Source organism: Mustela erminea, chromosome 3 (assembly GCF_009829155.1).
Source record: "Mustela erminea isolate mMusErm1 chromosome 3, mMusErm1.Pri, whole genome shotgun sequence".
NCBI classification, from domain to species: Eukaryota; Metazoa; Chordata; class Mammalia; order Carnivora; family Mustelidae; genus Mustela; species Mustela erminea.
In genome coordinates, this window is record NC_045616.1 from 151,518,216 (window position 1) to 151,662,394 (window position 144,179).

A 144,179-nucleotide genomic window follows, 5' to 3' on the forward strand; every position below is an offset into this window, starting at 1 on the left:
GATGGAGAAAATGTGATCTATATACACAATAGAATATCACTTAGCCTTAAAAAAGAAAGAAATCCTGCCATTTGCAACAACATGGATAGACCTTGAGGATATTATGCTAAGTGAAATAAATCAGACAGAGGAAGACAAATATTTTATGATCTCACTTGTATATGGAATCCAGAAATGTCCAACTCATAGAAGCAGAGGTTACAAGGGTGGTTAAACACAGAGGATCTTTTTTTTTTTTTTTTTTAAAGTGGTGAAGCAGGATGGATGATCTTAGCCACTTCTAGCAACAGAAATTTTTTTGGTCTGCTATAAATTAGATAGCATGAAAGGCACGTAGCAGAGTAGTTCAAGGGATGGGCTTGGGAGTCAGATGGCCTCTGCAGCTTACTAGCTGCCTGAATGGACACCACTCACTCTCTCTGGCTTGGCTTTCCCCATCAGTAGAATGAGAATAATCACACCTGCCCCACGGCACTGTGGTGAAGATTAAATAAATTAACACATGTTCAGCGCTTGGAATGGTGCCTGACCCAGTAAATGATCAATTTCAGTTATCATTGGTAAGTGCAAGAGAATTGTTTATGTAGATAAAGGTTCATTCATTTGTGGCATAAATCTTCTTTAAAAGTGCTACAATCACTTCATTTCTCTTGTTCATTATATAAAATTTTTTTGGCAACCCATTACATACCAATGCATTTGTACCTAGCACTGGGAGCAAGTCATAAATTTCATATGTATATAAATGATCTGGCTTCAGTAACTTGTGAGCTGCTGGTGGAGAGAGACAAGCAGAGAGTTAGGAGGGTGCGCTGTGGCCTAGGCTCAAAAGGGCCCTGCGTGATCCCCACTCCACTCGGGAAGGGGACAAAGAAAAGTGTAAGAAAACTTCTTGGGGTGCCTGGGTGGCACAGTCAGTTAAGCATCTGACTCTTGTTTGGACTCAGGTCATGATCTCAGGGTATTCAGCGCAAGCCCCGTATCTGGTTCCGAGTCAGCTTCAGACTCTCTCCCCCTTTACCTCTGCCCCTCCTCCCCACACCCTCTCAATAAAGTAAATAAATAAATCTTTAAAACAACAACTACTTACTCTGGTTACTTTAAGTGGCAGAAAATTTTTTTTTATTAAGATTTTATTTATTTATTTGACAGAAAGAGAGATCACAAGTAGGCAGAGAGGCAAGCAGAGAGTGGGAGAAGCATGATCTGCTGAGCAGAGAGCCTGATATGGTACTTGATTCTAGGATCCTGAGATCATGACCTGAGCTGAAGGCAGAGGCTTAACCTACAGAGCCACCCAGGTACCCCAGTGGTAGAAATTTGTAACTAATAATACTGGAAGGGAATCTTCTGAACACGTGCCTCATCATTCTTTGCAGAATGATGTAAAGAAAGGTGTAAACTTTTCTTGCAGATTCATGCCCTTCATTACAAATACCAGTGATTATGCAAGGCTACAAGGCATACGCACCTCCAGCAGCTTAATAAACTGTGTATAGAGCTGTTTGCTCTTAAATGAACTCTTACTGCTATGATTTTTTAAATTTATTTTTATAATACCTTATTTAAAAAATAGTTTATTATTATTATTATTATTATTTTTAAAATAATCTCTACATCCAGCGTGGGGCTAGAACTCACAACCCTGAAATCAAGAGTGACATGCTCTTCTGACTGAGCCAGCAAGGCGCCCCACTGCTAAGATTTTTAAATTATTGGGTCTGGTTTTTTGGGAGGAGAACTGGAATGTTAGCTGTTGTTTGGTGAAGCGCCTACTCTGCTTACATTTCTAAATTTGTTATTTGTAGTTTGCTGTGGATAGGGAAATAAAGCATAGGTGTTGGGATTATATTTAAAATCAAATATAACAGATCTAGTGGTTTCACTTGATAGGAAAGTAAAAGCATTAGTGAATGTGACTGGGGTGGGCTGCAGTGGTCTTCTGGAGGCTGATTTGTTTATTTCATGGTTCTAGGTTGCATTTGATGGAAAAGTGACTTCTTGGTAATTAAATTACCAAGAATTATCCAAATTCTTCTATAGTGATTATTTTTCCGAGAGAAGGAGTGCTCCTCTTCCAGGATTTCAGTATGGAGTAGGTTCACCTTTATCCTGCTTATCACTGCCTTTATTTCTTATGAACTTGAATCGTATCCTCAATCACACTTTCTTGTCTCTACAGTCCTCATAACTTAAGTCTGCCACAACAGTTTCTCTAGATTCTTGATTTTGTTAGTTGCTGAGATGGAAGGAAACCTGGCACACTCCTATCTAGGCTTCAAAGCCCAGTTCAAACGACCCACTTCGAGAAACTTTTTCTGAGGACAGTCATCTTTCTCATGCAGATTTGTTTATATCTCTACTTCCATCAGGCTTTTAATCTTTCTACTGTGACTCAATTTGCATAACACATTTATGTCTATGTGCCTATATTTTTATTTGGACTATGGCTCTTTTGAGGTCAGGTCCATCCATCTCTCAAAGTCCATTACACAAAAACTTGTCACTTGGTAGTTTTTGATTTTATAAAACATGGTGTTTTGTGGTTTGCCCTCAATCCTTTTTTGATAATGCCTATCATTTGTGGGATCCTTCAATTCCCCCATCCTCTTAATCCCCCCCACCAGCATATTGAACTCATGCTTATAGCATCAAAAATTATTTTTTAATTGTATTCTTAGTTCACTTATTCAAAACTCCTCCATATAAGAAGCCTTGTATAGAGCTGCCATTTATAACTCTTGGTTTTGCATTTCAATATGTTTTGGAGTCAAGTTTCATCTTATTGCTTTAGCTGGCAGGGTAAATTTGGGAGTTCTGTTAGACAGGAGGGAGGAGCTGACAAGTACTGTATATCGAATGGGCTAGAAGTCAAATTCCAAGATGCGGGGAGGGTTGACATCTGTTTGTATCTGTCAAAAAGTCATTTCCCTGGAAACACATTTCTCTTCCTTTGAGGAGTTGCTGTTTGGCCATACCAACCACGTCAATCTGTTGAAGTTTAACTTTGGTGATTGGTCAGCAGCTCTTGATCCAGACTGAGTCACAGTCATTTTCTGAAACTTCTAAAGTCTGGAAAAGGAGTGGGTTTCATAGGGTTGGAGGTGGGACATGTGATCTGGTATAAACATGGAGCTGTCCCCTCCTTTTATCTAAATGAGGACCCTCTAAGGGGAATAAGAGCAGACCAGTACCCCTCATGCAGGCAGAGACCCTGTAGAAGAAAGAGAGAGGTTAGGATCTTAGGATTCTATGAGTAGGGCAAGCGCGGTTCAGGTCAGAATCCAGTGGAAGCCAAGCTCCAGCAGAGCATCCTTGTATGTTTCTGGCTTCACGGCTCCACTCTTCTCAAAATGGTGGAAAACTGACTAGGTACCCAGGTGGTTAAGAGAAGTATCCTGGGGCCACCTGGGTGGCTCAGTGGGTTAAACCTCTGCCTTCAGCTCAGGTCATGATCTCAGGGTCCTGGGATTGAGCCCCACATCAGGCTCTCTGCTCAGCAGGGAGCCTGCTTCCCCCACCCAACCCCCCTACCTTTCTGCCTACTTGTGATCTCTGTCTGTCAAATAAATAAATAATTAATTAAATAATTAAAATCTTAAAAGAGAGAGAGAGGGAAGTATCCTGAGGGAGAGTGGGCAGGTAAAGGGAGAAGAAAAAGGAAATGTGGGTGTTTCACTATACTTACTTCATTAATTTATTTAATTTTTAAGAAGATTTTATTTTTAAGTAATCTCTACACCCCATGTGGGGCTTGAACTCACAATCCCAAGATCAAGAGTCACATGCTTTACTGACTGAGCAAGCCAGCTGTCCTTCACTGTACTTATTAATCTTGGATTGATCCTTAGGGACTCTGATGAAGGTATCTGTAGAAGAGTTTGTCTATCTAGCAAACTAGTTTTCTGCTCTCTATTCAAGCATCATGGAAGCACAGCTATCTTTAAGTTATTCATGGAACTCTATCAAAAACTTTTTAAAAAGTAAATAATCTTTCTTTTGAAATAAGATTTCAGTTAATATTTACTTATTTGATCCACATTTATTGAGTTCCCACTAGTATCGGCCATCATAGCACATGTTTAAGAGAAAATGTCCATTTAAAGATTTTTTATTTATTTATTTGACAGACAGAGGTCATAAGTAGGCAGAGAGGCAGGCAGAGACAGAGAGAGAGGGAAGCAGGCTCCCTGCTGAGCAGAGAGCCCAATGCGGGCCTCAATCCCAAGACCCTGGGATCATGACCTGAGCCGAAGGCAGAGGCTTTAACCAACTGAGCCACCCAGGTGCCCCGAGAAAAGGTCCATTTAAACAGACGGACTTGAATTGTAGGTAGCTTACAATCTAGCACAAGAGTGAAAAAAATCCCAGTAAGTGCATACCTAACCACAGTGCAAGGTATAATGTGATAAAGGTTATTAAAAAATCTAATTTAACATGTGAGTTTGGTATAAAAATACATGATTTTTAGCTGAGGGGAATCAGGGCTGGCTTTATTCCAGGTCCTTGGAAGGCTCGGGTGGCCCTATTGGGTTATGCTGATTCGACTGCATTCCAGATCTTAGCCAGGTTTAGGATATTCAGCATATGTAGTATTTCAATGCATTTCTTTTCTTTCTTTCTTTCCTTTCTTTTTTTTTTTTTTTAAGATTTTTATTTATTTATTTGACACAGAGAGAGAGAGAGATCACAAGCAGACAGAGAGGCAGGCAGAGAGAGAAGAAGAAGCAGGCTCCCTGCTGAGCAGCGAGCCCGATGTGGGGCTTGATCTCAGGACCCTGAGATCATGACCTGAGTTGAAGGCAGGGGCTTAACCCACTGAACCACCCAGGCGCCCCTCAACATATTTCTATGTCTTCAACTTGTCTAGTAAAAATCCCTTCTGGATTACCAACTTTCAAGGTAGCACAACCAAGATAGAAAATAATGTCTTGTTTTGTTCTATAATTTTTAAAATGCAATATGATTCTTTACAAATCAGATATAACCTTAGTATGTTATTTTATTGTTTTGAAGTTCTCAGGGTATTGGAGAAGATATAGGAGGGGATTGGGGTAGAATTTAGGAAGCTAATTATTTCACAGCTTTGAAGATTTTGTCTTCTGAGTTTCTGTCTTCAGACTTCTGTCTGCAGAGTTTAGGCATCTGTTGAGCATTCAGAGAAGACACCAGGTTCTGGGAAAGCTAACAGTTCAAAGGAGGTTGGTGAAGATCAAGGCACCTACGAAGGGTTGAGTGAGGACTAGCCAGTCAGCTTAGATTTGGAAGCCTTTAGGAATGGACGAGCCAGCAGGAACAGAGGATGATGGAGAGATGGAAGAGGAGGCAGAGATAGAGACACTTGAAGGAAAGTATAGTACTAAACTCATGAGTAGAATTGATGAATGCTAGAATGCAGTTTTGTGTAACATCATGTGGGGTGCATCATGAGTGATCAGTTAGATTGGTTAGATATGGAGACCCCTCCATCCATATTCCTTCACTTTCCTTTAAGACCAATGGCATGCATTTTCAAATTTCTGACGTCTTCATTGAATGTGAAATCAAGGTGTAGGGGAGGCGATATTTTCCCTTCTTCCCTTCTAGGTTCTTTTGGCTGGTCTACTAATTAAAGTAAGATAAGACAGATAATAGGAGAAAAACAAATTTAATTAGGTAGGTATGGGAGGCCCATAAAATAGGACACCCAAAGGCAAGAGAAGCAGTTGTGGCTTACAGGCCATCCTAAGCTAAGGAATGGAATAAGGGCATGGGGTATCAGAAGAGATGAGGGCCAGTCACAGGACAATATGAAGGGAAGATGTTTTCTAATTAGATATTTTCCTTGCCACCTAACTTTTAGAAAAAAGTTACCTCTGGTAATAGTTCTCTTTCTGGGCCTTTATCTAAATTCTGTAGGTAGTTAAGGGAGAGGTAAAAGTTTTTCTCAAAACTGCTGGGTCATCACTGTCTTTACCCCAAAATAATGCACATGCCAAAATGGCATATTTTGGTGTCATATATTCTGTTCCCCATCAAAGGTCAATCAAGACTTTGATTTCACTTCTACACTGTAGCCAATGACTAACTAGTTACAAATTGCTAAGAGAACAGTATAATTTTAGTTAATTTGGTTAGGCAATGAAAAAAAATGTGCTATATAGTACCGTATATCCTTCATTGTCCTACAGATTGCAATCCCACCTGGGAACTAGGGTTTAACCAGATGCACAGCACCTTAAAGACAGAGGCTGGTTAGTGATCACCTGGCTGATTGACTGAACTATTCACCTATCTGTTCCATAAAATTTGGCTGAACATTGCTCTGACCAGGCAGTGTTCTAGGCATTGGGAACAGAACAGTGAACAAAAGTCTCCAATGAATCAAGTGTTTCAGTGGAAGATGTTAGATAAGAAAATAAGCAAACAAAATACACACAATATGTAAATGCAGGCATAGCTCAGAGATATCATGGGTTTGGTTCCAGCCCACCAGAATAAAGCAAATATCACAATACAGTGAGCCTAATGAGGTTTTCGGTGTCCCAGTGCATATAATAGTTATGTTCATGCTATACTGTGGTCTATTAAGCATGCAATAGCATTATGTCTAAAGAAATACATAATTAAAAATTTATTGCTCAAAAGTGCAAGCCATCATCTGAGTTTTCAGTGAGTTGTAATCACTGATCACCATAACAAATATAATAATGATTAAAAAAAAAGTTCAAAATACCACGAGAATTACCAAAATGTGAGAAAAACACTAATGCTATCTGCAAAAAGGTGCCAACAAACTTGCTCAGTGCAGGTTTGCCACAATCCTTCAGTTTGTAAAACACAGAAGATCTGTGTGTATTCACTTCAATGAAGTGAAGTGAATATTGAGTAGTGGAAGACCCTATTTCCCATAGGAAGGTTAAGGAAGGTCTTTTTGACGACGTGCCTCTGAGCGGCTCTCTGAGCGAAGTGAGGGAGAGAGCCATCATGACTGAGAAGAGCGAAGAGCGAGTATGCTTGGGAAATTGTAAGCTTGGGAGCTCAGTGTAGTAGCACTGAATAACAGGGAGGGGGACGGGGTGGTAGGGAAGGTATGGATAAGTCTTGGAGATGTAGCCAGAGGCTAGATTTGAAGACTTGTAGGGCAGGCTAAGATTCTTGATGTTGCCAAGTATGATGGGGAAGCCATTGGTGGGCGGTGTGCGTGATTGGGCTTACGTTTGAATAGGATCATCCTGGCTGCCACAGGGGATGGATTCAAGAGTAAGAAGCAGAGTGATGAGAGGCTCCTTTGATCTTCCTGAAGCACCATGATGGTAGTTTGAATTGGGATGTTGGGGTGGGGAAAAATAGTAGTAGAATTTGGATTATATTTTGAAAGTACATCTGAAAGAATTTTTTGATACCCTGATATATGACATGAAAAATTCAATGACTCCAGGGATTTTGGCTTAAGTAACTGTATGAACAAACGACTAGCTTACTGGCACAAGGTAGATTGGGAAACAGGCTTGGGATGTTGTTTGCTTTTGGACAGGGTTAGTTTGAAATGACTGTGTGACATCTCAGGAGAGGAGTCAAGAAGACACTGTGATACATGGGTCTGAGGTTCAGTGGAGAGGTTAAAATAGGAGATATAAGTTGTGGACTGGTCGGCACACAGTACTGTGTTATAGGATACTGACCAAGTTTTAGTACTGATGTACAACAAAGCTACACTCTGCATTGAATACTCATAATACACAGAATGCACTTCACTATCCTCTTTAAAAAAATCACCCTCCCACCGATACAGCTTAACCTGATTGCTCTATAACATAGAGTTCTTTTTTCTCAGACATTTGAAGGCACTTGAGAATTCTATGTGTTGTACTCAGCGACCACAAAGACAAATTAGTGCACCCTATCCAACCAAATATTCTCTAAAACATTTTTCAAATATATGTAACCACTACTATGTGTCCCTGCATATATTTATTCATCTTTTAATCACTAAATTATTCAATATGTATTATGAATATTTGCCATGAATTTATATTTACAAATATGGCATAGTCTATAGCTTAAAGAACATTTGTCATCAGTTTGGAAAAGAGAAAAATGTCACCATTAAATAATTTTGTGTAAATGCTAGACTATCTTAAATTAAATGGCAGGATTTATGACATAAATAAAAAATAAAGAAGCTAAACCCCCCAAAACAAATCAGTGCAACCCAAAGTTTCCAAGTGTACAATTCTGGAACACCTTGAAGAGCTTAACTTAAAAGAATTGAAAAGCAATTCTGAAGTGCTCTCCAGACTAATTCTCCTATTGCTAACCCTCCTATTGAAGGGCATTTCAAGATCACAAATAATGTAGCTTCAAGGTCATTCTGAAACCATTCTGACCTAGTGTAGCCTGAATTGCTTTCTATCTAAAATCCTTAACGTGACCCCAGAGGACAGATTCAGGATGTGGTAACAAGGGAAGTTCAAAGAGAATTCCTAAAGATATCCACTAATATCACCAAGTCACTTTTTGGGGACATACTTGCCTGGGCCCTTTCCTCTCTCCTTCATACTTGGATTCAGCACAAGAAACTCTGGGTATCTAAAGGGTTTGCAACTTCATAATGAGAGACCTGTTCTGGTGAAGGATACATTTCACTCTGTGTGTGCATGAGGGAGGGAGACATAATAAGGGAGATGCCAAGCATTTGTTATGTTATTTATAGCTTTCTTCTCCATATAGGTTGATGCAGGTTGGATGTCCCTTCCACTATTTACTCAAATTGATAGAATTGCCTCTCCCCTCATTCGTTTTTTAGTTGGTAGATGCACTTTGGCTACTGGATGCCTGTCAGTGGCTGCTGGTTCCCTGATGTTACCAGATGTCTGTTGTCTCTATCACCTCTTTCCCTTGGATGCCAGCAGCTAGAGTGGTTCATCCTTTCTGTGCTCCCCAACGCTCTATATTTCTACAGCAGAGAATGCTTTCAAAGTTACAAAGGTATTTTTCCTTGATCCATTTAAGATTCACGGAGTTAACTGAAGAAGGATCACACGAACAAATAAATTTCCCTTTTTCAGGAAAGGGTCAGTTTTGGAGGTCATAGCTGGAAAAAATAATGTTCTTATGTGGCTTCTCCGTGTATCAATGAAAATTAATTTTCTTTTACTGGAATTATTTTTCAGAAACAATCAAGCAAGAGGACACACCCAGCACTGTGGTTCTTTCCTCCTTTTTCCATGCTACTCTGCTGTCTGAATCGTTCCGTGTTGTTTTTATACAGAATTTGCAGCTTCTAGGCTGTCCTTCAAATAATAATGGACTGTACCACATTGGGTAGAAATTTACTGGATATAAATTGAATTATTCAGGGTTTTTTTTTTAAAGACAATTTAGATAGTTTTAATTCAATAACTTAGGATCAAGGCTTCTATCATAAGACTGTAGCAGCATACAAACGTGGCAATGTCATTTTGACAGGTGCAGATTGAAAATGAAAGCTTATCTACAACCAACATTTCTTCAATGTGATAAGTTCCGAATGCACCCAGGGATTATTATTTTAAAAATATGCTTGCTGCCTGCCACTCTGGTACCAAAAATAAGCTAGTCTGAGGGGGGCTAAGTGTTAGAGGACATTCCTGGGAACTATTTCATTCAGGACCATTTGTGACAAAGCATTTCTGAACTCTTTTTTACTACTTTCTTTCTCTACTTTGCAGCCAAACCAGTTTATGTCAAAAGAGCTAGGACTGTTCTTTTTGCTGTTGCCGCTGCTGCTGTTCATATTTTAACAAACAGATTTTTTTTTTTTTTACTGCCAAAATGTGTAATGGACAAATTAATTTAAGCTGGTAGTTTGTCTCAATCGTTTCAGAGCATCTATTAATGGGAGTCAGCGTCATCAAACATACCATGTACTATAATACTGTTTTAGGAGACAATAGAGGATGGGGGGGGGGAAAATCATTAGGTGTTTTGAGCCAGAAAATCTGAGGTCAAGGAGCTCAGAGGTTCTTTGTTAATAGTCAGGTGACCTTGAACAAGTTACTTTGCCTATCTGATCCTAGGTCTTCAGCTATGAAATGCAGCCCAAAATGCCTGCCCAGAGAGAGCAGATTGTGCCAAAGACGTTAAATTGTTAGGACATTGAAAATCACCATTGATTTGGATGGGCACATTGCACTATATAAATCCAGTACTTCATGAGTTTACTCTGAACGGATTTGGAAACTACTGCATGTGCACGCTTTTCCGTTCAGTTTCATGCAGGTATGACAGTTTTTTTTCAGAAAAGAACTGAGGGGAAAGTTGCCCTACCCATAGAGCAGTCCCAAAGAGATTTTGCGGAGTGGAGATACGGAAGCTTTGGGATGCTTAAAATCCCGACCAGAGGACACAGCCACTTCTCCAAGAGGAGAATCCTTTAAAAAAGGGCAAGGATGAAAGTGACCACCCGCCGCACAACGTGGCACCAGGGTTCACTAGGAGGAACCATCCCAGGCAATGACCCAAGATTGTGACAATGTCACCAAGATATTTACAAATAAGCCAGGATACTCACTGCAGGTAGGAGGGGGCGAGGTGGACGCGGGGAAGATTCAGGGGCGAGACGGGCAGAGGGAGGATATAGGTTCCAGAGGCTTCGGTTTTTAGGGCTCTAGTGGATCCGTGAGAGTGCCCTTGAGGGACAAGGTTTTGAGAGGGCTGGGAGCAATCGCGGGTGAGCCCAGGGCACCAGCCTGCGTCCCCCAACTCCCACGCGGGTCTCGGGTTCGACCATCCCGGCTCCACCCAGCCCGGCGCAGCCGCATCCCACTTGCCTTCCCAGTAACGGTTTCTGGACCCGTGGCCTCCGACCCCTCCCCCCTTTCCAGGCTCCAGAGAGCCGCAGTGCCGCGCCGTTTGGAGAGGGGTAATCCGCCCCGGAACCGACGTGAGCTGCCCCGGGGCGGGGTCCGCGGAGGCGGCTCGGGGATCTCCCCTCCCTGAATTCCGGCCCGAGGTCTCCGCACCCCAGCCGGGGTTCGCACCCGCCGCCTCCACATCCCCCCGCACTCCCCCGGAACGCCCCCTCCGCTCCTCCCCGTCGGCCCCGCGCCCGCTCCCTCCGCCTCCTTCCCCCGCCCACCACCCCCCGCGGCGCGGCTCCAGTCCCCCCCGCCCCCGCCCTCCCCCCCCCCCCCGCCCCCCCCCGCGGCGCGGCTCTCACGCGCAGCCGAATTCGGCGCCGCCTCCATCAGAGCCGAGCCGGCGGCTCCGCGGAGCAGGAGCTTCTGCCGCCGTCGCCGCCGCCGCCGGGCCCTCCGCTTCCCCTCCCCGTCCCGCCCCCCAGCCCCGGCGCCCGGGTCCCCCTCCCCACCCTCCTCCCTCCCTCCACTCCTCCCTCCGTCCTCCCGCCCCCTCCGTTCTCCCTTCGGCTGCTGCCCGAGCCCGGCCCGCCGGCTGGGCTGGCAGGAGGGCGGCGGCGGCACCACCATGAGCTTTGAGGGCGGCCTCAGCGGCAGTCTGCGCCGCGGGGCGGAGAGCGGGGACACCGAGCCGCCCCCGTCGCCTCCCCCGTCGCCTCCCCCGCCGCCGCCGCCGCCGCCGCCGCCGGGAGAGCCGGCCTCGGTCCCCGCGCTCCCACGCTACCTGCCACCGCTGCCCGCGCCGCCCGCGTCCCCCGAGCGCGCCGCGGGACCAGACGAGCCGCCGACGGAGCTGGTCCCGCGGCGCCGGGGCGCGGACGAGCTGCCGCCGCCGCCGCCCCTGACGCCCGCCGGCCAGGAGGTGTCCGCGGCTGGCGACTCGGGGGAAGGTCCGAGGCGCCTTCCAGAGGCGGCGATCCCTGAGGCGGCGGCGGCGGTGAAGGGCGTCCCCGGGGAGCCTGAGGCCGGCGCGGGCGGGGAGGGCGAGCGGCGGGGCGCCGGCGACCAGCCCGAGACGCGCTCGGTGTGTAGCAGCCGCAGCAGCAGCAGCGGCGGTGGCGACCAGCGCTCCGGGCACCAGCACCAGCACCACCAGCCCATCTGCAAGATCTGCTTCCAGGGCGCGGAGCAGGTAAGGCCCTGGGGGACCTCAGAGCAGCTGGCAGTGGGCTCGGGTCTGGACTGGACCGGCTCCTGCCCCGGACGGTCGACCTTTCAGCACCGCGGACAGCGCTCCCTCCTCGCCAGTCGGGCTTGTCTAGTCCGGCCAACTGAGCGGCTGCTACTTGTGTTCCCTTTTCCCTTTCTGCGAAGGCAGATGAAAATGTCCCGGTGGCGAATGCAAGGTTTAATTTGATCTATACTTATTTTTTTCCCCCACCTGGTTTGCAGTTACGCATTCCTCAGGTGCTTTAAGGATCAGGTCCTAAGTATCTTTTGTAAATTGCTAAATGGATTTTGGTTTATAGAGAAAAACAAACCTATATCCTTTTTTCTACAAATGTGTCCTGAGGCAGATAGTCTTAGAATACAAACTGGGGGTGAGGCATGCCAGAACCAAAAAGGACAGAGCCCTTACATATTGCAAATAATGTTGACTTAATCTCACTGATGTGAAGAACATGGTACAGTTTTTACAAGAGAAATAGGAATGTACTTTGACCTTGTGAAAGAAAGCCTATTTAGCTAACAATGTATTTTGTATTTTGTTAGAAACATAAATTAAAAACTAAAATTAAAAACTCCATTAGAGGTGCATGCAAACTTATATGAGAGTAATCTTAGAGACAAGAGGATAATTTGTCTTTACGCGATCTGAGAATACATTAGGTTTAATATTTTTAAAAGTAAGGAAATTGCATAAGAATATGCAGGCTTTCAGGAATATAGTGCCCTAAGTCAATATTTATGATGCTACATTTAGAAAAAAATAAAAGCATAATGCTATTGCAAGCTACTTTCTGGGATGCCACGCATTTCTTCTTTAGCGATGATTAAGAATAACTGCAGAGGAAATGCATCTGACCATCCACTTAAAAGTTATTAAAGAGATTTAATAGTACAGCTTTCCCCCAAGGGTATTGGGAGCTATATCTTGCAGACATTTTGAATGTTGGTAGAACATTTATGTCATAAGTCTAAGCAATATCTTTGAAATAGTTTTAAGACTTTAGTTTCATTCCCACCAGAGGTATAAAAATTTAATTTTATTTTCTAGGATAGTTTGATGCTGGTATCCTTCCGGGTAAATGGCTTTGAAAGAAAAGAAAGCAAGTGTTGTGTTGTGTTGTGTTGTTTTGTTTTGTTTTTAAAATTGACACACAATTGTAAATATTCTCATGAGCTGTTTTGTTTTCAGGGGGAGTTGTTAAACCCCTGCCGCTGTGATGGGTCAGTTCGATATACACATCAGCTGTGCCTGCTAAAGTGGATCAGTGAGAGGGGTTCCTGGACCTGCGAGCTCTGCTGTTACAGATACCATGTCATAGCCATTAAAATGAAACAGCCTTGCCAGGTAAACATCCATAACATTTTTTTTTTTTCCTGAAATGCTTTTGCTAAACATGTGTGCATTTGAGTTTAGTGACTACTAAGGATATTTATTTATATATGCTACTTACAAACATTTTATGCAAATCAAAATAAGCCAAGATTTAGAATTTGTTGAGTTGTGCTTTGAGAAATTTGTGACATTTTTGTCTGAGAAACTCAAGAGACAGTTTATTCAAGTGGTTTCCTTTATTAATTTGTTGCTTTTTGGTAAAGTTATGCCCATCTTTGTTTCTAAAAGGGCAAGTTGATAAACTGTCTTATGTTCAATTAAATCAATTATTATTAATTCGAAATATTACATAATTTATTTTAATAATATTTTTGTTAATTTAAGCATTGAAGCTCAGAATGGGCTCCATTTATGGGAAACACACGCAAGTAAAGCAGAACTTTACGAGTCTGGAAGCTTCAGTGGAATCTATTAGCTTTAATCTGAAAACTTTTCACTTAACTGGGCTCTTTTCGTATGATGCTGCATTTGGAAACTTTGGCTACTTTCATTTGCTGTGTTCAACTGCATAGTGGATGCAGAAATATTTCCAACAGTTGCTCTCAATAATACCACTGAAATTGCGTATATTCTTAAACTTTTTGTGTATAATCACATAAAACACAATACCCATAACCCTACAAATGCCCTTGGAAAAACAGGCTTTGGTTTTTTCACGGTGGAATTGATTCAGATTCTTTGAAAAGACCGGTGGGATGTAAAATTCAAAATATTAAGAATGACATATTAAATTAAAGCAAAATAGTGTGTAATTGATGAGATCTGGTAGTAACATGGGGCTGAAGTTAAGCAGACATAAAAGATTAAGTTCAAAACAGAGACCAAGGCTGCAGTAGCAGGAAGAGGGGGAAGGGAACTGAAAAGTTAGGAAGGGAAGAAAGTCATAGAATCTAGTATCCCTTGTTTCTGTTTAACAAATGTAGTTTAAATTGAGCACTATAAAATAGGTGAAACTGTTAGTGACTGCAGAAGGAAACTGGAAGCTGAATTGCTACTGCATTAATAATTTAAATTTCATAGATTTTAATTTGCACATCCTTCATATGGTCTGCAATTAATTTGCATCTCTGATGATCATCATTTAAAGCATGATTAGCAGGCATGAGATGAAAATGTGGATTTTTTTCAAGTTGACCAAAGGCTTATAAATAGTTTGGAGAGAAGAATAACTCATGTGGAAAAGTGATACTATCATGCTGAAAATAGGCGCAAACCTGACACTTGTTCCCAGAACCTCCAATTGACTGAACTACCTGGGTATCAATTTATAGATCTATCAAAGTTGTCCTGAAAAACAGATGGAATCATGTCTTGATATAAGGATAAGAGTGCTATCACGGAATCTCCAATAATTCCATGACTAGAAACAGGGGGAGATGAGAAGGGGGGAGTTTGGAACTCTAGTGAAAAGCCCATAAGAAGCGTTATGGCCAGAAGTTCAAGAGCTCAAATAGAATGCTAAGTATTTCAGAAACGTATGGCTATCATATATTAACTCATGTGGGATGATCAATTTTGAAGTCAACAGAAATAGGTCCTTGATATAATTTTAAAATAGAGAAGAGACAACAGGCTGGGGCAAAAAGTACTGTTTGGTAATTCTATAGCAAAATGAATTGATTTGCTATTATGTTTTCTTCATTCATAAAACGAAATCATTCAATATTATTTTAACAAAAAACATTTCCCCAAAGTGCGTGTACGATATGACCAAAAAATTTAAAAAATGACCCAAACCCCCAAACTAACCCAGTGTTACTAATACACTAGAATTAATTTTATTATGACATATGCAAATACTGCCCTGATCTGTAAGGTGACCTGTTTGTTAGAGTGAATTACAAAATAATATTCAGAAACAAAGTTGATATGAGTGTGATGATGATCGCTTAGATCATACCCAAGAAAATAACTTGTTATATGCCTAAAAACTCAGTACTTTTAATGAACGGAAATCAGTTATAAGGTTCCTAGAGTGTGGATTCTTCTACGTAGGAGCAATTTATTCTCAGAGGAAGTTTTATTAATTGTCTGACGCTTCTCTTATGGATCACCTACAGAGTGAGCATTTACTCTGATTTTTGGCTTTCTCCCTTGCTGGTGTGAGGCCTATCAGATTTAGCATTTATCACATGCACACTTTTATGACCTGGCAGAAATCCATTTCTTCATGGTGTATGATCAAACAGGAAGTATGTTTTGGCACCCGCCCTTCACTTTCCTTATCCCTCTGTCCTAAGTATAGAGCCCTCCATGGCTGCGAGTGGGTGGTTCCTTGGATGTAGAACAGAAGAGAGAATCAATAATAATATTAACAGAGAACACTTGCTGAATACGTACTCTGTGCGAGGCACTGTTCTAAGTGCTTTACATATGCTGATACTGATGTTTCATCTTCATAACAAACCTATAAGGTAGGGAATAGTATAATCATTATTTTACACAGACGCAAACTGAGACAGACACAGAAAAGTTACATAACTTCTACGGGCACATATCTAGTCAAAGGCAAAGCCAGGATTCCAAATTTAGTCAGTCTGGCTCTGAGGTCCATGGTCTTAGTCTCCATGCCCCATATTAGAAGGTGATCTCAATTCCATCATGGCTTGTCCTGTGCAAAGGTGAGTCAGGAACCGGTTTTACCCTGGGTCTCTAAGATGGTCTAGAAAGGCTTTGACCATTTATTTTTGTATAACAAATCACCTCAAATACTTAGTAGTCTGAACAACAATCTGTCATGATCTCTCCAAAGCCCGGGCTGATTGAGGTCAGCTGGAAGGTTCCTCTCCATATTTGGTGTCAGCTGGGAGCCATGGTCATCCAGAGGTTTGACTAGACTGGAGTATCCAAGATGGCTCACTCGTAGGACTTGTTCTTGGTGCTGGGTGTCAGCTGGAAGCCCAGCTGGGGCTGTCACCTGGTGCCTCAGTTCTCTTTCCATGTTTTCACAGTATACTGTACACAGCATACAGATTTCTTAAGGTCCAATCTTGGAAGTGACACAGTTTCATGTATGCTGCCTTCTCTTGATTAAAGCAAGTCACAGGACCAGCCCACATTCAAGAGAAGGGAAAATAGACTTCACCTTTGGAGTCTGTCCTTCTTTTAAAGAGAATCGCTATCTTTAATTCACAACAGGAGATAGCTTCTAAAAATAGCTCTATCTACCTACCCTGGTCTCTGCTTCAAGTACTTGTTAAGCCCAGATAGGTCAACAGGAACCGTGATGTACCTCCTAGTCCTCAGAAATAAGGAAACTTAAAAAAAATATGTATGGGAGGTTGACTCCATCAGTGAAGCTTGATGCATACCCTGAAGCACTTTCAGAAATGATTACTACCATGGGGTGTCTCTGGTGCTCAGAGGGATATGGGGACAGAGAAGGGCAACTAACCAAAAGTGTGTGTGTGTGTGTGTGTGTGTGTGTGTGTGTGTGTGCATGCGTGCACACGCACCTTGTGCTGCACAGTCTAAAACTTAAGTTTTACTTGTTTTTCCCATTGAGATTAGAGTTCTTTGAGAACTTGGGTGTAAAACTCCCCATTCCTTTGGATGTTAGTGGCGTTCAGCAACACAACCCAGTAGAAAACCCGATGTATCCTCTAAGCATATTTAAACCTTAATTGCTGTGTCATTAGCAGTAGGAGTTAATTAAGACAATCCAAGTAATTAACATGCATTTACCCTCCTACCTACTTGTAGAATCTATTTCATTGGTTAACACATTCAAGATGGTGCACTAGTAATATTTTCAGAGTAAAAGCTAATTCTGCTTTGAATCTCATAGCATGGTATAAAATTAGTGGAATCTAAGAATATATCAGATCAAATTTATATTGCGATGTTGGTGACATTAATTAAGCTATATTCAAGTTTATGGATGCTTTCAGAACTTTTTCAAGAAATACGGATGTTTGAAGAGATAGCGTTTATTTGGTAACATATTGTATGGGAAACTCAAGACTTGTTATAAAAGACTAAGCGCATTGCCTAAACAGAAAAATACACTGTAAATGGGAGGTACTCCTGGTGTTACCTTGTACAATTTACTGAACTATTTGTGCCTCATTAGCTCATTTTTTAAAAGTGATCTCTAAACTCAACCTCAGGCTGGAACATGTGACACTGGGTTCAAGAGTCTCAGGCTCTACCAACTGGGCCAGCCAGTTAACTCATCTTTAAAAGATCATAAGGGCAACTATTTTATCTACTATTTTGAGGACTAAATATATATGTATTTATTATAACATATATATTATATATGTACATATATAATATATAATATAATGTATGTTTTGAGGACTAAATACATAATATCTGTAAACTGGTTAGAGTAGTGCCCAGCACAGAGTAGGTGCCATTTTAATATTGGCTCTGATTATTATTACCTGTTTATTCAGCTAACAGATGGGGACCTTCAGTCATTCATGGGTCCCTGTCATGTCCTTCAGTCTCTTGTTACCAACATGAATTTAAGGACTTCTCTTTCCGTATCATTCTTTTTCACTAGATGTTTACCCCTCCGCTTTTTCTGGGAGAGCCCATCTCAGTGTCTGAAAAAAATTGTTTTTGTAAATAATGAATGAATCAGCATTTAAAAAACTCAGGGGTGTAATGCAATATAATGTTCTCAGCACACAGGAGCATCTGTACTTTCCAGATACCCCTCCCCAGGGGTCCTTATTGAAGTCTGCTCATAAGTGGAGTTACGAGATGCCTCCACAGGTAGCCAAGCACACAGCGCTGCTCAGCTTCTCAGGTGTCACTTGTTTACACTGGGAAATCTCCGTGCTGGGTGGGATGTGTGTGTGCATAAGAAGAGGTTGGAGAAGCCCCCAGAGATCCCTGGGGAGCATCCCGAAGAGGCACAGACAGTGGGCAGAGCATCAGTCAGGGTGAAGTGTGGTGTCCATCAGCTTTCCTTCTTCCCGCCTTACTTAGGGAAGGCAAGAAGGATCTTGCCTTGGACAGCACTGAAAGTTGCATGGGGCACAGATACCTTTGTGAATATTAGGCCCCTGGACATTTTTACTAGCCTGTAACATTTTTATCTGCATTCCCCTTATGGCTTCTCCTTTCAACACTTACAGTGTGCTGTCTGCAACAGGTCGGCTCATAGCAGTAAGAATGACGGGAAAGTCTCTTGGGAGGGAGAATGACTTGGGAGTGTTTTTCATTTTTATCCATATTCTTAAAACCCTGGTGCTCATCATGACAGTTTTGAATTACAGAGGAAGTTGGCACCCAGGTAGGTTCCTCAGGGCTCATGTTCTGGGGCATATTTGTAAAGTGTTTATAGAACTTTAACTTCTCAAGGACCAGGGCTGTGTCACAAAAGGGGTGGTCTACCTCCAGAAGTGATGTAATCATTCTCACGGTGTAGCTGATGCACTAGGAGAAGTTGGCAGGTTACTCTAGAAAACTGACTGTGGTTTTGAAAATGTAATAAGAAAACATCAGAGCATGAACTTTAGCACTATTGCGTGCTGTCATTTGAAGTGCTTCAGAGCATTTGCATTTTATGGCTTAAAAATGTTGGCGTGGTGAGCATCCTCTTTTCTTTTCTTTTTTTCTTTTTCTAACTGTTGCTATTACTAACATTCTCTGAAGGTTTGCTAGCAAATGGCAAGTTGAGGAGAAGCTTTTCATTACCATGCCTGAACAACCGAGAAACAACATTAAAATGTAATATTTAAATGCATATGTTGGCATATTTTATAGGTAATTAAAAATGTCAAAATAAACAAAGAACACATCATGAGGCAATTTGCTCGCCTTTGAAATTATTTTTGTTTCATTTGCTTACTAATTCTCAAAACACATGAATCTTCATTTTACTCACTAGAACAGATTAATGATGCTCTGCTGAATAAAATATGTAAATTACTCTTTGTGTACTACTTATAAGCCATCTACCTTATTGTATAGGCCACATGTACTGGGATTTTACAATTTGTCTCAAAGCCAGATTGTTCTGAGTTGATAGTAAAAAGAGATGGAGTCCATTTAGGCATTGTGTGTCAGCCTGGGCCTCTACCCTTTATTGAAAGAGGATTGGGGATGGTGTTGCCCAGATGGATGAAACTCGCCAGAACTCTCTCCTACACACATTTGCTTTTCTTCATTTCCTACCTCTTTTTAAGTATATTTCCATTTTGATATCTTCCTCTTCTCTACTCTCTTGGCCCCTCTACCGAGTTGCCTGTAGAAGAAAGAACCCCTGCCCACAACCCCCGCTGGGATGGAGCTTGGGCAGATGTTTTTGGTCAAAGCAGGTTGTGGTGGCGAGAAAATTTGGGAGTAGTGAGGTCGAGGAACCTTGCTGTAGCTCCAAAATGTCTTCGTTTGATGACATTTATCTTATTATATAAACCAGAGTTTAGAAAATCTGTTCTATAAAGGGCCTGAGAATAAATATTTTAGGATTTGAGGGCCTAAAATATTATAGTTACTGTCCTAACATGAAAGCAGTCATAAACATTGTATAAAGGGATGGGTGTGTCTGTGTTCCAGGAAGTCTTCACTTGTAGGTCCTGAAATCTGAATTTTATGTAACTGTAATGTGTCACGAAATCAGACCCTCCTTTTGTCTCTCCTCAACCCCAACCATTTATAATTTAAAAACTGGGTGCCCGGGTGGCTCAGTTTTTGGGTGTCTGCCTTCAGCTCAGGTCAGGATCCCGGGGTCCTGGAACTGAACCCCATATTGGGCTCCCTGCTCAGCGGAGAGCCTGCTTCTCTCTCTCCCATCACCCCTGCTTGTGTTCCTGTTCTCGCTGTCTCTCTCTCTGTCACATAAATAAATTAAATCTTAAAAAAAATAAATTTAAAAACTTGTGGACAACACAAAGAGGTGGTGAACTGGATTGGGCCCACATAGATTTGGCAATAGTTTGCCAACCCCTGATTTAAACAAATTGAGTATCAGTATGAACAAAGGTGTTTTCTGACCTCTTAGGAAATGAAATGGGTGAAGTGTTCCAAAATTTGTGTTTCTTTGTAATTTTGAGTGAAATCGTCATAAACCTCTATCATTCAGAAAATGGTGGCACTGTAGCTCCAAAAACAAAATGCTATTAACTTTTTAATATTAAATATTAAAACCATTGTTTCTTCTAAACCATTTTTTGGTTGTGTCAGACTCAACCCTCCATTTCCAGGAGGGGCTTTAGTTAAGTTAGAAGCAGAAGGCAGAGACATCCCAGAGTAAGCCCTCAGCATCCCTGGAATAGGCCACCTTCTCATCACCTTGAGTTGTAGAATGCATTTTAGAGAGTGTTCACAGATCCATTCCTAAAACAAGTCCTTCCAGACTATCTGCAACCCAACAGATATGCTTAGAATACCACCTTTTGGATGACTTAAAGTAATATTTAGTTTGATTGGGGTTTCCAAGCTTGCCTTCTAGGAGGGCAAGCTTATCAGTGAGTGGGAAGGGTTTCAGAACAAATGTAACACAGCTCAACATAGCTTGGGAAAACTTCTCTTTCTTGGTCTCTCTGTGGTCATTCAATGAATACTTGTAGAATGAATGAATGAAAACATGCATGCTTAAGCGAACGTCTTGAAAGGGGAACTGAACCATGGGGGTTATGTTCCTATTCCTGCAGTGAGAATGTGTCGTAAGGAAAACGAATTACCTTCTTTGCTCACACTTTAGCCATCTACTGGTTGTTAGTTCTTAACTCGTTCTTAAATTGCTCTTCTAAGAATTCTGTTCTCAACGTGCTAGGGCAAAGTATGTTCAGTTCTTCAGACCACAGGGAAAAAACCTGAAGGGTAATAGAGGGATCTATTTTTAAAACCTAAAATTAAAAAAAAAAAAAAAAAGTTTCCAGAGAGACATGTTTGCTCTTTTCACAGAATAAAATGTCATGAAAAGAGTCCCTGTGAATGTGGAATTATCCATGTGGAACACGCTTGTGAAATTCTTGAGGTTGTCATTGGTTGAAGGATTTAATCTAAGGTCTGTCCTGAGAATTTGAATAATTAGTCAGAAATTTTGCTGTATGATCATGGGTATAGATCGGCTGCTAAGACCGTGTTCTTGGTAGAATTTTTTTGGTGTGGAATCTTTTCACCTGGCTGAAAACAAGGTGACTTTTTTTCTTTGACAAAAGGTCTGTACAGTTGTAAGGTAACTTCAAAGGTGCTTTCCCACTGGTGATAACAATACTCCAACACAAGGAAATGTAGTAAGAGAATGGTCTGTTTCTTCCTTGCTCATTTCCTGCTTGGTGTGTGGCTTTGTTGTGATGTGACTGATAAACTTGGCTTCCTTCTGTCTTTTGGACCGTATAAGCGTAGAATGTGGTATGACTACAGGCAAGGGGAGTGTGCTTCTAGGGAGGGGACCAACAGGAGAGGGTCACCTACAATTACCAGTAAATTGATGGCAGACTCAGAGATCTCTCCAGGAAAAACTGTACTGTGGCTTGAGCTTTCTGTATCCTTGGATATTTGACAGCATCTCCCTTGCGAGCGTAACTTATAATTCAACAGCTGTTCGACAAGATTTATGGAAACGGAAGTCCCATGTAAGTAGAGGTGGACGGCCTCCGCAGGAAGCAGTCACGTGAGAAGACATGCCAGAAACCTGGTAGCGTTTCTCTATAGACAAAGTAAGAGAATTTACTGAGGAGACATTTCTTATTCCATCCTTCCTTTTGCGTGTGGTATGCTCTGGAAACTACTGTATAAAAACCATGCTCTCTCCAGTTTTTAATCTCTTCAAGACAATTCACTGTGATCACAGTTGGGCAGTGTATCCTTATCATAGTAAAAAGTGCCCTTGCCTTAATATGCCTTTCGGTTTTGTTTCTCATTTTGGTATGCTAATTCTGTGCAAGTGGCCAAAGCTTAATTTGGGCACAGGGGGCCCTCCCATATGCATCTAGCTCTAATTACAGGAACCTTCTGGGCACTCCTTTGTTATATATGGACATGCACTTGTGGCACAAAGCTCATTTGTGTCATGACTCTGAGTTACAATATAGTTCAAATAAACAAGGAGCTATTTCAAGAAATGTATACAGACTCGCCTTGGTTTGTTCAGCCTGTTCAAAAAATTTTTAAGCATAATAACATTTCTCACAAATATCAGGGAATTTTACTTACTTTCTTCTGAAAGAATACTCCAGATTATTCCAGGAAATACTTTTGTTCTTGTGCTCTTTTCTCTCCCCCCAATATTAACTTCTTTTCTATGTTACATTTGCAACTTTTTACATAAATATGCATGTAAGAGGCATCTCTCTATTAGTATAAAGAAAAAAAATAAAGAACTTAAAAAGTTTATAGTAGAGTAGACAAGAGCATAGGGTTTACTAGGAATATATGTGGCATTCAATAAATATTTGTTTCACACTCATTCCGTCTTTCTCTTCCTTTTCTTGACATCTTCCCTTATTGTTTTACTGGGAGCAAGTAGATGGGAGATTGCCAGGGGAAGCTCTTGTCCTTTTAGAGAGGAAAGGTTATTGATCTTTACCCACATTGTATCCTTTAGGACCAAGCTCAAACCTGGAAGCTGAAAGAAAATTTTGAATGTAAAATCACCTTTTCATCCCTTCTGAAACTGTTATTCTTTCTTTTTTTTTATTAAAATTTTTTAAATTTTTTGTAAACATATAATATATTTTTATCCCCAGGGGTATAGGTCTGTGAATCGCCAGGTTTACACACTTCACAGCACTCACCATAGCACATACCCTCCCCAATGTCCATAACCCCACCCCCTCTCCCAACTCCCCTCCCCCCAGCAACCCTCAGTTTGTTTTGTGAGATTAAGAGTCACTTATGGTTTGTCTCCCTCCTGATCCCATCTTGTTTCATTTATCCTTTTCCTACCCCCAAGCCCCCATGTTGCATCTCCACTTCCTCATATCAGGGAAATCATATGATAGTTGTCTTTCTCTGATTGACTTATTTCGCTCGGTATAAGACCCTCTAGTTCCATCCACATCGTTGCAAATGGCAAGATTTCATTTCTTTTGATGGCTGCATAGTATTCCATTGTGTATATATACCACATCTTCTTTATCCATTCATCTGTTGAGGAACATCTAGGTTCTTTCCATAGTTTGGCTATTGTGGACATTGCTGCTATAAACATTTGGGTGCACGTGCTTCTTCGGATCACTACATTTGTATCTTTAGGGTAAATACCCAGTAGTGCAATTGCTGGGTCATAGGGCAGCTCTATTTTAAACTTTTTGAGGAACCTTCATGCTGTTTTCCAGAGTGGTTGCACCAGCTTGCATTCCCACCAACAGTGTAGGAGAGTTCCCCTTTCTCCACATCCTCACCAGCATCTGTCATTTCCTGACTTGTTGATTTTAGCCATTGTGACTGGTGGGAGGTGGTATCTCATTGTGGTTTTGTATTTCCCTGATGCCAAGTGATGTGGAGCATTTTTTCATGTGTCTGTTGGCCATCTGGATGTCTTCTTTGCAGAAATGTCTGTTCGTGTCCTCTGCCCATTTCTTGATTGGATTATTTGTTCTTTGGGTGTTGAGTTTGCTAAGCTCTTTATAGATTTTGGACACTAGCCCTTTATCTGATATGTCGTTTGCAAATACCTTCTCCCATTCTGTCAGTTGTCTTTTGGTTTTGTTAACTGTTTCCTTTGCTGTGCCAAAAGCTTTTGATCTTTGATATTGATGAAATCCCAATAGTTCATTGAAACTGTTTCTTTTTTTACTTTGATGGTGGACTCTCAGTCCTACTGCTCTAACTTCTATTAAAGTAATTTTCAGATCTAGACAAGACTTCTCAGCGATTTGAGAAGGAGTAAAAAGTGAAAAAATGCTAAACCAACAAGATTTTAAGTAATGGTGCCAAAATTTGTTGGGTAGCTTTGGATGACATGATGGTTCTTAGATTATGGAGGGAAAGACTATTGGATATTGAGAACTTTTTGAGTAATTTGGTGAAACAAGTAGCAGTGGGTGACTCATCTCATCTCCCTACTTCCTCCCTGGCTCTTCTCTCTGACCTGAACTCTACTGTTACAGAAAAGGAAATTTGAGATAGAAAATGCTACTTTTGGGGCACCTGGGTGGCTCAGTGGGTTAAAGCTTCTGTCTTCAGCTCAGGTCATGATCCTAGAGACCTGGGATCGAACCCTGCATCGGGCTTTCTGTTCTGCGGGGAGCCTGCTTTCCCCTCTCTCTCTGCCTGCCTCTCTGCAAACTTGTGATCTCTGTCTGTCTAATAAATAAATAAAATCTTAAAAAAAAAAAAAGAAGAAGATACTACCTTCATTTTGGACATGATTAAGCTCTGCTACACTAAACTTTAGGGGGAAAACACCAACCATTCCTTGAATTGCTTGTAGGGAAAATTTCAGTGCTAAGTGATGATGAATATGTAGAGGCTATTAATATAACAGGGCATAGCAATGGATTAATATGTGTTTATTTTTGGTCTAAATGATGATTTTACTCATGTCAGGGGTTAACTTCAAAATATTCCATCTTTGTTATTTCCTACTTAGAATTATATAATCAATACTTTTCTGTTGATTATTTTTTCACACATCCAACAAATTGATCACCAGTACATAGCAGACAGTTTTAGGCCCTAGAGCTACAGAGTAAGGTGAACCTTTGCTTCTTATTTTAAATCCTTGATGGTGAGAGATAGACCATAAAAAAGTAAGCAAATTTTAAAAAGTAGGTAATTATAGATTATGTTAATATTTCTATTGTAAATAAACTGAGTGGTTAAAACAGGGCATGCTAGAGTGAGCCGCATGGCCCTAGATTAGAGTTGGAGACATCTGTATAAATTCATGGTTTGCAAGATAGATGTAAATATTTATAGATATGTGCTTATGCATGGGTTAGTATACATACCTCCATTTCCTAGCTCTGTCTGCTGAGAGGGCCTAATGGTTGTGACACTCCAGTAATAATAAACTCATCTAGCACTAGGTCTTGGTTTCCATTTTCCAATCAAGGGAACCGGTCACATACAAAATGGTGTTCTTACACAAGATGAGGCTGGAGTACCTCATACTAGAAGGTAAAGAAATGCTCAAAAAACAAAAGGATGAGGAATAGCAATGCAACATAAAGGCCAACCTGAAATGGCTAAATCTGGAATACTTTGAGCAATGAACTAAATAATGTAGTATTGGATGATAACTCATACTATCATATAAACATCCATGAGTGCATATTGATATAAATAAATGATTGAATGAGTGAATGGAAGAGAAGAGACAAATCTCCCTAACTGAAGAACTCCAAATAAATAAATAAATAAATAAATAAATAAATATTTGCATATCGCATGATGGAGTTGTGTTCCAGCTGTACCTTTCTTCGTATGGGATATACTAAGTGACCTGCTTCCCAAGAGTAGATCGGTTACAAGGTATAAGGAGGCAGGGGAGTGACCTTCCAGTAGAGAAGCCTGGCAAATAACGATGTTAGCCAGGTGGTCAAGTTTAACATTACTTGTGATGAGTCCTATTCATAACGTATGCTGTTATGATGTGAATGAGACTACTTTACCTTTGTGGTTATCCTCTTAAGAACCTATAACCTAGTCTAATAATGAGAAAAACATCAGCCCCAACCAAATTAGGAGAGAGACTACAAGTACCTGACCAGGGCTCTTCCACACTGCAAAGGAAAAATAAGAAAGTCTGAGAAACTGTCACAGACAGAGATAGAAGATATCTCAAGGGATATAATGACTGAATGTCCTGTTGTGGTGTCTTGGATGCAATCTAGAACAGAAAAAAAAAGGACACTGGAGAAGAACTAGAGAAATCCTAGTAAAGTGTGGAGCTTAATTATACTGATGCACCACTGTTACCGTACTGGTTGTGACAAATGTATCCTAGTTATTTAAGATGTTAATGAGGAAAACTGTGTGTAGAGTACATAGGAACTCTTTATACTAGTTTTGTAACTTTTATGTAAACCTAAAATATTCCCAGGTCCCTTTCTTTAGGAAAAAGTTATGGGGAAGTCTAAGTCTATCTAGGTAGAAGGGGTAGGGAAAGTCTTTCTGAAGAGGCAATGTCTGAGTTTAGACCTAAAGGTTGATGATAATCCCACCTTTGAAAAACCCTTTGAAGAGTGTGCTGAGAGGGAGAGCTGCTGAACCAAAAACTCTTAAGTAGGAAAGAGCTTGGTGCGTTGGAGGGAATAAAAAGAGGACCATGATGGAGGAGGAGCAAGTGATGTCATTGGGGAAGCAGGAGTGTAGCTCACCATGTAGGCTGTCATGAGGAATTCACGTTTCCTTCTAAGAGCAAGGAGAAGACGTTGGAAAGTCTGAGGTAGAGGAGTAATATACTAGTAATAATAGTTGTCTTTGATTGTCTTGTGGAAACTGGGTTGGAGAGAGGCTGGGCTGGGGCAGGAATGCTGTTAGAAGGCTTCCTTGGTGGGTGGATAGGAAGGACATAATAGTAGGTCATGATGACGGTAGAAACAAGGGAAAGTGGATCCATTTGGAAAATGTTTGAAAGTTGAAGCAACAGGTGTGTTTTAATTTTTTTGTTTTTGTTTTTGTTTTTGTTTTTGTAATTTATTCGAAGACAAAATATTTGAATTGACTTGAGGCTATCGGTGGTCTTTATCTAGCTATCAGTTAAGATCAATATTCATGTGTTTTGTCATAGAAATATTGTGTTTAGTTAATAGGATGTTGACCTAGACCTTGCTGATGATGTGGGAATGCTCCATTTGTGTTGAAATGTACCATATCATATTTTAAAAACATGGACAATTTCAAATTCTGAAACATATGTGGTCCAAAGTATTTGGGGTAAGGGATTTTGGCCTAATACATGGTCTATCCTAGAGAATGTTGCATGTATTTCTAAGAAGAATGTGTATTCTGCTGTTGTTGAATGGTGTATTCTACAAATGTGTGCTTGATATAGTTGATTGATAGTGTTGTTTGAAGATTCTGTTTTCTGTTGATCTTCTGTCAGTTGAAAGTGGGGTCCTTACATTTCCAACTATTATTGAAATGTCTATTTCTCTCAATTCTGTCAGTTTTTGCTTTTTGTATTTCATGGCTCTGTTATTAGAAGCAAATATATTTATGAGTGTTCTATCTTCTTGAGACTTTGGCTGTTTTATCATGACAAAATGTCCATTGTCTCTAGTAGCAATTTTTATATTAAAGTCTGTTTTGTCTGATACTGTTGTACCAACCACAGGGATGGTATAGCCACTCCAGTTCTCTTTTGGTTACTGGTTGGGTATATACCCTTTTTCACCCTTGTACTTTCACCCTATTTGGTCTTTGAATCTAAAGTATATCCTCGCAAAGAACATATAGTTGGATTGTTGGCAGCTAAGGGAGCTTAGACCTGTATATGGTTATTCCTGGAATGGAGCCTTCTGAAAATCAATAAATATTGTTGAGCTAGCTTCTTTGTGAAGTTATCAATTTAGAGAGAGTCTGTGATTCTGCAATCATGGTGATTATGTGCTAAATGAGATTATGTGTTTCAAATCCCTAATCAAATTGTTTTGTTAACCCATGTATTTGTGCAGTTGTCCTTTCCCACAATCGTGAAGGAACTGTGTGATTTTTCATTATCTTCTCTTTCCCCAATCACCTGAGACTTGGTGTGAGTAATTGAGGAATTGTGGGATTCTATGCTTTTCAAGTAAGTGGGAGATACTTACTACCATTCATAAATATTCAAGTGCTCCTTCTAAGGTCTCCAGAGCCTTCCAAATATAAGTATGTGGACAAATTAGCTTTTGTAACTTAAGCCCATCCTTTAAAAAAATTGTTACACATCTTCTAGAGGGATTGAGATTATATGAGGGTCAGTGTGATATAATAGACAAAAGTGTAGCCTTTAGCAATAGGCAGACCAGGGTCCACATTTTAGCCCAGCCACTTACCAAGCTCTGTGACCAACAGCAATGCCATAGATCTTAATTTCATCATGTTTTGGAAAGGTTAAATCAAGTAACAGTTTCAGAGTTCTTGGCATGTGATAGTGCTTTATTAATTCCAGACTTCTAACCTTGTTAGAACAAGAGTTGTAACACATGCAATTCTGCCAGATTTTGTATTTGTTGTTTATTCATTATTTAAGTATTACAACAAATTTTTAATTACTAATTGGTAGGCACTGTCCCAGGACTACAGATGAACAAGAGAGTAAACAAAAGAAATAAAATCCCTGCCTTCAGAGGGCATATAATCCAGAGAGGGATAGATAAATAAACTCTAAATAAAATTAGTTAGTGGTAAGTGTTAAGGAAAAAAATATTGGGGAAAAAACGAGAGACATGAAATCTTGGGAAAGGATGGTTAAATTTTTAGGTAGGTTGGTCAGAGAAGGCTTACCAATCCATGATCTTTGACTTTGATTCTCAGAATATTTTAATTTATGGCTTTCTAGAGATAGGGTATGCAAATGAATACTCACCATGACTAATTTTCCCACTGAAACACATTTTATTCTGGATTTCAGTTTTCTATGAACTGGCAAGGTCAATATTTATTGCCTATATTTTTATGATTTGTATCAATATATTAAAAGCCTCAGTAGTGACCAATCTCCTAATCCATTGTACTATCCAGGATATCATGGTACAGATTCAATATATTGGTTTTAGGAGCAAGGAAAAAAGAGTACAATCAGATATTAAGAGAAGGGGGATAGTGAAGATTCTTCTTGAGTTATTCACTGTTCCATCTACAGAATTATCAAGAGGTTAGGATTTTAAAATAAAACCTATGATATTTGATAAATTCAGTTATTTTGGATTAAAATTATTTTTTAAAGTAATCTCCATGCCCAATGTGGGGCTTGAACTCAAGGCTTCGCAGTCAAGAGTCGTACACTTCACCAGCTGAGCCAACCAGGCACCCCTGGATTATAATTGTTTTTAATAATGATTTTTATAAGTATAGCAATAATTAAATAAGTAAAAAATGAGTATTGGGCCAATTTTCTCCTGGTGTGGAAAAACATACAATTTTTGAGATGGATCGTTTTAAAGAGAAGCTCCATTATCTCATTGAATGTCATGTAGGAAACTTAGCTATTTGGAGAATGAATGTTTGAGGCTGTGATTTTCAAGATAATATAATTGGGAGATAACTGAACATAAGTTGGCCACTATGAAAGTCTCCTATTGACTTAAAGAGGGGAAATGACTTTTTATGTTGCTGCTGGAGCTGCGGAAACTGACATCTGGGCTCCCAAAATCCATTTGAAATAAATGGCTTCCATTCATCAGTGCAACAGGATGTTGGGCAGCCCATCTTTTAAAAATCTCTGCCATTGTCAGAGAATATGAATATAAAGGAGTTTTGAAGGGTGAACACTCCATAATATGGAGACATTTTGTTTGAGCTTGTGGTACTTAGTCAACGAAAATGGAATAATCAGTTCTGCAAATTTGATGGGAAATGCCATCTATAACGTATAACCCTTAGCTTTCAAAGGCCATAAACGAAGTGGGTTATTACAAATCCTTTATTCAGGAGAAAAGTGATGGTCATTTCATGGTGAGTAAGATTTGTATTTATCAACACAAGCAAGAGGTGAGATAGGTCATCCTGCGGATATGTATTGTCCAAGGAGTCCTTCCCTGGGTCTCCCTGAATTTGCTTGATTGCCTTTGTAGTAGATGAGTTCAGGTCATCTGTTCAAAGTTTAGAGTCTTTCAAAGTAAGTCCGTTATTGGCGGGTCTTGTCGATTTGTCTGAGCAGGCATCTGAGTGTAGGTATCCCCAGTGAGATGTCAGAAGAACTTCACTATGCAACTCCGCCCTCTAGTGTTTCCTGTTAACTCCAGTTACATTCCTGAAATGTGTCTTGAGGTGCACAGAATTCCATCTTACAGACATTTCTCTACTTTTTGCATCTTGTTTGAAAATACATTTGGCCCAGGTTCCATTTACTTAATTGACATCTGTTATTGGTTCACCTGATTTGTTTCAAAAAAAGGTGTCTTTTTCTATTTGATTAAATCAAGTATTTGTTTTCTTTTTTTACACTTTGCAATTTGAGGGAGTTAGATTTTACTCTGTTCAGAGATTTTGGAATAGCCACTTTTTATAAATGGCTTAAAAGTGTAAAGTATGTGAACTCAAGCAGAATGTTAAATCCATTTAAAGTGATTTTTGGGAATGCATTCACATTTTGATTGCCCGTTGACTATCTGGGCACAAGTTTAAACTGAAGATAATTATAGCACCTATTCGTCTCTGCCAAAATATTTGCAATATATTGATGATTAAATATTTTGTAGATACTTTTGTCAGCAAGATACAAAAATCCTTTATTTGGGTTCATAAATAATGAAGCAGTTTTTTAAAAAAAGATTTTATTTATTTGACACACAGAGATCATAAGTAGGCAGAGAGGCAGGCAGAGAGAGGAAGAAGCAGGCTCCCTGCCAAGCAGAGCCTGATGCAGGGCTCGATCCCAGGACCCTGGGATCATAACCTGAGCCAAAGGCAGAGGCTTTAATGCACTGAGCCACCTACGTACCCCATGAAGCAGGTTTTTTACTTGAAAAACAGTGAACTGCATTTTGGCTTTTTTGGGGGGGGGTGTTGGCTTTAGTTTTTTTTAAGAGGGTCTTTTTTATTTTGCTTACGGTAACATTTTAAAAGAGAGTTAGAAGAGAAGCAATTTTCTTGATGTAAAACTTATGAACTATATTTGAAAATGAGGTTTTTAATTACTACTGATTGTTTTACTAATGGCAAGTCATCTTGCTTGAGGGAGAAAATTTTTCCAAGCAGCTTGAGTTCTTAGTTAACAACCAGAGGAACTGTAATTAAGCAGTAACTAGGCACTCACTGGCCATCTCCTGGGGTTCATCCCTGGTGGGAGAGGATGTGAAGAATGAATCTCTGGTTGTGAATCCCCAGGAAAGTCTCCGTTGCTCTGGAAATACTGGAAACAACCAAGAAATGGAGGAAGGAAAAAGAGATACGTAGAGTTTTCTTTTTCTAAATGGGAGATATAATTTCAGTTTAGAGGTATGGGTGTTTTAAGACCACTAACAGTGAACATTAGACAAATACTGTTTGTCTGGACTCACCTGCATGCCCTTTCTATATCAAGGAGGCTACAATTACTCTTGTTTTGATGCATAGAAAATATGACATATTAGTTACTAAAAATTAACAATGCATAAATACTCAAAGAACTTGGTTTGTAACACTGTCTCTGACTCCTTGACTGAGTAACTCTTTTATCAAATAGTCCAGGAGAGCATGGCAAAAGGTATAAAGAATGTTATATTTGGTCAGGGAAGACCATTTCAACTGTAGTTTCAAGTGTCTTTGGTGGGACTGGGGACTGTAGGAATGTTAAGCTTCTGTTAGATAGTGATGTGGCCATAATGTTCATTAAATGTATATTAAATAGGGTTAAAGTATGGGGGAATAAATAAATAGATAAAATAAAAACAGTATATTTTACATAAAAATGTACATATGGTACTTCTGTCTTATCAAAAATTGAAATGTATTTCTAGGCCAAAACGAATTTTAGAGAATACTTAATAAAGCCAAACATGATAATAATTGCATACATTAGCATGGTTAATTTGCAGCTCAATATCTTGGTAGCTAGTGTGTATATTTTAGTTTGGATGGTCAGAAAAATATTCTTCACCAGATTTTGATACACTAAGAAAAATGATTTGTATTGCTTATTAAGTGTCTTTTTTCTTTCAGCTGCAAACCATGGGGTACTAAATGACACACACAGTAAATTAAAATTGTTTTGCATGGTCAACAACACGTTTTCAGCAGCTAAGCCTTGAGCAAATGCTGAGCATGTGAATTTTTGTGGTAATATTACAGCAAAGGGTTGGTACAGAGTTGGGATGGTTTTCAATAAAATAGCATGAAGTTTCACTGAGAGTAAGGAGAGAAATGCTTATATTGATAATGTCTCCACAATGCACATTCTGTATTAACACCATTTCCTAGTAGCTCCCTGCTCACAGGTCACTATTCCAATGAAGGACTAAGAGAATATTGGCTATTGTTGGAGGTAGTTTTAGTTTGTAACTTGAAGACAAGGTCCTTTATGCAGATAAGGGGCTAACTCTACATGGTACAGTTGTATGCTATGAAAAGTATACAGAATTCCTTATCAAGTATGAGTCTGAGTTCTTCTAGCTCTTCAGACGTGAGCGAGCTCACTGCTCGTGTGTTATCAGAGTCTGATGATAGAATTGCTTCTAGATGTCTGATCAGAACCAAACCGTGATGGCAAAGTGACTATACCATAATGAAATGATACAGTTAATCTCTTTTAACTTTTGTATAGTCAATCCATTCAGAACTTAGTGCCATGACTATATTGCTTTATTGACTTCCAGCTATTTAAGGATTAAAGATGACTTGATTGCATAGCAAACAGCTATGGAAAGTGATGTAGATTAGACACATATTTACTTGAAGTGAAACTCAACAAGTCATTTCCAGGACCGAAAGTATTTCTTAAGGATGGTCGAGAGTGATTTGGAGTGGGAGGTTAAGAATCTGTTTGGGCACCTCCCCGTGGGCACACTTTCTCAGACTGACCACCCCTGAACCTTGGATGAGCCTGGGAAACAAGCACATTTGTTACAAAGTCTGTGTCAATGGCTATTTTTAGAGATACTTCCTGATAATAGGAGCCGCCATTTTCTCAAGCACTTGTGCACCAGTCACTTTGCAAAGTGCTTAAGAGGCACTGGCTTTTGTCCTTCCCAGACTGCTGTAAAAATGAGCAGTCTAGAAAAATGTATCTTACTCGGATGCTTCATTTTAAGTTGTGCCAAAATTTACACGATCACACTGAAATCAGTTTGGGAAAAGGGAAAGAACGCTTCCCTGTCAGTGATCAGTGAGGAAGGCTGAATACTAGTTCCTGAGCCACCATGCATCGCTGTGGGATGTGGAGTAAGTCTAATGATGGACTAAACGGATTTAAACTGCACAAATAGTTCAGGAAAATGGTGATATTGTTAAAATGTATTTTTTTTTAAGATTTTTATTTCTTTATTTATTTACTTGACAGAGAGATAGAGGACAAGAAGGCAGAGTGGCAGGCAGAGGGAGAGGGAGAAGCTGTCTCTCCACCAAGCAGGGAGCCTGATGCAGGTGTTGGTCCCAGAACTCTGGGATCATGACCCGAGCCAAAGGCAGACACTTAACCGATGAGCCACCCAGAAATCCCAGTTAAAATATATGTTAAAATTTAAATTATTCAGACAGGAAAGAAACCAGCAGAATAAAAATAGATAATCCCTCCTTTGATTTACCTCCCAGGCCCCACCCCTGATCTATTAGGACAATCCTGGTGATCCCTGTTAAGACTTTCTGTCACCTTCTAAGACTTCCTGAAGAATGCATTTACACATGTATATTCAAGGTCTGTGTATTTATAGTATTTCTCTTTCCCTGCTACCTGCCTTGTTCTGTAATTTCTTTCACTTGACAGTGTATCAGTACATATTATTTTTTTAAACAATGAATATCTTCTTCACAATGAATCTAACAAGTTATTTAACAGTTTTCCTGTTGAGGGACATTTAGGTGGTTTATAAATTTTCATTGTAGTAAAAATGCTGCAGTGAACTCTATACACACATTGTGTCTATTACTGTAGAGTAGGGTCAGATGGAGTAATGTTGGGTTATGGAGTGTGTACCATTAGATTTTTGAGAAATACTTCCAAATTGCCCACTATCAGCACTCTATGAATATGACTTTCCATCAGCATTGTAGGACAGTGGCCATTTCCCCTGTTCTGACCAACATGGGCATTACCAGTTATTAATTAGTAATGTTACATAAAAGTGATCTCTTGTTATTTTGATTTGCATTTCTCTGATTACTAATGAGGTTGAACATTGCTTTCCATGTTTACTATCCATTGGTATTTCTCTGTGCCTGTGAATTATATGTTCATATCCTTTGTTTTTATTGAGATCAAGCTTATTCATTTTAAAAATTTATATTTACATCATTAAGATTTCTCCCCCTCTTTTTGGCCAGCTTGATCTTTCAATTTCTGTTATGTAACTTACAATCTAATTGGGAGATAGGAATTAACAAATCATCATGCCATTAATTTTTAAACTCTATATTAGGATTATCCTTGTGTTTCTGCTCTCCAGCTTAATTGCCTTGTGTCTAGAAAACATAGATGTTATGAATTCATTCTTTCAATATTTGCTGAGACTTGAATTTTGGCCAAGTATGTGGTTAATATTTACATTTATGTTTCATGTGTGCTGGAAAAGAATGTTTTTTTTCTCTAGTCATTGGATGTAGTTTCTCAGGTTTGATTGGATTTTCCAGTAGGACGTGTTCCACCCCTTACAGACTTCTTTTGAGTTCCTACCTAGGGAGGAACTAACATATTTGCTGGACATGAAGCTATAGAAAACTCCTTGCGTTACTTCCTAACCATTTCAGATAAGATCTGCTTTAGATGTCAGTGGTGGATATTCAGACTGCCAGAAACTCAGAAGAGATAGGATTTTCTTCTTTTCAAAGAAGTGTCAGATAAAATGCCCCTGGGCTCTGAAGGTGCTCCATGTGTCAGAGTCCAGGCTCTTCCTGTCTTAGTGTCCTGATAACATGAGACTTCCATTCCCAAGTTCATCTTATTGTCCAGAATGGCTGCTTCACCTCACATCCACATGCCAGCTGGGAAGAAGGAAAAAGAGAGAAAAGCACATCTCTCTAGAAAAGTCTACTCATATCTAGAGGCCATTTCCCAGAAGGTGTGCACAGCACATCAGACTATATCCCATGGGCAATGGACATATGGGCCACTTGACTAACAATGATCACATTTAGCTTCAAGGCAAGCTAGGGGGAATGTGTGGGGTTCATTCTGGTCAGCCTGTGACCAACCGAATTTTGGGAATATTACTGAACAAGAAAGGAATGGATAGGTACTGAGCAACAACTAGCAGACTTTGCCATAACCAATTCTGTCAGTGGTACATCCATCAGTTAATACCTAATTTATCGAATACAAGTGTCTTGAAGTGTAAAGAATACCACACTTCATTTCTTGTGCAATCTTTGTTAAAATGCTTAGACTTTCACCTCTGCTACATCTTAAAACACAACTTCTTAGGAGCCTCTCTGGCAGTGCCTGGTTGCCTGCAGAGTGACGCTGATGCTCCCAACATGGCAGCAGGTCTTAAGGAGCTAGCCACATCTTGGCTACCAAATGTATACCCACTTCCATGCTTCCGATAACCTGTGATCCTGCCAAAGAGTTATCCTTGTTTCTCCAGTACAAACCAGGCCCAACTTAGTTCCTGAGCTGAAGACACTCCTTTCTCATCTAGAATTGCCCCTTCTCTACATGGAGAAGCTCCCTCTTGCTTTCCAAATCTAAACTAAAAGCCACTTGTCTATCAAGACATCTTCGAACATTCCACCATGTGTGTAATCTTCTCTGCCCTGCCATGGCACTTTATATTTTCTGTGCTTCTGTGATGGTGCACACATTTTTATCTTGGCACTTGAGGGCAGGACTGGTACCCAAATTAATGTTTTGTCCTCCATGGTGTCCTACCGTGTGTATAACATTGGACAAACCGTCAAGACAGGAAATTAAGTGAATGATTGACTGCTGGTAAGTGTGTGCATTTAGTGTCACAATGCTTATTTTATACAGTGTCAATTACCATATTACATTAATATAACTTATGTTCTTTCTGATCCAAATGACATGGTTGCTACTTGATCATTGTAATAAGCTAAAAAGTGCATTTAGTTCAAGGATAGCCCTAGTGGCTGCCGGCGGCAGGAGAGAGCAGGATACCACTTACTGGCACATCTTAATATTTTAATAGACTTGTTCTTAGCCAAATAGAGGAAGCAGAATTTAGAAACAATGCCAGTTCCTGCCATTGGCTTCATCAGGGGACACTTTATTCCATCAACACTGGGAGGGAGTGATGAAACTTCTTGGGCTCCATTTGTGTCTCTGACTGAGGATAAGAAACGGATCCCTGATTTTGCTGTGAGAACAGTTTGTAGGTGATCTGATCTTGTGTTCTTAAACCTTTTTCTTTTCAATCGGGATTTCTTGGTATGTGACTAGATCTGGCCAGAATTTGGCTTAGTTTCTTTAAGATGAATTAGTAAACAGGGCTTGATATGGTTTGTGACATGGCTCTTGATAACGCTGTTAGTGTTCTTAGGCCATATATAAACTCAGAATGTGAGTTTTAACTATGTTTTTCCATGTTGGTTGAAAACTTGGAACAAGTCCCAAGTTTGAACAAACATTCTCTGTTAGACAGGTATGCAAGTAGAAACTGTCTGACTTGCCTCACACCCATCATATGCATATTAGTTACCATGTCTTTATCTTAACAAATACAAAATGCATTTGGTAAAAGCCATTTGTTTATAATAGAGCTGTGACTAAAATATAAAGCTCAACTAAAAACCTCTTCATGCTTAGTGAGTGAGATAGTGGAAACACAGCCAGCACACTCTTATCTGAGGTAATTCTAAAAGTGCAAACGAATGCAGTTAGGAAAGAGAACCAAAAAATGGGCATTGGCACCTTCTTCACGGTCAACATCAACAAAGAATACCGCTCTTTGCCTTCACCCCCAAAATAACAACAACAACAAAACCCCCCAAAAGTCCCTCTTATTTTATTTGCATTCCTTTGGTTAGTGGGGAGATTAGATATCTTTTCATATTTTATTGGCAATGTTAAGAGTGAGATAGGAAATGTTTACTTGTGGCAATAACTAGAGACATGGGAGGAAGAATTTCAGTTGACACTGGCCTTCAATAGCTTCCATGTCTCTCTCTCTCTCTCACACACACACACACACACAGGCTCTTAAGGCAAAGATGCAAGACTGTAATCTGCCAGGTTTTTGTCCTTCTAGAAGACAAAATAATGAATCAGTCTCAAAGAGTGGGGTATGGTGGAGGAGTGATTCTGGGAAAAGGATTTGGGGCCTATAAACTGATACTGTGTTTTTAGAGAGTGGTCTAGAAATGTTTATCTGAATATAAAATAAAATATGTTCAGCTCTTTGTCTTGGCAATCATACATCAAGAGGTTTACTCTAAGGATATAATTATACAAGTCTGAAATGATGTATGTATGAAGATATTGGTTTCAGTCTTGTTTGTGACAGAGAAATATTGAAAAAGATCTAAATGCTCATTTGTAAGGACTGGTGAATGGTTATGTGCTGGAGTACTGTGAAGCCAGTGAAATGTGTTGACTTGGAGAAATTTTCGCAACCTCTTGTTGAGGACAAAGAGTAGGTTACAGAACCTGTGTGTGTACTAATTCCACTTAGTAGTTGAATAGATAGGTAGACCTAGAGCTATATATCTAAGCATACCTGTGAATGTATAGAGAGAACTAGAAAAAATGCTAAAATAAGGACATTGGTAATTAAAATCCAGCTGGGAAGACACCTGCCAAAAAGAGGCCGTCGGAGAATAATGGAAGATATTTGCAATAACTCAAGGTCACAGGGTTTCAGAGCCGGGAAAGATCAGTGTAGCCAGAGAGATCAAAGAGGGGCTTGCACAGTAGGAAGCACTTGAGTTAATTCATTTACCAGAGTCAGGGTTTGACTGGCTGGAGAGGCAGGAGCAGTGTCATAGAGAAGGGTAACAGTGTTCGTCCTGCAACGTTTGTGTGAAGCGATGAGGCAGATGCCAGGAATCATGTGTAACTTAGAGCTCCCGGCCTGGAGGAGCTTAGAGCCCACTGGAGAAGGAAAGCAGAGAAATTACAGTCCAATGTGGAAAACACATCTCTAAAGGCACTGTGGGGGTGCTAAAAATGGGTACCTGCCTAAGCCTTGAGTGTGACCAGGGTGAACAGGGGTAGACAGTGAGGTGCAGCATGAGGGAACTTTCTAGAAGAGATGAACATGAGTTGAAACTCAGGATGAGTTATCTATGTGGAGAGTAAAGAATACTAGAAGCAAGCATGAACGCTTACCTCAGACTTGACTGTTCCATGGATGGAAAATACCGTCTCCAGCTCACTGACAGGTAGTGTGTTGAACCTGTTTGGAAATAGCATTACTTTTCCACTCATGGAGTCCATGCGGTCTTCTCCGGCTTGCCCACAGAGGCCATTTAGTTTGTAGGCTTAACACCACATATCAAGTTGCTTAGGTGAATTGTTTTCTGGGTCTGGGGAGGTGGGAGACATATTTTTCTTCATCTCCATTCTCTCCAGCTTTGTGACTGCCATGGACACAGGACAGGGTGAAGAATTGGGGCCATACGTTCTAGGAGGCACTGAGTCACAGGGCATATTGTATAGACAGCTTCAGTAGAGACTATCAAGAAGTTTTCCAAGTGCTTGTACAATTGATACTCCCACCGGGAATATAAGAGATCATTTCCACATCCTCATCAAGAAGCATTTGTAAGGTAAAAGGGCTCTTCCCTCATATCCGTTTTCCATGGCTTTTTCTCCTCATTTCACTTGAATCCTAGGTCTTTAAAACAAGAAATGCAAGTGACTTTCTGGAAAAACTCCACTTATATTTCAAAAGAAAGCCCTGGAAGTTGAGGCCAGCCGGGGTTTGGGGGAGGTATGGACCAGCTCTGGGCTGGGGTTAGCAGGACACTGGGTGAGGAGATGGGAGGGGCCTGCTAGCAAGGTGCCTTGGTGATGGCAGGAAAGACTCAGTAGGGGCGTGGAGAACACGTCATGGAAGGAAGGATAGGACGCTTGCTCCCTCTTCCCCAGACTCGCCATTGTGCGCATGTTTTTGGATGAGGGTCAATACTGATTATAGTTGGAAGTTGGTACCAGGGGTAGGGAAAAGTGGCCAAATGTTAGTGAGCGTGTGTGGACCTGTGAGGAAAGAAGGAAAGAGGAGAGGAAAATCCCATGTAGTCCCTGAATTTGGTTGATTTCTGGTAGCCATTCTTTTGTCAGGTCTATGGAAATCATACCTGAGATTAAAAAATAGTGGTACATTTATGATGTTTATAGTTTTACTCAATATATATATTCATATATATGTATCTTTTAATCCTACATGTTGGTTTTCTCTCAACTAAATTAATGCCTTTCCTAACAGTGCACTTGCTTCATACTCTGATTATTTATTAAATCTGCTGTTGATTGCCCCTCCCCCAGTTTTTCCTTAATATTTCCTAAAGTGTGAAGTATAAAACAGGGGCAGACAACGAAGAAAAACTCCCTTTATAGACTTTGCTTATGGCCAAGGGTGTACTGCGTGGCCTTGTGGGGGGCAGAGATTTTTCTGGAATTTACAGTCTTGTAAACCACGAACAAGCTGTTCCTCCTTGGGTTCTGTGGCTTATTCCCTCCATTCACGTGTGCTCATTGAATGGGTATCATATTCAAGACATAGACAACGAACCCAAATCACAGCAAACCCATGTGCAGAGTGTTTGGAATTGCTGTGTGTGCCACACAATATTTAGGTAGCAAAAATAGATCCAGTACAGTAGACTCCACTGTCTAGGACGGGCTCCTCTGAGTTAACGGGAGTGGGGGCTGCTGATTCATGGTCATTCGACACCCACGTTAAAGATCTTCTAGACCAGCCCTCTTTACTGAAAGAAGAGATGAGGGAGCCAAGCTCCCCACGATAATTAGTGGCTAAGCCGTGTCTAGAACCAGGATCTGCTATTTCTTCCAGGAAGTGTTAGAGACAAGAGCATGATTTAATAAACCCATGGGTCAGGTTTCGAGTCTCCGCATTTATTGGCTCTGTAACTTTGGTCCTGCTTTTTAACCTCTTGGTGCCCCAGTTTTCTCGATTGTCAGAGGGGGTTAGTAATAATAGTAGTAACTGGGCCATAGCGTTTTGGAGGATTAAATGAGAATATGCATGCAATGCACTTAGCAGAGTGGTGGAAGTCAGAGAAAGACCAAGTACTGATTCAAGGTGTTCTTGAAAGACTGCCCAGTGAAAAACTGCTCTTTTGTGGCATTGCCCTACTTTAAACGCAGTCCCCTCAAACACGTGCCTCTACCACGGTGTCAAGTGTAGGAGAGTTCCTTGAACTGTTCCTTCCTTTGAGAACACTGATGGAAGGACTACTGAGATATTTCATGATTGGCACCCTGGTATACTTCAACACAGTCAGCATCGTGTCTCTTTCTGTTTCTGTGTCTGTCTGTCTCTCAGTGTTATTTAAGAAGAGCTAATCTAGGATTTCCAGTTACCTCATCTCCTCCAGAGAACCATGTAATGGAAGGCAAGAGTTGTGTTGCTGACAACGTGTGAGTGCTCAGCCTGTGTTTCTGCATGAGCCAGACTGCTATAAACTGTTCCAGCAGACATGTTCCAAGCCTACATGGAAGTTATTGGTTACCCTCCAGTTGGGCTCTTGTGCCACAAACTTCAAAACTTGGGAACAGCCCACCCAGAAGCGTTTCTTCTTCTTCTCACAGTCTTTGAAATTAGGACTTGGGATTAGTTTAAGGTTTTTAGTAGTTAGTGTACCTTAGTCCTCACATACTCCAAACCCCCCAGGGTCATGAAGCTGGTAGAGTGAGCCCTAAAATCCTGGCTTCTGGGATCCAGGGGCCTTTTCCTTCTCCTAGTGGTGGCGAACCAGTGAGGGTTCTCCAGTTCTGAGTTGACATCTTTCTCTCAGCGTGAATACTTGTTGTGAGACTATTTCAACAAACAGAGCTAAAGAGAAAAGGTAGAATGCTGTTTGCAAATTAAAGGTTTTGCTTAAGTGTACCTTGTGTTTTTTTTTTGTTGTTGTTGTTGTTGTTGTTTTTCCATTTGTGATCTTAACTGATGTGTAGCAGGCATTAACTTCCATGAGTTGGAATGATTCGGTGGTAAATATAAAGACAGTCACTGAGAGAGGCTGTAAGGAATACTGCCTGGCCCTTTATTTTGACAAGATAGAAACAAACTGAGTCTTGACATTTAGACAGTGAAATTAACATCATCGCCTGCTCATGATTGAGGAGGTTGACCTTATGTTCCGATTCTTTTGATTATTGACGAACTCAAGCAATTTTCTGCTGTTCTTGAAAGATGGCCACATTTATGAAATTGGGGAGAATGTTCATTGAACTTAGGTAGAAGAAACTCAAAATGCTTCCACGCAGAACCCTCTTAAAGATCCAAGGCCTAAAAAAAGGTAAAGTTTATATATAATTTTTTCTCCCTGGGCAAATATGGATAAATCTTATCTAAAAATGGAAGGCCATTCATTACTAGGACACTCATCTGGGGTCATATACTGTGTGAATATTGAAATTTACAGATAGTGATTCTGTGAAAAGTAGCACTTTTCACAATTCTTCATGAAGAAGAATATATCTTCCTGCATTTATTTGGTAAATGGCATGTTTTAGAAGGGGAAAAAATGGACAGGATTTATAGTTTTCCCCAAATATACTTCTGTCAATATTGACAAACTGATCTTTTCAACATACGTATCATTTTATGTTGTAATTATGTTTGGTCCTGTATTCTAAAACCACCTTTTCTTTCAAAAAGAACTCTATTAGTTCGCTTAGGCTGCTGTAACCAACACACAGACTGGGGGGTTTAAGAAATGTATTCCTTATAGTTGTGGAAGCCACGAAGTGCAAGATAGGTGCTGGCTGATTCCATTCCTGGCTTGCAGAATGCCACCTTCTTTTACTGTGTTCTCCATGGAGGGCTATCTTCTTAAAAGGTCACAATTCTATCAGATTAGGGCCCTATCTTCATGACCTTTAATCTTATTACCTTATAAGATCTTATTTCCAAGTATGGCCTCATTGGTGATTAGAGTTTGAACAATGAATTTTGTGGGGGACGCAGTTCTGTCTGTAATGAGAACTTACGTTGGACTGAAAGTGAGCACCTACAAAACCCAAGCTGTTTAGTTGTCAGTTTCATTGGAAGTCTGACGAGGATGCTGAGATTTATAAATTATAAACTGAGTTTATAAATTCCATCCAGATGTCTTGGTGAAGAATGAGCTCCCTCACATTCCCTGGGCATGAGGAAAAAAATCCGGAAAATCTTGCTTTGCACAACCCTCCCCCCCCACCCCGTTTATTGACCTCTCCCCCTTAAATTATTCCAGGTGGCATCATAGATTACTTCAGAGCTGTTGATACATTAACATCAACAAATGGGTTAGCTCTTCCCACAGAAAAGAGAGGGGAGTTCAAGGTGGGGATCAGGAAAGAGACTGAATTTAGGGTCCTGTGAGGGACAGCTGGTTAGATAGGGATGGAAGACAAGAAGGTAAAAGTGAAGCCTGGTCTGGAATTTGAGGATATAGAAAATGAACAGCAGGACACAGCTTAACCTGTTTTTTATTCCAGCCCTACAAAACATTTGCAATGAAAGCAGTTAGTTTAGTGTTTGGGACACCTGGTTGGCTCAATCAGTAGAGCATGTGACTCTCAATCTTGGGGTTGTAAGTTTGAGCCCCACGTTGGGTGTAGAGGTTGCTTAAAAATAAAGCTTAAAGGAAAAGAAAGCAGTTTAGTTTTTCCAGTTGTTAGTGATCTTTGACATGTTGATCAGTTTTTAATTTTAAATCAGTTTTATGTCTACAGAAGAGTTGCAGAGATGGTACAGAGAGTTCTTGTACACCGCCACATCCAACTTTCCTTGTTAACATCTTGTATTACTATGGTGCACCTGTCATAATGAAGAAAGAAAGACTGGTGTGTTATTATTGACACCAAGCTTCACATTTTACTAAAATTCCACTAGTTCTCCCATAATATTCTTTTTCTGTTCCAGGATCTTCTTCAGGGTACCACATGAGGTTTAGTGGTTTGTGTTTCCTTAGGCTCCTTGTGGCTGTGACAGTTTCCAGACTTCCTCTGCTGCTGGTGACCTTGACAGATTGTGGATTATTGGTCAGGAGTCTTCTAGTATGTCTCTCAATTTGGATTTGCATACTGTTCTTCTTTTAGGTAGACCAAGATTGTGGGGTTTTGGGGAATGACCCGCCTAGATGACGTGCCACATCACATCCTATCAAGGGATACATGCTGTCAACAGGACTTAGCACTGTTGATGGGGACCTTGACCACTTGGCTTGAGGTCATGATTGTAAGGTTTCTCCACCATAAATTTACCCTCTCCTCTCTCCCTCTCCATAACAGACTCCTGGAAAACCAGTCCATAGATACAGCCCACACTCAAAGGGTGGAAGATCTTGAACTTTTAAAATTGAACATATTCTTCGGTCTTCTGTTAATCTGCAACATTTAAGCACATCTCAATTCTAACTCTAATGGGAAGGTTTTGTCTCACAAGCTCTACATACCATCTTATTTTTTCATTTCTGGCAGCTGTCACTCTTAATTTTGCAGGTTTTCCGCTGTGTGCACATGGCATTTAAAATCTAGAGTAACACTGAAAAAGTTAGTCGGCTATCCCCATGTTCCCACTTAATGTAAACGTTTGCCTAATAGCCTAAAAATTCAAATAGCGAACTGAAAAGCGTTTCTTAATCACAGTGTTTGGCCTTGCTAAGTGAGACACTTCCTCTGGCACAGTGAATGCCTCACTCTGCTATGAAACTAGGATATCATTCCACTGGATGTGGAGCCGTGTGACTCATCTGAGCATTCCTCTGTGCGCTCGATAAACAGATTGCAATATGTTGCTTTGATTAGGAATCAAAATGCATTCTTTAACTAAGGGCTAAAACCTCCAGATCAATCAAACAGGCTGATGGAAAAACAAGAGGTAGGATTATAGGATAAAGAGGAGAGAAGGTCAGTGAGCACATGTTTCACAGTGAATGGTAGGGAGCGAAGGAGAGGACGGGGCGATGCGGGGCGATGCGGGGCGATGCGGGGCGATGTGGGGCGATGCTGTCAAGACGCACTGTTGTGGGGAGGGCCGTGGGGACCCGCTGTTGATTGTACATGGAGGCAGATAGGACACTGGGAGAGAACGTATGATCTGGGCATTAAGGAGCAATTTGCTAAATTCTGTTTCAAAGAGCACAACCATTTTAATGCATATTTAGAGAGTATTCAAGAATACATTATCCACTTTTGTATTCACTAAACTCATTTTACGGTGTTCGTTCTGAGTTTCTCTGAGAAGTGGTAACAAACATCTACTTCTTGTTTTTTCATGTGTGAAGTGCTTTTGCCTGCATTGGCCCATTAATCTCTTAAGAAGAATCGGAGGTGTTAATTCATCATCAGGCCCATTTTGCAGATGAGTTCATTGAGACTTACGGAGGTCTCACTTGTTCAGGGATAAAGAACTAGGAATTTCACTCTTTCAATTCAAGTCCATTGTGTCAGCAAAGGAAAGGGAGCAGCCTTCCCCGCTGAGCCTGGGGGAGCCATGCACAGGGGAATCTACTGCAGTCCACTTAAAACTGTCTCCTGAAGCCCACCAGTATTTTGAAGAGATTTTGCTATCAGGATGCTTAAGCTTTTTTGGTGAAGGGGTTGCTTACCCAAACCAAGGCCTGAGGATTCTGACTGCACTTCCCACTCCTTGCTCTCATTCCCCTAGATCTGAACAAAATTCTCCCAAATGCCTGCATCTCTCTCTTTGACCTTGCTCTGTTGTATAATTAGTCTCTCTGGCTTAGTTAAAAGGATTAGGTTATAGTTGAGGAAAAATGCCTGTGTTCCTTGGAATACTAACTAGAGCCCAGCTCTTGGGTAGGACAGTTGTCTTCTAAGTATCTACTAAGTATCTACTCCAGTATCTACTAAGACTTCATAGTCTTGTAGATCTGCTGCTTGAGAGATCAACCAAGGAAGGGTTGTCAATGTTCAGGGGCGCTGTGAGCCCACTCCTGGAAGAGGCGGGGATGGTATAGCCACATTGCCTTGGCCCAGTGGGTCAGATTTGGGTTGTTCGAGGGACAGGGAATAGCTGGGAAATAGAAGCAAAGAAGGTAGGTCAAGACATGTGTCCCCATCAGCTGTCCTGCTGGCCTCCACCTGCATGGTGTCCCGTCAGTCTTCGCCTGTCTCTGCTAAAGTAGGAGTCAGATGGCGACACAACAAAGGGAGAAGCTAGAGGAGCTGTGAATAGAATGAATGTTCAAGGATGGATAAGAGACTGAAGGAACACAGAAAGTAAGAGAGAGACATAGGATGTCCCCACATCCTTTTTTTTTTTTTTTTTTTTTTTTGAGAGCATGTGTGAGCTGGGGGGAGGGGTGAGGAGAACACAGAGGGGGCAGAGAGAGAAAATCTCAAAGAGGCTCTATGCCCCACGCAGAGCCCAACTTGGGGCTCGAGCTCGCAACAATGAGATTATGGCAACAAAGAACTGGATGCTTAACCAACAGGTGTCCCTGCTTCCCCGCTTTTAAGGTCTGATGTTGGTTGCCTGTATACAGTACCTGGTAGCTTGCACAGAGAGTAAGCAGTGTTGTCCTTCTGAATGGTGCTAACAAAGAAGAGGAAGGCAGGGTCCTGGAAGCAATAATGGGAAGTTCCCCAGGTCCAGCAGAGGACCCAGCACACCACACTCCACGGAAGCCCTGGTGTCCACGGCTTGTAGGCTGTCTGAACCCTCAGGGCACAGTCAGGCTGCACTGTTGTACTCCATGGTATATTTTTGTCTTCCGGTCACCTTTTGAACCATCTACTTGGTTGAAGGCACTGTTGAGATCAGAGGAGGGATTTTTGAAATCTGTCCCAATTGTCCTAGTGTAGAATTGCTTTTAATGTCGATATTGTAACAAGGAAAGTGAGCTTGAGTGGAAGAGATGATGGCATGGGTACACACTAGATTATGCAGAAAACCAGGATTGATTGGATGTTCTTGGATGCCTTTGCCCCTTAAAAATCTCACCTTAGAAATGGCTTACCTTTTTAAAATAGAGTACAATTTAATAATTTCCCCCCAAATTTAACTACTTGTTGATAATCATTTTGGTTTTGGAAATAGGGATGCCAACTCCTTCCGGTGAGGTTTTTAGTCATATTGGCCTGAGGTGATACTGTGAGACTAAGATAGAATTTGCTGTTTTTCCTCTTAAAAATGATCACAAGGCTGTCTTCTAACTTTCTGGCAGTGAGTCATGTGGGAACCATAGGGTGGCTCGTTTCACCTTTTAAAATTTTTGTATTAAAGTGATTTTCCAGAAAGATGGAAAAGAGATCCCTCCAAAAATTAGGCAACATCCTGGTTGCTGAATGCCTTGAGGGGGTCCTTGTGCCATGAGGTAATGAACGTGAACTTGGGCACTGGAAAGTACTTTCCACAGCATTGTGTTTTGGAGGTCATGCTACTTTTTGTGCTCAAGGTCAGAATATATCGTTCTCATGAGTTTCTTGGCCCTTGAGTTTCAACTCACATTTTCAAGGTGAATGGAAATTCAAGTTTATGTTTTTTTTTTTTTAAAGATTTTATTTATTTATTTATTGGACAGACAGAGATCACAAGTAGGCAGAGAGGCAGGCAGAGAGAGAGGAGAAAGCAGGCTCCCTGCTGAGCAGAGAGCCCGATGCGGGGCTCGATCCCAGGACCCTGAGATGATGACCTGAGCCGAAGGCAGAAGCTTTAACCCACTGAGCCACCCAGGCGCCCCAAGTTTATGGTTTTTTAAAAAGATATCGTTTTTTCTCCAAAATGTTAAAGTGAACATGCCGTGTAGACGAGTGTATCCCAAGCTCTTTCTCCTTTAAAGGATGTGTTTTCTCTCACATTTCTGTTTGATGACTTTCCAAGGATATCCTTTGATTCTGCCAGTAGAACATGGCTGAGGGATTTGCAGTTTGCTAGTTTCCAGACGGCCTTCATGTCCTTGTGGACACTGTGGGCTCCTCAGAGAACGGCCATGTTTTTGTTTTTACTGCACTGAGTGCTTGAGATCTGTTTGGGAGTGTTTGCTACCAATAAAGAGGGTTTATGCAGCTGTATTCTCTCTGCTTTTAGATTTAGGACCAGAAAGAGAGCTGGATGAGGACAGTTTATCTGTACCACTTTAACACCTTGAGCAGTGCCTGGCACCCAGCAGACACTCAATAAATATTTGCATGCTGAATGAATGTGTCTGCCATCTGATGTGTTACACACCCGTAATTAGAGGAAGCGGGGTGTTTTATACAGTCTCTAAGGTGTCCTGTCAAGAGCACTGAAAGAATTCTGTGAGGTGGACTTTGGATGTTTCTACTTCCATTGGCTTGGCAACTAGATGATTCCTTCCTTTCAGAATAAATCAAGAGTCCTGGAGTGTTGGCTCTGGCCACTGCCCCCTTCATTCCCACTGCCCTTGCCTTATCTAACCATGGCTTTAGAAAAAGGAAAGAACAATTTTGAATAGGTACACATCCACTTACAGCAACACCAGGCATGTAATATGCACTTTATAAATGCTCATAATATTACATTACTCGTTATTATGATATTAGTGATGTCTCCACATTTTTCTATCTTATTAAGTGTCTTAAAAAATAAAAAAGGGATAAACGTTAAATTTTACTAAATTTTGTCCCGTTATTTCCCAGTGTTAATAGAGAACACAGTTTCTTTTTACTTACTAATATGAAGAATTACGTGGACATATTTTCTAATGTTGAACATTCCTTGCACACCTGTTATGAGCACCATTGTGCTGCATAATTCAGCTTGTGCATATTTACTTTGAGATTTTTTGCGTTGAGAACATAAGTGAAATTTGCCTGCAGTTTCTTCTCGTGTGGGTGTGTTGTCTCTTTCAGATGTTGGTGTGGATGTTATGCTGTATTTTTAGGAGAAATCAAAAGCTGCCCTTCATTTTCTATATACATGGTAAATAGCATTGAAATTATCTGTTCCTTTAAGGATTTGTAGAATTCTCAAGTGTGAAATTGATTAAATCAGGTGCATTTTGGGAGGAGTTATTCTTTGAAAACGTATTTCAGTTTCATTTGTGGTAATTGGTAATGTACGACATCATCCATTCGTTTAGGTTTTTACATTTATTATAATATTTTGGAGCCCAGTACTTTTTATGATTCATATATTCCATAAAAAATTTATGGTTGTTTCTATATTCTCAATTTTTCTCCTCTTTATTTTGGTGAGCTAAAAGTTTAATCTCATATATTGGCCCGAGGTCTCTTGACTTGTCTCTTATTTATTAATACGAGCAGTGTAATCTGTGTAATTTCTTCTGAGCACATCACAGCTATATCCCAGAGTTTCTGATCTAGAGCATTCCATATTTGCTATTTTCTGCATAGTCCATAATTCTGGGTTTTAATTTTATTTTTGACACAAAGTTTATTTTGGAGGCTTAAAAATTTTCACATGGTAGGGTCCTTTGATTTTCTGGTTTTGTTACAGATTTCAATTTTTATTGCATTGTGAGCAGAAGCTATTTTTTACTCCATTTCTGACTGAAGCTTTATTTTTGATTTAATTAATGATCAAAATATTCCATTAATTTGGAAAGAAGTCACATTCTTTCTTTTAAGATATGGAATTCCATTTATAAATCAGAATAGCCCTGTGATTTTATTCTTATTTTTTGTTCATGTGATCATTCTTCTGCAGAAAGAGATAAATTTCAATACTTCTGTATTTCATACTTTTTTCTTCATATAGGTTTTGCTGTATAAACAGTGATGCCATATTTATAACTGTTAGATGTTCATTGTGGATTATAGTCTCTACAGTTTTAAAGTAGCTTTTTCTTATTAGATGCAAATTGCTTTGAATTCAATGTGTCTGAAATTTAGATCAGTATTCCAAGGTTTGGTTGGTACTCATCTGGCATGTCTTTGCCCAGAACTTTTATTTTCAGCTTTTCTGAGTCACTTTATTTTAGGTGTTTATTAAATAGAGCATGGCATCTGTTTTTTTCTCTCTGAGAGCCAGCCTGAGGGTCTTTTTGTTTTTATTTCTTAATATAGTGTAAATGTTTATTTATAAAATAGACACGTTTAGTCTTAATTCTGTAATCATATTTTATGTTATTCTTTTATTTCTTGACTTTTTACATATGGTCTTGGTTTCGTTGTATGTTCTTTCCTCTTATTTAGAAAGTTCCTATCTGTTATGGCATAATTCTTTTGGTAACAACCTTTATAACTATAGCTTCTTAGATAGATTTAGTTAATATTTCTTTAGACAGTATCTATTTATGCCCCCAAGACTCATGAAGAAATAAGTATCATTCCACTTGTTTCTGTTTTCCACTCCTTCTTTGTACCACCTAATTTTAGATGATTCTATTTTTTTTAGCTATTCTCTATTTACCTTTATATTTTTCATATACTTATTTTTTTTTCTTTTCCTTTACCAGATTTAAATGTTATAGTTTTGCTCTGTTTGTGAGGGATGAAATAATCGGTGTTTGCCCCCTTTCTTTCTACCTTCTCACGGTACAGAATATTTGCATTCTGTTCTAGAGTTCTCATAGTGCTTTAACTCTCATTCCTTATTTAAATGCAGCGAAGGATCACCACTAGTCATTCTGCTAAGGGTTTTTAGTTGCCTCTTGAGTTTCTCTGTCTGAGGACTTTGGACACCTTCTGCCATGTCTCAATATTGAATGTTGCTGGGGAGCAGTCCAAGGTTAGCTGATGTCTTCCTCTTCGAGATAAATTTACCTCTTTCGCTTAGCTGGATGCCCAAAGGATTGTTCTTTACCACTGAAGTCTATAAACTTCATGTTTGTTGTTATATATCAGATTTATTTCTGGCATCCAAGGTATACTTTCAATCTGTTTCTTCATTTCTTAAACATTTTCTTGTATTACATCACCTCTCTTCTTCGCTCGCTCCCACCTGTCCTTCTTCCCTATCTCCCTTTCTCCCTACTTTCTTTCTCTGTCCTGATTGCTCCCTTTTCTTACTCTGGGCCAAATTTTGTACAGATACAGTTTCTTTCTGTCAAACTGCTACCACTTTCTCCTTGAAATTTTAAAGAGCATATTGCTTAATTTACAGATGAGAAACGGAGGCATAGTAAGTGACAGGACTGGCTGGCATTAAAAACCACGTGTGCCTCCTTTTTCTGTCTTTTCCCATGAGCACCTTTCTTCCTACTTCAGATCCTTCCTAGTTTGTCCCACGTTCCTTCTTTCCTTCCTCCCTCACTCGCCCCCTGGCCCCTCTCTCTCTTCCTCTCACTCTGGTTTCTCTTCCTCTCTTCATTCTTTCTTACTGTTGATATGTTTTCCCACATCTTTGCACCGGGGAACTATGTTCAATATAAAAACCGCTGTTTGGGGTCAGAGGTGGTCATGGTGAGAGGTAGGGAGATGATGTGATTATCACATGATTGACTCATGCTACCTGGGGGACATTTTTTCAGTAGACCACCTGGCCATTGCCAGCTATGTAATAATTGCTTTTCATCTATCCCAAGATTTAAATATTTTCAACATTTTTTTGGGGGGGGGAGCATGATCCTATTTCCAAAGAATACTATTATTTATGTTTTCCTTTGAATCTGCTTAAATTGTGAATCTAAAAACTATAGGTGATATTCATAAAAGACTATACATGACCACCAGTAGGGTGGGGAGGAATTAATCTCATGTTTTACTTGTCAATATGTTTCAGTAATGCATTTGATTTTACACACAGCTTTTTAATTCATGTTCAATTTCTGGTCTACTAACTCCTAGATCCATTTCAGGCACACCTGCATTCATTGTCTATTACATTGTGTAATTAACTTATCCTCTGTAAATGACCCAGCAGCGGTCCCTTTTGTACCTCATCCTTTTTGCTTCTGATTACCTCAGTATTTACCCACGTCATTCTGAATTCATAAAGTCTCCAGGTTTGGTAAAAGATCCAAAGCTGTTAAGTTAATGCACTGTCCAAAGTGTAGTCACTGATGACAAGATTATAAAATGCCCCCAGCCAGGAATGACTTCTAAATTCACCCCAAATCGTAACCAGTCATTAAAAAAGTGAATTTATTGTTCATAATAAAATTCATGCATGCTTACTATAGGGAATTTGAAAACTCTGTGTGTGTGTGTTTGTGAAAGAGAGAGAGAGAGAGATATGACCCCTAATCCTGAGGGCATACAGATTACTTAGCGTGATTTTATATTTCCTTTTAATCTTAAATATGTATATACACATTTAATTTTATTAAATTATAGTCCTGCTCTGTACCCCTAAAATTTGGTATCAAGTTTTTCTTTTTCTATTGCCATGTTATATCATTTTGGTACATATTCTTTACATGTGGTTTTTGTAATGACTACATAATTTTTAAATGATAAGGCTATTATAAGGCTATACCTGAATTTACTTAGTCAATCCCTCATTGTTGAAATTTTTGTGTTACCAGATGTCCATATTTATAAATATTTCATTGAGCTAAGGTCCAAGAAGTAAAGTTAATGGGTGAGCATGAAGACTTTTTTGGTGCCAAGTTTTTTGGTTTGTTTTCTAAGTGTTTAATTTTGAAAAACTGCATATACAGAAATAGGACAGGAGTGTGAACATTTTTAGTCTCAAGATGTAATGTGAGACTGATGAGAATGGTTGTGCCGTTTTATGTTCTCACCAGGAGAACGTGCTTGTGTGGTCGCCTGCCTATGCCAACCTCAGCATTTATGTGAGTCTGAAATTTTGTTGTCAATTTCATACAGTAAAAATGGCATTTCTTGGCTTTAATTTGCTTATTTTAATCAATGGAATTGAGTAGATTGTTGTTTGTTAACCATATGTATTTTTTTCTGTGAATTATTTAAAGAGATCTTTGCCAAATTTCACATTACATTTTTTGTTTCTCTTTAGGTAAGTCAGCTAGCTAGCGCTGTGTAACAAACATCCCCTTCCCCAAAACTTGGTGGCTCACATTAATAATCCTTTCTTATTGTTTATTCGTTTTGGGGTAGTCTACATATTCTTCTGGTCTTGGTTGGATTCTCTCATACCTATGTGGTCCCCTGTAGGTAGACCTGCTTCTGCTGATTTTACACACGATCTCTCACATTTAGGCATTTAAGGCTTTGGCAAGCTGTCCGGACTCTGATGACCTGAACTAAGCCAGCTGGGCATTCTCTCTGTCTCCAGACTAGCATGGTTTGTTTAAATGGCCGGCTTCCAAGAAAGCCTTGGAACTGGTACCCAGCTATGTCTGACACTTCAGGCATCCTCCTCCTCCTCCTCCTCCTCCTCCTCTTCCTTCTCCTCCTCCTTCTACTTCTCCTTCTTCTTTTTTTCCTTTTTTTTCTGACATTCTTAATGGCAAAAGTAAGGCACAGAACCAGACTGATTCAAAGGATGGTGACATGGACTCTTACCTTTTCATGAGAGAAGCTGCAAAATACGCTGTGAAAGACAATGGGAGGAGTGGTTAATTGTGGCCGTTTTAGTTTTCCACAGTAGGTGAATGGTTTTTTTTGTTGGTGGTGGTTTTTATTTTTATTTATTTTTCACTGTCTCTTTTTAGGATATTTCTTCATCCTTTTGTTTCAAAAGGATGTAATAAGAGACATTTAAAAAATAATTTTGCTTTTTTTTTTCTGTCTAGGAAGGCTTTTTTTCAGTATGTGTTTGATTATCACATCTATTCCTATTATTCTTGATCATGTCAATTTCTTACTGTAATGTGAGTTTTGATTTGTCTTTTTATGTCTTATTTCCTTGCAGTTTTTTATCTTTACCTCTGTTGTAGCTGGTTGTTTCTCTCTGTTCCCACTGACTGTTCATCTGAGGACTTTTTCTCCTTGTTACTTTCTAATTCCAGCGTTTGCAGGGCATACATCTTTGATATTTCTTTTTCTTTTTTAATATTTTATATATTTATTTGAGAGAGTGAGAGAGAGGGAGCCCAACTGGAACTTGATCCCAGGAACCTGGGGTCATGACCTGAGTCAAAGGCAGACGCTTAACCAACTGAGCCACCCAGGTGCCCCTTCTTTCATATTTCTGAAGCCTCTAAGAAGTCTTCTAAAATGTTCTTTGGGTTCCTTTCATAAGATATCAACTGTGTTACTTTCAGTCTCCATCCAGGCTAGCTCATCATGCTATTAGTATCCTTTGACACTTTGAATAAAAATCACCCACATCCAAATGCAGCCCATTATTTTCATGTTATTCAGACTTTTTCCATATCCTAGTAGTTTGCTTGTAAAAAACTTTCCTGCTACAACCAGCTTTCCGTGCACAACCTTTCCATCACTGACTCCTTTTGGTTCTGGTAATCCAGATACTGGAGGAAGGTTAGGGACTCCTCTAAGGAAGAAGCAGCCAAAGATGGGTGCAAAGTGAAAGGTCCTAGACAAGCAAGAAATGGAGCCCTGAGAGGTCCTAAGTGGGACAGCTAGGACACACAGGACCGGCATGATGATTGGTGATATCAGACCAAGAGGAACGCATCCGATGGCTGCCCTCACACTTTATCCCTTCTCCTTTTCAGATCTTTAATTATTTCCTCTCATTATCTTTGCTCTTGGACCATTTAAAGAACTCTTGTTATGCTCGGTTCCGAATGGCAGCAAACCTGCTCTGCAGACAAGAGGAAGAGCTGCGCCTGCTGCAGTCTCCCTCTTCCCCCAAGGAAGCTCCCCAACCAAAGTTGGGGTGCCTGGAGCTCTTTTGGGGGGCTCTCCCTTTTAGGGGTAAAAGAAATCCTCTGGGGCCGGCTTGGACTCACTAGAGGACCTCAGTCGGTGGTCTTCACCTCTGCTCTCCTTTTCTGTTCTCTTTTTCTGTGAACTCTGCCCTCCCTGGGGGCATCTGCGGCTTCACCTCTGTGCTTACCCTAAATGGTAGCACGTTGCCACCAGTCAGTATCTCCCATCAGAAGTTGGAAGAAATTAGGAATTTTAGGGGGAAAAAAGGACATGTATTCCCATTCCTAAGCACAAAGTAAAATGAGCTTTCTATTTAAGTCATCCTTGGTGAAATGGCAGTATTCCCAGAATATGGGAGTTGACAAGGATCTGATAGATCCTCAGGTTGAACCGGGGGAACCTGAGCCCCAGGAAGTTGGGACTGACTCTTTCATGATTCCAGAGTGGACAGTTGAAGGACAGGATTTACACCCAGGCCCCCCCAGTCTGCTGCCCTTTGTTCTTTATCTGCACCCCAACAGGTCTTCACACTGCTTTGCCGATAACATCACATTTTTAGATTTTTTTCTTCCCTTTTTGCTACTACAGTACACATTTTTCCACCCTTGTCCTAGTATAATTACACACTTGCCTATTTATTATATTTCAAAAGTGAAATTATTTTCAGAATCTACTTGTCTAGAATATCACAAATAACAAACTGTAATTTACTATTTTCTGTTTCCATTTCTCCATAGAGGTAATTCTGGTGGGGATTATGTTACTCTGAGCCACATACTGTGTCTTCCATGATGGTTGGTCACTTTCTTCCTTACAAGTTAACTAGGGTTATCACCATTAGGATTAGAATTTTGAAACTTTATTTTTTTTAAGATTTTGTTTTTGTTTTTTTTTTTAAGATTTTGGTTTTTTTTTTAAGATTTTGTTTTAAGTAATCTTTACACCCAACATGGGGCTCAAACTCACAAACTCGAGATCAGGAGTCCCATGCTCGCCCGACAGCGAGCCAGGTGTCCGTAGTATTTTGAACTTCTTAAAAAATAATTGCTTTTAGGTGTTGTAGCTCTTTCCTCAGTAGTACCTATGGATTCATGTTCGTTTGCTCCTGTCTTTAGGCTATCCTCTGTTAAATGGGACAATCAAGGAAGTACCGCTGGCTTTAAAAATGTGTATTTAAAGACACATGTAAAGGGGCATCTGGGTGGCTCAGTTGTTGAGCATCTGCCTTTGGCTCAGGTCGTGAACCCAGGACCCTGGGATCGAGCCCCACATGGGGCTCCCTGCTTCGCGGGAAGCCTGCTTCTCCCTTCCCCTCTCCTCCTCCCCTGCTTGTGTTCCCTCTCTCACTGTCTCTCTCTCTTTCTGTCAAATAAATAAACAAAATCTTTAAAATAAAACGAAGGATCCATCAGATCATATTTGCATGGTAAATTAACATGAGCCTTCAGGTATATGGATTAAAATAAATTTTGCCAGATAGGAAAATGTGGTGCCACCTAAACGTATTTGGAGAGAGCATCAGTTTCTGGTTCCAACTCTGGCAGTGAGACTGGGTTGATTTGCGGCTGATGACGATTGTCTTTGACGCTAGAAACTACAAGTTAGGAGCATATTTTCAGCATCCCTGATGTCCTTTAATAGTGCTTTCTTGGTTGCTTCCATCTATGAAATTGTTATTGCCTTTTGCCCTTTTATGTCTGCTCCTTTCCTGAATGTCATCATCAGGAGATTTTTTTTTCCTTCTTAAACCAGAACCAAGGATGTTTTATTTTCTAAAGAGTGATTTGTCCTCTGTTTAGGAACACCCTGCACTGATTATAGTCCATAACAGTCCACAGCACTGCAGAAGCCTGCAAAACAGTAAAACCACTTCCAATGCCCAGTGTCCCAGGCACAACATGTTGTATCACAGTATTCTTTTTTTTTTTTTTTAAGATTTTATTCATTTATTTGACGCAGAGAGAGACAGAGAGAGAGAGATGCCAAGCACGCAGAGAGGCAGGCAGAAAGAGAGAGAGAGGCAGAAGCAGGCTCCCTGCTGAGCAGAGAACCCGATGCGGGGCTCGATTCCAGGACCCTGAGATCATGACCTGGGCTGAAGGCAGAGGCCCAACCCACTGAGCCACTCAGGTGCCCCGTATCGCAGTATTCTAATTGGTGAGCGTATTTAGCAGAGCAGAAGTGTTCAAGTTCAAGGTCTGTGCACACTCATTCTTACTGAAGAGCTTATGATCTTCATTGATTAGAAACATGGGCTAATCATGGTTAATAAACGCTTAATAAAAATATGAACACACCTATTATATGTGGGTGTTACCTAGAATTTATGATATTTTCATCTGTACCACAGTTAATATGAGTTGTTGGCTGAGAGATGAACCAAATTTCTTAAATTGAATATAATTATTAAATTCATCAACATGAGATTTTACCTGTATTTACATAATGCAGTTAGATAAAATCTTAGGCTCAATAGATAATTACTTCTCATTTTCTCTGTAACTGACAAAAAATATGTCTGAAAAGGAGAAGGCCTGGAAATTTAAGCCATTTTGGATTTCATAGCGCAAATCTGACTGCATACTCTTTGTGGTTGTGATTTATTTTTTCTTTGGTCCTTGTCTCACTGATAAGTATTCCTCACTCGGGTAACATCACCACTGCGCCATGTACAGATCGAAGGAGGTGAGGACAGGTGTCATGAAACGACCATAAGCAAAAGAATTATGCAACTCATTGGAATGAGTGTCAATTGGAAATCACTGTTTCCCTATTGAAATAATTGAAAACAAACTCAAGCAGGGTGCTGCAAATATCTTCTTCAATTCTACATTTAACTTTTATAAAATCTTTTCTGGAATTGCTGTAACTTAGTATAAAAATAAAGTATTGCTGAGCTAGCAAGTTGTTTGAAAAATAATTTACTTACAAAGTAATGGGAATGTGAAATAATCCTAAGATAAATATTTTAAAAGTCTTTATTTGAACATCTTCATATTAAGCAAAATTAAATTTCAGGGGCATCTGGTGGCTCAGTTGGTTAAGCGGCTGCTTTCGGCTCAGGTCATGATCTCAGGGTCCTGGTATGGAGCTCCACATCACGCTCCCTGCTCAGCCTGGAGCCTGCTTCTCCCTCTCCCTGCTCTTGTGCTCTTGCTTGTGTACGCTTTCTCTCTCTCCCTCTCAAATAAATAGGCAAAATCTTTAAAAAAATAAAAAACACTAAATTCGACTTGGCTATTTCAATAATAGCTTAAAAATTCAATTTTTCCCTTTTTAAACTGAAACTTTAAAAATGGTTTATAGTAATACATTGCTTTATAGAAAAAAAAAATGAAGGGCACAGATTATATGCTAGAACAAGCTTTCCCAAGCAGTGCCATGAAAATATAACCAGAGAAACACCAGTAATAGTGTGGAAATAGGATGGAAAACATTCCTAGCTATTCCACACCTTTAAATACCTATACATGTCTTTGAACCCTCCAATCTACACTTTTACATTTGTAAGACGTCTGACTGCTCAGAAATGAAAGCAAAGTAGTGTACCAAGATAACCAGCAGAATACCAGCTCCCGGCAATCACATGCCAGGTGCATGAACTGTGCCAAACAGTTGGTAAGTTCCGTGTTAGCCAGAAAGGACTGAGTGATGGGAGTGATGGTCATCTTCCGATCAGCCCTTGCTAGTCAAGGGTTAATGAGACTTCTCTGTGTAAACTATGAATGTTGGGAGGGGAGTGGTTCTACATACAAAATAAAAGAGACTATCTTGTAAATGAAAACAACGGACACGAAAGGGTAGAATAAGTGAATGTCTAAGGTTTAAATATCCATCTGGAATTGATGTTTTATGAATTACTTGAATGAACAGATGGCCAAGCTTGCTCACATTTTTTTCCTCTAAATTTTTGAATATTGGATCAGTTATTTTTTATGAGCTCTGAAACAGACATTTGAAAGTGGTGTTCTTACACAAGTGTGCGTGCATGTGCGCGTGCACACACACACACATACACGGTTTGGCATATGACCAGTGAACTCTACAGTCCATTCCGAGGAGGTTATTTCTTTTGTTAGAGCACATTGTTTGCTCAGAGACTTTTCCCACACCACCTTCTCCTGGAAAGATGATCTTCCGGGCCACATCAGCTGAGAATTATATGGGTGGTTACTGACCTCAAAGAACATTCGATTCTGTTTCTCTGGCTCTCATCCCTCCTTCCTATAATGGTACCCTGAGTGGCTGCCTACTCTTTCCTGTCTATTTCTGGGTATCCCCGGGGGCTCTCTCAGTGGGCTTGAGGCTGCTGTGGCTGTTAACTTGCTGTTCAAGCTGTTTGCGACACTGTGCAGAAGAACCCAGCTAGCCTCTTGTGCCCATATTTGGACTGCCTGCAGATGGCGCTATCCCTTCACCGCCAGGCCCGCGGGTACTGCCTCTGCGGCCCGGGGATAAGGGGGTGTTACTGATACCTGGCTGTTTCAGATAGTCAGGCTGCATTGTGCCCGAGTCAGAGTAGGAGGAAAACCTTACTTTCTCTGGTCATTCTTTGCCAGATCGTGCTGCCTTGTGTTTTGGGGCTTACTTTTCAATAAAGATATTCGCCTTTTTAACTGCATGTAGCCCACGTCAGCCCTGGTGGGAAACACATGGATACCTTAATGGCTTTTGTGGGTGGGATGAGCCAGGTTAAGAGAACCAAACCGATGGGAGGCACTGGGAAGTGAAGGGCAGGTGGAGAGCTCCCAGAGCGCCTTCGGAGCTATAGCTGTGGAAGAGGACATGAGCTGAGGGTAGCAGAATGTGGCCACTGCCCTGTTCCTGATCAGGAAGGAAGGGAGCCGCGGGCGCAGACACTCTGACTTCACGTCACTTCCTCCCTTTGGCTTCCTGCGGGCCTCGCCCATTGGCCCCATCCAACCAGGAGCCAGAGGACAAAGGAGCTAATATGGTTTCATGAAGAACACGGAAAAAGACAGAAAAGAGGCCTGGAGGGGTAACTGTAGAGTGTTTGGCACACAGCCTTTCTTTTCCTCCCCGCTGTCCCATGCCACCGTAGCTTCTGGTCTTAGGAGCTGGGTTGGAGCAGTAATTTTTGCATAGGAAGAGAAGGAAGAGAGAGAGAGAAAGGGACATATAAGATGACTTTCTGGCCAGGCCTGGTATGGCTCACCTCCGGTCACTCACCTCCTGTTGACCACTTAACCACATGGCTCTAAACTGAATGAGAAGAAAGGCAGGTTGTTTGGAGAGTATGCCAGTCCCAACAAGGAACATACCCTCGAGTGAACTGGGCAATGGAATACTCACCTCCCCTGTTTGCATATACCCGTTAATTCCTGCTGTCTTAGGAGTTATCAGCATGTCCTGCGAAATGTTTGACCAGTTACTCTAGACGTGTTACCTTAATTATCTAATTTTTAAATTATATGCAACTTTAATTATTTCCACCATTCATTATTTGGAAGAACTGTGGAAGTTGCTTTTTTTCCCTTTTGATTGAGTTGAGATGATAGAAGAAGGTAGATTTATGTCATTAAAGATTTGTGGTCCTTTAAAAATATTCCCCAAATATTAATTAAGGCAAATATTAATGCTTTAATCAAGATATTAATTTGACTCCTTATAAAATGTTCATGCCTATTATAGGTAGGGGCTAACCAGATTCAGAACTTTTGCAGATGCCATTACTTAAGATTAGAACAAACAGTGAATCATATTATGGGGAACGGTTAATATGGCAAATTGATTTACTGTCAGTGCTTTCAGAATCCTTACTCTGCAATTAGAATCTCAACTCTGCATGTCTACTACATGAGAAATTTTGAAGCATTTGAAACCAAATTTTTAGGACCAAAGAAAAATCCAGAGGAAGAATATATCATTTAGCTTTCCTCGCCGTAGGAAATATAGTCCCACAATCTGATGCTATTTTTTCCATTCTTATAAGCAGCTAGTTCTTATTTATAAAATGTCTATGTAAGGCACTAAAAAAAAAAAAAAGGAGCTGTTGTAACAATAAGAATGCTATCAAATAGAGGCTTTGCAATTAAGAACTTCAAATCCAGATGCAAAGTATTATAATTTGAAATAAATTACAAAATAATTCATGTGTTAAGAATTAGTCTATCTGCCAACATTTTCTCGTAAATGCTTTAGCTGTTAATTAGCGGCATTTATATGGTACATTCTTAGCATGTGAATTCATGGAATTGGTGAACACGGTGCAAATGAGAAAATTATATCTCTTCCTTTCTGATTCTCTTTTTATTAGATGTCAGTGTCCTTGTGTGCCCCTTCCATCCACACCCCAACTTAAAACCATCCCTGATTTACATTAGGTTGTTCACTCATTAACAATTTCTCTGACTTCTCCTCGACTGCACCAGGCTGCAACCCTTAGTGTGCACAGTAACTCTTGGTTAGAGTGATGTTATTCAAGAAATCCAAACTAACAAGTATGAAGTTAAGGGATTCATCTGAATCTTTCACAAGGAACTTTCAGAATGATCATTTTCTAAAGATGTGCAAGCAGGAAGTTATGTCCACAAATCAGAATGAGGAAGTTCTCATCACGTTGGCTCAGTGGCTGCAGATTTCATGGGCGTCATGTCTTCACTGTAACTTTCTTCTCTTGAGGAAAGTAAAAATGCAGGTTACCTCAGGACTACTGGTGTTTATCAATGGAACCTGAAAGCAATTTATATTAAATCTCTGCTGACTTATTTATATAGCTTTTGTCTTTCTCACTGAGCAAGTATAGCTAGATCTCCTCACAATCAGGCCGTATATTCTGGGTTTCTTGGCATGGTTCCCTTCGGCGTTGCAGTGAAGCAGTGGTCAGTGCAAAAACTGCAGACAGCCAGGGTTCCCCAGCTACTGATACAAGCTCCCATCCCTGGATGCCAAACTTGGGACCAGAGTCTTCATGGTTGCCCAAGCATTGCTGGACAGCGCTTCCATGCTTTAAAAGCCACTTGGTAGGGGCACCTAGGTGACTCAGTCGGTTGAGTGACCAACTCTTGATCTTGGCTCAAGCCCTGATCTCAGGGCTGTGGGATCCAGCCCTGCCTCAGGCTCTGCACTAGGCGGGGAGTCTGCTTGGGGTTCTCCCTGTCTCCCTCTGCTCCTCCCCCTGCTTGTGCGCATGCTCTCTCTCTCTCTCTCTCTCTCAAATGAATGAATCTTTAAAACAAACATTTAAAAGCCACATGGCAGAGGGCCATTTTGGGGGCTCTGTACAGCACTAAGGGCTCAAGGATAGATAATACTAGGATTTATTGAACTGGAACCACATGCCGTCCTGGTTCTAAGTAGTTGCATGTATTATCCCCAATGCACACAAAAGCTTTTCCAGTTTTCAGTCTACAGTGGGCATCTGTGCCAGTGCTCAGTCCAAACCTGGGACAGTCCTGAGTGTGCTGTCCGCTCTGCCCCAGAGAAGGAGCTGTTGGCGCCCTCTTCCGCCACATGCATACTACACTTAGAGCTAAAGAGACCTATCCCGGCCATCAGGGCCCTGTGAAGCCGATAGTGCAGATTACAGTACATGCTTTCAACACCACTTGAGGGGCGCCTGGGTGGCTCAGTCATTAAGCGTCTGCCTTCGGCTCAGGTCATGGGCCTGGGGTCCTGGGATTGGGCCCCGCATTGGGCTCCCTGCTTGGCGGGAAACCTGCTTCTCCATCTCCCACTCCCCCTGCTTGTGTTCTGTGTCTCTCTCTTTCTCTCTCTCTCTGTCAAATAAATACATAAAATCTTAAACAAACAAACAAACAAAACTCCACTTGATCCTCACATAACTGGCAAGAGGCTAAGAAATATTCCTGCAAAGAAACTCTTGGTTGATGGAAATTATAAGACTGCAAACCTAATCAAACAATAAAAACATTTTCAAGCTGGCATTTCTAGTACTAGCATAGTCGTAGTTCTAGGGGAAAAAATTACAAATTTAATCCTATCTGACAAAAAGCTAAAAACCTAGAAATGAATAAGAGGTGTTTAGGAATGTGGATTTGCATCTTCTATTATTAATTACAAATCTTTCCCCTAAGTGCATTGTCGTGTACTAGATAAAACTAATGATTGTATAAATCCCTGCCTCTGAAAAGACTTCCCAAGGGCACCAAGAGACTGTAAAATGTCAAGGAAAATACAGCGCCACCTTCCGGGCACTGGGTGAATTACCAGCATGAGGTAGCTCAGGATTTCGGATTTCAGCATTAGGTCTTGCACATTCTGTTTGATGATGTCATACATTTGTGAAGCTGGATTTTCAGCGTGTGCTATGATATAATGCACGTGCCCCTCGACAATTCAGGTGGAACTGGGAATGGAAATGGCAGTGTCTTATTTCAGTCCCAGGTCTGGAAAGATGCGCAGGGTCACACGTCCTGTTACACATAGTTACAGTCACTTAACAGTGACACTTAACTAAATTATTTTTTCCAAACAGCTACTAAGTTAGGAAATAAATACTTATTAAGTTGTCTGGCTCCAACTACTCGACAAACAGAACTATAAGCTATTTCTTTTAGACTAGGAGCATCGTGAGAAAATTGACCATCATACCAAAGGTTCCGTGAACCTAGAAAATCTGGGACCTTAAGCTCTAAACCCAAGATAATTACCAAGACTCTTTCAAAGTGTAATATGCAAGACAGGGAGACAAGTCTCTTATGTTGTTCCTGCAAAGATAGTTTCAGATCATATTTGAACAGGGCAGACCAGTTTTATTCATGCGCTTGGAAGCTTTTTGAAAGTCTTGCAGAAGGGGCGCCTGGGTGGCTCAGTGGGTTAAAGCCTCTGCCTTTGGCTCAGGTCATGATCCCAGGGTCCTGGGGTCGAGCTCCGAATCGGGCTCTCTGCTCAGCAGGGAGCCTGCTTCCTCATCTCTCTCTGCGTGCCTCTCTGCCTACTTGTGATCTCCATCTGTCAAATAAATAAATAAAATCTTTAAAAAAAAAAAAAAGAAAGAAACCCTTGCAGAAGCTGATATTTATTTCTGTGCCTACAGATTTGCATTAGGCTGATCTCAGTTCTCATTGCCCTGAATGACTGCATTTCCAAGAATCATGGCTGTCTTGGACTTTAATTGGATTAGGCAGCTAAGATGAAACGCCCCAAGTACCCAAGCATCTTTAGTTAGCACTCAAGGGACTACTCTGAGGCTCCTTGATGTGGCACATTTCACTGTTCCCAACAGGGGGAGAAAGCTTTACTAGTAGAGCGTATAAGGTCACAGGCCATGACTCTGGTTTGGTTCCACTTCTAGAAAACATACTCTTGTCCTTCCTGCATGTCCCCTGTCATCCATTATGTGGGCTCCAGATTCAACGCTCCGTCTCTCATCTGACTTCTTGGGCAACTGTTTGCCCCCAGACTCATGGTTCTGCCTTCTCCTGGATTAATGAAGATTAATTAGGTTACTGAGACCTGCCTTTGAGTAAGTCCATCATCTCTGCCACATTCTAGTAGGCGACCCCCCTTGAGCCATCCTTCCAGAGCTTTGTGTGAACTAGCCTTCCTTTTCTGTAAGAGAAATTAAGTTCCAGAAACGCCTCCAGCAGCCAAGGCTCTCCATCCCTGCCCTTGCTGGCTTCTCCTGGGCTGCTGCGTGCCGAGCCCCGGGTCCTGTGTACCAGGTCCTCGCTTTCTTTTCCCTCCTCCTTCTCCTCATAGTGTATGATTAATCCCGTTCCTTAGGCCCAGGCTCTTCATCGCAGGTCATTCTATGCTCAGAAGCTCATAAAATTAGTGGCTCATTTGTGGGCAGTTTTTCAGTTGGTCTTGACTAGACTCGCCTACACATCTCTGGCAGCCGCCAGGAAGGTGACATCTGACTGGGGCCTTCAGGCAGGTTGGCTTGTGTCTGGTCCACATTAGATGCCTCTCCACATGGCCAAGTCCCTTCTGCCACATTCTATTGGCTAAAGCAAGTCTCACAGCCAATCCCAGACTCAAAGGGTGGGGAACGCCACCTCCTAATGGGAAGAACTGCGGGGAAGCACCGGAGCCATTTTTGCAATCTCCCGTAAGGGGAGTGGCACCACATGAGGCCAGAGAGTGGTGCAGCCTCGTAAGTTGTAAGTGTTAAGTTTCAGTTTCATTCATAATGTAAGTTGGAAAGCCACCGGAGAGTCTAGAGCAGAGCTTTAACATGATCTGACTTCGTAATTGAAAACTTGGTCTCTGGCTCGTCTGGAAAAGAAACCAAAGAGCCGCCCGGAAGCTGAATGAGCAGCTAGGAGGCTGCTATAATCATCCTTTCAGTCTTGGCAGCAGCTTGAACTGGAGGGTAGTGGTGAAGGGGGTGAGAAACGACCATATTCGGGTGCTTTCCCCTGCTTGTTCCTTCTTTTGGTCACCTTGATTGAAAGCTCTTTGTGGGTGAGGAATGTTTTATTTTTCACTGTGTTTTCAACACCTAGGACCATGGCTGGCACATAGTAGGTGTTCAATAGATACTTGTTGAATGAACGGGTGAGTAAATGGATCTGCTGGACTTGTGATTTCCAAGGTCAACTTATGGAAAGAAATAGAACCCCATTCTCAGAAACTCCCTGGGACCCCAGTGGCCCTGGGCAACCCGTGGCTGCTCATGGCGTGCTTTTCTGCTGAAGGCCTCTGCTTGTTGTCCTTGGACTGGGCTGCTGGGGTGGGAGTGTCCTTGAGTTGAGCACTTAGCGGCATATGTAGGGACATAAAGCCTAGGGGAATCCATTTGTGAAGGGTTATTTAGTAGTGCATTTTAAGCTAGTTCATTTTGCTTCATTGCGTTCTCCATGTTTATTTGAATCTGTGGGTTGAGTTTTTATTACTATAAATAGAAGTAATAAAACACAGAGCCTTGGGTTTTTTGCCTTGGAGGAATAATCGGTGGGATAAACTCAGAATTTGAGCGTTCTTAAATAGTGTTGTTAGCAAGTCAGTAAACATAGTTGTTTTGTTGACTGATAAGGACTTCAGCATCCCCAAAACATATTGTGTTCATGAATAGGCATCCTTTAACGTTTTAAAAATCTCAAGGCCTCCAACCTTCATGGCTCCAGGAACTTGGAACAATGAAAATCAATTTATTTTCAAGTCCCTCATAGAAAGCATGTGAGGATGATATTCCTGCAGGTTGTCTCTGCTCCTCGTACCAGAGAAAACGTATCAGGCTCTTCAGGACCCATCCTTCTACTCCTGCTCCAGAGCTCAGCCCCTCTATGGCTCAAGGCTTTTGTTCCTCAGTTGTTTTTCTTCTTTGCCTGACTCTCTTCTCCATTAGAATATCCCCAGGAGTAGTTACGTAGAATTCTGATGTCCCGCAGCCCCGTTCTAAGCAACAGAACGGAAGAAGAAAGATGGTTACAAATCCACCTTCCTTTGATTTTCTTCCCAGGACGTTCCACTTAAAAATATGGAGCCCCTCACTGTTTCTGCCTCTTCCCTTCCCTGTCCTTCTTCAGCCCACTCTAATCTGCTTCTTTGTTACTTCCCTGAAACTGTCCTTGCTGATGCCAGTCAGACCTGGAAGAGAGGTGGGTCTTGAGACATGTCTGAGCAGCACGGCGCCGTGAGAGATGCCCCCCTTTCTTGTCTTGCTCTCATGCCTCTCTCTTCCTTCCCCTTATCTCGCTTACTGCTCTGTTTCCTTTTGGTTTTTATCTTGGTTCTTCTTTCCCCTTCAGATACGGTAAATTCTTTCATTCTCATAAATCCAGCTACCCACTTAATGCTGTCACTAGAATGCTTATGGGAATTTCGATCTAAATGTCTGTAGCCGGACTCTTGGGCTTTCCCATCAAAGCTTGCCCTCCCCAGGCTCCCCATCACGACGTGTGGCTTCTCCATTCACCTGCTTTCTGAAGACACCATGTGGCCCAAATCACAGCCACCTCCTATTTGGACCCGTTGATTGACCTTCTAAATGGATTTTTTTTGTTTCTATCTTGCTCAGATTCGTTCTCTACATGGCGATGAAGGAAGCATTCACCTTCTGCCTTAAAACTCTTCGGTGGTTGGTTCCCCAGTGACGTTGGGAGAAAACCTCAGCCTTTGAAAGGACTCACAGGCTCTGCCTGACCCTCGCGGTGCCTGAGGCTGGGAGCTCTTCTCACATCTCATCTGTGCACATGCATGTGCCTCCAAACGCCACAGATGCTTGGGGCTCTGCCCTCTGCCAGGGACACCTTTTCCCTGCTCTCCTCCCAATGACTTCTTCTTACCCGTTCCTCAGGTCTCAGGAGAAAGTGCCTTTTGATCCTAAACACCCAAACCCAAACCCTGCTTTCCTCCTCCAGAGCAGCCTGTGTTGGCTCTCAGCGGCCTTGTCCCAGTTCGTAGTTCCGTGCTGACTTACTCTGTGCCATGTTGGTCCAGGGTCTGTGCCTTCCACTCTTCACAGGCACCGCATGAGCAGGAACTTGCCTGACTTTCCACCAACACATGCCCAGCATCAGGCATATAGTGAGCACCGTTGCTGGGTGAACACGTGAATTTTATATCCGACTTTGTTTTGGAAGACAACCGTGTTTGAAGAAGCCAGTCATCAGTTTCTGTGGGCCTTCCCCAGGGACCATGCAAGTGGGGACCAGGCTGTGCCCTGTTGCTTCGTGTAGAGCTCTTCCTAGATGCATGATGTTTTTTCTGGATGCTTAACACGAAAATTCTTCAGGAGAGCAAAGAAGGAAGCTAGTCCCGAGGCATGCCTCCCCAAATAAATCAGCTTAAGAAAAGTTTTCCCCATTTTATCAGATGGCTTTAAAAGGTTAGTGGATAAACATGCCGAGTGGGTACAGTCAGGAATAAATAATTCACAGCATCCCAAATGAGCCATATTATAGCACAGCCAATCCAGTCATATTTTATTTATCTCTATATTGAAGAAAATCAATTTGAGAAAATTTCCAGAACAGTCCTGGTGCTTAGCTGATCCCCTCTGCCCCCCCAACCCCCCACTCCTCCATGTGTAAACTTGGGTGATTCTTTTCAGACAGAACAGCTGCAAAACTCATGCTTTCTCTTGCTCTTATTACTTCTGGTAAGATCCCCACCGCAGTTACCACTGCAGGACTTACACGTCTGTCCTTTTTAGCATGTTTCTAACTTATTTTATTTACTTGTTTGTGTTTATTTATGGAAGAGAGAGAGCACGTGCTTGCACATTCGCCGGCGGTGGGGGGGAACAGAGGCAGAGAAAGAGAGCATCTGAAGCAGGCTCCACAGCTTGATATCATGACCCTTGAGATCATGACCTGAGCTGAAATCAAGAATCAGATGCTTCATGGACTTAGCCCCCCAGGCGCCCCTCTGACTTGGAGTTTGTAATGCTCTGTGCTTCCAGTTGCCGGAATGACTTTGAGTTGGGGTTTGGTTCTCTTCCATGGTCTCTGTCGAACTCAGATGTCCTGGTAGGACAACCTCAGCACTCCGGGGCTTTTGTCCCTGTGCTGCCCCTGCATGAGGGGGTAGCACTGTTTCTGAGAAAACAACTTCTGTTATAAAGGTGTTCTTTGAGGCGCACCTGGGGGACTCAGTCAGCTAAACATCTGCCTTGGGCTCAGGTCATGATGCCAGGTCCTGGGATCAAGCCCTACATCAGGCTCCCCGTCCAGCCAGGAGTCTGCTTCTCCCTCTCCTTATTTCCTTCCCCCAGCTTATGCATGCTCATGCTCTCTTTCTCCCAGAAACAAACAAACAAACAAACAAACAAACACAAATAAATAAATAAAATCTTTTATAAAAGATTAATTTCTCTAATATTGTCATAGGATCTCTTTACTCTATCAAGGTAGACAAAGTGTAATCAGTAGCTCAGCACTGTTTCCCCCCACCCCCCAAAGTTCATATGGTGGCAGAAACTTTTCTGTATCCCTATAATGACAGTTCTTTGCAATTCAGGAGGTAGGAGTTACGCTGAACTAAGCCATCTGAGATATTCAGAGTTGTTTGAGGAAATCATAAGCAGGGAAAAGCAGGCAACCCCAGTTGCCTGTTAGATATCTAGGGGCACCTGTCATTTAGGTAGCACTGTGGGTGCAGGATATCCCCTAGTGAGGGAGAATCCCAGCCCTGAGCACTGTAGTGCAGTCAGTTTGATTTCCCAGGGATAGATTCAATTTTGCAGTTGTCGTCAGAAAGCATCCTGTGATCAAAATGCTTCATTTCAGGACACTGACTTCAAGAATCCCATTCATTGGCTTGATCTACTTAAAGGGGATGATTTCCTTTGTTGCCTGCTGGTTCTCTTCTGACGGTCATGACTAAGTACGTGCACGTTCCAAAGGTTAGAGTCATGCCACACGCAACTTTTCCCTTCTTGCCCCTAGTAATTCTCAACCTCGCTAAATGTGAATCAACCTGAGCTTACAAGAGCATTTAGTTCTCAGAGATGCCCATGCAAAACCAGTCTCAGCAAAATTGCTTATATTAACATTTTCCTAGAAAAAATAATCTAGAAATGTAAATAAGTCCCAAGTTTCAATATAAGTGCTATGAAATTTTTATATAAACCTTTTTATTCCTTTGCTGTTCACCCAGTGAATGAAAATACTAGATCACTGGTAACGTACGTGCTTTCTGAAAATACTTCCTTAAGAAAAAGTGTTCTTCTTTCACGCTGTTGCTTCTGTCCTGTTTTCTACAATCCGCTCTTGATTCAGAATCATGAGCTCATTCTTTTCTCATAAACCGACAAGACTGTGACATCAAGCAGGACTTGACAGTGTTCCACAGCTGAGGAGAAAGCCAGCCGCACACAACACGCCATTCAGGGACGCACAGGAAGAGAATCTAAGTGCGAGGGTTATGACAGAAATGGATGAATTAGGGAAGGAGCGGGCATGCGTTACAAAATAATGGCTTAAATTAGACTCACCAATTTTACCTCAATAAGTAGATTGGCTAAATATTTCATTTGACGTTATTCTTCTTGCGAAATGCCCTTTGCAAAGTTCCACCTCAGTCTTCGTTAAAAATGTTACTGCCAAGTCGAGACTAATAATCCTATCCGTGGACTTCACTGGTGACAGGAATGTAGTCACTGCAAAAGGGTAAAAGAATCACCACGGTGTGAACCATGGTGTGCAATTAAATGCTACAGATGAGTCTTGTCAACAAGCTGAGCTTGGTTCTCACTCCACCACACAGACGTTTTATTCTTAAAATCAATAACCCAAATAATCAAAGTAAATTGAATCTTGGGAAAAATATGAGAAATCGTGTTGTATTTCATTTTCGTATTAATAATGAAGGCAGCCATTTCTTCTTGCTTGTGAGAGAGAGACTTCCTAGAGAGTCAGTCCCAGTACTCACGCCAGTCGGACCTCCGCATCTCCCGGTCGTGCAATACAGCAATTCCAGACATGAAGGAGACGTGATCACTCTACCAAGAGTAAGGTTGCTTTCTGGGGGATAAACAAGCTGGAAGCAAGAAAAAAAGGGCACATTGGAAATGATGTGCAAACATAATTAGTACAAAAATGCAACACCAACAAATCTTTTTCAGATTTTAGGTTCTTTCTATGCCATTTATCTTTAGTTGTATAATCTTGGCTTTCATCTTAAAAACCAAAGTCTCTGTGGCTCTGTGAAAAAGTAAGATAATGACCATCCTTGGAAAATAAAAATACTCCCTTGATACAAAATATCGGAATTAGGAGGGTGGATTATATTGTTAACAATTTCTCAAAGACAGTGTGGTGTTGAGATTTTAATACATGTCATTCTTTAATTATGCCCTTTTTTATGCTCACTGAAATACGTGTACTTTTTTTTTTTTTTAAACTGGAGAAGATAGACTCTGATTTAAAAACTATCTTTCTAAAATTCTATCTTATGAGGATGCCTGGCTGGCTCAGTCCATAGAGCCTACAGCTCTTGATTTCAGGATTGTGAGTTTAAGCCCCACATGGAGTGTAGAGATAACTTAAAAATAAAGCTATTAAAAATAAATCAAATCCAGTCTTTTAAAAAATGGAGCAATTTTAACATAGTGAATTTCTTCAGTATGCTTAGGAATATTCCAAATTTTAGTCAATACCTTGAATATTGCCAATCCAGTATATAAAGAGCTTTCTATAAATTATGTTAAACTACTAATAATTTTAAGGAAAAAGAATACATCTGCCAGAGATAAATCTATATTAAATATATCACATATTGCCAAGGCTTTAGTTTACTGGGGATGTTGGCCACGGTGTGAGCAGTTTCCTATTATGGTTACTGTAACACTCATGTTTTCTGGTTGTGTCATCAATTCCTCAGCTTTTGATATGGAATGAATTATCTTCTTGTTGGACCTGAAGGAGTATAATAACTATTACTTCATAGGCTGGGGGTTCGTAATATAAAATCACACGATTTTCTGAGTCTGCTGTTATTAATTACAGTGCTAAATTAGGTCTGTAATAAAAACAAAAAAGATCTGTAACTTCTGTTATGTGGGCCACTAACTAGCTGTGTGATCTTGGGTAAGTCACTTTACCTTTGTTCTCAGTTTATGTAAAATGGGAATTTGGACTAGATTATTTCTAAGTACTTTTTTAAACCTCTGATATTCTCTAGTCTAAATAAATATCCATTTTCTACTCTGTTGTTTGATTGTATTGTATTATAGTGTGCTTCACATATGATGCTGCTGCTCTTTACCTACAACTATTAGCCCCTATGTCACTGGTGGAAAAATGCAGAAGTCTGTGGGATGCGTGGTTTTCTTCATTATATCTGATCCCCTCTGCTTCAGTGACATGCTTTAATGATTCATTTGTGGAAAACGATCTTACTGGGGCCCCAGTAAGGGTGGCTCAGTCAGTTGAGGGTCCTACTCTTGATTTTGGTTCAGGTGATGATCTCAGGATTGTGAGTCTGAGCACTGCATTGGGCTGGGCGTGGAGCTTGCTTGGGATTCTCTCTTTCTCTCCCTCACCCCTGCCCCCCCTTAAAAAATGATCTTACAAACTGAATTATGTGAGCTTGGCCTCCCTTAGTATTCTTTGCATTATCATTTTTGTCTTTCAGAGGGGGCCTTTAAAAATTGCGTATATTCTAAAATTTTCTAAATTAGTACCAAAATAGATTAATATAATTTGCCCAGTTTTTCTAGAGAACCAGAAAGAAAACATATTCCTCAAATGGGACTTCACTGATAAGTTACACTGATGGTCCTGGGAAAAAAGGGTCATTGCTCTTACTTGTGCATTTGATAAACCATCGCAGAGCTCAGCTGGGGCGATTCTGGCAAGTCCATCCTCTTCGCAGTTAATAGCTAGATGTCGCTCATTGGACACTTACGTGTCAGGGATGCCGCTAATAAACATTTTATAAAAATGATCTCTTGTGATGCTCACAGCATTTCTACAGATTGGTATTATTATCCCTGTTTTGCAAAATGAGGCTCTGAAATGTCCAGCACATTTCCCAGGTTATACAGAAAATGGCAGTGAGCACTCTCACTGAGGTCCAGCTCCGCTGGGACTTCTGACGGTGACCATCATCAGGCTGGAGGACACAGCACGTGGCTGTGACTGCACATGCGCAAGCACACCCACGTGCACACACTACGCAGAGGCTGTCTCTATCAAGCTGTTCACATAGAGCTCCGTTTCTGTGGCTGCGGGAGAGACACTTTGTTCCCAGGTCCCAGCTACCTGGAAATACACTGGCCTCATTCCGTGTTGCCCACTCTCTCACCTTCCTGGAGTTGTGATGTCAGTGGGAGCGGCTTATAGAGCTCACAGCGTGGACCAGTGTGCTAGCGGCCCTCCCTGCTGCCCTCTCTCGCTTTGTGCCTCCTTCTCAGCCCGCCTTCCCTGTCCCAGACCGCTGGGGCTTCTGCAAGTGAACGGATGTGAGCTTCCGGGCTCCTCTTCTCCACCTGGAGCTTGTCCTTCCCTGGGAACCCTTCCGCACCCCTGCAGGTCCCCTTTCTCTTCTGTGGTTCATGTCCAGACAGGACTTTCCAAGTTCTGGACCCACTACCACAACCTGATGCTTGCCGTCCCTCTCCTGGTCTTTGCCTTAAAATGCCCAGATACAGGCTTTATTTCTTTTAGTGAGGAACTCATTTAATGTTATCACAGCTACTTCATAATTTATTAATTTTGTGGAATTGCAAGTTGCCTTTTTTTGTTATTTGCAAAACATGCTTAGTTCTGGTCGTGTGCTCCTGCTTTGGGTTGTAAAACTTGTCAAAGAAGTTTGTTGAGGAATAAATTATCCTTCACCAGGGACATAACCTCCCAAAAGGCAACAATATGGTAATAGGATTTCCAAAAATAGCAATAGTGTTTCCCTCAAGCCCTCTCCTTATCTTCAAATCACTTAGTTGTTTTTTTGTTTTTGTTTTTGTTTTTTCACTCTACATACCTTTCCGGGGAGGGAAAACTCTAGGACATTTGCTCTCCCATCTTCTAGCAGACAAATCTTGTTCATCAGTTAAAGTGGCTTCGGAGCCAGTTGGGCTGTCAGGAGGATAATTTCATACCCATTCCTTCAGCGATGCTCATTTTTTAGGATGTTTTCCAGATAGAACTTTCTCATAAGAAGTAGGGGTGAAGCTCTGTGAAAACAGTCGCATGCTGCCCAGGGATCCAGCCGCGGTCGATGGTCATGGGGCAGGAGATTTCTGCGTCCATCGTAAGGAGCCGGCTGGCTCTCCTGGAGCGGGAAGGCAGGGTTACGAGTGAATCGTAGCAGCCCGCAGGAAGGAGAGGAGCCAGCTAGGAAGGGCGAGGCGTCGGGGTCCGTCTGGAGTCCCCGTAGCTGAGGACCCATGCGTGACGCTCGTGTGCCCGTTCCGTCGGCCAGCTCGGTGGCCTTGCCGTAGAGCTCTGCTCCTCCCTTCTCCTCCTTAAAATGAAGGGCCTCTGAGGAGAGTTCTGTCTCCTTCCAAATGTGCTTTTACGAGGACAAGTTCTAAATTGTATGTGTTCAGAGCTGGACTAGGCTGCATTTGGTCCCCAGAGCACACATTTTTCTTCTGTGCTCACCATCTCAGAACCAGAGTGTTTTGCCTTTCTCTCCTGTCTAAAGGGCTGTTCCTTCTACAACCCAGGAGTTTAGTCTGTAGGACAGGCTCCTCTCTCCAAGGCTTAAAAGTGGCCTGGTCCAGGTGGGTACCAGAGGATTAGCAGCATCCTAATCTTTTTGCATAGCTTTCTTCCAATTCCTAGTCCAAACTAGAGAAGGCCAAGAGTTTCCAGTAATCTGGGTGATCACCGTGTATGGAGACACAGTGTGGGAAGGCCATACAGTATTACGGATGTTATAGTGACCAAGGCCTTGGCCTTGGATGAGGGTAGTTCCGTCTGTCTCTCTGTCCATCCATTCGTCCGTCCGTCACCCACCTTCCCTTACTTCTTCCCTCCCTCTCTCCTTCCTCCCTCCCTTTTTTCTCTCTATCCATTGCTATCTGTCTCTCCCATGCTATAAAGAAATCTTTCCTTCAGCAACATGCCTTTCCCTCCTTCATCAACACTTTATTGAATCCTCTGTCATATATTTTAAAAATCAGCATGTCGTGCTCATATATACACGTAGCTGATTGCCTACAGCATCACAGAGAGCGTGCACTTGCGTTTAGCCAGGCGCTGCGAACAGACGGGCGCGTCAGTCAGCACCGGACAGCCTCTCTACACCATTTCTCACACATTTTCCAGACTCAGTGACCATGTAATGTGGTTTGCTGGCTGGTACGCTGACCCGTGGCACACCTTGGATGTCTCTGCTGTTCAGTTTCCCAGGAAACTAAGTGCAATTATCTTGAAGAGTCAGCCTCATTCCCTCTCGTTTCTTTTGCTTTGTGTTCAGAAGGGAAACAACTAAAACACCCACGGTCGAAACACAGCATCTATTTTAGTCTTAAGTGTGATAGACCAGGAGAGTGTTCCATGACCTTGGCACTAGCAAACTTTTGGGCCAATTTTGTGTTGTGGGGGCTGACTTACAAGTTGTAGGATGTTGGACAGCATCTGTGACCCCTGACCCCTAGATGCCAACAGCACCATCTCCAGGAAGGACAAGTGAAAATGCCTCCAGATACTGTCAGATGACCCCTGGGGCGTGGGCAGGGCAAAGTCATCCTTGGTTGAGAGCTGCATTGGAATGAGAAAGTGAAAGTGACTTTTGGGAAGTCCCGCAGGTAAAGAGATAAAGCAAAATCTGTCCTTTTGTTGACCCCCTGTTTCTTGAGTTCTGCCAGCATGTCCCTACAGCGCCGAGAGACAAAGACTCAGACATCTGTAAGGTCCAGCCCTGCCTGTAGAGAACTCACAGTGAGGTCTGCCGAGGACAGATGTGTGAACAGATAGTCACGGACAATAGGACTTACAGGGAGGAAATTAGTCCTACTGCTGGATGTTCCAGCCTGATCCCACAGATGACACTTTTTACTTCTCAAATTCTTTCTTCCAGCATCCTGCATTATCAGTCCCTTTTAAAAAACTGTGCTCGGCAGAAACATCTTTTGCTCATTCTCCCGCCTTGGAGCCTTGCTGAGTTGCTCCTGCCTGGAAGGTTTTAGCTTTGATTTTCACACCTCTGAATTCTCCCTGCCAGTCCCTGGCCAGCCCATCTCTTCCAGGAAGCTGTTGTGTATTGCGTTAGCTTGTGTCGGTGTCTATCCAGCAAACTACCCCCATGAAACTCACAATCCCTTTTGCTCAGCTTATGGCTTCATGACATACTGTATTGTTTGTACAGCCTGTTGCCCCCTGCTTACCATCCGTGGGTCTAATCACTCAAGAGACGCTGGGCTACCTGAAGGTGGAAACCAGATGTTACACTGGATTATTCACATTAATGGCTAAGCGAGCCACTCTTTGACTGTCGTTGGCTTGCAAACTCCGTGTCGGGGGAGAACTCAAAACTAGGAGGAACAGTGACTGAAAGATGAAGGTGAATCAGACCTGAAGCTAAAGAACGGCAGGTCCTTGGGTCTTCCATCTGGCACCTTCTTTCCTGCCTAATGAACTTCTGCTGATGCTCCAAGACCCCAGAGCACATGTTACCTTCGCCTCTAGGCTTTCTGTGGCTTCTGATTATACAGTGTATCTGCTTTGATAGCATTGCACGCACAGATGTGATTGCTGAGGAGTCCCTGTGGTCTTGTCCAAAGTCATATAGCAACCAGCTGGAAATATCAGACCCTGTATTCAAATCTCACCCAGATTCCAAGCAGAGGATAGTGGATAGAGCAGAGTGATTTTGGGTAAATGGCCTTCTGAGGGGTCCCCTCTCTGCTGGGTTGCATGGGGAATTCTATGGAATTAAAAAATTAAACCCATTTCTAGTATTTTATAATAAAAGATAGCACACACTAACCAAGCAAGTAATTGCTGAAAAGATTTCACTCATTTTGCTATTTTAAGGACTTTCTGGGGTCTTAAAAAACAGTTTTATTGAAGGGCATCTGGGTGGCTCAGTCAGTTGAGCATCTGACTCTTGATTTTGGTTCAGGACCTGATGTTGGGGTCCTGGGATCAAGCCCCGTGTCAGACTCTGCGCTCAGTGGGAATTCTGCTTAAGATTCTCTCCATCTCCCTCTGTCCCTCCTGCTAGTGCTCTCTCTCTCTAAAACAAATGAATATATCTTTAAATAAGTTTTATTGAGGTATAGCTTATATATAATTAAAATCACCTATTTTTTAATGCACAATTCAGTGATTTTTAGTAAATACATTGGCTTATGCAACCATCAGCACATTCCAATTTTACATAATTTCCATTTCCCCCAAGAAATCCTTGTGCTTTTAAAGACAATTTGTCTTAGGACCCGGAGGTGATACGGGGAGAAGGAGACAGAGGGACATGAGAGTGGGAAGGTAAGGTTACATAATAGAAAGGGGTATTTGAGGGAATTATAGAGCAGAAAGGAGCTTTCCAGGTGATTTCATTGACATCTTCATTTTAAGTGAGGAAGAGAAAGGTCGAGAAGTTGAGGATATGGAATGAGTTGGTGACACACCAAGAGTCGGGTTTTCTGATTCTCAACCTGTTGCTCCTGCAATTACCATGATGCAAAGAATGATCAGTGAAGGGAGGGATCGCACTCCTCTCTTGCTGTTGAAAAAGCTATCCCGATACTTAGTGATTTGAAACCACCATTTTCTTTTGCTCATGATTTTGTGGTCAGAAAGTGTTCAGTTGGGTGATTCTTCTGTGATCACTGTGGTATCTGCTGGGGGTCTGGGATTGGAGGAGCCACTTCCAAGATTGCTTCTCATTCACATGTCTAGTGCCTCAGTGCTCTTTCAGCTCCCTCTTCACATGATGCTGTCCCTACCCAGGGCTTCTCATGGCTTGAGATTTTTACACGATGGCGGTCTCGAGGTGGTCACACTTCTTAGAAGAAATGCTGCCATGACAGTTAAGGTCTGTGCTTGGAACTGATACAGGGTCACTTCTGCCGTATTCTGCTGGTTAAAGCATCCGTTACTCAACACAGTGGAGAAATCAGTGCTCCTTCTTGACAGGAATGGACAAGGCCACATAGCAGAAGAGCATGTGGGAAGGGGTACATTGTGTCCTTCTTTGGAAAACACCAGAAGCAAGAGCAGCGCCAGGCAGATAAACCCCTCAGAGACATCCTGTCATCTTCAGACCTGGTTCTTCCTTGTGATTTTTCTAATAGTCATTGCCTGAGAGAATAAAGCTCAAACTCCATAACCAGTGCTGGGATCGCCTCAGGAGCTGGCTCTCACGGCTTGTCCACATGGACCCTACTCTCCAGCAACAGTAAAAATCTCACTGTTTTCCAGACCTCGCAGCTCGTGTCTGCCTTTCCCATCACTCTCCGTGTCTGCAGCATACTCTCCACTGAGTCAACATTCTTGCCCATCCTTTCAAACTCTGCTCCCCCCATTGCCTTGTCCTAAAAGCCTTTTTTGGTTTCTTTTTAATACTTAGATAGTGATTCCCGTAAGAATAGGATTTTTCCCCAGCCTAGTAACTGCTATAGTGCCTGAGAGGTACCAGGCATCTGGTAAGTATATGCTGAAGGGGGGATACATTTATACACATCAGAAATTTAAAGCAGGTGCTGTTCTATGTACACCTTTATGCTGGTGGTGTCCTCTCATGGTGAGTCTTCCCTGGCCAAGAAGTGAGGCGAAGCCCAGTTCCGTGTAGTGGACACTGTGCATTCAGTACTCAGTGTGATGGGCTGTGTCTTCCCTGTTTCTGACTTCATGGTCTTATGGCCACTCGTTCAGTCCCCAGAACCCAATTAAGGAAGGGGAGCAAAGCATGGAGTATCAGTACACAATAATTCTGAGATACAATGTCAACTGTCATTTTATAGAGAACACTGGAGATCCTTATAAGAATAATTCACTTGTTATCAGAGTCAATTCACACTGTGTGTTTGTACCAGCACGTTATGCTGCCTTGCCACTGCTAAGAAAAAGTCACTTTGTTAAGACTCTGGATAAATTCCACAGAAGAGCTAATGCTCCTCATGGTCTGGTTTGTAATTACCCAAGAAAAAACTACGAGAATGTACTGTTACGACTACGAGAATATACAGTGTTTGGGTGACATGAGCTCAAGTATTTCAAATGGGAAGATAGTTGCTTTCCATGAAAATTTTGCTCCAAGATCAAGATTGAAAACAGCAGCAGTCCACTGAGAGTTTAAATAAGCTTTAACAAAGGTAGCTTTCAACTCTTAGTGGAGAAAACATGTAAATAGGGTTATGACCACCGACTAATTACTTAGATAGAAATCTCCAGGGGAATCTGTGTTTAAACATAATTAATATCAAATATTGAGAAGGTAATGAACTAAAAATGGATTATATACAGACACACTTTGGATTCATATGGGGCAAAATCTAGTTACTATCCTAACTTTTGGATAAATGTGGTTTAATACACCTTTAACAATCATGAAAGTCGGTAACAATCGAAACAATTGAATAAAAGAGAACATTGAGAGATGAGGTGGGGAATAATTCTGGAAAAATGAAAAGAAAAAAAGGGGAGAATCAATATGCTTTATCTTAAGGGAAATCCAGAATCTTTGGTATTTCTCATGCGGACTATGTGTCCTGTAGTTGCTAAAGTAATGCTTGTTAGTTCAAAAGTAGTTGTTTCTGCTGGCCTGTCCCTACAGTGCCAAGAGACAAAGACTCAGACATCTGTAAGGTCCATCCCTGCCTGTAGAGAACTCGCAGTGAGGTCTGTCGGGGATAGACATAGTCATTTGAGAGATTTTTCTCAGACGAAACCTTCCAATTAATGATCCTCATCTCTTAGAAGAAAACTTTTCATACCTTCAGCTTCTTTGATGTACCATCATCCGGCCAATCTGGAGGCAGCGAGAGAGGATTTTCTCGAGGATTTAGTCTCCTATTCCAAAAATTTGGCATCGAGATAAGAGACAGCTTTTATTCCAGGGTTTTTTCTGGACATGGAGTGCTTTACAAGGCTCCTCTCACGTGCGTAGTGGTGTCGTGGCCCCTAGCCGTTCACAGATGCCCCTCCCGTGTAGCATCCCTTCCCGTGGCACATCTCTGGGCTCCACTAGTTTTACTTCTCAGTAACCAAACCTTGATTTGATTTTAGATTCTTTTCCTTCCCTTCCCTCCTCCCCCACCCCCCCCACGCCCCCGCCCCCAGAACTAAATTTTCACACTTTGCAGACTCTCTGGTCACAGTGGCCTACCTAGCTCTGGATCTGTGGTCCCTTTGGTGCTCTCCGTGGCTTTGGATCAGTTTTGTCTTTGTCCCTATTCATCCAGGACTTTATTCTCCTGACCCTGAAGTCAAAGGGCAGCCTTGCCTATTCCTACATCTAGCGCAATCAAGCCTAATTGTCATGAGGAAAACCGGGAAGAACCTCCTTACCAGAGTGAAGTCTTATAGGCCGTCTTCTTCTTCTTCTTTTCTTTTTTAACTTTTTTTTTTAATTAACATATAATGCATTACTTGCTTCAGGGGTACAGGTCTCAGTCTTACACAATTCACAGCACTCACCATAGCACATACCCTCCCCGATGTCTATAACCTGCCACCCTAACCCTGCCCCACACCCCACCCCCATCTTCTAAGGGCTTTATTCTGGGGAAAGAAAATCTCCTACTTCACTTAATCCTAGGTCCCAGACACATAGTCCCTGACACTCATCCCAGGATCCCCCATGGTGAACCTCACCTTGAGGTTCTCAGTTTCTTCTCGTTGAGCTGCAAACCATATTGACTACAATCTCTGTAGTTAGGAGACACGGCTTGTCAAACCTCTTGAACTTCCAGGTTTCTGGAAGAAAGAACAAAATTTCATTGGTGCTGTGAGTACTGCACAATAATATGAAGCCCTCACAGCATCCCCTAGTACACACAGGGAGGTGCCCTCCACTTTTCTGCTTTTTTGGTGAACATGCGATCTAGTTTCAGGCATTTTAATTAAACAAAATGATGTTCTGTAGCCAAGACTCAGGTGCCTCACAGGATATGTGTTAAGGACCTGTCAAGGGAACTCTGGGAAAGTTGATTCCCTATAAGAAAGTAAGTCCAGAGAGTTTTCTGCTGAACTTCTGTGGAGATTGCTACCAACGATTTGGAGATTTGTTTTTCCTTTTAATCATTGTGAGTTAAAATTAGATTGATGATGTCAGCTGATTAGCGATCATTCTAAACCAGTGGCCTCTGATTTGAAACTGTAAACAGTAACAAGAAACCATTGTTTTTCTGATACTAATTTCTTCTGCTTTAACTGTAGAACCTAAATTTGGGGAGAATAATTATCTGAACAGTAGTAAGTCTTCATAAGTGCCATTTGTTTAGGTCTTCTTTAATTTCTTTTAGAGTGATTTGCAGATTATCTTTCAAAAATTTTAGTCCTAAGTAATTAATGTTTTATGGTATTTTTTATGTGGTATTATTTTTGTAATTTCATTTCCCAACTTTTTGCTGTGGTATTTTATACAATTGATGTTTGTTTATTGAAAAATTTTTTGAGGCTTTGCTGAATTAACTTCCTAATTCTGTTAGGTTTTCTTGTAGATTCCCTAGGATTTTCTCCATAGATAATCATGTCATCTGCAAATAGAAATAATTTTATAGTTCTTCCTTTACAATCTTTATACCTTTTTTATTTTCCTTGACTTATTCCATTGACTAGGAATTCTAGTTTCCTAGTGAATAGGCGTAATAAGGGTGAACATCTCTGCCCACTTCCTGATCGTAGGGAGAAAACATCGTTTTTTTCCTCATGCCATTAAGTGTGATCCCAGCTTTCAGTCTTTTGTAGATGCCCTTTTCAGGTTAAGAACTTTTCTTTCTGTTCCTAGTTTTTATCCTGAATGAGTGTTTGTCATATAATTTTACGGCATCTTTTTAAAAAAATATTTGATTTATTTATTTGACAGACAGAGATCACAAGTAGACAGAGAGGCAGGCAGAGAGAGAGGGAGAAGCAGGCTCCCTGCTGAGCAGAGAGCCCGATGTGGCACTCGATCCCAGGACCCTGAGATCATGACCTGAGTTGAAGGCAGAGGCTTAACCCACTGAGCCACCCCGGTGCCCCAATTTTACTGCATCTTTTAAGAGGATCTTTCTCTTTGTCTTTTATTTTTTAGTTTCTTAATATCATTAACTACATTGATTAACATTTTGTTTTATTAACATTTCAACTCTAGGATAAGTCCCACTCACTCAGGATGCATTAGTCTTTTTATTTACTGCCGGATTTGATTTGTTAATATTTTGTAGATGATTACTTTTTCCATTTATGCTCATAGGGAGTATCAGTCTGAAATTTTTCTTAAAATTTTCTTTTCTTTTTCAGGGTTTGGTATCAGGGTTTTGCATGACCTCATAACATAAGTTGGGAAATATTCTGTCTTTTATTTTTGGTAGAGTATATGTAACTTTGATTTTTTTTTTCTTTAATGTTTTACGAAATTCTACAGTAAAACCATCTGGTCCTTGAGGCATTTGTTCATTTATTTGTTGAAGGCTTTTAATTATAAATTCAACCATTTTTTGAAGAATTAGTCATACATTCTATTTCTTCTTGAGTCAATTTTGATAACTTATGTTTTTCAAATAATTTATTTCATCTATGTTATTGAATTAACTGGCCTAAAGTTGTTTACTATATTCCTTTATTACTCTTTTTACCTGTAGAAACAGTCATTTTATATCTTCTCTTTTTTTTTCCTCATTACCTGTAGTAGAGTTTTATCAGTTTTTCTTAATTATTTTAAAGAAGTATTTCTTTTTTTCCTATTTATTTTCTGAGTTATTTAAATTTCACCTTTCTCAAAAAAAAAATTTCACCTTTCTCAGGCAAAGCAAATGTGTTTTGTCTGATTTTAATTTCAGCTCTGATAAGTTTCTGAAGAAGTTTTTCTAGCAGAGAGGACCCATACCAAAGCAAGAAATCCTGTTTACTATGCAGCCTATAAATACAACTCTACAAAGAATGGGCATATAATTAACTGAATGTTGTATCCTCATGTCACATTGATTACACACAGAGATGTTTTCTGCCAGCATTTCAAATCCCAGCTTACAGTGGTTCAATTTAAACACCATCTGAGATGATTGAAAATAGGTTTTAGCTAAATTCATTTTTCTGAAGAGGACATTTCTTAAGAGCAGGAGTTCTCTTCTGTGACACTGGTAAGTAATCCCGCTGTCATACGTGCCCATACAAATCATCATACTACAAATCTATTAGCTCATGATTCATATCTGACCTGCCTTTTAAAAACAAAGGTGAAACAGTACTCGAGAATGAAGGATTTAATGCACATCGAACAAATCACTTTCTTTGAGTTCAATTTCGTTCCCTCTGAGCATGTGTGATTTTCAGGGAGAAAATTGGGTTCTAAATTGAGAAGGTGCATTAACTGTTTCAGACAATAGAATGACAGGTACATCTTTCTAAATAGCTTCCTGGAGACCCGATGGAGTGGATGCCTTTCTCCCGTTCTTATCTTACGGGCTGGAAGTGATTTATATGAGGAGATGACTTGGTCTTACCTTGGACTGGGCTCCCATCATTTCTTTAAAGAAAATTCCCAGCTTATTCTTTCATCCTTTTTTCTCTGAAGGAACTTATAAATCTGTATCAATTAGTTGGATTTTTTTGGGAAAGGCAGCCGTTTTGCCATGACTTCAAAGAAGTCTGTGGTAATTATTGGGGTAATTATCTAATTTCTCATGAAGAATGCCACACTGACATAAACCCTCACACACAGTGATACCCGATTCTGGGCCATGTACCTTGTCTATGTCTTTTTATGACCGGTGGACTGTACTTGGTACATCTCTATAAACAGCTGTGTATAGTGAGAATATTAAATAATTTCCAATGTGAATTTATTTCATTGGTTTTAAATTTCAGTAAAATAAAAGAGCTCTAGCTCCTTGAGTTTATCTTCTTTGTGTTAATATTCATATAACAAACTGCAACTTTCAGACTGAAGAAGTATTCGAGAATGCCATTTAGAAAACAGTTGGTCCCATTTTGTTGGCACTCTGCTCTGCTCAACTGCCTTTTGCGTATGTTGACTTTTCCCTAGCTGTACAACCACCTTTTCAAGAGGTATGATTATGCTCAGTTTGTTTTTGTTTTCAGATGTAGGATGTGTCAGTTTATGTAGGCAGGGAGAAGGGCATTTTGGAAAGAACTTGGGCTTTGGAAATAAGTTGGAGTTTAAATTCTCGCTTCTCTACTCACTGGTGGTTTGGCCAGACCTGGGACTTGATCCCATAGGAAGGACAGAATGGATGTGCAGAGAACGAGATTGTGGACATCAGAAAGATGATGGGAACTGAAGTCAGAATACCAAGGAGTCTATGGACTCTGAAAAACAATCTGAGGGTTTTGAAGGGACGGGGGGTGGGTGGTTGGGGTACCAGGTGGTGGGTATTATAGAGGGCACGGATTGCATGGAGCACGGGGTGTGGTGCAAAAATAATGAATACTGTTATGCTGGAAAAAAAAAAAAAAAAAAATAAAAAAAAAAAAAAAAAAAAAAAAAAGAATACCAAGGAGTCAAGCATTTTCTGGGTGAGACTCACCTTCTGCCTACATGAAACTTACAGGCTGCCAATGATAGGGAGATAATCATCTGGGATGCAAGAGAGAAATCTGCACTAAACAGAAATATAAACAGTGGATTATGGGGTCCAGACAGAGGGATTCCGCCCAAGGGGAGGTGGGGACGGCTGTTGAGAAGACTTGGCATGTGAACCAGTTACGGATGGGTGAGAGATTTCTGCCCGTGAGAAAAGGGAGAAGGGCAGAGCATGCTGAGAAAGGAGCATGCTCAAAGACAGAGAGGGACCAAAATGAAAAGTACGTGACATTTCGGATAATATGGGGAGACAGATTAAGCAAAAGTGGGGAGTGTACCCACCCTGCCGCTCCTCCTCTCCCCTCCCCCCATTCCCTTCCTTCCCTCTCTTCCTCATCATATGCCTCTGTCCCTTCCTTTCATCCTTCCTGCGAGACTTATATGCCAGGCACGGGCACAGTGCCACACATGTAGCCCTCCGTCACGGGGCTCTTTTCATTAGGAATGTAGACTTGGGGGTGCCACTCGGGATCAGGGAATGGCTCATAGCCAGCAGTCCAGCTGGAAAGCTATTTCAGGACCAAAGAATGGAGACTTGAAGCTGTTCCCAGGAAAACTGTAGTGTCACTGCAAAGATGGGATATATGTAGTTGTCATCAGAATGGGATCTATGTAGTTAATTGTCATCAGAGCTCAGAATTACTGTATAGCACAGACGACCTTTGGACGACAGGTTTCAACAGCGTGAACCCGCTTATACATGGATGTTTTCGGATAAATCCAGTACAGTACTGTAAATGTATTTTCTCTTCTTAGGATTTTCTTCACATTTCCCCCCTCTAGCTTACTTTACTATAAGAATACAGCATCTAATATATAAACTTACAAAATATGAGTCCGTTTACTGTTTATGTCACTGCTAAGGTTTCTTTTCTTCTTAAGATTTATTTATTTATCTGAGTGACCGTGCAGACACACGCGGTGGTGGGGGGGTGCCGAGGGCAAGTCTCTCCAAGCAGACTCCCTGTTGAGCACGAGCCCAAGCCCGATGCAGGTCACAACCCTGAGATCATGACACAAGCCTTAATCAAGAGCCAGATGCTCAACTGACTGAGCCACCCAGGTGCCCTTGTCATTGCTAAGGTTTCTGGTCAACAGTAGGCTATTAGTAGTTACATTTTGGGGGATTCAGAAGTTATACATGGGTTTTTTGGTTGTGTGTGGGGGGGGGGTTGGCATCTCTAATCCTTGTGTTGTTCAAGGACATATAATATAAATATAATATAAAAGTGTGAACCTAGGAGCCAGACTACTTGGGTTCAATGTCAGCCTTTGTCCTTACTAGGTGTGTAACCTTGGGCAAATTGTTTGACTCTCTCTGCCTCAGGTTACTTATCTTTAAAGTGGGGAAAATAATAGTACTTTCCTCACAGAGTTGTTGTGGGGATTAAATGGATTAAATGAATTTTAAAAAACTCCTAGAAAAGTGCCGGGGAAGTGTCAGCCCTCTATAAATATAGACTGTAATTATTAAATTGCTTCTTTACAACAGATGAGGATGAATTTTCAGAAGAGGAACTACTTGGTCCCATTTTTTCTAACAATACAGCCAATAGATTGTATAGATGTGAACGTCTTTTCAGGAATATAAAAGCCAAACATATTAAAATATTATGGAAAGATATAATAATAATTTACTTATTTTTAAAAAGATTTATTTATGTATTTGACAGAGAGAGAGAGAAAGAGACAGCAAGAGAGGGAACCAAAGCAGGGGGAGTGGGAGAGGGAGAAGCAGGCTTCCCGCTGAGCAGGGAGCCTGCTGCGGGGCTTGACCCCAGGACCCCGGGATCATGGTGTGAGCTGAAGGCAGACGCTTAACGACTGAGCCACCCAGGTGCACAGTAACAATTATTCAGAGTCATTCTGCTTATTGGTATGGTACTTACATTAACAAACTTGGAAAGAAATTTAAAGAAATACATACGACACATACATGTATCCATCCATACATACTAAGTTTTAGAGGTGAAAGGTATGTTCGGCAGTTGACAAATTCTGTTCAAGATTCAGAAATATCTTACAGACTGAAATCTAGGCCTTGGATACCATTGGGATGGGGAGAGAAGCCCCAAGAGACTCATCTTCTATTTTTATTGTCTAAGCTAATGGTCCATTAACACAGCTTCTTGAGTCTGAGCCCGCTCGATAATTTGTACCTCCCAGGGCAAAGATGCCAGGTGGGTGTTTCCTAGTGGTGGAAAGCAGCATTATTTCTCCTAGGGGAAGAATGTGAGCAATCCCACTTTTTCTGCTTAATGGTAACAGTAAGAAAGCGCGTTATATAATGGGCAAAGAAATTACCAAGATGATATCAGCGTTCAAAGGGAAAATCCCTGTGTTCATAATCAGTTTAATGATTTTGGTTTCAATAAGGATTTGCCTCATTAGCTATTCAGTGGAATGGTGCTGATTTTAAGGTCCATCAGTGTATAAAGAACATCGATACACTTGCAGACACTGGCGTTTTTGCATTGTTACCGGAGTGATATAAAACCAGAAATTTCAGGGAGCTTATTATAGATTTTGAGCAGTTTATCCTTCTTGAGAAAGAAGCTTCAGAAATCTCAAATTATTTCTCATCTCTACCACAAAAAATAATTTCTCTGATAATAATAAATAAGCATCTCAGTGAATTGAAATTGAGAGTTGTTCTCTTTTTTTCCCCGAGCTTTCTGGGCATAATTTTAAAACACATTAATTTCAACCTGCCAGGTATTTGAATTTTAAACCATTTTAAATTTGATGTCCTCAGACAAGGGTGAAACATCTGTGTTTCTTATTTCCTGGTAGGTCTGTCCCTTCACTCATTCTTCTTCCCTGCCAAGGAACAGCCTAAGCCTTGTGGGTCAGAAGCTTCCAGGCCCAGTGTGGCTGGCAGTCACGTTCACTCTCAGATGGGAACCACTGTCATTTCCCGTGTCCCAGGAGACAGCTCAGCTGCATCCCTCCGCCCTGTCCAGTTCCCCAAACTCCTGAGTGGTTGGTAGGATCTCGCTACAGATGCCCTTGGCCACCATGTTTTTCTAAATTGACGTGCAGGCAGTCTTGGATCAATTGATTAGTAAGCCTAACCGAAGCTAAATATGATTAGTTGTACAATATTGATCTGTCCAAATTTAACTCCACTAAAACTACAGAATGAACGTGGAACGTAAGGGATTTCTGGGAAAGGAAAAACTTAAGTCCATTTTCTTTTCCTTAAGATTTTTATTTATTTACTTGAGAGACAGCACGAGAGAGAAACAGGCCCCTGCTGAGCAGAGAGAGCCCTAGATGGGGCTCGATCCCAGGACCCTGAGCTCATGACCTGAGCCGAAGTCAGCCACTTAACCCACTGAGCCTCCCAGGCACCCTGTACCGTTCTGGATAAATCCTTACTCACTGGGGCTTACCCAAGACTTCTGTGATTCAGGCTTATGTGTTTTGAAACAAATGGTTCACCATGTGAAAATCTCTCTCTCTCACACACATACACACACACAACTTGTGTACCTTTGCCCCATGGATTTAAAAGTATGCTTTGTTTCATCTATCTGATGTGGTTAATAAATTGATAAAGGGTAACATAATGCATGTAGACAGGATAGCACCCTTCTGGGGTGGACGTTAGCTGGAAGTGGTTTCCTGTGCTGTTTACCATGTTGTTGTGTTTAATGCGGATTTCAGTGAGCACCGAGACAAAACAAAACCAACAAACAGTGACACTTCACACCTGTTTGGTGACACCAGATTTAAAATGGCTTTAAATTCCAATGCCTGGCTGTTCAAAATGAATGTGTTTAAAATTATGTCAGGAAACTAGTTAAAAAAAAAAAAGACATCAAATTCATATACACGTTTGAAATAAATTGATTCAGTTGTATAATAAGATAATATTGACAAATTTAATTATTACTTATCTAGAATTGTAAAAGCAGAAGTCATTTTTCAGTAAATGAATCTGCATATTAAAATCGTTAGAAATACCCTTCTTGTAGAATTCCACCAAGCTGTCCTTTGGTTCTGAAGTTTTTAAAGGAAAAATAAATGACTTTAGAGAATTCAATGTTTCGAATGCATTTTGATACTTAATTTTTAACAAATGTAGAATTTAACAATATCCATGAATATGCAAGGAAAAGGGCACATTTAAATACGGTGCGCGAAGTATTTTTGATGAGAGATGGAAGCAGTGAGGGAGAAAGGGAAGTAGTGACAGACTTGCCATTTGGGATGCACGTACTCAGACTGAAAGGTAAGTAAAGAGTTTAAGGAAATATCACATTCACCCAATGGATACTGATTGTTCAAGCTCATTTGCTTTTAAAGCTTATTTAAACTGCTTCGGAATTCTTTTGACAAGCCATATGTTGCAACAGCCAGAGCTCTTTCACACAGAATGAAATTGTGCAGGTTGTTTGGAGTTTCATTGTTTACTGACAAACCCTAATAGCGATTCTAGTTTTGTTTCTTCTCAATGATGCAAAAGGGAGAACATGACTAATTAATTTTTTTACGTTGATAACACCCTTGAAAGACTTTTGATCATTTATACTGTAAAATCCTCCCACATTCGGATACTTCAGATACCAAATTATTCTCCCCGTTGACTAGTGCGGTACTTACGCAGTTTGAAAATTTCAAAGATACTCCATTTGTTTACAAATTCTAAATCTTGACAAAAATGGCTTCACAGATCACCCCTTAGATAATTAAAGTTCAGTCATATCTGAGTACATGAAATGTACCAATAACAGATTGTACAATCGTACAGTTCCCTTGTAATTCTAGTGTGTTACTTTAATGACTTTTCACTGATGTTCTTAAGTTACTTATTTGTTTCTTATGCATTTTTTTGGTGTACAAACAAGAGACCCTTTTTGCAGTAGCCAAATGTGTTAAAGAGCAAAATAAGTTTCCAAATAGAGGAGTCTTCAAGACATATCTTCAAAGTCTATTTAATTTTGTGCATGCATGAAAGATAATAATGTGATCACAGGTACTAAATATTCTTCAGCCATTCGCTCTCAGAACTGTTATCTGGAATAAAACTAGATTAAATTTGCAGAATGGTGAATTATGGAAAATAATGACGCTAAGGCAATTCATTAATCTTTATCTGCTTGTCTATTTTTTATAGCCTGATGAAATGGAAAAATTCATTTGGGGGCTGATCAGATTGAAAAGGGTCTAACATGATGGAGAGAAACATGGGGCTGAAAATGTGTTTTTTTTTTTTTCTTTTTAAGTTAAACGCAGCACCTTTTTCTCACATGCCTCTGTTTTTCTTTTAGTGGCAAAGCATATCTATAACACTGGTTGAGAAAGTTCAGATGATTGCTGTAATCCTAGGATCCCTGTTCTTAATAGCGAGTGTGACCTGGCTCCTCTGGTCAGCCTTCAGCCCCTATGCAGTGTGGCAGAGGAAGGACATCCTTTTTCAAATCTGCTATGGAATGTATGGTTTTATGGATCTAGTGTGCATAGGTAAGACCATGATGTTGAACATTAACTTGTCGGTAATCCATTTCTTGCAGCTACTACGTTTCCACCAGTGGGATCTCGTATAGACTGTTGTGGTTCACATGATCTCAGTTTTCCAGCTACTTCACTGTCGGGGGTGTCACAATCTGGACACTTCCTTCAAAAAGCATAGTATCTATCTTCCCATGCAGTCTAAAAAATGAACAGGAAAATGCCCATTTAAAGGGACTTATTTTGCAACGGAAAGGAAGGAGGAGTGGAGGAAATGATTGGGGTGGGCAGGAGAAGGACTGTCATTTACTTCCAGGGAATGAGAGCATCTCAGCCCCCTCTTCAGCAAACCGGGGAAGCACTGACGGATGCCGGTGGTGGTCTGAGTGTTTGGGGGAGGACCGACAGTCCCTGGGAGGGCTTACCTCGTGGCGAGGTGACACAGATTCCTCGAGAACATAAGGGCTCCTTGCAGGGTTGGGGACCAGGGGTCAGTTTTCCTTTCTGTCTTGGGCTTCTTTGTTTTGCTTAATCAATTCAGTGGCTTAGAAGAGAAAAAGGATGAAACATTTCAGCTTAAACAGATCCTACCAGAAAAGGTGACTTAAACGTTTCTCTTGGCCTATCCGCTATTTCCCTAGTACCATGAGAAAGCAGAAGCCGGTTCAAGTGTGTGAGGTGCCTGGCCCGCTGTGAACGGTGTCTGGTCGGCTGTGGGGGGTGGGGACGTAGAGGGCCACAGAGTCTCAAAGAGGCTTTCTCTGCCCTGATGCAGCTCAGTAGGCTGTAGAAGAAAGCTGAAAGAGGCAGCCATAGTTGACAGCAGTGGTTCTCAAAGTGTGGTCCCACTGGGAAATGCATGTTCTCAGGCCCCACCCCATCTGCCAAATCAGAAATTTCAGGGTTAGGACAAATACCACCACTCCCACCCCCTACCCCCCGCCCTGGCCATCTGTGCATCATAAGCCCGCTGAGATGCGCACAAACACTCAAGCTTGGGAACCACTGGTTTGAGGGAAGGGTGCGATTTGGGATCCAGTGACTTGGTTTCCAATCTGGGCCTCCGCTGGGACAGGTCAACTCTGTTTCTCCGTGTCCTCTTTCCTCGCCCATGAAGACGGAAATAATACTCCCTAGCAGACAGGCCTAAGTAAAAGAAATAATGATTCTAAACAATGATGTTATTAATTGGAAATTATAAATGAAAGGCATTTGAATAAGTCACAAATACTAAAATAGTTCAAATCACTTAAATACATGCCTCTACTAACCAGAGCCTTAATTTAACTGGAAGTTTTAATATTCTCAGTGACTTTTTTTCTAAAAGAACTCTATAAATTTTAAAATAGGATTAGCCTGAATTTCCTCTCCTTTCTTTCTCCCTTGCCACTAGTACAAGAATAATAGGAAAGAAAACGATCACATTTCAGGCCAGGAAGGAAAAAAAATGGGGGGAGGGGGAACTGTCAAGAATAACATGTAAACTGAGCAGATGTTGCCTGAATGATTGAGTTAATCATGTATACAAACAGTTTGCTTTAAATATGATAATGCACTTGGAAGCATTTGGAAATGCCACATCTCTATACAAATATAGTCTCCAGGACACCGCTTTAAATAAAGGAGAGTCACAGAATTGTTCTATAGGCTCCTCAGTAAGTTCAGAGATAGACTGTGTTCATTCGGTCCTCCAGCATCAATGTTATGAAATGTGGTATTTCACTGATACGAAAAGGAGAGATGAAAAACAAAGGAACCATTAGGCTTCCAGTCCAACCTGGAGGGAAAGAGTCCAGTTGACTTTGAACTATGATATCATAACAGCACTAATGAGGAATACACACACACACACACACACACTCACCCATTCTGGTTGGGAACTCACTTTCCTGGTTTTTACAGGTTACATTTAGTGCTGAGTTACTAGGTCTTAAATTTTGATTGCTAATGCCAGTCTTTTAATCAGAATTATTCAACTTTGGTTTTAAAAGCACATACATATGAGCTAATGATTTTTTGGCAGAATATGACATATTCAGGCTTCCTTTTGAAATTTGGGTATTTGCCCATTTTATAAAGATAAGTTTCTTAGGAATGAAAGCCAGTTGATATTTTCCTGGCTTACACTTTGGACCATGAGTTTTTACTGAAGTTTCAAATATTGACAGTACCTTTCATTACATTTTGACTCATTAAATCCAAATCTCATCATGTAAGCATTTACTAGTATTTTGAAAAATGTTAAAGAATTCAGATGGAATGGCATTGTTCCTGTCACTTCATAATCACATTAATTGGTCTGTTCGGGCCCAGAGAAAATCACATTTTTTTCCTCGAGAAGTTGGGAAACTACTACAGTCAAGTTAGCAAATACACATAGGCTATCAGTAACCATTTGGATCATAGCCAGTAATAGCTCCTGCTGATGTTTCAAATTAATTCAAATGTCTGTTGAATTAATCGTAGACAGTAACAAGATAGATTATACTGATTATGCCTCAGATTATCCCTCACCACAGGATTTAAGAGTCTGAGTTAGGGTGGAAAGCATGTCCAGTTTGCTGAGCTCAGATCAGTAAATATTTATTGAGAACTTTCTTTGTGTCAGACTTAGTGCCAGGTAGATGCTGGGTATACAAATCAGGGTCAGTCCCTTTCCTGCCCCGGAGGAGCTCCCAGCCGCAGAGGAGGACAGGCGGGCGGCTAGGTAATGGGAGATGGTGGGATGTACTTGGTTCTGGAAGGAGGAACAGGAATGGTAGTTGGACAAAGTGGCGAGACATGAGTACTGGGGTGTTGTATGCGAGCTGGGGGTGGTTCCAGGTAGATTTCAAGGGGGAGGGATAGCCAAGCAGGCTGACAGATGAGTCAGCTTAGCAATAGGGAAGTGGCCCCCTTGTCACCATTGGACAATGTCAAGTTGGCTCTCCATTCAGAGGGCCTTAAGGTAAACTTTTCAAACTGGTTTACACCTAAATGAGAAGGAGCAGACTGACAGTTTCATAAATGTTGTTTAAAAAACAATTTTGCAAATCCACAGAAGCTTATACCTGAATGAAAAAAATGTTCCAATCCAGCCAGGGGTTGTACTGCTGAGGAAGAGATTATTGGTGGAATGTTAAATACAAAATTTTGTAGAAAATGTATTTACCTGGGGAAATCTGTTTACTCCTTTGTACACATAGTGAATTTGTCTTCTGCTTTTATTCATTATTATTAGTTAATACCCTTTCTGCTTTTCCAAGATTCAGTTTTTTTTTTAATTTTATTTTTTATTTATTTTCTGCATAACAGTATTCATTATTTTTGCACCACACCCAGGGCTCCATGCAATCCGTGCCCTCTCTAATACCCACCACCTGGTACCCCAACCCACCCCCCACCCCTTCAAACCCCTCAGATTGTTTTTCAGAGTCCATAGTCTCTCATGGAGTATTATGCCTCCATCAGAAAGGATGAATATCCAACTTTTGTAGCAACATGGATGGGACTGGAAGAGATTATGCTGAATGAAATAAGTCAAGCCAAGATTCAGTTTTTTCTTGCATTCAAGTTTTGAATTCTCCCAGGGGCCGAGGTACTCTTAGGGTTGAGATGCCTGGACTTTGGCTGTCTAGTAGAACTTACTACAGTCATAAAGATGTCCGGCTGGTGTCCGGTACCACAGACACTAGCCATGGGCTCTATTTGGCTACTGAGCACTTGAATGTGGTTTGTGAGAAAGAGAAACTGAGTTTTAAAGTCAATTTTCTTTAAATTAGCTTAAATTTCAATAAATAGCCACCTGTGGCTAGTGGCTATCGTATTGGACAGCACAGATCCTAGATGATGATTCAAATTAAATGTGTAAGGGTTTGATTAGCGCAGTTCCCCTTACCTGTATAAATAGGTTGTATTTCCTAAATAACAAGCTTTGTACCAAGACAGATGAAGAAAGTAAGAATGAATTGAAGAGGATTAAGAGAAATGTGTTAAAGGTGCGGTAGGAGGCCAAGAGGTAGACAGAGAGCCGCGAAAGGGGGCCGGGTCTGCAGGAACTCAAAATGCTAAGAGATAACTTTATATTACACTTGGGGGGCTCTTTTAAATATTGAAACAGCTGGCATTCCAACTATGATTGTGTACCAGGGGAACTAATATAAAGGATTTAAATCACTGAGTTGTGTTAGCCCGGGGCAGTCATTTAGGGCGAATCACCGAATGTTGGCTCCCTCCTGAGATTTGCACAGTGGACAAAGGAAGATTAGCAAACCCGAAGGGAAATGAAGAGCCAATGCGTGGCAGGAGGCTGTGGGCTCCGGATTTGGTTCTGACCTCCATGCTCCACACACTGAGAAAAGAGAAGGCGGTCACTCTCACTGGTTGTGAGATTCAGATGAAGCTTGTTCCAAAGAAGACGGCATTTAGTGATGACTAAAATGACTGGAGTCAGCCATGAGGACAGGGATTCATGTGATTAACTTGCTTCTACAAGGTTACCAAGTCATTTCAGTGTCTGGTAGAACTTGATGAGGTGAGTCCTGTTTCTTGTTGAAGCAACAAAATAAGACTGAAACCCCATTAGGTCAGTGGGATTCCTGAAATAGGAATAGCAGTACTTATGTCTAATCTCACTAACACTATAAACTCGTGCCAGCTGCGTATCTGGAAAGTGTTTGGATCCTCCCTGAGACACCAAGGAAAGGGACCAGATATGCTTATAAAATTTAAAAACTTGGATCACTTTTGTTCTTTTAAAAAAATTTCTTAATTGTCCACGTAGTATAAACATCTATGTATTGAAATAAGCCCATTTAATGAATATATAAAGTTTAAAAGAAGACCACTTCACTCATACTTCTCTTTCTCTTATGTCCTCCCCTTTACGGAAAGGTTCCCGCTCCCCAGTGTTTTGGTATCTGCCCGATCTTTTTTATTGGGTTTACATCCATGTGGGGATACAGACACATAGGTAATTCAATATAAGCGGGATCATATTATTCATTGTTTAAAAAATCAGCATTTTCATTCAACGACATGATCTAGAGATTTTTCCCTGTGTTATGTACAGCTGTTTACTTTTCTTCTACTGATGGATATCCTGGTTGTTACCAGTCTTCGCCATTAGAAACAATGGTGCCAATGAGTATTTCCGTAGGCAAGGTTCCAAGAAGTACAAAGTCTGGGCTGACGAACAAGTACCTGCCCCATTTTTTGCTCTCTAAAAAAGGCTTTGCCAGTTTGCCCTCCCCACATTGTATGACAATTCCCATTCCCCCACGCCTTGACCAAAATGGATATCTGTTTTTTTTGACATTTTCATTGGTAGTTTGAGCTATATTTAAGTGCTTTCTTTAAAGTCTGTCTTGCAACTATTTAGGTTTGCGGGGCAATTTTGCCTTAAGAAAATAAGAACATCCACGTTGGGGCCCCTGCTCTTAGGGCAGCTGGTCCTGCCTGGCGTCTCTTGGGGTGTGGCGGGCAGGGGCCCAGACTAGCTCTGTCCTGTAAGTACTCCACTTCTTCTTCCTGAACATGAATTCAGAAGACAGGATCAAGGTCAGAGATGACTGCCTCTCAGACACCCCACATTCCCCGACACATGCGCTCAGGACCAGTTTCTCCTAGCTCTGATACCATGAAACACTCCAGGAGTTCACTTCTCTGTCTCTTTTTTCATGTACAAAGGGCTCCCAGAAATTGCTTTTAGGAAAATTGCCTCCCTCTGTCACTTGGGTCTGTGGCTAAAGCACTGAGGCTACTATTGCCTGTTTTCCCTCTTATTCTGTTTCTCAGATTAAAACACAGGCACACTGGATGGAGGAGACACGCACACGGACCCACTGGGAACCAGAAGTCCCTCTTGGGGCTCCATTCAAATAATGCAGTAAACTATACTAAGATTGCTTATGTCGCCCTGCCTTTGAAAACTGCAGAGATTAGGGAATTTTAAAAAATAACCTGATATATACACTTGAATGAAGATCAGATCAAAATAACTTTTCCTTCATGTGCCAATTATAGTCAGTAGTGGGGGAAAAAAACAACTCTCCTTCTGCAGAAATTTCATACCTCCAATGTCAGGTTTTATTTTCCTCTAGTCTCCATCTAATTAATTTAAAAAATTCATGTGAATTTTTATAGCTCTTAGTTTTGAAAAATCTGTTTTTCATAACTTGATGATCTGTCTAGCTCAAGGTTCTTGGGCACACTCAAATAAACCAGGTAGAGTTACCCATTGGTAATATATTCACATTTCATTATAGAACTTCAGATAAATAAATGCTGCATATTCCTGCAGTCTTTGATTATATGAGACATATGTTTACATGTTAAAAACCAAGGTAATATTTTTCTGTTGCTTTCAATATTGCTTCACTGTGCTATTTTCTTCCCAGTAGGCAAAGCAGCTTAAAGTTACACGTGATCGAACCTTTTACTGACACTGAGCTTAAAATGCAGCTTATCTGATTCTGTGATATTGTATGAGGAAAAGTGAAGAATTTTGTCCAAGAATTTCAGGATAATTCAACTCTTGGTGACCACAAATGAGTTCTTCTCACTGCAGAGGGCCAGTGGTCATGCCCGGGTTGTTTTGTTCCTAAAATGATGCTTTTAGATTGTCTTCCTTCCTGTGGCTCGCTTTCCACAAATATAAACCAATTAGCATAAGCAAAGCATGATTAAGAAAGTAAATCAACTCGGGAAAAAGAATTCTAATGCATTCCAAGCAAAATATAAATGACTTTTGGAATCTCTCTTGTTTAAAATTTTCCATGCTCTCTGGCACTTCTCAGTATGATTCAGAAGTTGACAATATTTCCTGAAGGAGTTTCAGTGAAAAACAACATATTTACTTAAGGAGTTTGAAAGAAATTAGCATTGGAAGTTGGAAAGTGCCATAATATAGGGCAGAAAGAAAATGGGTTTGCCGGAGACCCCAGTAGAGCCTTTGGTTCTCGCGTTGTCAGGTAGGACCATCAACCATATGGATAAGTGTGTTTAAAGAGAAATTTAGGCAAAGTTCATAAAACGTTCATAAAAAGATAACCCTTGGGTTATTGCAGAGAGACAAACTATCTATGGGTAGATATAAAGTCTAGCAAAAGTTTCCGAGTGAAAAACGTAGTTACCACGGGAACAGTCCCATTCCTCACGTTCTTCGGGGCCCATGTAGACGCTGTCCCGCACAGAGGGCTTGAGGATGCCTGGTGGAACAGGAGAGCCATGACCCTAGAATCCTGAATGACTGGGTGGGCTTCCTCTATGGAAGTGGGGAGGACAGATGTCCGCCACCGATACCCCCACAACCTCTTCTCAGAGCCCCACCCCGTTCAAAACTGTCAGCAAGTTTGATGGCAAGACTCCAAACAGATGTAGCTTCTTCTTCTTCTTCTTCTTCTTCTTTTTTTTTTTTTTTTGAAATCATAGAACACTGGGAGCCCAGATCCAGCCTTTCATACTCCCCCACCCCAGTCACACCAGCACCAGCACCCCCAAGTCTGGGATCTGAGCTGTGGAAAGCCTTCTGTGGACAGCACTTCGGGCTGCCCCAGAAGGAAAGCCCCCTACAATCGTAGGAGATGGCATTGCTGGAGGCTGTCCAGTGTCCTAGGAAAGGCTGATGTGGAAGCATCTGCCTGACTCCTAAGGCATGTGGAAAAGGCTGCTCCGCTTAAACAGCGGTTGGCAGAATAACTAGGGAACTTGACTAGCCCCGTAATTCCTTTTTGAGTCTTCCTATCACAGTTTTCCCTCCTGATGTAAAAGACGATCAGCCCCTTCTGCTCCAAGAAATGCTTCCATTTCCTGAGCGGTGGCTCGACGAGGCATCCGTATCCCTGCAGTGCCACAGTTTGGCTACTGAGGAGAACGTGGTCCAGCCGCTAATGCAGAGAGGACAAAAGCCTCCTTCTACTCTTGCCCAGAGCCTTTCTGGGATTCAATTCAACCATCGTCCCAGGCTGAGGCTGGTCCGTCTGGGAGGGCGGCCGCTCTGCTGGGTCTAGTACCACCATGCCCATGACCGCTACCAGACTTGCATGCTCTGCTAGCTCGTTTGGAATCATTTCTTTTTCTTTTTTTTTTTTTAATTTTTTAAATAATTTATTTATTTTTTATTGTGTTATGTTAGTCACCATACAATACATCATTTTTTTTTTAATTTTTAAATTTTTTTTTAACATATATTTTTATCCCCAGGGGTACAGGTCTGTGAATCACCAGGTTTACACACTTCACAGCACTCACCAAAGCACATGCCCTCCCCAATGTCCACATACCCATAACCAGTAAGGAGATTGAAACAGTCATTAAAAATCTCCAAACAAACAAAAGCCCAGGGCCAGACGGCTTCCCGGGGGAATTCTACCAAACATTTAAAGAAGAACTAATTCCTATTCTCCTGAAATTGTTCCAAAAAATAGAAATGGAAGGAAAACTTCCAAACTCATTTTATGAGGCCAGCATTACCTTGATCCCAAAACCAGACAAGGATCCCATCAAAAAAGAGAGCTATAGACCAATATCCTTGATGAACACAGATGCGAAAATTCTCACCAAAATACTAGCCAATAGGATTCAACAGTACATTAAAAGGATTATTCACCACGACCAAGTGGGATTTATTCCAGGGCTGCAAGGTTGGTTCAATATGGAATCATTTCTTAAATAGAGTAGAACTCCTTGGTAAGCATCGATCATTCCTTCCTGACTTGAGCGTGTCTGAGCAGGCACCATGCCCCAGGAAATGCCACGGCTTCCTTTAGACAGAGTCCGAAGCAGGAGTCCGTCCTCTGGTCCCTACATTTCTCGCTTCTCAGCACATCACGGTCAGGCCCGTCAGGGGAGGAGCAGAGTGGAGCTTTGTAACTCAGAACTGTCGGAGGAAAAACAAACCTTCACCTTTTCTATGTTTTGAGAAGTACTCCATTATTATCACTTCACTCTGGAGGTACAAATTAAAGGCTTTTCTATGCCTTAATGATACTGAAGTTTACGAATTTCTCTAAAGGTCATGATCATGGCTGATTATTAGAGACATTGCTGCCTTTAAACCCCAGGAAATAGAATAGAAGGACTTGTTTTTGCTACTTGTCCTTCAGTATAGCACCTGAAATGGACCCTCAAAGCAAATTAACTCTTTAGGCCTCCTCATGGGGGAGAAAACACAAGCCATTGCCTTCTCTCCTTTGACCTTGTAAAGTTTAAGCTCTTTTGGAGAAATGTTGAATAGTTAGCAGAGCAACAGACCAAACATGCTCATATTGTTGACTTCTATTTCCTCCCGAGAAAAGCTGACCCTTTCAGCTGTCTCTCTCGACTGGGGACAGCAGAGCTGAAGGGGCACCAGTCATGTATGAAGCCAATATTTCCTGGGTGTTGACTGTGTTTATCGCCTGGACTGCAGGGTAGAGGTATTAATAGAACAGGGTCCACTGCCCATTTTTGAACAGCCCATGATCTAAGCATGGTTGTTACATTTTGAAATGGTTTAAAAAATATTGAGAGAAGAATATTATTTCGTGACATATGAAAATTACATCAAATATAAATTTCAGTGCCCATAAATAACGTTTTATTGGAACACAGACCTACCCATTCATTTATGTGCTGTCGATGAGTAGTTCCAATCTCGTCAGTGAGAGACCATAATGTTCACATAGCCTTAAATATTTACTGTCTGGCCCTTTCCAGAAAGGGTTTGTGGAGCCTGGAATGTAACATGTTCTCTGCTCTCCAGCTGCTGGCGAGAGACAGGGAAATAAGCAATTGAAATGGGAAATGGAAGGTGCCAGGAGACAAATACGTGTGAGGCAGGTGTGAGGAGTTTGGTTAGACATCCTCACGGGGCAGCAGAATCTATGGGGAGGAAGCAATCTTGAGCTACACTTTAGTGTATTTGAGCTACGCTTTAAAGAAGAGCGTGAAAGGGGCCAGAGAGAGGCAGCTGCCTGAGCCTGTCGACACATGAAAACGTGTATTTTGGAGGACTCCTAGGGAATGGGGTGTGACAAGAGCAAAAGATGCTTGCTGGGGGAGTAGCAGAAGAAATGAGGTCTGATCGTCCGGAGGGATCCTGTGGGTGGGGCGTGGGTGTGGGACCCAACCCAGAAAGCTCAGAGAAGCCCTGGAGGGTGGTCCGCTGCACATGATTGGGCAGCGTGATGTTAAAGATCGAGCTCTGGAGGTGGGGGTGGGGGCGGGGCCGAACGGGGTGGTCGACTCAGAGGACATGCTAGGAAAGCAAGAAGATAATAAGCCAGGCAAGGTTTAGGCCCATCATTAATGTAGATAGACAGCCGCTGGAATTCAAAGAGGTTGGTCACAAGATAACGGCGATGAAATCCGTGGAGGCTGGGCGGAAATGCGAGGGTATAGGAGAGGGGCCATCAGGTATAATTCAAAGAGTCTGATTGGCAGATGGGAGGAAAAGATGATAAGTTCTGTTTGAGCATTTTCTTTTTGCAGAAGTTCTGAAGAATCAGGTGGAAATGACCAGCCAGGAAGTGGCTGGAGATAGGAGTCTGGAGCACAGGGTAGAAATCTGAGCTGGAGATGGACATGTGGTAGTCGAAACCTCAGTCTGCAGGGAAAAGTGGTCTCGGCAAGATGAACAGCAGTTTGAGGAACACAGAGACTCAAAGAACAGGCAGTGGGCATGACTTAGGGGAGAAAAAAGTGGGTCAGACAAGGTGAGGAGGAAGGAGGGAACTTTGGGGAAGGGGAGCACCATGCCAGTAGTGTTGGGTGCCAGGAGAATCGGTGAATGAAGCCAAAATGTACTCACTGTATTTGGTAGTGTGGGTGTTGGATGACTGGACACAAAGGTTATGGTGGCTGAGAGTGGCTGGGACGGGCAGAAGGGGGCTCAGAATGTAGGCTCACAAATCTTGGCTGAACAAGGACACAGTCAAATGAGGGCAGAACCTGGAGTTGGGTGTGGAATTGAAAGAAGTTCCTGTTTATTTGTTTTAATGGTAGAGCCAGGCGGGGATAAATGCTGAGAAGAAAGATCCAGAAGAAACCAGAGAAAGATTGAAGAATGAACAGCTTGATGCCTATGTGAACGCAGAACTGGCCCCCAGTACTCAGGGGAGGGGTTGACCTTGCTCAGGAGGGGCGTGGTGCCCCTGAGAAGGGCTAGAAGGCAGAGAGGAGGCATGGCGGGGCGTGGCTGACTGTACTGCTCCTGGAGAACAAGTTGAAGGGCTTCCTGGCAGAAGACCCCCGTTCTCACTCAAGTTGGTAGTAGGGTCAAGGCACAGTGTGGGAAAGCGTCTGAGGGGAACATTAAAAATGAAAATCAATGCTGGGTGAGGGGTTTGGTCCCTGCCCTGGGCAAGATAGAGCGCCCCCTGGAGGCTGGAATGAGGGTGGCCGTGACTTGCAAGGCCTAGTGGCTCTATTTTTCACTCACTGGGGACAAGGAGCAAGTGGAGAGAGGTGAACTTGGAGGCTGGGCTGAGATGGGGTTTGTGCAGAGTTGCAGAGAGCCGAGCATTGCTGGTGGTCTTGACTTTCATCTCCAGGGCTGGGAGAGTGATTCCGGGGTCGGGGGTGAGGGGGAGGCGGTGTCTTCTTGGTGCTGGGGAAGGAACCAAAGCCAGAAAGAAGTGGCCGATGGGGAATGAATGTGCTGTCCAGGGGCCTGGCCTTCAGAAGGTGGAGGAGGGCGCGCAGAGATTAAGAAAGTGATTAAAAAGCCCGGGAGGCAGTGGCTGTTGGCACCCGGTGGGAGAGTCCCGAAGCTTGCAGCTGGAGCAGTTTCTGGAAGGGAAGGGCCCAGGCTGGAGTGAAGGGTGCGCAGTGGAGGGCGAAGGTCCTGCACCTCAGGTCGTGGTCGGGTCATCCACAACAGCCTGAAACACCAAGTCGTGTGTGTCAAGAGGGCCGAGGGGCCCGGGAACCAGGGGACAGAGCACCGGGGATGGTTGAGAGTGGTCAAGGGGCCAGGAGGGGCTGCCTTCGTGGCTACCCTGTGTGCTCACGTGATCACACGTGTTTTGTGCAACTTCACCCCTTCTTTTGCGTGCTTTACTGTTTTCTGGAAGAAGAGCTGTGGGAATTTAAATGCGTGAGGCTCCTGCACAGCCAAGCAGCCTTTGAGGGATCCAAGTATGTCCCTAGGCCTGTGGGAGACAGAGTTGGTATTGAGGCCCCCGGCTCAGAACCAGAAGTTCTCCTGGGAGGAGAGATCAGAGTCAATTGTGTGGCAGAGGGAACCATGATATGAAGAGGCAGCTCCTGAGCCTAAAATCCTGGAGATGGGTCTTCCGAACCTGCCTCTCTCTGGATCTCCTGGCCCCAGGCTGTTCTGCAGCCAAGAGCTTTATTCACCAAAGAAAATGTGAATATGATCCCTCCTCTGATGATGCGTCCATGCGCAGCGCAGAGGCTGGGGGCCTGGGGCCAGTAGGCAGGAACAAGGTTTTAAAGACCACACTGTAATAATGGCTCAGATTTTATTTTCTAATCCGAGTACTATACAAAAGGATTTTCCTTAGATTTCCCATTTCATCTTCACGACACTCTCCCGCCAGGTGTAAGTGCAGTTGCTGTTCTGTCTCAGAGATGAAAGCACTCGAGGCACCATTAAGGAGGACACCCTCACCACCTCCACCCAAGGTCACACAGAGTGGAAGAGGGTCCCGAGACTGGAATCCAGACCTTGTCCTCCAGAGCCCGTGTCAAAATATTTATGTGATTCAGTTAATTCTATTTATTATTTAGTAAATACCCCTTCATGTATGCTGAGCTTGAATGGTTCATTTGCAAGATGATATTGTTTATTCAGGAAGTGAAACCACCATCAGTTGGTGTCTCAAACACCTGAGGCTAACAATGGGAATAAATACCTTTTTGAGGGAGGGGAGAGCTGAATTTAGATCAGGAATGGGGAAAAAAAATTTCCTCCCAAACCCAAAGTAATGTAGCCATTTTGTGAAACCTTTACTCGTGTATTCTAAATTAGTAGAGCCATACAGAACAGAGAGAAATACTAGTAGAGAATAGGAAAGACTTAATACAGCATTCCAAGAGCAATCACTTTCCACTGATCTGAGTGAGACAATTTCCAAATAAGAATTACATATGTGAAGAATCACATCGAAACCTTGAATTTTGTTGCTAGGTCACAGAATATTAGGGAAAGCTGAGGTCTGAGCACTTTAATATTCAGGTTAAAAAATCCACTAATACTTTTGATTAAAAAAAACCTTACTGAGGTTGCATGAATGAAATCAAAGAGTTAGAAATTTTATTTATGTTTAGGTGGTTGCTTCTGTTCGGAATTTTTACCCACTGCCTATACGATTTAAAAGAAATGAAAATACAAAGCCAACAAAGATGAAGTAGCCCATTACAGTCCTAAAGATAAACAGGCTCTGGATATTTTAGTTTAGATCTTTTTAAGTATTGTTCTAGTCCTGAAAAATAGAACAGCTAATACATACATGCTTTGCTCTAGAGATGAATAAAATCATGTTCTTTGAGTTTGCAGTAGACAGTTTGTCCATTGGAGAAGAAGGCAAATTAAATTAGCTGGGTTTCTACGTGCTACTAGGAAAAGCCCACTAACAGTCTCCTAAGAATTGTGTTTGCTCGGGGGCACCTGTGTGGCTCAGTCCTTTCAGCCTCTGTCTCTCGATCTCAGTTTGGAGCCTACTTAAGAAAAACAAAAGATCTGTGTTCAGTCCATATACTAGAATGTGGGGGAAAGAACTGGAAATCTACCAAAGTAGATCCCCAATTCTAAAACCTTTAATTAATACATAAAATGGACATTGATAGGGTTTGAACCCCATACTGCTCTGCTGGGGTTTGCAGAGTTACTTCTATAAATTGTGAGGGTCACTGTAATCCTTCCCAGTGCTACAGTGTACTCTTTAAGATAAAGACCAGAGCAGAATTTACCATTTATCCCAGCTTTGGGTGTTCCTGAAGAGACTGTGATTCTATCTCCTTCATGATATAATATCTCCTGGGCCAAGGAGACACTAGTGTGGACTGACATTGGCCAAGGATGGCTCCTGAGGTCTGAGACCTTGCAGAGTATAAAGCACACTGGACTAGGCATCAAAGGTCTGGCTCTGATCCTGGGCTCTAGCACTAACTATGGACCCTTCGGCAAGCCATGTCACTTTTCTGGGCCTCAGAGTCCTCATGCCCCAAAACAAAGGGATTAGATGAAATCATACCCAGTATTTTCTAATTTTGAAATTCAGTGACTACGTCCACTGCTGATTGCTGTGATAGATGACATCACCCCGTTGCTGCAAGGTGTTTCATCTGCTCATGACTTGAAGGACAGATTTGAAGTTGTATTCAGCAGAAATTAAACTAGTTCTATTCCATGCTCCCAGATATAGGAGGACTCTAGGATATCTTTGTCATCTCTTAGGGCAGTGGGCTTATTCCTTCATTTCTTTTATTGAAACAATCATGTCCATAGGTGACTTTTTTTCACAGACACTTTTGGGTAGAAACTTAGATGATATAACAATTCTTCTCTCCTGTGAATTCTCTTAATCCTTTAGAAAATGAACATATCATGTGTTTTGTAACATGTAACAAAATCTGCAGCTTTTGAGGAATGTTCTGTGACTATGCCAGAGGTAGATTTGAGAGGCAGGGCTAGTCATTGAAAAATTGGGAATCTCCTATCTACTAAGAAAAGAAATACGATTGACGGATTGGCTTAGAACAGCAGATAGTCAAATGAATGGACAATCTCTTTTATGTTCCCTGTTTTGCATGGACATAGCAGAGAAGAATCCACATTGACCTCTTATGCCTTAGGCCCGAGTGTAGTCCTTTTGTGACTAGCTGGGTTTGTGACTGCTGGATGTGGGGAGATATTTGATGACAAGGGTACAACACCATGGAGGGGTCGGCTACAGTTTACTGGGACTGAAAATAAGTCCTTGCAAAGGATTTGAGCTCTTCTAGCCCCTGCCAGGCCGTATGTGTGTGTGTGTTTGCGTGTAGGCATACATATGCTTATCTATGTATGAAACATGGGCCTCGATTCCTAAGCCTTTTTCATCTCTAGTCTTGGAGTGCATGTCGCATGTCCCAGTGTCTTAGTTTGATATCTTAAGGTAGTGCTTCACGATTTTAAAGAACAATACTTTAATTTTGTGTTCATGGCACCATCATGACTAGACTTAAGTTGACCCTTGTCACCCCTTAAATCCCAGTGATGGCTACTCTTCTCTTTCTCATTCCTTCTCATTCAGGGAAGATTTTTGAGTTTCTGCTGTGTTTCAAACATTGAAGTAGGAGTTGGGCTCCTGTCCTCAGGGAGCACCTGGCTGATTGAGGTCATGGGCATAGAAAAAAATTATTCCAGTACAGGTAATAAGGAAAACAGTGCAGGTATTTCCTTTGTGGTGAGGTAGAAGGTAGGAGAGAAGGGTTAATTTTGAGTGGGCCAGAGAAGAAATTATGAGAGAATTTGGACCTTGTAGATGTTTAATAATAGTTCATCGTGAAAATGTAGGAGAGTGGATCATTCCAGAGAAGTCTCTTTCTTACAGCTTTATCACAGATTTGCTCAGAAGATAGAATGAGCAGAATTTAGTGCAAGAGGACTGAGGAGCTTAAGCGATTCCAAGGTTTTAGCCTAACTGACTTGGGGGATGGTCAGTAACTGAAATAGGAATAGCAGGTCAAGAAACAATAAATAAACAAATAAACAACAACAACAAAAAAGAAACAAATTCAACCCTTGTCGGGACCTCTTGGAAAAGAGTGCGCTTCATTCCCTGCCAGTTAGTAAACTATTATATTCCTTATTAAAATTTGGCTTTGCCATCTTGTTCAGTCACCAGGTGGTGACATCATCAACACGGAAGATCTAGCGCCCGTGTGCTCTTTGCATCCAGCCTGAGGACTGGACTTCACTGAGCAGACAGGAGGACAGGGAGAGTGACAGGGTCATAGGACAGACACCATCAGTTTTCTTTTGTGAACTCCGAGAGGAGCAATCACTCAGGGTCTTCACTATTGTAATAATCTTTTCCCCATGGGTACTCTTGTGTACTCTGCTTTGGGGCAGGGTGGGTCAGGTCATCAGTATTTGGAAATTAGCCAGCCTCTAGTTGCAAGAGTTTTTGTGCTGTGGGAAGTTTGTGAGTAATTCTTATTCTTATTACATTTCTTTCACAGAAGATTTTACCAATAGTTTGAGTGTTTAAGTCCCTGGACTTTATGCTCTCATGATGAGCCTGACATTCTCAACTTAAATCTATGAATTAATATATTCTCAGAATGACATATATATATATATAATTTAATTTCAACAATGGAAAAATCAACTCATCTTTTTTAGTTGTAAGTGCATTTTATGTGGGCTATTTCTTAACATTATTTGTTCTGATATGGGCAGCACCGGAAATACATTTTCACAAAAATCCCCATATATAATCAGGACATTGTAGGTCCCAGAGACTTGACTTTTAAGATATCAGTTTATGATGGCCTTGTGTTGTGAATCTAGGGACTTCAGGGACGGTATCTATTATATCATCTTTCAGTCTTCATCTCTGTAAGTTTTATATTTTTGCACTTTTGTTTTTTTCTTTAAGCTGTGCATATAGTTCAGTTCAAAAAAAAAAGCATTCAGTGTACAAAGAAAGAATCACTCATGATTATTTCTTCAAGGTTCATATTAACAAGATTCAACAATGGCAGAATGACTTTTTTTTTTTTTTAAGATTTTATTTATTTGAAAGAGAGCCATAACGAGTGGGGAAGTAGCAGAGGGAGAAACAGATTCCCCGCTGAGCAGGGACCCCCCCCCCACCAACCACCTCCCCACCAACTTGAGATCATGACCTGAGATCATGACCTGAGATCATGACCTGAGCCTAAGATAGATACTTAACCAACTGAGCCACTTAGGTGCCCCATGGGGGAGTGAGTTTTAAAGTGTTTGCCTGTATAGTCACATCTAAGTCTCCATAACTGTTGAGCATTTAAATTTGGGGTAGGTTGGGAAAATACACCAGGAAGATTAATGTATTTTATGACACTCTATCAAAGATCATGCAACAAAGGGTATCTTTGACCACAGTATTATTTAGTTAATACTCTTTGAACAACCATGCTCTGGTCTTCGAGTAATGGAAATTAAGGGGTCAAACATGGGTCTACTTTATGAGATTGACTCTAAACTGTTCTTAAGTGGGATTAAATGGGACCCAAAGTCCCCGGTCTGCTTCTGGTGCACACTGACTTCTCAGGATGACACCGGTTGTATTTTGTAGAGTATGTGTAAATTTCACTGTGGGAGGTGGGGAGAGAGGGAGAGAGACCGAAAGAAATCTTGGCAGTGGACGGTGGTGAAATTTAATCTAGAAATCTTGGAATTTTCACAGTCAAGAGCCTTTTCTGGCCAAATATCTGCTGTGTGTTGCAAATTCTTCAGCTCTCGCAAAGGTCGTTTTGGTTGAACAGCACACAGGGCTTTAGCCTTTATCCCTTTGTGGACCTTGTACTTCTTGGGAAAGCTCAGGGTGGATGCAGCTTCCCAGATGAGGCTCTCAGCAACGTAGTGTTGCCCTCAACAACTTTCTTCCTGTGGGTAGGGAGATGAGGAAAGGGCTATTTCATTGGGCCTCTTAGAGATATAACAGTGTCAGTGACACACAAGGATATTAAAAATGGCAGCTAATTATATAACTTCGCCCAAATCACAGTCTCCAAGGCTTAATTTACTCATATTTTAAATGAGGGTGTTGTAGATCTACATGGTCTGTCTTTGTCTGTTCAAGCCTTTATAGCAAAATACCACAGACTGGATGGCTGAAACAAAGGACTTTTATTTTTTTACAGTTCTGAAGGCTGGGAAGTACAAGGTCAGGATGGCAGCATGTTCAGTGTTTAGTTGGGTCTCTCATTTTGGTTTGAGGATGGTTGTCATTCTCATGTGTCCTCACATGGCCTTTTCTTGGTGTCTCTTCCACTTTACAGAAAGGCATTAATCCTATCATGAAAGCCTCCCCCCATGACTTAAAATAGCTCTAATAAGTCTCCCAAAGGTCCCACCTCGAAATACCATCACATGAAGGATTAGGGCTTCAACAGTTATTAAATCTCTCCATGTCTCAATTTCCTCAACCATGAAATTGTTCAATCACGGTATCTATTTGTAGAGTCGATGTCAAGATTAAGTGAAAATCATGCAAATAAAGCACTTAGTACAATGCTTGGCACAAAACAGATCCTTGATAAAAATTTAAGTCTTGAAAAACAACCAAACTTATTTGAACAAAAGCTGATACAGGTAACACAAGAAATGAAATGTTTTGATCGGTAGTTTGGTTGTTAATATCAAAATTTGTTTTTGACTATAAATTTGGCAAGTCTCTGTTCATTATAACACATCACTTGTTTGTATTGAAATAGACACGAACAAGTGGTGTGTGTGTGTGCACACGTGTGTGAGCATATATGTACCTGGATAGTCTCCCCCATCATTTCTTTGGGTAATTCATTTTCTACTACTATATAAGAATTTCAACCAACACACCACTTACAAATTTGGAAGATATTTTACCTATACACGAATACTGTGCTTTAATTTCAGTGAAACCAGAAACATTTAAACTTGCTCTTTTTAAAGAAGATTATTCCCTAACAAAAGTGTTCCTTTTGCACATCAATAAAATGGTGCTCTAGTTAAATGTTACTGGCAGGGAAATGATAACCACACACACACACACACACACACACACACACACACATAATTACTGAACTCTCAAAACCCCAAATTCCTATGAATCCTACCTTGTGGACATCCATGCTATTAATAATGTAGCAAGTATCCTAAAATATTTAATATTTAAATTTTACAGAAATTATCATTGCTTTTCCTTTCATGTCTGGTGGCTCAGATGAAAAATATAAATCTAAGAATAAATCTAAGCCTATTCTTATATGACCTGAAATATCAAGGTGACAAGTTCATTTAAAGCTTAATTTGAGGTGTTGCTCAGATAGTGAAGCTACTAGAGGAAGTGAGTTTCTCAGTTGTGAAACAGGAGGAGACAAGATCATCGGTAAGGAAGTATGGCAGCATGATTTTTAATTGTTGGATTTTCAGCCTGTGAGCTAAAGTCAAATGAATCCTTACTCTTGAATTTAAGTGCTGGGAGTAGCCATATGTTCTCATTACATCAAGAACAAAAGGCATTTGCTGTGATTCTAGAAGATTCAGAGAAGAAAGGGGGAAATGTACCTTCCAGAAGACAACTTGGGGGTGGAGTGCATTCTCCTGTTTCAGGAAACTTTAAGCTCCTAAAGGGCAAGGAATAATTCCAAACGCTCATGGGGGAATAAAACAAAATCTAAGCATCATTCATAACTTGAAATGCAATTAAGAAGCAGCACGTGGAGCTGGAAATTCAAGAGGACTATGGCTTTGTGAAAACTTCAAGTAACTCTCTCAGTTCCGTTCAAAATGTCCTATAAAGACCTGTGGCATTTATTTGTGCACATTGGGTACATTTATGTATTTAGGAAAGGGCTACCAGGAATGTATTCCCAGAAAGTGACTATACGCTCTAGTAAATGATCTGATTTGTGGCCCCTTAAAGGAAATCAATAAAAGAAGAATAGGGTCCTGTGAAATGAGTGGTTTCCTGGGGTGAAGCCATCCCCCAGAATGGACCTGTTGCAAGCTGTAATGGTTTTGTGATTCGTGTGACTGAATGTTTCTCACCACATAGATTCACTATTGACTTTTTAGTTAATAATAATGTCTTGTGTTTATAGAGCCACCATCTCGAGGAAATTTGAGTGCTTTATAATTGATGAATTTCAATTTATATTCATACTATCCTGCTGAAAGTATAGATTAGGTACTCTGATTGTGTTTTAATGAGGAAACATGGAGCCAGAAACGTTAAATCATGGCCCACAGAGATATCAGAAGGCTAATAATAGAATCATCAATTAATATCTGGTAGTCTTTCTTTTAATTCTGGCTGTTTCCCAAAAAATATCTGATCAGTTTTGTCAGTCATTCCTTAGGAAATGAAGCTGACCAAAACACAATTTTTGCACTTGGTATGATTAACAGAAGTTTCCATTCCTTCTCATTATTTTGGTGATATTCTGCAATTATCTATTTTTATTTATTGGACCACATGCTTGTTTTAGTGGCCTATGTTCACATCCTTGGAATACTTTAAAGCCACATGTGTCAGAAGCTTATCTCCTGGGAAGGGAGCGATATAAAACTTAAATTCTAGTATTAGACAGTTGTGATTTAAAAACAAAAACAAAAACTGGGTATCTCCATCACCTACCTGTCATTGTTTCAATTGACAAAAAAATGAAGTAATCCTCTCAAAAAAAACCATGTTCAAAACCCTCACTTATTGTAGCTATGGGAAGATAACTATCATCCTTTTAATCACCCATTTATGCAGCCTTAAAAATGTGAGACTCTGGTTCTTCCTGCTTCTCACATTACTATTTCTATCAACTTTTTTAAAATCTGGCAAGTGTATTACTTTGTCCCTCTAGATTTTCCTTACTGTTTCCACTCTGCTCTCCACATGCAATGTGCTAACCTCCCTATTTGTCGCCACTACTTTAGTTGTCTGTCCCTCAGTACATCTTGGGTAAATTTTCCTAATAAGTTCTCTGAATTTTTTAACATATGAATTATTCAGGCAGAAAAAAGTATACAGAATATGTTGAGCAACCACATCTCCATCCCCAAAATTTAAAAAAAAAGTGACATTAGAGATTAGAAAGCCTATTTGAAGCCTCTCCTGGACCTTATTTCTTTTCTTAGCTCCCCACCATCATGTCTTTCATGGTTATTATTTTTATGCATGTTTTTATACTTTTATAAAGTATACTAAAGTATACTTTATAAAAGTATAAAGTATACTAAATCTCAAGTATACTTTAGATTCACTATTGGCTTTTTAATTAACAATGATTTACTAACCCCATCATTTCTTTCTGAAACTTTCAGTTTTTGTTTTTTTTTAATGTGACTTTGAGATTTCTGCTCAATATTTTAAGATTTCTCCATCTTTGTGCATGTGACCTTGTTCCCTTCACTTGTGTGGCTGTGATCCAATGAGCCACATAATACAGTTGATCCATTCTTCTTAGAATGCACTTTGAGATTGTTTGGGATTTTCCCCCTCAAATGCAAATGATTATGGAATAAGCATTTTTTAAAAGATTTATTTATTTGAGAGAGAGAGAGAGAGAGAAGGGGGTAGGGGCAGAGGGAGAGGCAAGAGAGAATCTCAAACGGATCCACTCCCACTCTCCCCCACCACCCCCCGCCCCAGTGCCCTGTCCGAGCACAGAGCCTGATGCAGGGCTCAATCTCATGACCCTGAGATCAGGGCTTGAGCTGAAACGAAGAATCAGACACTTAACCGACTGAGCCGCCCAGGCGCCGCTACATAGTAAACATTTTTAGCACACTTCCTTGTTCTCATTTGTGAGCGTTTCTCTAGGCTCTGTACTCTAAGATCTAAATACTGGCAGGTAGATCTGCTCAGTTTTAATTAAACAGTGCCTGTAGCCAACATTTTTTTTTTAAGAGTTTATTTATTTATTTGATAGAGATCACAAGCAGGCAGAGAAGCAGGCAGAGGGAGAGAGGGAAGCAGGCTCCCTGCTGAGCAGAGAGCCCGCTGTGGGGCTCGATCCCAGGATCCTGAGATCATGACCCTGAGATCATGACCTGAGCCGAAGGCAGAGGCTTAACCCACTGAGCCACTCGGGCGCTCCTGATGTGCCGTATTTACGTGCCATCTTCCATCTAAGAAAGACGCTTACTGATCTCTCTACCGACTTTCAGTGGAATTTGAGTCTCATAAAGTCGAGTTCCTTCTCGATTCTCAAATGAAGGGACCTCCCCGAGGAATTTCTTTTTGTGAGCGGTCACCAGTTCAAAAGCTCTTGGACCAGGCTGAATGTAACTGAAAAATGCAGGGTGTGGTGGCATCTGGGCAGGATGGTAGAAATGGAGCCTGGTGTCCCAGTTACAGGCTGCCAGTTTACGATCCCTGACCTTGTTTATTTTCCTGAGAGTCTGTCTCAGAAATGTGTAATCATCCCATTTACTGTATGGCAACAAAGAGCAAGGACTCTAGAACGAGCCTGGCTGGGTTTGAAACCCTCGTCCACGGCTACTCGTTGTCTGCTCTGGAGCTCCTTCCTTGTTTGTAAAATGGGGGATGGGCTCATGGTGAAAACTCACTGAAGTGTAATATGCAGGAAACTCTCAAGTCGGTGCTACATACATTTTTGTTGAATTACTGAAGAAAATAAAAATAAGAAAAACGTGTGTCATACCTCCTGTGTGTCAGACATTGTTTTAGGAACTGGGAAGATGGTAATGACTTGAATATGTATTTCTTTCCTAAATTACCAGTTGAGACCAAAGTCCCCAGTACGTTTCTTGGCCCACAGTGGGCAGTCAGAGATGATGAATGAATCAATAACCCTAATGATTCTCTTACGGCAATGTACGTGCCCAAGGTATGTTCTCAGCCGTAATGAGGCAAGTTAATTATATTCATGAGAACTTTGCTCTGTGCTTGTTAGTGTCCTTATTCTTTGGAGACTGATTATTCCTATGTAATCTGGAAAGTAGCTTACCATTAGCCATAATATTTGAGAAGTTAGGATACCGTGTTTTTTGACGATGACGAGTAACAGAGAATTGACTATTTTTTTTCAATCCCTTACCTGTGTATAAAACAACATTCTTAACTTTTTTGATCATGACGGGCCTTTTTTATTTTTCCATGAATTTTAGGTCTCATTGTCCATGAAGGAGCTGCAGTTTACAGAGTATTTAAGCGCTGGCGAGCTGTTAACTTACACTGGGATGTATTAAATTACGATAAAGCCACAGATATCGAAGAAAGTAGCCGGGGAGAGTCTTCCACAAGCAGGACTTTATGGCTGCCGTTGACGGCTCTGCGGAACAGGAACTTGGTCCACCCAACGCAGTTAACCTCCCCGAGGTTCCAGTGTGGCTACGTGTTGCTGCATCTGTTCAATCGGATGAGGCCCCATGAAGATTTGTCAGAGGATAATAGCTCAGGGGAGGTTGTGATGAGAGTGACTTCTGTGTGACACAGTGTAAGACGGCGTGGTGCAGACCACCCTGCACATTTTGGAATGTAATTGCAATGAATGGCAAAACCATAGCACTTCTAAAAACACACATCTATGAACTTTTTAAAATTTATGCTTTTTATATGAACATTTGAATTGCAAATACATTTTTCTGAAAAAAAAAAAAAAAGAGTACTCTGGTTCTTTGTTTTCTGACTTATCCCATCTTTTATAAGTTGGTACTTGAAATCATTTTACGTATAATTTAACTCTACTTGGTTAAAAGAATGATGAAAGTTATCCTTAAGGCTGAAACTATTTTTTCTTGCTTGTTTTAAATATATTTTTGTCAAACTTTTTGCTCCCTGTGTAGTTTTTCAGGCATGCTACTGGCGGGAAAGAGTTTGGAACTCTGTGGGCAGGTGCGAAAGCGCTAACCGGCGATGCGACGCTGCGTACTGGCCCTCTGTGTGCCTCGTGTTTATCGGTAAATGTGAGCGGGACTTTTTTGCTGGGTTGAAATAATCTGTCACCAGGAATACAAGTTCTAGGAATGTTGGCCTGTTTTCTAGTTTCTGAAACAGCCCAGAGAGCTTATAAAAAGTTAAAGATGAATGGAAAAAAAAATAGTTTTACTCCTGTATGTATGACGTACTGTGTTACATACAAGGAGGCAGGCACTCTGGATACTCCGAGCCCTAAAACCCACCAACACATTGCGTCATTGCTCGTGCATAATAGTAACACTGCCTCACATTTGCATAACCTCTTACAGACCGATCATAGTCACTTGGGTTAATTATTGGTGTCTTGATTTCTGTGAGCCCTATCTTAATTAGATTTTCTTTTTGTAAAAGCTTATATACCTACTTAATCATTTAAACACTGATTCTATTACTTGGTTTAATGAAGTCCCTGGAAATATATTCACCAGCAGCGAGAAATGTTTCTCTTTTGCTAGATAAGTATTTTTAAATGAAAAGAGGAAAAGAAAAATGAGGCTATTGATTCGCCAGGAACATTTTGCTAACTAGTGGCACCTGGAGATTTTCCACCTTTTAATCCTCCTAATGGAGGGAAATGGCACAGTTTAATGAGCAATGACAGGATAAATGAAGAGGCAGGCAGTCATGCTTTCCTTAGAAACAGGAGTGGAACACGTAAGTCATTTGAAGTAATTGATGATTAGATTTTAAAGCATATGAAATAAAATGCTTTACATCCTATTCTCTAAAAATGACCTCTGAATGATTAATGATAGAACAGTTAATGTGAATAGGTAGCACTGTGATTCCAACATAACAAATCCCACCAGTACTTGAAATAATATTTTCCCAGTTAAACTGTCACAAAGGAGTTAAGGATGTGATCATTTTGCAAAAATGGGAAGGAATCCAGAAGTCACAGAAGAAAGAAAACAACTACTGTTTAGGGGCAGACGTAGGAAGAGTGTTACACATGCTCATTCTTTATGTTGTTTGTGGTTTTTCTTTTTAAGATTTATTTATTTTAGAGAGAGACAGAATGCATGAGTGGGGGAGGGACAGAAGGAAAGAATCTTCAAGCAGACTCCCCACCAGTCTTGGGCAGAGCCTAAGACGGGGCTCTATCCCACGACCCATGAGATCATGACCTCAGTGGAAACCAGGAGCCAGAGGCTTAACCTACTGAGCCACCCAGGCGCCCCTCTGTGTCATTTGTTTTAACCGATATTAATGACCACAACCCTGGGTGAGTCACTGGGTATAAATTTGGTCCCTGTCTCTCAGAATGTGGCCACCTGCGATCAGAGCAGATCATGGAATAGAGACACCAGGAATGCGAATCTGTTTTCAAAGAAGCAGTCCATTATTTGGACCCCACACCTGTTCGTGTTTGTCCTGGACTGTTCAATCACCAAGAGGACTCTTCGACAACACCACGTTTAATGGAGAATCATTGTAGGCACTGCTCAGAGCCTCTCATTAAAAATACTAGACAAGGAGACTTAGATACAGACTAGACGATCCTGCTCTGTATTTAGCAAGTCTGCCTTCCTAATTAGCGTGCACTTTTGTATTCACATCAACTCACTAGAAACAAAAAGGGGAATGGATGAGAAACCCCTCGCTGTAGCATCAGGTAGGTACAGGAAGTGGAGAGTGCAGAGTGGGTTTGTCAACCTGGAAGGAGTATGCACCCCTAGGCTCTCCTGCTTTCCAGCACCTTGCCCTTTGGATGTACATTTTGTCTACACCTGCCATTTCTCCTCTTCACCGTCACAAACCCCACCTCCTCACACACCCACACAGAGTCACGTGCCCACATGGGACCGAGTCAAGGTTCAAATAGGATCTGGTAGAACTACCACTCAATGAAATGTACCATCAGTGAAATTATTACATAGAAACTCAAAAGAAGCGCTCCAGATGGGGAGGGGACATGCAGTTAAAGAACTGAATTCACTGCTTAACAATTAAAATTTTAATAGACAATCTAAGTTATATAAACAATTAACTTTCAGCGATAAATGCTGTAATTCAAGCTTGGGCAGCCTTAAATATCAAAAATATTTATGTTAAGGAAAGAGTTGGAAATATTTTCATTATTTTAAAAATATTTATCAATATTGTAAAAATGTAGACCCACAGGCCCTCTGTCTCTTTTCAATCACTCATCTGAGGGACAGACATTTACAGAGTACTTCCTGTGTGCCAGAGGCTGTGAGCAGTGGGCCACAGGATAGCTCAGGTTCTCAGGGAGACTGTGGGGCCATGCTGCACTGCAGCGTATGTGTTGGGATAGAGGTGAGCAAAAGGCAGTGGCAGGCCAGAGAAGCAGATTTCCCTGGGGTAGCTGGGGAAGGCATCACAGAGGAGCTGGCATTACTTGGGTGTTGAAGCATGAGTAGAAGTTTGCCAATGGAACAAATAGAGAAGAACATTCTGGGAATAGCTCCTTGTGGGTAGAAGATAGGCAGGTTTCAGTAATGATGAGAGATTTCACGTTGTGGAGCAGAGGATACATGTGAAGACACAATCCATTTCTACGGGGTTGACTAGGTAGCTGGGACTAAACTCCACAGGGAACCATGCAACTGGTAAGACTGGCAAAGTCATTTTTGGGAGAATAAATGTCCTTTAGTCCCATACCTAAGGGCAGCACTCACTTCTCAAGATGGAACTAAAATATGATGGATTGTGGTCATACCCTCAAAAGAGTTTGGAGAAATCCTATGAAATGAAGTAGTAGGCAGAGACCAGACAGAAATCTACTGCTATAAGTTAGATAACGCAGTAGAAATATGGGGGCAGGGAATGGGCTTTCCTCCCTCTCCCAGAAGAGAGCAAAATGCGTAATTCTGAAGAGGAAAGCACATTGTAAATCTTGTGAGGTAGAAGACAGCATCTCCATTATTGAAAATACTCCTAAACGCTTCCCAGGATAAAGATTATCATCCGATTGCTCTTAAACATGATTAATTATTTTTTTATTCTATATGTCTCATTAACTAAATATATGCCAAAATTAAGCAAGCTCTCTGTGTTGCTTCTGTTTTGGACTGGGACTGCTATTCTTCTTGTTTTTTCCCCACACTGTTAGCATAGCCTAATATTTTTGATGATGTGCTAATCAACCCTCCCTTATCGATGGAGTGAAATAGCAAAATGAATGCATCTTTACTAATCCAGAATTAGATCAGATCAGCCATCATCTAACAACTGATGTGTCATTTTAAACAGAGGTCATAATTTGTATTTTTCTTTGTAGCTTAATTTTTTTTGACTTGCACATTTTAATGACAGTAGGTTACCAATATCTGATCCATAAAATTTTTCTTTCCAAGTTCATCCTTTATCCAAATTCAGTGGCAAAGTTTCTTTTTTTTAATTTTCAATTTGTATTTGTATCAATGACCTAACATAATTTGATACTTAGCATATTAAGAAATAATTGGTTTAAAACCTTAAGATGATACTTGAGGCAGTTAGTTCAGACCCAGTTAATCACTTCAGAAAAAATGTTCCCATCGTGTGTGTGTGTGTGTGTGTGATACAGAATTGCAGCTGGTGTCATAATTTACAGCAAAGCTCAAAGTTCCAGGCCCCAGTGGAATGTAGATATTAATTCATTATCTCGTAAAGATGCCATTTTACACACAGTGGATTTATCTAGTAAATTAGTCAAAGACTTCAAAGTTATTTCAAGGGATGTTCCCCTTAGGAAGTAGAGACGCTGGCAGGCAGTGGGAGAATGAGTTATGCATGATTTCCTGTAAAATTTTGGTGATTTTTTAAAAACCATCACAAACTATACCTCAAAGCATTTTTACTGATTTTCCAAAACAAGTTAGTGGTCACTTAATTTTCTTGTAACTTTTTCAAGTTTCTGAGAAGTTTTTCTATATGCAACATGGCTTTCAGGGGAAAATTATCTTTTTCTAGAGCTGCAAGTAGAAAAAAGAGGTTTGCTCCAAGATGCATAGGGAATGGAGCCTAATGCTTGTAGGTAGATCATGGTGACATGGATGTTTTCAAATCCTGCCCTATGGAGCTATGAGGCAGGAATCTTTAACTGAGCTGTTGAACCATGGGAGGAGCATCAGCTGTGGGTGAGTAGAACCATGGGGAGAAACTTCTGTATAAGAGGTAATTCTAGATCCTCATCACAGCTATACAAGGGCTTTGGGAACACAAGACATCTGCCCAGAAGCTGCTATGATGACAACTATGTGGATGGAAGCTGGAAATTCTCTACAGGGCACACTTTCCATGATACTCTTGGGACTGTCAAGATTTATTAAGAAGAAAGAGCCAAAGCATAGATTCAGAGACCAGGAGAAGAAAAAGTAATTCCATTTAACTATGCCCTTCACCATGTGATTGGTTTTGTTAGCTGCAGTCCCCAAGAAACTTACTTCTCTTCCTCTCCCTCCTTATTCATTATTCTTGGTTTAAGACCACAAAGGGGCATGATCACCCTTATGCCATTTTTTAAAGTCCTGTGACCCAGACACACAATGAGGTCCCTGGCTGCTCCAGTTGGGTCTATCAAGAAGCACCAGCTCCCCAGATGGGCTGGGGAGGCTGCCACCCATAATGAGATAAGGAAGAATTCAGAAGAAGCAGTCATCATGGAGGGACAAGAAAAAGTGTGGCACAGTGGCAGCAAACCCAAGGGGTTGCTTGAGAGGTGATAATGAAGGAAGGCTGCCTGGGAACAGGGGATAAGCGGTTGATTTCACAAAGTTTATGATCTTGGGGAGGATGATGTCAAGTAAACTGGCAGTTCAATGAAGTGGTTTAAGCACTTTGATGCCATTAAAAGACTGCATAGAAAGGAACAGACGACCCAAACTGAGTGTTCAGAGAGAGTTTCCTAAAGAAGATAACCAAGATGGCGACAGAGGTTTCTCCCAACTTTGCTCTCCTTACAAGAAGAACAACTAACAACTATTGAAGAAGAAGACACCCCTGAGAGAATCCTAGAATATGGAGTGAGGCTGAAGCACCCCCCAGCCCCACACAGACCAAGATAGACTGCTTTGGCCAGCATGCTGGTCTCTTGCTTAAAATTCTATCAGAGGTAAACGTGAAATTAGGGGCAAATATGTGTAACAGGATTGAATCTTTCAATGCATAGACATTTATTTAGACATTTATTTAGGATTTCATTGATTTATCTCAATCTCATCTTATAGTTTAAAGGGTGGAGTTCCTTCACTTTTCTTGTTAAAGTTATTCTAAGTATTTCATATTTTTATGTTTTTGTGAATGATGTCTTAATTTTATCTGTCTATTGCTAGTAGGTGGAAATATATTGATCTTTCTATGTAGACCTTGTATCCTGAGACTTCACTAAGTTCTCTCATTATTCTCCAAGGTTTTTGTTGTTGTTATAGTCCTGGTGTTCTCTACATACACAGTCAGATCCATATCTGTCAATTATGACTGTATTTTTCCTTCATATTTTGAAATTGGGGTTTCATTTTTTCTTCTTTGTCTAGCTTTTTAAGGTGTGGAAACTTCATGAAATGCAATACATTAAATGCAACCACAAATGAATTGTCCCTCCTCTCATTAAAAGGTAGAACTCATTTTCCCACTTTTTAAATCTGAACCAGTCTTACGATCTGCTTTGACCAATGAAGTATGGCCGAACTGATGTTACACTACTTAGGAGTCAAGGCCTCAGAGGCCTTGACCCTTTGTCCCCACCCTTTTGCAATGCTGCTACAAGGGAGCCAGGGTTAACCTCTGAGGTTGAAAGAGAAGCCCAGCCCCACCAGGGTCCCAACTGTGCCCAGCCCTAGCAAACTCTCCCACTGAACGCAGTCTCAGAGTGAGATCAAAAGAAATTAGCATGAGGCCTTGACTCCTAATTCATTTGTGGTTGCATTTAATGTATTGCATTTCATGAAGTTTCCATGAACTCTTGAAAAAATACATGATCTTACAATTGCTGGGCATGATATCCTATAGATTTCCATTACGACAAACTGGTCAATAGTTTTCAAATCTATATCTTTACATATTTTTCAAAAATTTACATGTTATTATCAATTACTTCCTTATGATTGTGGATTTCTCTATTTCTCTGCTTAGCTTGTAAGTTTTTGTTTCATGTGTTTTAAAGCTCTGCTTCTGTGTGTGTGTGTGTGTGTGTGTATTTTATATATATATATATATATATATATATATATATATATATAATATATATATGTTTATTGCGTCTTGACCTTTTCTTCAACATGAAATGCTCTTTATCTCTGGTATGGGAGTTAACCTGGTCAATATTAATTTTGCCAAACCAGTTTTCTTATAGTTTTTTTATTTACAATGGTACACATTTTCTCCTCTATTTATTTATTTATTTATTGGAGAGGTAGAGAGAGAGAGAAAGTACAAGAGAACATGAGTGGGGGTGGGGGCAGAGGCAAAGGGAGAGAAGCAGACTCCCTGCTGAGCACAGGGCCCGACATGGGGCTTGATATCAGCACCCTGAGATCATGGCCTGAACCAAAACCAAGAGTCAGACACTTAACTGACTGAGCCACCCAGGTGCCCCTCCTCCTTTTACTTTTAAATTATTTGTGTTTTGAGGCACCTGGGTGGCTCAGTCATTAAGCATCTATCTTCAGCTCAGATCATGATCCCAGGGTGCTGGGATTGAGCCCACATCGGGCTCTCTGTTCAATAGAGAGCCTGCTTCTCCCTCTCCCTCTGCCCCTCGCCCTGCTTGTGCTTTCTCTCTGTCAGTCAAATAAAAAATAAAATCTTTAAAAATAAATTATTTGTGTATCTATACTTAGATTTCATCTCTTGAAAACAGGATAAAGCTGAAAATGTTTATGTTTATCTCCTTTGCCATATAAAGCGACACAGTCCCCTGTTGCAAGGATTCAAATTTGGACACGTTTGGAGGACCGTTCTTTCTTTTCCTGTATCTCTCACCTCCCTTCACTTCCAGGACCAAGTATAATTCTCCTTTAGAAAAGTTATAATTAAAAAATAATAATAATAATAATGGAAGAAAAAAATTAAAATAAAACAAAAAAACTGTTCACAGCAGGAAAAAGTGGCAAACATAACGTTGGGAATGAGGGAATAAGAATCATTCTCTTACATTTTAGCTTTCTATGGACATATGGCAGAAAACAATTAACTAATAGTTAATAATTAATAAATTACCTCTCTATGGCTTATTTTTTTCCTGGAATTCATGAAACTCTCTCAAAATCTCTGAAGAGGAAAGTACCTTTTAGAACATCAATTTATAGGGGCACCTGGGTGGTTTAGTCAGTTAAGCCTCTGACTCCTGGTTTTGGCTCAGGGACTGAACCCTGCATTGGTCTGTGGTCAGTGAGGAGTCTGCTTGAGATTCTTTACCCTCCCTTTCCCTCTCCCCCTCTGCCCTTTATTCTCTCTCTCTCTCTCTCTAAAGTAAATGAATATATAAAATCTTTAAAAAGAAAATAAATAAAACATCAATTTATATAATTCTTTGTTGACATGTATGCCCAAAGCACCAATCATGAATTTAGGCAGAGACGGGTTTCCTGAAGTGGATGGACATCTTAAATGTCAGAAGACTATTCAGGAAGAGAGTGTGACATTTATTTCTCACAGATTTAATCTTTGCTGTTTGCTTCAGACCAGATAGCCTTACAGGAAACAGAATTCAGAGAGCACAGTTTGAATTACAGCCTTTGGGAATTATGCCGGAGCAAGTTCTATTCCATTAGAAACCTTTACCTAGCCATATTTATGAAGAATTTGCATTAACACCTTTCCAAATAAAAGCCAAATAAATTTATTGACAGAACTTTGGGCTGAAAATGTTCTTTTATTTCTTTTCCCCACTTTTACTTAAAATACCCTAGGGTAAAACTTACTTTGGTCTTTTTTTTTTCCTGAGGCTTGTAGAATGAGATTTCATCAAAAAGGCAGGCAAATTATTTTTTTTTAATAAGACTTTATGACTCGAGTCCTTTGTATTTGGACTAAAATGGTATTAAAAACCCTAGCTCCAATGAATTAAAGCAACTATGTCCATGAGTGGTGATTTTTCTGGACGTAGTGGAGAATGCACTTTGAAATGGCTCTCAGACAGAGTAGGAGGGTTTATGTCTATGACATAAACACGTTTAGAAGGTCTGGGAGGTGACTGTGCACCATTGCCATTACTAAGGCCGGGGGGTGGGTGGCGTCCTGGAAGGCTGTTCTACAGATGCTACTCTGAAGAAATAGGCCCAGTAGACATATTTAAATAAATATCCTAAATGCTTAAGTGCTACATTTTACATCCTTAGCTCCAGTCATTTCCTTGCTACTTGGTTGTCATTACCAGAAGAGTATGTCTGCTTGGGGAGGGAGGTGGGCATGGGTGTGGGGGAGACGAGAGCCATTTGTCAGTGTCAGTGGAAAATTCACCATCAGGACAAGAGGTTGGGACAGTCAGTGCTCAGGGTTTCATTCCCAGGTGTCTGGTGCTTGTTTGTGTCACCATTCATGGAGCCCAATCTAATTCTCACCCACCATGCCTGCTCTTGGAGTCACTTAGAATCAATTTTAGCTGTGCTCAGAGATGAATGGGAGTCTGGCTCCTGTCCCAGCTTTATGACCTCACTCAGGGCTGACAGTCTTAAATCCCAGCAGCATCCAAGACTAGAAAGGTAAAATTTGCCTTTGGGAACAAGGTTACTTCTATCTGGTAAATATTTATTGATCCTCAATCAGGAGTCAGACATGGTGAAAGACGAAAGACGGTGGGGGAGAGGGTTTGGAGGTGGAGTTAGTCCTGTCCTTGGAGCTGCGAAGAGGCGCTTCTGTCATGTGTCCCTCACTAGCAGTCCCCTCTAGCTGCACCCCTTCGCATGGCACAGGGAGACTCAGCCAAGGGTACATGTCCACCCAGAGTCCAGCCACAGTCCGCTTCTCAATTTAGAATCCACTCTAAGCACTAACATCCCAGAAGTTTCTATCCGAATTGCACATATCTACTACCTGAGCTCGCCTAGACCTCTTTCCTGGGTGTATTCTTCTAGGGCTGACTGTCCTCCCGCAGGACCATCCCTAGGACCTGGGCTTGGCCAAGAAGTGGCTGAGAGGGCAGGAGGATGTGTGAATGAAGCCAGGGTGTATGAGCTGGAGGTCACCACCTGTGACCAAAGCCCTTGTGGTAAGGAGAGAATCCAGGGGTAAAAAGAAAAGGGGTATAGCCATGGCATCCACGAACTCAACCAGAAATTTAGATTTCAGGTTAAGAGGATAAGACTTGTTCGAGAGTTTTTAACTTCATTTTTAACTTTTAAAGATTAGACCTCTGGTATTTGTACTCCTGCTTTGAACCCTGTAAATATTAAGAGCTTGTCTACAAGCATGGAGTTAAAAAATCAAAAGAAATTATTATGAATCATCAACTGCTACATGGTTTAGTAAGGACTTTTACCTTTTTTGGGGGGAGAATATAGTAATATAATTCTGAATTCAGACTGCTGGGTTCAAAGCTCGGCTTTAGCTCTTAATCATGGAAGAGTTACATAGGATGTTTACTGAGCAGACCCACTAGTTGATCTATGTCCTCCATTCCCTCTGCAAAACATACTAATGATACCCAAAACACTCACTGGAGTGATCTATTGCGGCACAGCAAACTACTTAAACCAACCAGCTTCCAATAATGGTCTTTTATGTAGTTCACTAATCTGTAATTGGAAAGTACTCGGCAGAGAGGGCTCCTCTCTCCACACATGGTGTAAGGTAGAAGAGCGGCTTGTCTGGGCCTGCGGGATCTGCTTTCAGTAGAGCTCATTCACATGGCTGGCAAGCTGGTGCTGGCATCAGCTGGAGGTTCACTCAGGGCCTTGGCTCCTTCCCATGTTGTATCTCTGCAGGGTGCAGAACAAGGTAGATGTGCATGGCATTTTTAGGAGCTACGTTTGGCAGTCACAAAGCCTCATTTTTGCCATACTCTGCCAAGGAAGTTACCGATTCTCCTCCAGGTTCATGGGGAGGGGCCATAGATTCTACAGGAGCAACCAAGGTAGTACATCTAGTTGCCGCCATATTGGAAATAGAATCCTCTGTTTTTTCTACTTTTACCAGATGAGTTTCTAAGAATTAGTTTTTACATCTCTCTCTCTTTTTTTTTTTAAAGATTTAATTTATTTATTTGAGAGAGAGAGAGAGAGATCACAAGTAGGCAGAGAGGCAGGCAGAGAGAGAGGAGGAAGCAGGCTCCCCACTGAGCAGGAAGCCCGATGCAGGGCTCAATCCCAAGACCCTGGGATCATGACCTGAGCTGAAGGTAGAGGCTTTAACCCACTGAGCCACCCAGGCGCCCCAGTTCTTACATCTCTTAATACCAATATCATCACATAATTTAAACAAATATAACTAATGGTGAAATGGAGTATGAAAAAAGGTGGGTGCCTTTTTTCTCTTGGTGAACATTAGGCCGAATGCTTTGGAAGGACCAGACAAGAGTGAGCCATGCAAGTTGGATGTTGGAAAAATATCTGTAGAAGATTATAGAAAGCAGAAAAGAAATCGAGAAAGATTCTGTGTCGAATTATTTCACATGTCTCTAGGTTTATTTTGCATCGAGAAACTGAAACCAGAAATTGTTAAGCATATATTATATGTGTAGTTTCTGCCAGAAAAACAGCCCTGAATTCCATTAGCAACTTCTACCAAAAGAAAAGCCTTTGTCAGATTGACGTATATCACGCATTTAAAAAAATAGAATGTTTAAGGTATGCACGTACCTGTTTTTAACAATTCTCTGTTTCAATTTCCAGTTAACTGATTAATTCCTGGGACTTACTGAATTCAGTATAAAGCTGCAGTTGACTTGACCCCCGTTTGCCCCAGCTTACTCATCTACAAAATGAGTGTCATCATCATGATACTTATTTATTTCATAGTGTTTTTTTTAAAGACTAATTTATTTATTTATTTGAGAGAGCGAGGGAGAGAGAGAGAGAGCACAAGCAGGGAGAGGGGCAGGGGGAGAGAGAGAATCCTCAAGCAGACTCCTTGCTGAGCACAGAACCCATCACGGGGCTGGATCCCAGGACCTGAGCCAAGGTCATGAGATATGATCTGAGCTAAAACCAAGAGTTGGAAACTTAACTGACTAAGCCACCAGGCACCCCTCATAGTGTTTTTGAAATGATTAACTAAAACAATCTGCTAAATTATTTAATGTATAGTAAGTATTTAATTATTACAGTTATTACCATTGAATTCTTTTAGGTCACAAGGAGGACAGACAGCCTCGAAAAACCCCAAGTGAATGGAAAATTAGCAGGGAACACTTGAGGGAGGTGAGGAGGGTCAGAAAACTACCTTTGCTCTCCCACAGTAGATGCTACAAGGAATGGAAGCATGATTCCTGATCCTCAGGAGCTCCGGTATCCTCTTGCCCCTTCTGTCAACAGCACTGAGACCTACTCCTGTGAGTTTGCCATTCTCAACGCTGAAGTACTCTGGCTGCTTCTCTCTTTACTCTTGGGTTTCCTCCATTGCTTCCCTGTCTCTATTTCTTCCTCCTATCTCTTGTATTTCTTTTTAAGATTTTATTAGAGATAGCAAGACAGAGCACGAGCAGGGATGGGGGAGAAGGAGAAACAGACTACCCCCTGAGGTAATCCCCCTGAGATCATGATCTGAGCCAAAGGTAGACCCTAACCAACTGAGCCACCCAGGCGCCCCTTTTAGTTCTTGTATTACTCGTTCAGTTCCTCCAGAAAGAGGGTCCCTCATTGGGTTCACTAATCTCCACCCAAACAGAAACACATTCATCTGGTCCTTGACCATCTTGTGAGCTACTGGGCTATCACCTATGTCGTGTGGGTTTTAGTTGAGGAGCCAATCTCTGGTTCAATCCATTGTGGCCAAGATATCCATGTCTGATGGCACAAAGCAGGACAACACATTCAATTCCACTCTGACCACAGGCAGAGCAAGGATGCAGAGTTTCAGGAGCTTCAACTGATGACTGGTGGTCCTCCCTCTGCAGTTAGAGCCATGCCGGAAGTTTATGACTGGCATTCATTCTATTTGAGCAGGTTGGCACTCTTCCCTTTGTTTTGACTCCCACCTTTGCAGGTGATTATTTGATGATAACCATTTAAAAGAAAGGGGCGCTGTGCAGAAGAACATGAGTGGGAATCAGACCTTGGGTTTAGTTTTATTTATTTATTTGTTTTATTAACATATAATGTGTTATTTGTTTTGGGGTACAGGTCTGTGAATCATCAGTTTTAAACAATTCACATAGCACATAAGCTCCCCAATGTCCATCAGCCACCCACTCTATCCCTCCCTAACCCCTCCAGCAGCCCTCAGTTTGTTTTCCGAGATTATGAGTCTCTTATGGTTTGTCTCCCTCCCGGGTCCCATCTTGTTTCATTTTTCCCCTCCTTCCATGAACCCCTGCCTTTCCTCATAACAGAGCAATCATATGGTTATTGTCTTTCTTTGAATGACTTATTTCGCTTAGCATAATACCCTCAGTTCCGTTCATGTTGTTGCAAATGGCAAGATTTAGGGTTTTTATGGTTGCCAGACCTTGGTTTTAAATCTTGGCTTCTTCACTAGAATCTCTCTCTGCTCACAATCTCTGTGGGTCTCTCTTCTCTCCCTGTCTCTATCTCTCTTTCTCTTTCTCTTTTTCTCTTCCTCACACACAAACAGACACACACACACACACACATACACACACATTTCTCATTAAAATTGATGGAACTGGAGGGTGTTATGCTACGTGAAATAAATCAATTAGAGAAAGACAATTTCATATGGTTTCTCTCATATGAGGAATATAAGAAACAGCACAGAGGACCATAGGGGAAGGGAGGGGAAAAGGAATGGGAAGAAATCAGAGAGGGAGACAAACCATGAGAGACTCTTGACTCTGGGAAACAAAGTGAGAGTTGTAGAAGGGGAGGCGGTGGGGGGATGGGGTAACGGGGTGATGGGCATTAAGGAGGGCACGTGATGTGATGAGCACTGGGTGTTATACACAACAAATGAATCACTGAACACTACAGCTGAAAGTAATGATGTACTGTATGTTGGCTAATTGAATTCAAATTAAAAAATTACTCCTAAAACTAATTTGAAATAAAAATCATTTATTATCATTGCACAATATTTTCCAAGTATGTACTTGGGCAGTGATGTGGATAAGTCATCCTGCAAATTTATCCTGTAATCCCTACCCCCTGAGGATTGCTGTCTCTGACGTGTCATGGAAGTCCCAAGAAAAACGTGTCATAGAAGCACCAGGAAAAACAAAACAAAACAAAACAAAAATGAGAACTGAAAAAATTTACCCAAAGTGACACCTGAATACAGCAACATTTACCACCCTCGTTGCTGAATATGTCAGCATCCTTCAATCTTTGGTGAATATGTACCTTCTATCTTTAGAACTCATTTAGAGAAGATAATTCCAAAAATGATACAAAGAGGATCCATCTGGAATCAATTGTTTAAAATACTCGGCAAAACTCTCCTTCTCTTTGGAACACTCCAATCCTCCAAATAGAGTTAAGATTAAAATAACTCTCCCATATCACTGCTGGCCAGAAAGTGGGGGAAAGGGATGTGCCAACATAATGGAGTAAGGATTCCCACATAAAGATTCCTTTATGGCATTAACCAGCAGTCCGTCTAGCTGCTTTCTTCTGGCCTCACACCTCCCGACCGCCACTCCTAGCTTACATGAGCCTGTCAGTTCATTTCCTTTCTAAAGAGAGTAGAGGGATAGTGAAGTCACCCTAAGAAAGAGAACTTAGCACCAGGAGGTACAAATAAAATGATCAATAACCAAGTGGGCCATCTGGCCATCACTGCAGCCTCCACTGACGATATCCAGAGTGTTGTTCCATGGCATGCGTTTTATCGCTTGGGGCAGAAGGAAAAATGTCTTTCTAGACAGGCCAGGAACAGAAGATCCATTCTTTAATAGAAAGCCAAACCCACTCACCCTTCCCAGCTTGGACCCTTAAGACTCCTTCAGACTGGGCTTCCTGGGGTGTCGTTTTATCAGAATACGTTTTGTCCTTCTTGCGTGCACATTTCAGAACATAAATAACGGACCAGACTCTGTACGAAGTGATTTTCCAAAACACCAGGAAAAATTGGTTTCCTCCCATCAAGTGGCTTTCACTACCCATAATCCCAAGCTTCACATCGCCTAGTGTCTCTTTTTATTCATCCTAATTAGCAGTAAGTGAATCCAGTCCTGTTCTGCGGTCAGCCAACTCACAATTGGATTTTATGTGCACTTTAGACTCAGCAACCTGCCGCTCTCTGGCTCCAGACACCGCCTCATCTCTGGTCAAGGGAATTGTCTGCTTTTGATTTATTTCTACTAGAAATCAAACAGTTGATTCTGTGTGTATATCCGACACACGACAACAATGCTGGTTTTCTCTGCTTCTCATTTTTGAGAAGTTTAAAGTTTTAATAGGCAATGACTAATTGGTGCTGCTCTGCTGAGTGCACAGGCTGGTCACTGGAACTCGTTTGGTAAGGTAAAGCTATCCCAAGGTCACAAGTGGCGGCGTAAAGGTGAGCGGAATGTCAGATCACAGAGAAGGACAAGGACATCGCCAGCTGAGAATGGGCTTTCTGAGCAAGGATTCAAGCTCAGTCCTTTCTGATATAAGGCTGCCATAATGGGATACTTCTTGGGCACGTTCTCTGTATCCCTTTCTCTGTGTTGCATTGGCCCTCTGTAACTGGGACACTCATACTAGGATGTGAAGAACAATAAATGGGGTCTGACCATGTAATCAAATTCCAGATCAAAAAATCTCAACATCAGTGATTTGCTATCCAATTTTCATGGATTTTTAAAAAAGATTTTGTTTATTTATTTGACAGAGAGAGAGAGATCACAGGTAGGCAGAGCAGCAGGCGCGGGGGGGGGGGGGATGGCAGTCTCTCCACTGAGTGGAGAGCCCAGATGTGGGGCTTGATCCCAGGACCCTGAGATCACAATCTGAGCTGAAGACAGAGGCTTAACCCACTGAGCCACCCAGGCGCCCCACATGGATCATTTTAAATAATATAACCCAGGGACACCTGGGTGGCTCAGTGGGTTAAAGCCTCTGTCTTCAGCTCAGATCATGATCTCAAGAGTCCTGGGATCGAGCCCTGCATTGGGCTTTCTGCTCAGTGGGGAACCTGCTTCCCTTCCTCTCTATCTGCCTGCCTCTCTGCCTACTTATGATCTCTGTCTGTCAAATAAATAAATAAACTCTTTTAAAAAAATAAAAAAATATATAACCCAGACCCTGCTCTCTTTGGAGAACTCTTATTTATCCCATCCTGGGCTCAGGCTGGGCTCCCTGGGTTTTCTTAGCTGTTTCTTAGAGTGAGAGGAGGCAACTTCAAAGCCCCACCCCCCAGGGGGCAGACCCAAGAGCTGTGAACACAGACATGCGCTGGTCTCTCCGGTGCGTCCCCCCCAAGGCTCCCATGACCCCACAGTGTCTGGTGTCACACCCGTAATACACGTTGAAATCTCCCAGTGTTATTTATTGTAATTAGTGATGGGTAAAACCCACCTGGCATTATGACCTCGGAAGAAGACCGGGAGGGAAAGATTCCCTCTGGGTTGGCCAAAATTTGACCTGAAGCTGAAAACTCTGTTATACAGCCAGTCAGATCAGACGCCTCGGCAACTTGACCACCTCAAGTCATCCTTCTAATAGTCAACGTGGTTCTCATGGTTTGAGGAAGGTGTTTCCTACTCTGTCCTAGGTTGCACATGAAACTCATGACCTCAGCACCCTCAGACCGAACCTGGCCAAAGAACTTGCCATCTTCACTGAAGGTATTTGCTGACATTGACCACTCATAGACCATAATGTCCATTACCATCCCCAAAGAGTTGCCTTACTAGAGGCCCAGGAAAAGGGCTCCAGGAACCCACCTTGTGCCATGCTTTTTATACTGGTCCCTCTAGGGGGCGCTGCTGCACACTCCCAGGTACTCTCTCTATTTAAGGTAAACTAGTTTATTAAATAATTTTTTTTTTAAAGATTTTACTTATTTGAGAGAGAGAGAACAAGTTGGGGAGGGGGAGGAGCAGAGGGAGAGGGGAGACAAGCAGCCTCCAAGTTTGGTGCAGAGTGGGATGTGGAGCCCAATCTCATGACCCTGAGACCATGACCTAAGCCAACATCAAGAGCTGGATGCCAGAACGACTGAGCCAGCCAGGCACTCTAGCTCACCCTCTTAAAAGATCTAGTATGATCATTGGTTACCTCTTGTAAGCTAGTTGTTTGCAAACCATCTGTACTTGCAAATACACTCAGTGGGATGAGGCAGGAGCTAGATGTAGAACTATGTATTCATTCACTCCAAAAATATTTACTGAGCACCTATTATGGGCAAGAAGTGATGAGTGCATAAATTGCAATTACATAGAAGACAATCTGACTCCAAGGATATGACCAATATATAGCCAAGGTCCCAGAGAATATGATAGGGTCTTGGAACAGCAAGCCTTGGGGCCATGTGGGCATGGTGGTAGTTGGACCATGCTTTGACAGGGCAAGGACTGATATCAGAAGAAGTCTATACTGCTATGTGCTGTTTCAAGTGTTGTTTATGGATCAAATACATAATACCTCCAGTGTATTATCTTTTCAGGAGCATAGGATTAATTTTAAAGCTTTGCTGGATGTATATGGAATCTTCTTGTCCTCATGTGACTTCTGTCTTTCTGTTTTGCAGTGAAAGTTCACCTACAATTAGGAGAAAGTATAGCATAGCTATTAAGAGCAGGGACTGTAGAAATGGGCCATAACTTGGGACCCCTTTACCTGTGCCATGACTTTGGGCAAGCTCTTTAACTTCCCCTTACCTTGGCTTTCTCCTCTGGAAAATGCCATGATACTATTTTCCTCATAAAGATGGAATGAACATTAACAGAATCAATACACAGAAAGCACATAAGCAAGGCTTGGCACATGATAAAATGTTAGCTACAGTTATAATCATGGAGTTGGGCATGAAATACTTTGTGGTTAAAAATGAGTTCCTAGGGTGCCTGCGTGGCTCAGTGGGTAAAGCCTCTACCTTTGGCTCAGGTCATGATATCAGGGTCCTGGGATTGAGCCCCGCATTGGGCTCTCTGCTCAGCAGGGAGCCTGCTTCCTCCTCTCTCTGCCTGCATTGTTGCTTACTTGTGATCTCTCTCTGTGTCAAATAAATAAATAAATAAATAAAATCTTTAAAAAAAAATGGGTTTATAATAACTGGAAAAGTTTGGGAATGAAACTTTTTCCCAGGGAACTGGCTGGGGGAAATGGAGCCAGTTGCCATCATTTGGCATAAATCCTATAAACTGTTGTCACCAGTCCCAAGTCAGCAACATGTTGAGTCACTTGTCGGGTTCAAACTTGTCATGTCCATTTCTTGCACATGCCCTCCGTACATTGATAAAGGCCAATGAGGACACTGTTTCCTGAGACTCTTTCCTTCTCCAGGTGTAGGGGAGACGCCAATTATTTCAGGGTATCCAGTCTCGATGGACTTTGCTCTACCCAGCTCTTTCTTCCAAGAACCTATGCCTAGCACACTCTATCCCACTCCCCCTGTGTGAACCTTAGCACTCCTGGTTTCCACATAAGCATAAACATGAATTTTCGTTACCTCCCAGCTACACATAGACACACAAGGGGCAGGGGAGAGGAGGTGCAGGGTTGGGGAGGAGGCCTTTATTAAAGTCATAATGGAGATAGAGGGTTGAAAACGTACAGTTAGACTGGGGAAAATACAAACTCTTTGTTCTCCAGTTTTCATTTGGGCCCACTTTATCTGAGTAGGTTTAAAATTTTTTCTTCCTTACTTAGGGCCTCCATTTTCCTGCAATATCTCATTACTCAGTAACAAGAAAGAAATAGAAATCACCAGGATCTGCAGCAAAGTCTCCCACATCCAAATGACATTTGCAATTACCCAGGCTTTGGATTTAGAGGGATTCCAGGGTAATGTCTTGGAGGTGGGGGTCAGTCAAGAACCGTTTTTTCAATTCCCTATCTGTAAATCTCCATCTACCTTCCCATCTCTCTCCCTCCTTCTTCCCCTCTCTCACTTTAACTTCTTCACGAGCTTGGGAGGGGGTGTGTCTAGGTGGTGCACTCCGGTAAACGTCTGGTTCTTGATTTTGGCTCAGGTCATGATCTCAGGGTCATGAGATCAAGCCCCGTCTTGAGCTCTGGGCTCAACAGAGAGACTGTTTGAAATTCTCTCATGACACTTCTCCAAAGAAGGCATACAAATGGCTAACAGACACATGAAAAAATGTTCATCATCATTAGCCATCAGGGAGATTCAAATCAAAACCATATTGAAATACCACCTTACACCACTTAGAGTGGCCAAAATTAACAAGACAGCATACAACATGTGTTGGAGAGGATGTAGAGAAAGGGGAACCCTCTTACACTGTTGGTGGGAATGCAAGTTGGTGCGGCCACTTTGGAAAACAGTGTGAAGATTCCTTAAGAAATTAAAAACAGAGCTTCCCTATGACCCTGCAATTGCACTCCTGGGTATTTACCTCAAAGATACAGATACAGTGAAAAGAAGGGCCATCTGTACCCCGATGTTCATGGAAGCAATGGCCATATCACCAAACTATAGAAAGAACCAAGATGCCCTTCAACGGACGAATGGATAAAGAAGATATGGTACATATATACAATGGAGTATTATGCCTCCATCAGAAAGGATGAATACCCAACCTTTGTGTCAACATGGATGGGACTGGAAGAGAATATGCTGATTGAAATAAGCCAAGCAGAGAAAGTCAGTTATCATAGGGTTTCACTTACTTGTGACAAGAAATAACACGGAGGACATGGGGAGACGGAGAGGAGAAGTGAGTTGGGGGAAACTGGAGGGGGAGATGAACCACGAGAGACTATGGACTCTGAGAAACAAACTGAGGGTTTTGGAGGGGAGGGGGCATGGGGGTTGGGTGAGCCTGGTGGTGGGTATTATGGAGGGCACGTATTGCATGGAGCACTGGGTGTGGTGCATAAACAATGAATTCTGGAACACTGAAAAGAAATTAAAAAAAAAAAGAAAAAATAATTTCTCCATCTGTCTCTTTCTCCACCTCTCTCTACCCATCTCCACTTTGCTGCCTATCATCTGTCTAGTCTCTAGACTGAAGAGATGACTATCAGTGTTTCCAGGAGATCTGGACTTTGGGAATCAAGACTGTTGTGAATGTGTCTGTTGAGTATGAAGGACAGAAGCACATTAAAACTCACCCAGAAAACAGATAACAAAGCAACTGCTCTGTGTTAAGAACTGTTCCCAGAGGCCTCACTTAGATCATCTCATTTTGTCCCCACAACAGTGCTCTGGCAGCTTAGAGTCTTTCTATTTACCAAAAGAGGAAATAGGAGGCTTAGAGAAATTAAAACTTTTTCTCAGTGTCCATGGTTAAGTAGTAAGTTTGTCTCTCTTTAACACACAGGAAAATGGATTCATGAAAAAAATAATTTTAAAAAAGTTACAAAGCTAAATTAAATAAAAACAAGGCCTACATGCGTGTTTTGAGGATCAAAATGGTCCCCAGATGCACTTCGCAGTTGGACCTAGCAATGCCAAATGGCTCAGCCAGGTCTCTGCCACACCTGTCCTTTCTGTCTTCCGATAACCACGCGTTCAGTCCCCACCCCCTCCTGGATGAACTTCCTTCTCTCTCAAAACAGAGCACCTGGCCCATCGGCTCTCGACCCATGCCCCAGCCATGTTGGCTGTGGGGTTGTTCTCAGGCCATATTCAACAGTGGCCTTCACTAGGGCAGAAGACCTCTGGAATCTTCCATGACATTTGCTTCTTATGCTACCTCCATCCCCCCAAGTTCTCACACATGAACGCACGGGGAGTGTCCAATTCTGATGAGACTTCAGAGGGGTGGGATTTTCCAAGATGCTAAATATTTCAGGTAATTTTCCTGTTCAAGGCCAGTGAGCTAAAAATCTGCTGGGATACACTTTTAGATGCTCCTGTCAAGTTCAATCACACCTATTGTGCTAGGCTGAAACTGAGTCATGGGTGTTGGACCTTTATCCTGAGAGTGGAAACAAGTCAGCCAACAACCGAAGACGTGGGTGGCATGGTGAAAAGAGTGTGGGACAAGCATCTGCCAGCTCCTGGCTTAACTAGCTCTATGACCTTGCTTACCTCTCCTTTATTTCCTGTAAGATAAGGCTCGCGAGGCCTGTCCTCCTGGTTCCCCGGGGTGCTGGGTCAAGCAAATGAGATAGTGGCTGTGGGAGAGTTTTAAAAATCTTTTATATGTACAGGAATTTAAGTATGAATCTAGAAAACATGTATATATATTTTATTTATTTAATTTGCATTTAAAAGTATTTTGTTTATAGGTATATAAATTATTGGCATAGACATAGATATGGTGTAGTCCATATTAGATAATCTCCCCTTCCATTAAAGCAAACAGCTGAGTCCCTCACACTGGCAATGAGCAAACGATGAAGAAGAAAAGATCATGGGACATCGAGATGCAACACTGGGCTGAGTCATTCTCCTGAGGCCCTCATTACATTGTGGCAAGTCAGTGGAAGGTGACACAGTGGAGGGCACATTGGGTGAGCTCAGGAGAGGGAAAGAGGTTGCATTTTTGTCTGTGAAGTGGCCCAGGGGATAGACGGTGAGTGAAAGGGGAGAAACAGATTGGCTGCTGAGGACACTCCAGTATGAGCTTTTATCACCCCCATTAATTCATTCAATTAGTCAGTCAGTCTTCTCATAAGTATCGAACACCTGCTGTGTAAAGGGCACAGGAGTAGGTACTGTGGGGAAGTCAGGCTGCATGAGAGATTCTTGCCTTCTGTCACGCAAGTAACAAAAGCCCAGTGAAGTGCAAGATGAAACAGAGGTCATATATGAGGTAGGGTAACCCCTCCCCAGTCACGTCTTATTCTCTGTACCCAGCTCAAAACACCACCGCAAGAAATGTATGTAGGACTACATACAAGAAAGTATATAGAACTAGCCCTTCCTCTGTATGGGAGAGTTAGGTATTCCCAGTTAGGGCCTGGGCATGTAGCAGTCAAACAAATGGCAATGCTAGGGTAGAGGTTTGGTTGTTTTGTTTAGTTTTATTTTGGGGGGTGAGGGAGCAGAGGGAGAGAGAGAGAGAGAACCTTAAGCAGGCTCCACGCCCATCGTGGAGCAACACAGGGCTTCATCTCATGACCCTAAGATCATGACCTGAGCCCAAATTAAGAGTCGGACGCTTAATCAGCTGGGCCACCAGGCACCCCTGAGGTTTGGTTGTTTTGAAGGAAGACCTTCAAAGGGATTAGGATGCAGAGGGATAGTGCTGGGTCACCAAGTATGGTGTAGAACAGCCTTAAGGCTGGCCTAGTAGAAAGGAGTCAAGGGACAGTCTAGTCTTGCTTCCAGAGCACTGACCTACTTCAACCCACTTATGCCCTCCGTATCTCTGTCTCCATGTGTAGATTATATCCACTTTTTTGGAGCACTGTGATGATGAATATGGGAATGAACGTCAATCTCCAAACACAATGCTGGGTAGGTAAGAGCTCAGGAGAACTCAGGGCTCCTTGTGTCAGCTTTTCCTCAGAAGTAAATACTGCCTCAGTTATTGGCTTCTGGAGGTTGATGTGGTTGGAAGGGAGTGGATGTTAATAAAACTTTTCCACTGGCTACGCAACTTCATTAAAATGTCATATCGATTTCAAACTCCTCCTCCCCCTGCTTTTTGGTTGGTTTCAATCTATAGAAAGGACTCCTTCCAACGAGATGGAAAGTTATGCTAGACCGGCAGTCTACAGGATAAGCTGGGGTAGCCAGCACAGAGCCTTGTGGCCTTTGCATTTGTCCGAAAAAGGGGCATGTTGTTCAGAAGCATAATTTTCAAGGATATTATGAGATACTTCTCTGAGTCTGCAGTAGGCCACAGCGGATGGAAATAATTTCACCTGCAATATTTAGAGCTGGGACTAATGAATCTTCATATCTTTTCAAACTCATCTATTCTTATTTAAAAGTGATGAATAGTGGCAGTTTGGAAAGATGTACTTACTTGTTCATTGGCGCAATAAAAAATAGATGGCATCGCAGCGCAAAAGTTCTTAATGTCCTTTCCCAAGGGGAAAAATAATTGCTACGAAGAATTAGAATTGAACTCCTGGCTCATTCCTTCAAAAGGTTCACCAGCATTTATATTTACCCTTTGCACAACTTCCTTCCCCCTTGTAATTAGCTCAGTTCACATGCAGAACATTTGGTGTTTCCATATCCGGATTAGTATGTTCTTACCTATGTTTGGCATATTGAAAACAAAAGAAATTTCTGTTTTTGAATTTTTTTTTCTAAAGAACTCAAAGCGCTTTACTAGCTTAAATTTAACATGCAGAATTCAGACTTTGCATATCATGCCTCCCAATTCACAGATGAGTAAATAGTACCTAGAAACAAGCTTTATCTCCTATTTCTTTCTTTCTTTCTTTTTTTTTTTTTTTTAGTTTTTAAAGATTTTATTTATTTATTTGACACAGAGAGAAAGAGCACAAGCAAGAGGAGTGGCAGGCAGAGGGAGAGGGAGAAGCAGGCTTCTGGAGGAGCAGGGAGTCGGATGCAGGGCTCGATCCCAGGACTCTGTGATTATGACCTGAGCCAAAGGCTGTTGCTTAACCAACTGAGCCACCCAGATGCCACTTTATCTCCTATTTCTAACATGAAAAGGGGCTCAGAAGAAAAATGTGTCTAAGTAAATGCAGAGTAAATATGTCCTTGAGGGAAGAAGGGATATGTGTGTGTGAGGGAGGGGGAAGTTTTTAATACTTCTATCTTGATTACGGTTTCATTCGAGAATGAATACCAGTATTATCACCTGAAGGGGCGAACAAAGTTATATTCAGGCAATTAGGATTTTTTTTATTGATGTGGTAAGGAGGGAGTCCAGATGTATCGATTCTGACTTTGGCTTTTTGCTAACTAATTACGTGATCTTGAGAATACCATTTAATGTTTTTGGAGCTCAGTTTCCTTACCTATAAGAAGAAAGGATCCGACTGAGAGACAGAAAATACTTGGTATGTCTTCCTACAAGGCCCCAGTCTTGCACCCACAATGGACATCAGCATCAGCCTTGGTACTACCCCACTTGGCTTTGGCACAGTTTCAACATCCCCCTCTGGGAAGCCACAGTCACTTGATAAGAGTTCACAATTGAAATAATATTTATTTACCACCCCTGGACTAGAATAACTCAAAGGTACCGTCTGAAATCCTAGGCTTCTCTTCCTTCCATGGCCTGCCTACATTTAATAACAAGGATTGAAAACAACTGAATATTGGGCAAGCGTCCATAATACCCTTTGTTAGATGGACGCCCCAGGGAACATGGCCCCAGACTAATGAAGTTTTTAAAACGTCACATGCCTAGCCCACAGCAGTCAAGTGCTAACTGATGGGCTGTTGGGGTCTGACCTCAGGATACAGAGATATCATCTGGTCTCTCACAGCACTACATGATTTTAAAACTATGCCGCAAGCAAAGGAGAAAGAGAACACTTAGCAATAAAAAGATCCAGATATTGGCAACAACACACTATTAGATCTCTGTGGAATTTGGGTTGTTGTTGAGATGACACGGCAAAGAAATAGAGCTCCGAGCCTAATTTCCCCTAGCCTCCTGGACCTCACTGCAGAATGACTGGGTCTATACTAAGGAATTACATATTTGCATACATTACCCCACTGACTTGCCAAGAACATATTGTTTAATGATTGCACCGATTAGGTCCCTATGAGCAGACGCTGATGCATATTGTCCTGGCTTATTTTATTTTATCTTGTACTCTAAGAGTCTCTGGCCTCGAGAAATTAAGACGTCCATAAAAGAAACAAAGCATTTTAAAAATGCATTGTTGGTTCCTACTTGCAAATGGTCAATAGTCTTGGGGGAATGGGAGCTCCTTTTGTTTGGTGTGTTACTTTGGTATGATTTGAAGCCTAGTCTCCTTCCAAATGAATCTATAAAGTGATATTGATGAGGAGGCTCTGCTTTTTCTCTGTCTGCAAGCAGCTGCAATTCTTCCCAGAACTTCCTCACTGACTGGAGAACACAATCTAATGAGACTGCTCCGGTGCCGGAAAGACAGGGCTCCTTGAGGTCATTCAGGGTTCAACACAAAGCAGAAGTGGAAAGTAATCACATCCGTTCTTCCACAGTGCCCCCTGCACCCATTCATTCCCGCCCTCTGCCCTTCTCCTCTCTGTAGAGCAACTACATACTGAGCCCTTTTATTAGTCCGCGCAGGCTGCCGTAACAAAATACTACAGACTGGGCAGCTTAGACACCAGAAGTTAATTTTCTTGAAGTTCTAGAGGCTAAGAGTTTAAAACTGGGGTGCCAACTGGGTTGTTTCCTCTGAAGGTCATGAGGGAAGGATCTGTTCCAAATCCCCTCCTTGGCTGACAGATGGCCATCCCTCTGGCACATGCACCCCTGGTGTCTCTGTGTGTCCTAATCTCTTCTTATAAGGACATCAGTCATATTAAACCAGGGTCCACACTAACAGCCTCATTTTAACCTCATTACCTCTTTAAAAGTCCCTATTCCTAAATATTGTCACATTCTGGGGTACTAGGACTTCCATAATGTTGAGCTCATAATAGCACTCATGGTTTAGGGTCTCCTAAATTCTTGATGCCCACTATCTCACTCAATCCTCACAGCAAAACTATGAATTAGGTACTATTATTGCCCGCATTTTACAGGTAAGGAAAGAGAGGTCCAAGGAAAGGAAGAACGTACCCAAGATCCCAAGAATATACACATGCAGTTATTCCATTTGATAAAGATTCATTTCTTCATTCTTTGAAGAGTGCTATAAATAAGCTTTATTATATTGGCTAGTATAAAAACAATTATCTTGTACTTGTGTGTAAACTTTAACAATTACCCTTTTATTTATTTTTTTTTTTTAAAGATTTTTATTTATTTATTTGACAGAGAGAAATCACAAGTAGATGGAGAGGCAGGCAGAGAGAGAGAGAGAGAGGGAAGCAGGCTCTCTGCTGAGCAGAGAGCCCGATGCGGGACTCGATCCCAGGACTCTGAGATCATGACCTGAGCCGAAGGCAGCGGCTTAACCCACTGAGCCACCCAGGCGCCCAACAATTACCCTTTTAAACTTTAACAATTATCCTTACATGGGCCTGTATCAGGATTCCTTATTGTATTCACAGCCTTATATTTTCGATATGCTCCATAGTTCATAATTGGACTGCAAGTTTTTTGAAGTCAGAAGTAGAATATAGAAACTTCTAGAAGAGGTTAGAGTGACAGGATTAACCAGATGGCAGTTTAGTCAGTGATGAGAGGTATCACATGAGTTATCAGGATATGGAAACTGATCAATATGTATTTTTGAAAGTTTAGTGAATATAAGGAGATATTTCTTTTTCTTTCTTATTATAGAACACATTGATTGGCATACGGATACCAATGGCTCCCAAAGAGCTTGAAGAACAAAACATAATTGTATAACTTTTTCTAGTAATTATTTTTATGCAACTGGCAGAAAGAAGTACAGGAAGGGAAAGTATTACTTCCCCAAGGTCACAATGCAGGTGTGAAGCAGAGGTACGACTGACACCCAACACAGTAAAGTATGTGGATACGTATTAAATATTTATCACCGTGGGGGATTTAAGCTGTGATGTCTCAATTCATTATGCAGTCACGTTCCTTCAGTTAAAAGATCTGTCAGCACAGACGATGTTTCCTGCCACTTGCACATACCTCATATATGTGGAAAGGCACATGATAAACTCAGCTGGAAAGTATTTACATAATCAGTGTGTAATTGTTATTTTCTTAGTTCAAATTTGAAGTCTCCATCAGCCGCGCTATTCACACACAATTCCACAGCAAAATGTTTCTCACTCTTTATTAGAGGAAAACCTCTAAGTCCATTTCAAAGACAGAATTTGCTTAGATGTAACTGAAGGCTTCCCTTTGTTCCAAATCCACAGCCCAAGGACAGGGATCCCATCATGTTATACTCTGGATTTTCTTTGTTCTGATCTTATCTCCCTCTTAGTTCCCACCAAGGTGCAGCGGTGAATACCATCATGGTTCATTCAGATTTTTCACCTTCCAAACTCATTAGAAGGACAATTCCTTTAAAGATGAAGACCTGGAAAGCAGGGTGGCCCGTTCCTGGATTTACCGCTTAGTGCAAGGGACAAGAAAATGAAACCCTAGTGGAATTTTGAACCCTACTCTCTGCTTTCCAGAACTTCTCCTTGGAGGGATTCAAAACGACTAGCGATCAAACAGCCCAATATAAAGAACCAGATGACTGGAGGAGCCTTGGCGTTACACAGTGTGTTCTGTGGCTGGGAGACTTGGCATAACCTTGAAATTACCCAAACTTTGATGGATCTAAGCCAGGCCCTTAACTTTATTTTAATGTGGTTTTTGAGCCCGAGACCCAAACTTACATATTGTATACAGCTGTGGCTGCCTGCAGAAGCAAACCTTTGTGATAATGGTTTCGTTTTGTTTTAGAAAGAAATACTATATGGGTATTCCTCAATAAAACTCTACACTTCTACCACCATAGCCTTTGTGTTCTGAGTTACGTCTTCGATTTGGCCCTCATGTGAAGTAGATGTCTTGTTCAGACGTTATTTCCTTTAAAGCCTTCATTTGTCTGATTCCACTGTAAAGAGATGTCTCTATCTGTGCCTACCTTATGCTCCAAAATCTATTTATGGTTCAAAGACCTGAGTCTGTCTATCTTAAGAACACAGGGGATTATGGGATAACTATCCCCAAAACACCCCTTTATGGCTATGGATGCCCAGAGTTAAATGAGAATGCTCCTCAGGGTAGTGGGTACGAAAATGTGGCTTGTGTATACATCTACGCTGCTTTAAGAAACCTCAGTGAGAGGCAGTCACAGCTTTCCCCCGAATGTAGAACTGGTCCGTCTTAGGTTACAGCTATGTGTCTGTTGTATTTCAAAAATCCAAAAGAAGCCAACAGACAAATAGACCTATTATATTGAAAACTGTAAGTTAGCAAAATAATGCTTTGCAATATCACTGTATTTCCCCTTTAGATAATGCAGTCTTTCCTCTATTAAGTCAAGGCCAGGAGACTAAGGCATATTGCTCAGGAGCAGTGGATGGATACCATGTAAAATAATAATGATGATAATAATAGCGGTGAATGCTTATAAAGCGTGTATTATTTGCCTGGCCTTGCTGTATAGCTTGCATTAGGTCTTTACTCTTATCCCTTATGAAGAACAGGTAAACAGATACCTCTGGGCTCCCACATGGACCATCTTAGACTACTGAAATAGGAAACAAAATGGGAACTTGGGGTCAAAGTCTTATTTAGCAATAAAATAATATACTTCCCTGACATTTTCTTTATGCATATAAAGGAATTCTAGGGATTTTCATATAGAGTCCTCAATGCAGATAGATTCCACTAGGAATCCAGTTTGGAAATGGGAATCTGGTCATGTTTTTCATCAGACACTCTGATCATTTCATGGTACACATGGATGTACTCAACTTCTGCCCCATCTTCAGGGTAACACCAAGAGTCTGATCAGATAGAATAGGCATTGAATTCAGGTAAAAATTCACATTTTCAAACATCTTCTTAAGGACCAGCTCTTTGTTCACATAAAATATAGGCATGAGTCACTCAAGAGAGCTCTAGTGGTGGTAGGAAATTCTGTCGATTTTTATTCTACAAAATGGCCATTTTCTTCACAGAGTACTTTAATATCTTACAATTATTTTTTTCCAAATTTGTTCATCCTGCATTCAGCCTGAGAAAACATGACCAAAAAGGAAAAAGTATATCCTTTCTCAACATATACATTAATCAAAGCATTGCGTTGTACATTTAAGTATCTTACAATTTTTTTGTCAATTATACCTCAACAAAGCTGAAACAAAACGAAATAATTTAAATCCAATTTGATTATTTAAAGACTCCATTTAGATACTCATCAGTCTTTTTTTTCTTCTTCAAATTTTTGTTGTGCTATGTTAGTCACCATACAATACATCATTAGTTTTTGATTCAGTGTTCCATCATTGTTTACATGTAACACCCAGTGCTGCGTGCAATACATGCCCTCCTTAATACCCACCACTGGGCTCACCCATCCCTATCCCCTAAAATCCTCAGTTTGTTTCTTGGAATCCACAGTCTCTCATGTTTGACTCCCCCTCCGATATCCACCACTTCACTTTTCCTTTCCTTCTCCTAATATCCTCCATATTATTCCTTATGCTCCACAAGTAAGTGAAACCATATGATAATTGACTCTCTGCTGACTTATTTCACTCAGCAGAATCTCCTCCAGTGCCATCCATGTTAATGTTAGAGACTTCAGAACTCTAAAGTCAATCCTGAGAAAGAACAAAGCTGAAAATATCACATTTACTGATTTCAAACCTATAGTAATCAAAACAGTCTGGTACTGGCATAAATGCAGACACATAGACCAAAGGGTCAGAATCAAGAGCCCAGAAATAAACCCTTCCATATACAGTCAACTAATATTTGACAAGGAAACAAAGCAAATTCAAAGGAGAATGGGGAATTCTTGGGAGGCGCCTGGGTGGCTCAGTGGTTTGGGCCTCTGCCTTCCGTTCAGGTCGTGGTCTCTGAGTCCTGGGATCGAGCCCCATGTCTGGCTCTCTGCTCGGTGGGGAGCCTGCTTCCTCCTCTCCCTCTTCCTGCCTCTCTGCCTCTTGTGATCTCTCTCTCTCTGTCAAATAAATAAACAAAATCTTTTAAAAAAAAGAAGAGTGAGGAATTCTTATCAATTTTTATCAATAAATAGTACTGAGAGTGATATTTACATGCAAAAGAATGAAATTGGACTCTGTCTTATACCACTCACAAATATTAACTCAAAATGGATTGAAGAATTAAATGTAAGATCTGAAAACTTTAAACGTTAGAAGAAAACATAGTGGAAAATCTTAAAATTAGTCTTGACAATGACACCAAAACACTAGTAACAAAAACAAAAAATAAACAAGTATGACTATGTCTGAATAAAAAGCTCCCCATCATTTTTGTTAATTTCAACAAAATAAAAAGAAAACCTATAGAATAGGAAAAAATATTTGCAAACTTCCTCTGATAAGGAGCTGATATCCAAAATATGTAAGAACTCATATAATTCAATAACAACAAAACGAAAACCCCAAACGATATGATTAAAACATGGGGAAAGGACCTGAATAGACATTTTCCCAAAGAAGACATACAAATGGCTCGTGAAAAGGTAATCGATATCACTAATTATCAGGGAAACACAAATCAAAATCACAATGAGATTATCACTTCACACATGTTAGAGTGGTTATTATAAAAAGACAGGAGATAGTAAGTGCTGATGAGGATGTGGGAAAAAGGCAACTCTTGTATACTGTCTGTAGAAATGTAAACTGGCAAAGCCGCTATGGAAAACAGTACAGAGGGGCGTCTGGCAGGCACCACCCAGGGTTGGGTGGGTGGTGGTCTTGGGACTGTGGGATTGGGCCCCTATTGGGCACACAGAGCCTGCTTGAGATCCTCTCTTTTCTCTCTCTCCCCATCCCTCCTACCACAATATCTCTGTCTCTACCTAAAATAAATAAAAAAATCTTTAAAAAAACAAAAAGAAAGAAAGAAAACAGTACAGAGTTTTCTCAAAAATTAAACAGAGAACTATGATATAACCTAGTAATAATCTCACTTCTGGAGATAAAGTGAACAGTGAAATCACTGTCTTAAAGAGACAATATACTTCCACATTCATTGTAGCATTATTCACAATAACGAAGACATAGAAACAAAGTAAGCATCCATGCATGATGGATGAATGAAAAAAGAAGATGGAGTGTGTCTATACACAGTGAAATATTATTTAGCCATAGAAAGCAATTTACCATTTGTGATAACATTGATAAACTTGAGGCATTGCACTAAGTGGATTAAGTAAAATGGAGAAAGATAAATAACGTATGATCTCGCGTATATGTGGAATCTAAAAAAGTGGAACTCATAGAAACAGAGAATAAAATGCAGGTTGCCAGGAGGTGGGGGGTGAGAAGAATGATGAGATGTTGGTCAAGGGTATAAATTTCCAGTTAAAATATGAGTAAGTCCTAAAGATCTAATGTGCAACATAATGACCGTAGTTAGAAATATTGTATTGTATGTGTGACAGATGCTGATAGAAGAGGTCCTAAATGTTCTCACCACCACCACCACCACCACAGTAACAAAAAGTGAGGTGAAGGATGTGTTAACCAATCTTACTGTGGCCATCATTTCACAATATACACCTGTATCAAATCATCACATTGTATCCCTTAAACTCACACAATGTTAAATGTTGATTATATCTCAAGAAAGCTGGGGGAAGAGAAGAAACTTCACAGCTGAACACATTTGTCTGGGCTCTCTCCCATTCTCTAGGCCCCAAGGCCACCCACCAGCTGCTTGGGTTGGCTTCACTACAGTTTATCCTGCTTTGGCAAAGAATAAGGGGTTCAACTCAAAGACCTGTACTGAATATATACATGTTAATACTTTAAGAATAAACATGTGTCGTAACTATTTGGAATGAAAAAGTTCTTAAATATACCATTACTTTACCTAGTTAAAAAAAAACCCCACAGAGAAAAGTAATCTCATCTTGATTACTTAGGATTGTAGCTATGAACAGGGAACACATACAGTATGTGACACACAGTGCCATAGAGGCAAACTGAGGAGGGAGAAAGAGTACTTTGCTCAGAATCAGACCATCCTGGGTTCCAATCCTGATTCTCCCATACATGATGTCTTCACCTACAAAATGCAGTCAGTAATTCCTTGCTCTGAAAGCAATATGTGTAAAGTGTGCATTACAGCGTCTAACGCATATTTGGCACTGAGTACATGTTGGCTTCTCTTCCCCCTTCTTTGATTCTCCATGACTCTTCTTCCTTGTGATTTTCTCAGAACTTAGAGATCCACAGAACTCTTCGTTAAGTTCTTAGGACAACTGTGATGAGTAACTGATGTCTAATATTCCATTAGTCTCCGGGTTGGGAGGTCCATGTAGAGTGAGGAGTGAAGACCTTTCCTGCCCCCCACCCAACCCCAATGAAAATGCAAAACAAAAACAAACAAACAAACAACAAAAACAATGACTGAGACTTTTGTGAAAGGGTTTATATGTCACCAGATCTACCCGTGCTTCCATTTAAAGGTTGGCTGAGCTCCCATTTCCAATCTATAGATGGAGAAGTTGAGTTCTTTTTTCATTGCTTTGTTTTAAGGAAAGGAAAAATGATGCAGAGTAGGAAATATTCTTTTATTTATTTATCTACACATATACAAAGAAACAAATAATAAAGTCGGACCCATATTAGGTGTCTAATACTGCCCAGGCTCTATTTTAAGCACTTCACAAATAGTAGCTCGCTTAACTTCCATAGCAGCCCTATGAAGTAGGTTGCCTAGATGAGAGAACTGAGATATCAAGAGATGAAATCCAAAGTCACAGACCAGCAAGGGGCAGGGCTACGATGTCTGAACCCAGGAGGTTTGGATCCAGAGTCTATGCATTGAGTTTCTATGCCCCAGGTCAAAACTTAATAGACATGCATCAAAATGTCATATCTATGAGTCATCGTCAAGTAAAATTTGGAAAATACTTTAGATGTAACTAGTAATAATGACTTCTCTAATATACAAACTCCATATCTTAATGTAGGATCTGGCTGTAGGAAAAACTCAAGGCAATTTGCAGGCAATACAGTATCTTCAAGCATTACAAATGGAGTGCCATATTCAAGGAAGAAAAACGGTATATCAAATTAAAAAGCTATAACTTCAGGGATCCTGTGAGAAAATCTACCCCCGCCCCCAATCTGTGTAAACCACTTACCTTTGGACAGCTCCTAAAGAGGAGGGCCCTAGGGCAGCAAGATCAAGAAAATTGCTCTGGAGAACGATGGGCAGTAGGTCAAAGTAGGCTACCCTCACATCCATATAAATTGTGACTCTCCACACTTGCCTCTAGAAAAAGCTTTCCTGGTTGAAG

At 41.3% G+C, this 144,179-nt stretch overlaps 1 protein-coding gene across 1 annotated transcript; it reads left to right on the plus strand.

Moving 5' to 3' along the window:
• Positions 1-11,201: 11,201 nt before the first annotated feature.
• Positions 11,202-111,766, plus strand: MARCHF11 (membrane associated ring-CH-type finger 11). Its single transcript, XM_032334977.1, has 4 exons — positions 11,202-12,012; positions 13,240-13,395; positions 88,261-88,453; positions 111,225-111,766. Exons 1-4 carry the CDS (start codon positions 11,449-11,451, stop codon positions 111,545-111,547), a joined length of 1,236 nt encoding a protein of 411 aa, XP_032190868.1. The 5' UTR covers positions 11,202-11,448; the 3' UTR covers positions 111,548-111,766.
• Positions 111,767-144,179: the final 32,413 nt, after the last annotated feature.

What these genes read in the sequence shown, in the direction of transcription:
- MARCHF11 (XM_032334977.1), top strand. Translation starts at nt 11,449, where the DNA reads ATGAGCTTTGAGGGCGGCCTCAGCGGCAGTCTGCGCCGCGGGGCGGAG. An exon ending in AAATGAAACAGCCTTGCCAG is followed by an intron (nt 13,396 to 88,260) that starts GTAAACATCCAT and finishes TTTTTCTTTTAG; the next exon opens with TGGCAAAGCATATCTATAAC. An exon ending in TATGGATCTAGTGTGCATAG is followed by an intron (nt 88,454 to 111,224) that starts GTAAGACCATGA and finishes CATGAATTTTAG; the next exon opens with GTCTCATTGTCCATGAAGGA.